Source organism: Pungitius pungitius, chromosome 1 (genome assembly GCF_949316345.1).
Source record: "Pungitius pungitius chromosome 1, fPunPun2.1, whole genome shotgun sequence".
NCBI lineage: Eukaryota > Metazoa > Chordata > Actinopteri > Perciformes > Gasterosteidae > Pungitius > Pungitius pungitius.
In genome coordinates, this window is record NC_084900.1 from 33773200 (window position 1) to 33909858 (window position 136659).

Here is a 136659-nt window from a genome sequence, read left to right on the forward strand (position 1 = left end):
CCGTCCTTCCGTCCCTCTGTCCCTCCGTCGCTCCGTCCCTCCGTCCCTCCGTCCCTCTCTCTGTGGCAGCGAAGGGTGACGCCGCTTCTTGCATTCTGCATACGGACGAGATGTAATCTGTCCGCTGCGCTAACTGTCGGACTCTGCTCTGTTCAGCCGGGTGTTTCGGGCCTTGATAACGCACGCGTGACGTAACCACTGAGTTATCCGAGGCGACAGGTTCTGCGGCCCCCGGGCCGACCCATTTGGTGGCCGTCTCTGGTGCCAGTTTTTTCGACAGAGATCGTTTTCTAGGTTGGCGATTCTTTCGAGAGCAAGCTCGGCATCCTCTCCCAGTCGCATGATGGAAGCAGCTCAGTCTCTTACGGTGACACCATGTTACTGAGGGTATTTCTTCCCAGTGGGCCTAAAGAAGCTTGTTTAAGTAGATTTTTTTCCTTGGGGGGAGGGGGGGATTCATTGAAGTTTCGCAATGTTTGCCGAGTGCATTTAAGATCCTGTCTGAGTGGTTTAACTTCAGATAGAAATACGGGGCCAATCCGCAGCACACCCGCCGCCAATGACCCGCCAGAACCACCCTTGCTCCTCTTTTGCGAGACGGCATCGGAGCTCCCTGCTCGGACGGATTTGGATGGAGGCGTGATGGCACTCGCTTGTGAGTGGCAGCATCATTTTCACGCCGCGCAGCTTCAGAGCACAAGAAGATGAAATTGCTCCACTTTGTCCTCTTGCGACCTTTGCGTTACGCAATTTCAACTTAGGTAGCTGCCTGAACGCTAAATTGCAGCGTCAGACTCAGTGGGGATGGGGTCTCCGTGCAGTGTTGCATGTACACTGGAGGCAGGCAGTACACGCCAGCAGCACAATGTACAACAATGATGTCGCCTCTGGAGTTTGTTACACTAGTGGATGTGTATTAGAGGTAAGGATAGCGAGTGAGATATTTGCACCAACACGCCTCATGGCGAGTTTGAAACATTCTGTCAGCTGGGATGATATCACACATTGAGTTTATTTCCCTCACATCGTCCTCGCTGTCACTAACTCGCATGTCTTCCTCGCACAATGCAAGCAAGACATGAGTGTTACTTCTGCCTCATCAAAATTTGAGTTAGCACAGCTTGCTTACTTGTAATCGCCTTTTACCGTCTGGATCAACAATCATATTACTACCTTCACAATATACAAGAAGGAGGTAGTCAGACGCTTGGCTAAGGGCAAGTGTGTTTTGTGGTATTGTTCATGTTATTTGTTGTTACTGGATTGACATGTAGGTTTAACCAATAGGATGGGGGAGTGACGGTGGGTTACGGGGGAAGTTGGAGGGAGCGGGCTTCATGGCAATAAAGATGTCAACCTTAGTACACAGTCTGTCTCACGCGCATTATTAAGCAAACGCGACATGGTGTCAGAAGTGGGATAAAAAAGCAACAAAACACACTGAGGAGTGATGCCAGTAGTGTCGTGAAGATGGATGCCGACACCGTGGACAGAGTGTTTGAGGGCAGGAAGCATCGAGAGAAGCCCAAGTTCAACAATCACAAAAGTGATGGAGCAAAGACACACTTCAACAGCCAGTGTAGACAGCCACATAGCTCCCAGTGCTACAAATGCGGTGGCCCACCTCATCCTAGACATGAGTGCCCTGCCAACGATGCAAAGTGTCATTCATGTGGAAGAAAAGGTCACTTTCAGCGTGTCTGTCGTGCAGGTGACAACGTGGATGGTATTGAGACTGAGGAGGATGAATGTTTCTTCCTGGGTTCTGTGACGTCCGACAAAGCTGCATGGACCGCTAACATAGGAATAATGGACACCACAATCAGGTTCAAACTCGACACCGGAGCAGATGTCACTGTTGTGTCACAGACCGATATGAACAGCATATTTTCCGGTACACGGCAGCCTGTTCTCCAGAAAGCAGAGAGGCCATTGCTTGGGCCGGGACGGATTCCGCTGGACGTGTCGGGGTTTGCCAGACTGCAGCTGAGGAGTGGAGTCAAACAGACCATACAGAAGGTTTATGTGGTCAAAAATCTGAGCACGCCCTTACTTGGATTTCCAGCTATTACAGCCCTTGGCCTGCTCAAACGTGTTGACAGTATAGATTTAGACACTCTCAGGTCGACGTACCCTAGACTGTGCAGTGGGCTAGGTGAGGTGAAACGGACATATCACATAAAACTTAAACCAAACGCTGTGCCTTTCTCACTGAAAACCCCAAGGAGAATTCCCCTGCCGCTGATGGGGAAAGTTAAGGAAGAGCTCCAGCGAATGGAAGAGCTGGGCGTCATCAGCCGTGTGGAGGAGCCAACGGACTGGTGTGCCGGTATGGTGGTTGTACCAAAGAAAAACAGCTCACGCCTGAGACTGTGTGTGGACTATACTGGCTTGAATGAGTTTGTACGCCGTGAAAAGTACATTCTGCCGTCTGTGGATCAGTCCCTCGGAATGCTTGCTGGAGCTAAAGTGTTCAGTAAATTGGATGCTAACATGGGATTCTGGCAGATCCCCTTAGCCGAACAGTCGGTCATGTACACCACATTCATAACACCCTTCGGGCGGTTCCACTTTAACCGCCTCCCCTTCGGCATCAACTCAGCACCCGAGCATTTTCAGTGCATGATGGCGGAAGTCATTGAGGGGCTAGAGGGTGTGGTCTGCCACATTGATGACTTACTAGTGTGGGGGCGGGACCAGGACGAGCACGACACTAGACTCCATGCTGTGCTCCACAGAGTGGAGAAAGCAGGCATCACCCTGAATGTGGAAAAGTGTGAACTCTCTAGGAGCGAGATGGCTTTTCTGGGTCACATCATTTCAGCCACAGGTATCCGGCCAGATCCAAAGAAGACAGAGGCTATCACGGAGATGAAGGATCCCACAAACGTAAGTGAGATGAGGAGTTTTCTTGGCATGGTCAACCAGCTGGGGAAATTCATTCCTCAGCTGGCGGAAAAAGACAAAGCACTCCGTGACCTTCTCTCAAAAAAAAACTGCTGGGTGTGGGACACGGACCAGGTTTAAGGAGCTGAAGGAGGCACTTGCTTCTCCCCCGGTGCTGGCCATGTATGACCCGAACAGAGACACTAAAGTATCAGCCGATGCATCGTCGTATGGCTTGGGGGGAGTTATTCTCCAGAAGGTGGACGGTGAATGGCGTCCTGTGGCTTATGCATCGCGGTCACTCTCTCCAACTGAACAACGCTATGCACAAGTTGAAAAGGAGGCTCTGGGCCTCACGTGGGCCTGTGAACGGTTTCGGGATTTCCTCCTGGGGAAGCACTTCATCCTAGAGACCGACCACAAACCTCTTCTCAGCCTACTTGGATCCCAAGCACTCGATCTTCTGCCGCCGAGAATTCAGCGCTTCAGAATGAGGCTCATGCGCTACTCATATACAATCATACATGTGCCAGGGAAGTCACTCTGGACAGCAGACACACTGTCACGCTCGCCCGTAAAGACGAGCATGTCCCCAGACGAAAATGAATTGATGGAGAGCACAAATATATATGTGGACTGTATCATTGAAAATCTGCCTGCCAGCCCCTCATACATAGAAAATCTGAAAGAGCAGCTCAAGGCTGACAGTGTCTGCTCACGGGTGATGGTGCTATGCAGAGAAGGATGGCCAGCACATGTCAAACAGGAATCAGTGCTGAAAAACTACTGGCTAGAGCGAGCCACACTCACAGTGGAAGACGGTTTGCTCCTAAAAGACTCACGGCTGGTAATACCTGCAACGCTGCGGAATGATGTGCTAGCCAAGCTGCATGAAGGACACCAAGGTGTCGTGAAATGTAAAGCACGCCAGTCTGTATGGTGGCCAGGACTTGGTCAGCAGATAAACGACATGGTACTCAAATGCAGAACATGCATACAAGAGAGACACAATCACAATGAGCCTCTCATGCCCTCAGAGCACCCTAAACGACCTTGGCAGAGGTTGGGGGCGGACCTCTTTGAACTGTGTGGTAAGACGTACTTACTTGTCGTGGACTACTTCTCGAGATATATTGAGATTGCACTCTTATCTCACACCAGGTCCACCGACATCATCACTCACCTAAAATCGATCTTTGCTCGCCACGGCATCCCAGAAGTAATGATGTCAGATAACGGACCTCAGTTTTCAGGACAGGCCTACGCCTCGTTTGCAGCTGCATATGGATTCAGACGTGTCACCAGCAGCCCGAGGTTCCCGCAAAGTAATGGCGAAGCAGAACGCGCAGTTCAGACGGTGAAGAACCTTCTGAAGAAGGCGGATGACCCCTACCTGGCTCTACTCGCTTATAGGGCCACTCCTCTTCAGAATGGATACAGCCCGGCTCAGCTTCTCATGGGCCGACGGTTGCGCACAACGGTGCCAACTGTTCCCTCTCATCTGGACCCAACACTGCCTGACGGCCGTGCACTGGCTCAGGCAGAAAGGGAGAAGAGGATGTCAGACGCTGCACACTACAACAGGCGCCACCGTGCAAAGATGCACAGTGTCCTGTCACCAGGAGAGCCTGTATGGGTCACCGACGCTAAGGCCTCCGGAACTGTGATCCAGAACCACTCTACTCCGAGATCTTACTTGGTGGATTTACCTCAGGGAGTGGTGAGACGCAACCGCCTGCATCTGATGCCTCTACAGGTGTCTACACAAGAGAGGATGCCACCACAGCAGCACATGACAGAGCAGGCTCCCATGTCACCTGCTGTGACACCCCCAGTCTTCCAAGCACAGACTCCCAATCCCAGAACTAGGTCTGGGAGAGCCATCATTAAGCCTGCTAGGCTTAACTTGTGAACTGAAATGAAAGATCTTTGAATTATATGTTGAGTTATTGACGTGCTATGGTGTCAAGGTTATTAAAAGCACTTTATGTTACGACGCGAGAATTCAGAAAACAGCAGTTGTTTAAATAATCCATTTGTTTCATACAAGTTTCAATGCCTAACATTGTTTTCTTTACTTGGTTCAATAGTCTGATGGAAACAGCAGTTTGCTCTTCGTTATCTTAAAAGGGAAGATGTGGTATTGTTCATGTTATTTGTTGTTACTGGATTGACATGTAGGTTTAACCAATAGGATGGGGGAGTGACGGTGGGTTACGGGGGAAGTTGGAGGGAGCGGGCTTCATGGCAATAAAGATGTCAACCTTAGTACACAGTCTGTCTCACGCGCATTATTAAGCAAACGCGACATGTTTTGCTTTCAGAATTTTACTTTAACAAATTTTAACAATTTTAACAATGAGGAGAATGAGAGGTTAATCAGCTTCTGAGGTCGGTCACAGGCGGCCTGCAAGGCCTCAAACCGCTCACTAGCGATAGCGTAGCAAGGCTAATTGAGCAGCGACTATTTCCAACCAGAATGTTAGCTCAGTCTCCCAAACACAGGTTTTTTTTATTTGAACGATTCATTTTCTGTATTTGTAACAATTGACTGTATTTGTATTCAAGTCAAGAACACAATACGGCACTCAATTACAATCCATCATTTACAATCGAAATAACCATGACAACACACACTTTGAGATGTTTTCACAAGCGAGTCTTGTTATTGGCTGATGAAGAGGTGGGGGAATAATGTCAGTGGGCTCTAATCTCAGGCTTCGAGGGGGTCATAAGCAATATCTGTGCGACAGAACAAAGCACTTCCTCCCTTTGATGGCCGCCCTGAGTTAGGAAACACGGTTAAAGTGCTCCACTTTCGGCTCATCCTCGCAGGGGAAACGTGATAAATCTACGGAGCATCAAAAAGGAAGCAAGCGACGGAGAGAAGAGGGTATGGGCTGGGCTCTGAAGCGGCATTTAAAGAAAATGTGCATCTTTTTGACTGCTCCTCGACTCCTTTACCTCTGACATTTTAAATAGCACCAAAGCCTCAACTGCTTGAAGTGATTGTTTACCGCTTCTTCTAAATGAATTGTTTATGTTTACAGCTAATGTCGCCCATCTCAGGATTTGCCTGTTGTGTTACGAAGATAATCTCTCACATCTGGATGATGGGCAACGTAATTGGGATGCAGCTGCAATGCTGCTCCCCAAACTCAAGGACACCGTATGCTTGTAATTCAAGACAAAGCTCACACACCAAGTTTCATCATCAGAAATAAACAAGTTTCAGCTCACATATGGAACATGTGAATATATGAATATAAAACACGATTTTATTCCCTATTCTCCTGTGGATAAACAATTCCCATTTAATGCTGTATCAGTCAACATGTAGGCTTGATTTACTCACCCCCCTCCCCCTCTTTTGTGTATTTTTTAGATAACCCCTTTAAATGGTCCTATTCACATCAAGGATACATTCATTCATTTTTAATGAATGAAATAAAACCTGTAAACGTTCAAAACCTTTGAGTGCGTGAAACTAATTTCCTTACTAAAGACTTAATAAAAAAGGTTTAAGGGTAACGGATGCATATATTACAGTAATGAGAAGGAAGTCTAATCCCATTTTATTACTGCTCTGCAGACTGTTAAAAGGAACCGGGTTTTAGACAGCAAGGCGACGTACAGGACCCTACACTAGTCACCACGCGCCTCTCTTTCTCCGTCTGTTCACTCCAGAGAGAAGACGACGAACCAGTTTGCTTGAATATTGATGGGGACATTCCAAAACATGGGTAAAGGGACTTATCCCTAAAAATCCCTAAGACCTTTGAGAGGAGGGATTTCCGTATTTCTGACTCCATAAACGTCACCGGTTTGTAACATGCGGCCATGCCCTCCCAGGGGTGCTTGTCTGGGCCTATTTCAGACATGAATGTATTTTTAGCTCTGACTGGTTGTCTGTCCAAATGATGAAAATGAGATAACTTCTAAATAGAGGGATGCCGTCTTCTACAGGCGGGATCAATGACTTATGTTCTGTACTGTCTAATCGTTGAGGCTCACCATGACAACTGACTCTTTGTGTGTTTCTGAACTCGAGTGGCTGATTCACTGACCTCACTCATTATCCCACAGATCAGTCGTCCCTTTCGATCCATTTTAGGAGTGTCTAATACAGACACAAACAATGCATTTACCATGAAAAGCAGAAATAAAGCTTGACTGCACAGTAACAATTTCGCATTGGTCTTTCTTGCCATCCCATCTGTCCAGTTATTCATTCTAATTCTTAAAAAAAAAGAAAAACAAAAAAGATTTCAGCCTTTGCCTTTGAACCAAGTATTCTGCATATTTAACACATGCCTGTTGTCCCAGATTCATAAAAACGCCTTCTGGCTGTAACCATGTCAGAGAATTAATGGGAGAAAATCTATAAAAAAAAAAAAATAGGAATTAAGATTAAGTGCATCTGCGGGGCCGGAAAAGTAAGAATGGAAGGAAGTAAGATAAAAGCTAAAAGTGTCTGTGAAATTGAAGTGCTCTTTGGTTTTGAAGGCACAACAATCCGCTCACGTTTTCATCCCAGCGTCCGTCATGCCTCGGAGCTCCCTGGCATCCCACTCAGCTCAAACAGTCGTCTGGTACCCGAAATCTGCACCAGAGGACCAGCCTCATTCAGGCTGCTCTCCCTGCAGATTAAAAGCACTCTCACGACTGGGTTATATTTCTGAAAATTCATAATACTTGTCATTTCTATAAGCTTAATGTAACAATTCCATGTGCAGACACAACACATAAGTGGGAAAGGGCTTTTTATAATTAAGGAGGAGGAAGGACCAGCAGTGCTGCACCTCATCTACTGTTGTTCTCATCCTCATGCTGTAATGATCAAACGCCCCCTGGTGGTTCAAAGAAGCTTGTTACGTTAGTCCCTGATTTTCTTTGTGCCATTTTTAAAACTGTAAGGTTTCATCTGTAGAGTAAGCTGTCATTTGAAAAAAAGTTGAATGTTTGAAAAATCTTTATTGTACTGGTCACTTTTACTTTACTTCACATGCTAATTCCCTTCTACTCCACTGCATTTTCAAAAAGGGACATTTTAAAATACACGGTTTTCTATTTTTCTCACAGCTGAAGACACTTTAGATTGTAAATAACACCAGACATCATGGCCGATCAAACATTATCCATTGTTAAATATTTAATCAGTGATGTCTGGCAAGACATGCCTCACGGTTACAGGTTCTCCTGACACGGGTGTGCGGATTTCGGGGAGTGGCCTGTGCCTGAAATCGATAAAGTTTCCTTGATTTTTAGATGTTTGAAGCCGGCGGATGCTATCAAGGAGCCCGCTCACCGCCTTGGTCAGCCTTTCTCCTGGTTGGGACTGTGATTGTGTCCAAAAGGAAAACTGAACTGTGCCTGAATGTGAAGTGGTTTGTGTAAATGGAAAAGAGAGAAGGTGAGACGATCAGTTCAGGCAATAAATAGATGTGGAGGGGGGGGGGGGGGGGGGGGGGGCGAAGCAATAGTATTAATTAAATACTTTAAAAAAACATTTTGATGGCATATCACAGTTATGCATATCTGTTTAGGCGACGTGGCGTCGTAATGACAAGCGGACCGTTGATTCATCATGGCTGCAGGGGGAAGATAAAAAGCTATTCGTCTCCACCCTCTGCACAGGAAGCTCACGATCCAGTGGCATGAGAGGGACAATGCGGACGTCCATCGGTTTGTGGATGAGATCACGGGGGTGTGGCGGCTCTCGGCATTGTAGTGTGTGGTGGAGGGATTTTGGCTCGGCAGGGGAACGGACAAAGAGACGATGGTGCACTCAAAAGCCTCCATGAACACAGTGTGTTCCATGAGTTCAGTGAATATCAGATGCACAGCGGTGAGGTCCAGCTGGACTGATCCCGTCAACCTGTTTTCCTGAACGTGGCCTTCACCTCACCTGAATGTGTAAGTGTTGTATTTGTACTTTTAATTAAGTACTCCAAAGATCTCAGTACTTCTTTCACCACCGTCTACACGTCTACATCATTTCTATACCATGCCAACCCCAAATACTCCACATCAAACTCTTTTCTTAGAACCAGTAACAGATACTATTGAAAAATAATGGAGTGGCTTAGTTTGGAGAAAATGATTGTTATCTGTTATCATTGTAAACCATGTTTCGTCACCCCCAGTTGCTGTAAAGCAGCGTCCGAAGACTGTCAAAGTGCCAAATCAATACGTTCCCAGATGAAACACATGAACCTCGGGAGGGTCCTTTGTGAGCCTCATCACTATGTCAGGCGATATACCCCCGACACTCCCCAAAGAGGCCTTCTCATGCCGGAAACAAAAGAAAACCTGTATGTAGCCAAGCCTGTAAAATCAGAGGCATAGAGGCCTGTTAGGCACATCAATCACACGAGGCACCGACCCGCCACGTCAGTGAAACCGGAGACGCCTCTAAAGTAGGCCATCAACAATTCATTCTGATGCGATAGGCCTCCACCTATCAGGTGTGATGCCAAGTCTTCTGCAATCTTCTACTTCTACCTTTACAGAAACTCACCCCGGGGCCAAGATCCCACGGATCGCTCGGAGGAAGCGCGTGGCTGCGTGCACGCTTCAAGGCGCCGTCATTAAGTGTCCCCCCTGTGTGTGAGTGGCACGGCATGAAGAGGAGCCAACAGCTACTACCGCAAGCTACTGAGCCGCAAAATATCAGCATTTTCATTCAAAAATAAAGAAGTCTGCCAGAGAGTGGAATGATCAGTAATTTATTGTTAGGGTATAAAACAAGAAAAGGCTACAGTTCCTGCCATCGTTTTATAACACAATCACTTTTTCAATTGGTCCGTTTTCTACTTCCGTGCATTGACTTTCACACTTAAATGTGCTTCATGCATAGTGCACAGGGTGTATTTCACAACTACTAAGTGAATAAACCAAATGCAATTGGCAGTATTCATTGACACCACCCCCCCTCCCACACACACACACACACACACACACACAAAATACGCACATATTTGCATTATCAAATTTTCTTATAATTATGGATTAATTGGTTTATAAGACAGATAAACATGGGCACCACATCCTCCTAGATCCCCAAATGTGACCTGACATCCCTCAATCCCCTTATTTGAGCAGCTGTAGTCATTACATTTTTTTGCTTGAAAATGCACTTTTCCAATCGTTTGAGTTCCAGTCTCAAATATCCAAGGCATTTCTTTTCGTAACGTGTTCTTTTGTATGGCTTCTGTATTGGAATGCCTGATATTTTACAGATGTGATTGTGTAAATCACCGGTGAACGAGCACGAGGTGCTCTTATGATCTTTGATGTTGCAGCTGAAGCACCGGTTGAGTTGAAATGTGCAAATGCTTCGAGAACTTGGTTGAACATTAGCGCTGATATTGATCATGATTGGCACCTTATTCTTGTTTTTATTAAAGGGGTTACTGTGGTTTATCACGCAAAATCAAGATTAAACAAAATGGTTAGATATCTTAAGAAATGCACTTTTCTCTCCTTTTTCTTTCCAACAATTAAGAACAATACTGCTCATATACTGTGATTAATATAAAACTAGAGTGTGGGAAGCTTTATTCAGCACCAACAAATAACCGACATATACCAAAACATCCCACAAAACAACTACTTTTTACTCATTTTTTACCCTTCTTTTTCTACAGATTGAATAAAGCGGTGCACAAAGCAAAAAGAACACCTAGAAAGTGTCATTTCTCAAATGTGGACATAACTGACTGCATTTTGAAAAGTCTCCACTTAACGTTCCTTTCACCTCAGTGACGTTGCAACGTCTTAATTCTTGTTGCACCCGCCGTAGTAGCTAAATATTGTGTTGTCTATCCACCTGCGGAACTTGGACACGGCAGTGTAGACTCCGGGAAACTGGGCGTCAGCACATCCTCTGCCCCAGGACACCAGGCCGTAGACCCGGCCCTCGCACACAAGCGGACCCCCAGAGTCCCCCTGAAACGACAGCAAAAGAAGAAGCGTCCCTCAGGGACGACCCGTTCTGTTCTGAAGAGCGAACTTACAGAGGATACGTCTGGTGATGTTGTAATATTTCACCAAATGTGTGTTAATCCACAGTCGAAGTCCAATAGTTTGCCAAACGTTAAAGTGCCCTATGATCTGGTGTCTTTGACATGTGGTTGCCATATAAAAAAAAAAAAACGCCACCGTCTATTTTGATTTGAATTATTTGAATGACTTTGTGTTTTAAAATTCTGTAAAACACACAATATATTTCTGATCAAAATGGCAATGATTGAAGGGCTAAACAAACACAGGTCAATGTGAAAATAAAACTCAATGTGGAATTATTTAAATGATTATTATTTACATCAAAGTTTGTTTGTCAAAGCTTAGTACGGGACTGACTAAATTATGTTTTTTTGTTTTGTTTAAATTCACAATGTAATGCAGGAGAAAATATGTTTCCTTTAAAAAGAAGTTTAGTTCTATGAGAACTTACTTTCTTATTCTACAGGGTTTGTCGAATCTGTGATATATTACTGGCATACTATTAGCCATGCATCCATGTCCAAAGAGCGTCTTACGTTGCAGCCGATGACCTCTTAACGAACTATATACACCGGAGGGACAGGTGTAGTGCATTGAACCCCCCACCTGACAGGCGTCCTTCCCACCGACCGTGAAGCCGGCGCACAGCATGCTCTCCGTGATGAGGCCGTCGAAGGACTCGCTGCGGTTGCACTGCTCCGCCGAGACGACGGGCAGCAGGACGGTGCGCAGCGTGTCGGGGATCTGCCCTCCGCCGGCGCTGGTGTAACCCCACCCCGACACCCGGCACACCCGACCCGCTGCCACGGAGGCGCCCTGCCGGGGCAGCAGGGCCACGGAGACGTAGCCGTTCAAATCGACCGGGGCCCTCAGCTGGACAGACGGTGGAGAGTTTGATCATTATTAAAGGCCTCCCCCGAGGGGGGGGGGGTGTGACGGGTGGAGCGACAGGCCTCAAAGAACGGTGGGTTTGCACCTTTATGAGCATGATGTCGTTGTTGGTGGTGGTGCTGTTGTACTCAGGGTGGGGAAACAAAAGCTGCGGAAGCATTTCCTGCTCCGTGCCCTCGTAGATGGTCAGAGAGTAGTCTCCTGCCACTATCATCATTTTGTCTAGGCTGCAGAAATAAAAAGTAGATAAGTCACCAAGTTGCAAACGGTTCAATGGTTCATCTTGATACGTGATTGACTTCAAATGAATTCTTTCGCACAGGCCAAACTCTTTGTAAAGGAAAGAGGAGGCCTTCAAAATAAAGTCATCTAGTTAAGGTAATGACATTTTCTCTCAATATCAACAATTTACCAAACTGCCTAATATATTAAACTGCCATTTGATATGGCTCAAAATTACCGGATCGTGTCATGAAACACTGTAAACAAGCCTGTTATTGTCGTCTGCAACTTTCCTTCAAAAGGCTAAATCAGGACACAAGGTTTTACCAACACGTTCTCCTGTGAAGTTACAGCGCTTTTATTTTCAGCGTGCATCAATCAAGAGAAGAAAACATTTTCTCACCCTATGTTACAGTGTGCTGCAGTGATTACCCAGTACTTATTTATCAGGGAGCCCCCACACAAGTGCTGACGCTGCGTTGTCTGTATTGACACGATGTACTTGATTGAATGTGGCACTGGCGCGTATCCTCCCACTATACGTTGCCCTGGCAACTCTTGACCTGCGACACACACGGAACAATTATGACCTCAGAGTGACTCGAGAGGGAGAGAAACACACATGACGGTCCAAAGGAGTTGAAATATTATTACCGCAACTGCATGCTGCAACATCAGCAGGAAGGACAGAGGAAACAACAGCTGACATCAGTGCACAGACCGAGTGAGAAACAATCTCATCTCTGAGGGGCATTGATTCAACGTAAATCATTACTCTCCGCTGTAGATGATTCACCCTATTCTTCTTTTTTTTTTTTTTTTACACTTTATACTTACATTCAGAGGATAATTGCTATACTTTTAACCCCACTACATTTATTTGACAGTTTGACACTGACTTGAAAAGACTGTACATTCATACTACGTGATGATCATGTGAACTATTACAGAACAAATCATTTATTCTAAAATTCTAAAGTAAGATTTTATTGAATTATGTGTATTATTATGTTACAGAAATCTTAAAAATTGATTTATTTACGCATCATTTCGTTGTCAGTGTCTCATAAGTTAATGCACCCATCACTGAGGCAGCTCAAGCTACACTGAGGTCACATTTCCAGTGTTTTTAAAAACTAATTTCACTGATTACATTTGGCTCATTTATGTCACGGATTCAGTATTATTACACCATCAGAATTCAAAGCTTGAGGTCCTTGGACTCACGACCAGGTTATGGCTAGATTCCTGGACCTGGGAGTATCTACACTGCAAACTCAGCGTGCTACGTCACAGCAAACGAGAGCCATCGTAATGCCATCGGAAATGAATCGATTCCCTCTCGTTGACACCGAGCTATAATTAGCAAAACCGTAACCCTATCTATTCAGTGCACACGGGCCGGGTGAGATGCACGCGAGCATCAGAACTGCAACGACCTAGAAACTGAGCTTCGCACATTGTGTCCCCTTATGTGGGTTACGTGAGCTCAACCGAATAGAATAAATGTAATAACGTGCGCCTTTTGTTTGTGGCACAAACTGCTAAAACGGCATCGCAGCGAGTCAATTGTAAGTCATTTATTGCTTTGTGTTTAATTTAATTAGCTGCCATTAAACCAGAGAAATGATCTTTTTTTTTTTTTTTTACATCCTCTATCTGCAGTATTGTGAAATTGCACAGTCCCAGATCCCAAAGATCCATTCCAGATGCCTATCAGTGTCTCCTTTCACGTGTTCTTATTCCTCTTTGTGGCATAACTGTCACAAAAGGAGGTGGTGGCCACAACGACTTATTGTTGTTGTGTTACTCACCTTTTGATTTCAAAAGCTCTTTATCTAGAGGTAAATCTTTGATGTGGAATCAAATCGTTGTTACGGGAATTGATTTATTTTCTAAAGGAGTTATGGGGGGGGGGGCATATCTGCTCTTTATTAGATATTGGGAAGCTTTGGTGATAGAGAAAATAAAATAGACGTGATTAATGGCCAGATGCTCCACCAGATGAGCAGCCACACAGATCACAATGTCCATGTTACAGGAGCTGGAACTATTACTGCTGATACTTTAAACCTAGTCATTTGCATATTTAAAAGAAGAATATCACATTTTGCCATTATAAAATCACTTACAGGAGGGCTTGATCTTAAAAAATGATGCAGTGTTCAAATATGAAACTCAAATATTGTATTTGATTTTTTTGATTCATGCCAAATCTGCACTCCTCCTGTTAACTCTGTGAGAGTGGTTTATGATTTAAAGGCGTGATTTCATAAGACATGTCCAGAGGAATTTGGTTGGGTTGAAACCTGGCTGTGGGGCATCAGGACTGCCAGTGCCACTGCTGAAAGGCAACACTGAAAACATGCATACGAGGGACGCCGATACCATACTAGATACACATCTTGCCCATTTAAATGCAGATTCAATTTATGGACCCTTAAATAGAATTCATGAGTATGCATCCCGACTTTGATTTGGTTGTAAGCCGGGCTGCTTCAGGCATGAATAAACTGTAAAATAGAGCTAAAGAAGCATACTCACAGTTTATCGCCAGGACTTCAAACAGCATGCAGAGGACTAAAGGAGGCCGGCCCATGGTGAGACAATGGGGAGAGCAGTCAACCCTCACAGCCAGGAATCACCCGTGTACTGTTTATCCAATCTGAACCAGAGGCCACACACCTCCGACTCTCGGGTTTCTTATGCTTCCTTAGTTCCTATTTCCGTTTCCATGGCCACGTCCCTTTATCCTGGACAAATATATAATTGAAGAATACACAGTACGGCTACACGTCTCAAATCTTAAATGACTTACTCAAGCGGTCCTGGTCTTCTTCGTCATTGTTTATTGAATTTGCCCAGTTAACTGAAGGTCACGCGTAAGGTTAAGCGTGCACTGGGTTTCTTGCGTTGCCGGTTTGATCCTCCACCGCTGTGACGATGCAGCGCTGTCGGACGTCCAACGGTTGACACTTTGCAGCTGGAGATTGAGGCTCAACTTATGGATCACATGACCTGCTGAAGGAAAGGGAGGGAGAGCCGGGGAGAGTCTCTGCGTCTTTATCGCCGTAACATTTCCTCAAGAAGGACCAGTGAGGGTCGGGTCTCATTTTAAAATGGGAGCACAGCTCATGCCCGGTGCCGTGACCTCTGTGGAGTTCCCACACCTGGCTGGCTCCTACACACCTCTGTCGCCCTCAGTGTCACTGATAGCTCTGCTCTCACAGCCACAGGGGTAATTCCAGTACCTTTTTTTTTTTTTTTCCCAGAAAACCAACTCTTCAGTCCACGTGCTGTCGTCGTAGCACGCGGCCGCCAGCGTTCTCACGTTCTGCCTCGGCCTTTAACCTGTATTGTGTTACGTCGGAGTTGTCAGAGGTTACAAACAAAGAGCGTCGAGGACGGCAGTTAATCGGTGTTGTTTTTAATTACAGACAAACAAACCAACAGCTCATAAAATCAGTTAAAAGATCATTAATTTACTCTGCGAAAACATGTTCGCTGGCAAGGAGACGCAGAGGTACTCCGGGTCTCCAGTGGTAAACGGGGGGTGGGGAGGGGGTGGTGCTGATGTGTTATGAGGGTTTTACTCTTGTCACTTCTCACATGATCAATAATCTAATGCCTCTTTGAAAGAAAAGTCCCAAAACAATGGCATAATTTGCGAATAGTTTTGACCAGAAAGACCAGTGGGAGGCACAAGATAACTTAATTGGTTACTCTAAACTTGCCATATATGTGACTGGGGGTGTTAACGATTGTCTATCTCTATTATTAATATCATTTGTTGGTATTACGTATTTTTGTAAATATAAAAAAAAGTTATATTTTTCAATTGAATCAATGTTCATACACATCTCTGGTTAACATCTTTAACAAAACCTGGGTGCTGCACACTCGTCGCACATTGATCCCAATGGAGGGAACTGAATGTACAACCAAAAGTGATGCACGTGATGCTTAACAACAAGGTAACAACAAGGTTATAACAATCATTCCGTCCATGTATGGCGAAGTGGATGACCGCCGAGAGGCGTTGCCGTCCAAAACAGTTTCAAATCCCACAACAAGCGCTCATAAAAAGCAATGATACTTTAGCTTTGTCATTTTGTAGGTCACTTTCATTGAAGCCGCCTGATATGGTAATAATACAAAGAAGACGAAAAGATCATTTCAACAAAAGATCTGGAAAAGGATACTTTGCTCTATAAAAGGCAATTGGACAGCACTGGTCCCATTAGTAGGACATACTCTGATGGTGGCTGTGTTTGGGTATACAGGTATGTAGAAGGCGATTTTAATCTTTAATAATTAACATTCCGAGCCGTACCCTCTATCACCAGTTTACTTGTAGAATAAAGGTAAAAAATGGAAGCATTACCCTTCATTTAGTTTACATTTACAAAATGATGGGTATTCAAGAGTAGATTAGATCGGTAGTAATTATTTGGCCGTTGATTTCAGAAGAAACGTTAGGATATTCGGTAACTTTACAGGACAACATTCCATCTACAAAATGCCTTTTTGTGTCATTCATTGTCTACGAGGGATCAACTGAGAGGAATAAGTTCTCCTAACCTTGACTTGCAACAAATTTGTTTTTTAACTTCACACAAAAACGAAAGTAATTCAATTAATTGGCATTAATTCATTATTATAATGGCTTGTAAAAACGTTTCTACATTACAGATAAGTGAAAACATGACCCTGCTACAATGCTCAACTGTGGCGCTGTTTGTGGCCGTCTCCGTGTCAGGTAAGCTTAAAAAAAAACCTGCTCAAGATGTAGAATCCCCTTTAAATTGACATTTGAAGGGAAAAAATGTATTTATCTTATATCAATATATGGCTTGCATCCAACCTCTCATTTAGAATATAAAGACCACAGAGTAATAAGAACAATGAAATAAACTTGAAATAAGTAAGAAGGCACCTTTTCTCACTGTGTTCAGCGGCATTGGCAGAAAGGATCATTGGGGGACAGGAGGTCACCCCCTACTCCATCAAATATCAGGTGTCCCTGCAGACCAGTAGTGGACAACACTACTGCGGAGGAACACTGGTGCACCCTCAGTGGGTGGTCTCTGCTGCCCACTGCTGGAGACCGTAAGTACTGACACAAGGCGCTTAATTCACTGTCAACTTCAAAGGAGGAACGCACCCTAACCCTAACAGTGAAGATGTGACATTTTGTGTTTTACTGATTTCTAAAGTTTGAGGGTTAACACTAAATAAGCCCGTATCTGTTTGCGGCCATCAGGAGAAATCTGATGAAGGTGGTGCTAAGCGAACACAACCTGAATGTGCAGGAAGGATTTGAACAAGAGTTTGACATCGCATGGTCCTTTTTCAACAACTTTAACTACAGGACATTCAACAACGACATCCTGCTCATCAAGGCAAGCGTACAGCAAAGGCACCCACCAAATATTGTGGCTTGTGACACGTGAATACCCTTCCCTCTTGTTTGTTTTCAATGAACCTCGTCATTGCTTAGTCAGCATACCCCCTAAAACAGTGTTTCTCAACTGGTGGGTCGCGGACCTGTTTGTAGTGACCTTTGCATGGGAAAAAAATAAATAATAATAAAAAATAAAAAAAATCATCCTGTGATTTTATTTTAAGGGACTTTCTCTAATGCAGCGGAGTGTCGTTTTTTTTCTCCATGTTTTCAGTCAATTAGAAATCACTACCCCCCGTTGACCGATTGATTTGGGTCGCGGATTGTCATAGAGGGGTGATGGTGGGTCCCGGAGCCAGACCAGTTGAGAACCACTCCCCTAAAAGCATGCACCACTCCTCCCCCCCCCCCCCCCCCCCCCCCCGTGTTACAGCTGGATAGACCAGCGACGCTCAACGCCAACGTCCAGCCAGCCGAGCTGCCGGATGCGGACACCCCTCTCGTTGCGAATGGCGTGTGCACGGTCAGCGGCTGGGGTGTGACGCAGATTTACTCCAGCTACCTCTCTCCCGTGCTTCGTTCCGTGGACGTGACGTCGATCCCTTTGTGCCAGTATTATTACTGGCAGATGATCACTCCCAACATGCTGTGCGCGGGATCTCGATTTGGTGGCAAAGATTCCTGCCAGGTACAGAATTCGTCGCTGCATGCGGTGCATTTAATGATTCTGCATTGCTTGATGATGCGTTTTGTAGCCGTGGTGCGTTTACTGGAAGGGACTTGAGCCCAGTTGTGGTAAGTAGTCAAAAGACAATAATGCTATTTAAAAAAAGGGATTTGCACCAAGGTGCTATAGCAGGGCAAAGACAAGCAGCAAATAACAATATTGTTTGTATCCCATTTCAGTAACTAGTATATTTATAATCTCTAATTTGCCTTTGTAATCCACAGGGTGACTCTGGTGGCCCCCTCATTTGCAACGGGAAATTTGAAGGCATTGTCTCCTGGGGTATCAGTTGCGCAAATCCATACTACCCTGGAGTCTACACCAAAGTGAGGAACTACCTCAGTTGGATCAGCGATACCATCCAATCATATAGTGATTGACAAGGTTATAAAATATTGTCAAATCAAATGACTGTTGATTATAAACACAATCTTAGGATACGCTGCTTAGAGCCAAGGTTATCAGTCATTTCTTGATTCCTGGTTTCCTAGAGATGTGTTTGGAATTCCCTGATTTTCATTCGTACATTATTCTGATAAAGAAATAAGATAAATAAATTCTTTATTATTATTGGTATCATTATTGTTATTATTGTGTAGCTGGGCAATGTGGTTCAAATGAATGACAACATAACACTGTAACTGTTAGATGATTCTGGGTCATTTACAAAAGTTGATTGAATCATTGAATCAATGAGTAAAGCAACCATACTGACATTAAAGATGAGTTGTCAAATCATAGTGTTTGAGGGTTCTGTTGCATTTTGAACACTTCCTTCGTAGTTTGCATAATTTACCCACGACTCATGGCGTTGACGGCATTACCGGTGGAAGCCTTTAAATAGACACAGATGTTTCAAGATGGAAAATGAAAATACACAAAAGCAGAGAAAAGCAGGCAGAGACTTTATTACACAACTGCTTCATCGACAACCATTTATTTTTAAGGTTAGTCCCTGGAGTAAGATGATTTTGAACATGGTCATGACGCCCCCTGTTGGTTTTAAAGAGTATCATCAGACTGAGAACAGCTTGTTTTAAGAACAGTTCTCTCCCTCTCAGCGACACTTCCACTCAATCTCTTTTGGATCGAAGAGCTTTAATTGTGTCTTGACATTAAGGCCCCTGAATTAGAATGATCTCCTACTACTAATTTGGATTTTGAGCACTGATTGAGTTGAAGTCCCTGTAACTCCCTCAAAGTTGGATTTGTCTTAATCCACAGATATTTTTGCATTGATGGTTACTGTAAAACATACAAAATACACTTGTGAGAACAATAGCGGAAAACAAATGTCTTTCTCTTGCTGAGAACTGGATTAATCTACTTATTTATTTCCCAGGATACCGGACTGTAAAACAATACCCCCTTCCGTGGTCACGTGACCAAACACCGAGGGAAATAGAACTTGGGCTAACCTCACTCGAACACATGCGAGTTAGCTAACATACATATGATCTATATTTATCAACTGTTGCATCATAGGCTGTCCATTCACAGCATGGTACGTGAGCACCAATGGTTTTGAACTGCATACGAGCAGCCACCGGGAACCAGGCCCGGCTAACCTGCACGTTGATGTGTCCTTGGGCAACCCTTAACCCAACGTTGCTCATGTAGCTGCAACTACAGTGTGTGGATGTTAAGTTACTGATGGGCAGGTGGCACCGTGTATGGTACCTCCTGTCATCAGTGTATGAACAGGTGTGAATGATGTCATGTAGTGTTAAAGCGCTTTGAGTGGTTGGAAGACTAGAAAAGTGCTGTACAGTCCAATTCACCATTACTATAGATCTCAATCGAGAACTAATCAACACTATTTTTGTAATTAATTAGCTTATATCAAATCTTCTTTGGACAAATCCTGAGTGCAGAATTTGATTTATCGTACTCCTCTGATACGGAGATCATCAAAATTGGACAACCAGGTACATAAGGGCATTTGCTGGTGGCCATCTTAGAAAATGCTGTGTTCGCAAGTCAGTGGTCATTAACCGTGTGGAGCAACGCCAGGAACGCCGCTTTGCAAACTTTATCTTTGAAATGATCATGGTCTTATGCCTTTTATGTCAACATATAACCAGGCGCTTTTGATGTACCATTAACAATTAAAGCCTCTCAGAATACCATACATGAGCCAATTTCCTTCAATATCTCAATGACCAGACTACATTTTGCCATTTTCAGGAAACAATCAATACTTTCATTTTCATTCCACTTCACCAGGGTGTGACTTGGTGATAACCAGGACAATCGGATTACCAGTCCAAAATAAAAGCCTCTCAAAATACCATATATGCGCCAATTTTCAATCATTAATTGCAGCACCCCCTATTCTTCCAAAGAAGGAATTAGGAAAACATTAGGGTGTGTTCAGGGCTTCAATGTTTAAACATGCTATAATTTTGGTGAGGGCAGGCAAAGTCATTTGGAAGTTAAAAATCTGACAGATTAAGCCACACCCCTTGCGAAGTTAATTAGCCCATATCTCATCAAAACAAAAAGTTATCAGAAAAATCTAGTTTGCATACCATGATTGACATTTTTGTAGAGCATGTACAAGAGCACATATGTGCCAAGATTCAAGTTGACCGGACATCTGGGGCGGAAACTGCCCTAGTGTGGTCTTTTTTACATTTCTAGAGGGCGCTATAGAGACATTTCTTTATACCCAAATGTGAGACCCAAAAATTATCACATTTTTTAACAGTCCAGATATCCATGCCAAACTTGAATATGATAAAGGCCCCAAAAAGGCCCTCAGTTTGTGAGAATAATAATAATAATTCCTTGAAAAAGGTTCCTCTACGACTAGTCGTAGCGAGGGCCCTAATAATTCCTTGAAATACAATAGGTTATTAGCTACAAAACTAATTAGCATGTTTTCGGCTTCGTTTTATCCGCCTTCAATCATACGTCATCGCGTTTTACGTGATTCTAGCGCATGCGCGGTATCAGCTGTTTTTGTTTACCATAACACACGCCGACTGTCCTTCGCCTGAGTTACCCGAGGACTGCCTGACATAAGCGGGCCACAGCCACATTCCTTATACCGTTCCGGTCGATCATGTCTGTGAAACACGCCATCAGACGGGGGCTGGAGTTGGGCCGGTCCGTCTTTCAGCTGGGTCTCCTCAAATCAGGAGGCCGAATCGCAGCGAAGCTCCGAGCTGACCGCCTCCGTGTCGGGCCGTCGGGCCGCACCGTTCAGCCTCAGGCTTTCCTGCCGTCTCGGTACCGCTACTACCGCACCTCGCTGAAGGGCCTGGCAGCCCAGCTCCAGTCCGCCGGGCTCAGGAGAAGGCTCGGCGGCGGGTCCCCCCGGAACAGGGCCGTGTTCTGGGCTTTCGGTGTCGGCGTGGGGCTCATCGAGCAGCAGCTGAATGACGACAGAAGGAGCGCGGCGACGTGTGACGAGATCCAGGTATGAAGTCCATTAACCAATCAAATTGCAACATTTTATAACGTTACATTGGCTTTTAATTATATTTCCGGTAACGGTAACACGAAAAGGCTGCTAACGTCAACATATCGGTAACAATCATCAATATTATTTCTATATTCTTAAGAATATTCTCAGAAATTAACATATAGTTCAATGCCTTTACTCTAACTAACTAAGGTTAGTTTTGTTAGTGAAGGATTAGGGTTATTATTACCACCCCTAATAGTTTTGTATTGTGATATTTCATTAATATCTAACAGTGGATAAAAGCTGTCCACCAGCTTTGCACTAATTGCCAACTATACTAATAATAATATTACTAGTGCTACCATTACTATACATAGTGTGAGGCTTATAAATTATTTTCTAGTCAATGTGTTTAAGTCTGAAAGCCTTTGATAATATTTATAACTGACTTATCAGACAAATCTTTCTGCGTTAAAGTTAGAAAAAGTATATTGGACTGAAAATAAAGTCTTTCCACCTTACTTGGTCTTTGGTTAATGTTTTGTTTTATCTTATTTATTTTTTAGCTCTCTGGAGGTCTAATCCATGCACCATATGTGCGTACATCTATCCACCTCCCTCTTTTTGTTTCTGCAAAATATTTCTCACCCATTTGCAGGCGGTGTTCAGGAAGAAAAAAACCCAGAGCCCATTCAAGCCATGCACCTCTGGATATAAACTGCAGGATTACATCATTGGGAACCAGATTGGGAAAGGCTCCAACGCTGCTGTGTACGAGGCTGCAGCTCAGTTTGCACCTCAGCAGAGCGACGTCGAGTGCACCCCGGCTCAGCTGGCACCAGAGGAAGGGGAGACTGCTCGAGCGCTCAGAACCTTCCCTATGGCTATCAAGATGATGTGGAACCTTGGGGTCAGTATTCCGCGACATCCTGCACCTTTCTCCCACAATGTTAGGCATTACTCCAATGTGGGCAAACAGATGACGGAAACAAATCGCCACTGTTTTTGATGCCATTTGTTTGCAGGCAGGGTCGTCAAGTGAGGCCATTTTTAAAGCCATGTCACAGGAGCTGGTGCCTGCAAGCCCCCTGGCCCTAAAGCAGGGGGAAGAAGAAATCTCTCTGGATGGGTATGTGTTGCACCTTCAGGGATTTTTTTCTTTTAATTCCTGGTCCTGCAGTGCTCAACAGGGTGTGTTTAGGAAGGATGCTCAATGGCTGTGATCTCTGTCTATTCAGATATTTTGGAGTCCTGCCCCGAAGAGTGTCAGCGCACCCCAATGTGATCAGAGTGTCCCGGGCCTTCACAGCAGACGTCCCATTGCTTCCAGGTGCACAAGAGGAGTATCCAGATGTGCTGCCAGCCAGGCTCAACCCTGCTGGTTTGGGCAACAATCGCACTCTTTTCCTCGTCATGAAGAAGTAAGACCTGCCATCTTTCGCTCTTGTTACAATGATTTTAAAAAAACGATGACACCAGCTTCATCTTAAAGTTCTAAGCTTTACTGGTTGTTGATTTGCTGAGTGCTGCGTAACACCCACAGAAAGCGTAATTTAGTACTCCGGGAAACAGACAAACTCACACCGGTTAAATGAATCAGTCAGTGAATCATGCCATGAGCAGTCGTAATGTAATGCCACGCTGCACATGACGCAAATAATAAAGGACAGTAGTCTCTGTTTAAAGTTGCAATTCCCTTCCCATAAATATCCACCTGGTGTCTTACTGCTTTCAAAGCTTTATACAGAAAAACGTAAGCCATCCGGTCTCTGTGAATAGAAGAATCCAGATCTCCGGTGTGTTCTATGTGTGTGTGTGTGTGTGTTATACTGAGAGTCCCCAGTCTGTGAGGATGTGTGGGTCCTCACCAGTTAGAGAATAATTGGAAAATAGTTTAAAACTATGAATAAATGAATCCACAACAATGACGACTAATATGCCGAGGTCTTCTTTGCTGTAGTTACCCCTGCACACTGCGTCAGTACCTGGAAGTGTCCACACCAGGCCACAGGCAGCGCTCTCTGATGGTGCTGCAGCTCCTTGAGGGGGTGGACCACCTGTGCAGACACGCGGTTGCTCACAGGGATCTCAAATCAGACAACGTGCTGTTGGAGTTTGACTCGGGTTAGATTGATACTGAGCAATAAATTGAACCGTCCCGACATCAAATTGGTATGTGACGCCATTAGTTCAATGTAAATATTTCAATGGATTTTTCATTTTTGCAGATGGATGCCCTCGTTTAGTAATTGCTGACTTTGGCTGCTGCCTGGCTCTGAGTGAGTCTGATCTACGGCTGCCATTCAACAGCACATATGTTGACAAAGGAGGGAACGCCTCCCTAATGGCCCCTGAGGTAGGTATTTATTAGTTATTTCAACACTACTTTATCGTTGGCCATGTACAAAATGTTGAATGACCGGAATGAGGTTATTGAAACAACCACTTTGCAATTGTACTTATTTTGAACAACCACACATTCAATAACGATCACAATGCGTCTGCCATAAGGTGGCCACTGCAGTTCCAGGGCGCGGCGTGGTGATTGACTACAGCAAGGCGGATGCCTGGGCGGTGGGCGCCATCTCCTATGAGATATTCGGGCAGCCTAACCCGTTCTACCGAGCAGTGGGACTGCAGAGCGAGAGCTTCCAGGAGAAGCAGCTTCCTCCTCTGCCCCCTGGTGTTCCAGCTGATGTGCAGTTAGTGATCCGATTCCTCCTCAGGAGGAACCCAAGCAAGGTAATACATAACACACTGTTTATTTATTTATTTATTTATAGGAGCTGTGCGCATTGAGTGATTGCTCAATTATTATAATCATAATCATAATCATCTCTGTTTCTCCTGCCAATGAATGGTTCCACGTGGGTGGGGGGGGCGGGGGGAAGAAATACAAATCTTCATATTTAACAACCAAATCCTCTCCATGTGTATCATCACCCTACAGCGCCCCAGTGCCCGCGTGGCCGCTAACATGCTACACCTTAGCCTGTGGGGACGGAAGGCCCTGGTCAACCAGCACAGCGTTGGCATGAGGAAGCTTGTCGATTGGCTGCTGTGCCAGTCTGCTGTGGTTCTCCTGAAGGGCTGTAGTGGACCGAGTGGCAACAAGGTGGAGGCGGAGCTTCAGAGGAGCTTCCTGTCCAACCTTGACCTGGAGGACCTTCGCACTGCTGTGGGCTTTCTCCTCTATGGGCGAGAGCAGCGTCACACCTGCATTCTGTCTGCATAGATCCACTCAATCAGACGCTACGTTGATTTGTCATTGATATAAACAGACGGGGAGCCCCAAGTTGCTTTGAATTTTGGTTAGACGTCTTCATTAAGGATTTTTCTAGTCTTGGCCTGTAAATCTAATGTGTGTTAAGGCGAACTGCACTGAGACTTGCACGTCATCTAGAACTATCAGTGTATTCCAGAGATCATTGCAATTTATCAAGTGGTTTGATTCATTTATGTTCCTGTGGTTTGCACTTGCTAAGAGAGAGTTTATTTATTGGTTATTACTGTGTGTTCTAGGAATTTTCTATGTTGACACATTTTTCCACATGACAGGCATAATAAAATCATTATCCTATGGACACTGAGGGATACAATATACAGGGTGTGTAAGGTTTCATACTGAAGATGGTAAAAGATATTTTAGATCCGTGTGTATAGTTATATGCTTTTCTGCTGTTATAAATGTATAGAATAAAAGTACCTTAGAAAAGACGTATAAGTGTGTTGTTCAGATTATTATTATTATTGTTTTTTAATCTAATTTCCCTATTAAGTATTTCCAAATAAAACAGGACAGACCGCCGTAGGTTATAACATTGTGGATTAGGTTTGATCAAATTTAATAACGTATTATTTCAGCTCTGTCAAGTCTCTAGCTTTGTGCCAGTAAAAGTTGCCGAACATATGCACACATTATATTGTTATATAGGTGGAAAAGATAATTGGCTTTTTCTCAGACTTGAATAAAATTCTCTTCACCCAGAGATGTAGAAATAAATAAATTGCCCGCACCTTGTTGTTTCTTGACAGCATCAAGTAATTGGGAAGGTTTAATAAATAACACAAAACAACTTCACTTTACTGAAAACTTTATTTAGGAGTCAAACTGACATTGTAATGGCTCTGAACATAGCCAAGCTGGTAATGGGTAGACACTGTTTGGAATGTGCTTATGAACTAGTGAAATCATTTGTTTCCTGTTTAACTTGTGCCTTTCTGTCCCTTTTAATATTCCTCTCCCTCTTCCTCTCCCTCGCCCTCAATGGAGTCGACTCCAACCTCCTCGTAATCCTTCTCCAGGGCTGCCATGTCCTCTCTGGCCTCAGAGAACTCTCCCTCCTCCATTCCCTCTCCCACGTACCAGTGAACAAAGGCCCGCTTGGCGTACATCAGGTCAAACTTGTGGTCAAGCCGAGCCCAGGCCTCTGCAATAGCAGTGGTGTTGCTCAGCATGCACACGGCCCTCTGGACCTTGGCCAGATCTCCACCAGGAACCACAGTGGGAGGCTGGTAGTTGATGCCCACCTTGAAACCAGTGGGGCACCAGTCCACAAACTGGATGGAGCGCTTGGTTTTGATGGTGGCAATGGCAGCGTTCACATCTTTGGGAACCACGTCGCCACGGAACAGAAGGCAGCAAGCCATGTATTTGCCGTGGCGAGGGTCGCATTTGACCAATTGATTGGCTGGCTCAAAGCAGGAGTTGGTGATTTCTGACACCGAGAGCTGCTCATGGTAAGCCTTCTCAGCAGAGATGACGGGGGCATAGGTGGCCAGAGGGAAGTGGATACGGGGATATGGTACCAAGTTGGTCTGGAACTCTGTCAGATCTACATTGAGGGCGCCATCAAAGCGAAGGGAGGCGGTGATGGAGGACACGATCTGACTGATCAACCTGTTCAGGTTGGTGTAAGAGGGGCGCTCGATATCGAGGTTCCTACGACAGATGTCGTAGATGGCCTCGTTATCGACCATGAAGGCACAGTCAGAGTGCTCCAGGGTGGTGTGGGTGGTCAGGATGGCGTTGTAGGGCTCGACCACAGCGGTGGACACCTGGGGAGCTGGGTAGATGGAGAACTCCAGCTTTGACTTCTTTCCGTAGTCGACAGAGAGACGCTCCATCAGCAGAGAGGTGAAGCCGGAGCCGGTGCCGCCTCCGAAGCTGTGGAACACCAGGAAGCCCTGAAGGCCGGTGCACTGGTCAGACTGTGGGAGGAGAGGGAGATCATCACATATGAGACATAGTAATGTCATTTAAATTTAAATTCTGACATCGTGCTATACCCACCAGCTTGCGGATCCTGTCCAGCACCAGGTCGATGATCTCTTTACCGATGGTGTAGTGTCCACGGGCGTAGTTGTTAGCTGCGTCCTCCTTACCAGTGATCAGCTGCTCAGGGTGGAACAGCTGGCGGTAGGTCCCACTGCGCACCTCATCTGAAGAGACAACATTATTAAATTAGGTGTTATTTCCCTTTTAAGTTAATGTTCAGCTGGAAGAGATGAAACTCACCGATGACGGTGGGCTCCAGGTCCACAAAAACAGCTCTCGGGACGTGCTTTCCGGCTCCCGTCTCACTGAAGAAGGTGTTGAAGGAGTCGTCTCCTCCTCCGATGGCTTTGTCACTGGGCATCTGTCCGTCCGGCTGGATCCCATGTTCCAGGCAGTAAAGCTCCCAGCAGGCGTTGCCTATCTGGACACCGGCCTGACCAACGTGGATGGAGATACACTCGCGCTGTGGAGCAGAGAAAGAAGATTTGAATTCATGAATGAATGCTAAATATTTTTGGTTCTTGCAGTGCTGAGAAAGATAACCGTGACCATGCTGCTGATTAAAATGGAGGATTGTCTTTAAGAGAAGTTTTAAATGGAGGCTTTACAGATCAGCACCACCCTTCAACTAATACAAATTATTCATGATATCATTTCTGACTGGGGTTCAGTTTATAATTTGTTTTACACAACAAGACCTTCTATTTTTCTGCTGCGACATGAGACTGCCCCGGATTACTGCGGCCAGAGGATTATCTAGTTTCAGACACGATGAAAAGCTGCCTGTCCAAAAAAAGAAAAAAAACATTCCGACCAACATTTACCCGTCATTTTTTTTTATTTCTATTTCATTTCATTCTAGAATTTACTTCAAACGGAGATCGGAGATTGAGGCCGGCTTCATTTTACGTAACACACAAAGACAGACAAAGGGATTGGTCATTTCACATCATTTCCGTTAGAACAAGGACAGGTGAATTGATGTAACACGTATTTGTATAAAAGCTCCAATATACAAACTGCACAACCTGGTACGTTCGTGGTAAAACCAACAGTGCGCGAGCAGATTTGGACAAGTTATGTGGAGAGAGGATTAGGCGTTTGTCGTGCAGGAATGCATAAGCGTTACGTGAAATCCTCGAGGGGGGTGTTGTGTGGGGGGAGGAGGGGTGGGGGGGGGGGGGGGGTCGTTGTATAACAAGAATATCGACAATGAAGCTATTAATAGTTATCACGGGCTGCAGATGTCGAGACAACAAAAGGGGTTTTGAGAAATCCCGCCCCGACGACCGATTTTTTTCTCTCTCCATCTATTGTGATGTGGGTTAAATTACAATCGATAAAACATATATTCCTGGGAATAAAATGTTGTAAATCGTATCGGAAATCATATTAAAAAATAAGTCACTTACCATTATGGCTTGTCGCTATTATGCTATGTAACGAGACAAGTCTGAGGAGCGTTTGCGTCCGAGCTGCGCGGTGTGCGGAGCGGATCTGCTGATGCTGAGGCGCACTCCGCCCCGCGAGGAGGAGGAGGTGAAGTGCGCAAGTGAACCCTGAACTCCTCTCTGCCGCAGTAACCGTTTCACAACCAGAGCACCCGGAGATGCTGGGGTTCAGATGCGATGTTTTTGCTTTGACCCCCAACATATTATTTGGAGGACATGTCGATGATTTGGTCCAACAGATCTACACTATTTTATGTAATTTAAAGGGATATATTTTACTACCGTGCTTATTTTGGCTGACTTTGAATTTGGGTTGAAATGAGCTCTGAACGTTTAAAGGCTCATTTCCGTGCCAAAAATACCAATTTGTTGCTAATGTGTTTTGTTGTAACGTGAGGTTGAAGGAGAGACGCTATTTTCATTACGATTTGTATAATAACTAATGAACTGGTCGGCGAAATGTGGTCTACGCGATGACGTGATTTTGACGTATTTCCTATTTCACTTAAAACGTCATAAATATGGAACTATAGACTTTGTCGTGTTAAAAAGATGCTTTAAGGACATAATGCTGGCTGTTACTACTATTACTTTTAAATACGTAACTCTGCTCACATTCTATAATTAGGGTATTAAACAAGTAACCAGAATCAATGCTATTTAATCAATAGTTCCACACAGAAGGGTGTTCAGGACCTCTCTGACTACTCTTGTACTAAAAATGAAATATTTGTAGGCCTACTGTACAAATACATTTTTTCCAAACTAAATGTCCTTTATGTGTAAGTTTCGAAAAGCTAACATCTCAGGATTTGATGACCTATTATAGCTGTTTTCTCAAATCTTGAGAAATTATCCGTTTCAACATATAAATATGGGACTTTTATTTGGGATATTTCCCCCTGTGCAGTAAACATGTTTCATTTTCTGTACAACAGTATTCAGAGAGGTCCTGAACACACATAGTTCAGTCATTGTCTGGAATGATTGATTAAATAGCTTTCATCCCGGTTACATGTTTAATACCGTAATTGTCTGTCGCAGTGTGCAGATGCATCTCAACCTGAAGCCTCGTGTGAGCCGGGACCTTTTCGCCGAAATCAGGACTCGGGCTCGGGCACAAAAAAAAAAGAAAAAGAGAAGCGATCCCACCAATTGGACGTCGACATCGCGCTGACGTCTCCTCCCCGACACCGCCTCTCAGACCCCGGTGTTATGATCGTGATTCGGCGTTCCGGGGCACAGACGCCGACCGCCCGGGAGCAGCCAGCACGGGTCTCCACACGCCAATTGGGCGATCCGCTGCGTGTACTTTTTAAATTCCATTCGTCGATATGTGAGCGGGAGATGTTCCCCCCGGAGTCACCGCGCGTCATGACCTCACCGCCCCCCCGTTGAATGGGATTCCTCGCCGCCGCCGCCGCCGCAGCCGCCGCGCACCCTCCGTTTGGCACAGTCGGTCTCTCCGCCGCCTGCTCCGAGCCGCTGATTTTTACAATCTCTTGACACTTTTTTTTTTTTTGGGTTTCTCCTCTCGGGTTCACCGGTGGCCTGATACGAGATCCGCTCTTTTTCCGTACCGTCAGAACAGCGGCTGCCGCACGGCGAAAGATCCCCGGTGGCCCGCGCGTCAGGGTGAGTGCCTGAACTTGTTATTTCAGAGAGGGGGGGGGGGGGTGACCTCAGTGACGCTTTATAACCGAATGAGAGGTTTAAAAACGAGCCTGCGGGATGAGGTCTCCTCATCTTTGGACTCACACGTCACATCCCGATGAACCAAGTGATGTGTATTTATTAGTGATCAGTAGGTCACTGTCATTTGTCACTTTGTGATTTATCGAGGTCACGCTTGAGGAGGCCACTGTACCAGAGTTCCAGTAACTCATCAGGGTTGGTTTGTATTCTCAACCACACAATCCCTTCTTCTGCAGCGTTTTTTTTTTTTTTTTTGGTGAATAGCATGACCACACACCGCTTTGCTGTGCATTTTCTCAATTTTAAGAGAAACGGCTCCCTGGGTGGAAGCTCTTACAACACAAGCTGAAACCTGGCAGCTCTCTGCGGCGAGTTTTGGTTTTTATTGGGCTACCTGCTGTACTTGTGCTGCTTTGTGTGAGAGTGAGACGATCAGAGGGGATCGGAAGAGACCGTGTGTGTGTACTTTCACCAGCGCCAGCTCTAAATAATGTGCTTTTTTTCACTCAGGATGCCACTGATTTTCCTTCTGTCGGATCCCACACACATTTAAAAAAAACAGGATTAGTCTCTCCCACTCAACATGAGTCAAGGCCTCAAATATTGACTCTAATGTGGTGGCGACTAATAATAGAGGAAGACTGCGTAATTGTATAGTCTCAGTGATGTTTTTTCCCTGAGCTTATAGATGCAGTCCAGATCCTTTTCGTGATGGTTTGCATCTTAACAATGTGACGTTGACCTTTAGTCCCGACTGCCGGCCCAGGCTCACCTTCCAGATCCGCTGCCTAGAAAATGACACCCGGTTTATTATCTAGACTACATTTACTCTCAGATGCACATGTCATTCAGCTTGTGCAGTCACGGCACACGCATCCACACACAGTACACACACACACACACACACACACACACTTGAACCTGCTGTGGCACGGATGCAGGGTGATTTCAGAGCTTTTTGATCTGTCTAAAACCTGAATATTGTGTATAAACCCACAATTGAGGCCAGATTTTTTTGTACACTCTTTTGAAATCTGAAACATTTCTCATCAGTATTTGTCATGCATGTATTTTTTTCATGAAAATAAAATAGTTATTATATTTGATTATCAACAGTGCATTAGACAAATCCTCCACAGACTTAGTTTGATTTTTTTGTTGTTGTTTTATTTTTCAGAAGGAATTAGGATGTTTGGCAACATTCAGGCAAAAACATTTTATATCCCGTGGATCCAACATCCTTAAACTGTGCGTCAGGCCAATGATGTAAACTAATGCTGATCGGGATGAAGTGTTGTTGCATGTAAGCCCCCGCCCCCACCCTCCTATTGGCCTGCCTGATGCCCTTTTGGGCTGCTGTCAGTTCGTATCCCACCCTAAATCAACACTTCTGACGTTGTCTCAAAGGGGGGAAAAAAGGGTTCACGAAAGATTCTTCCATCTACAGTAAAGCCAAGTTTTACCAGGTCTTTCTCACCGAGATGGTCCCATTGTACTTTTCCAACTGCCTGGTTCCGGGCTCCGCTCAGGGGACCTAATGCCCCTTGGAATCCCATGAATGCTCCCCAGTGAAAGCTGTAGATGTCTATGTCGGCTCCAATGCGATTGGTGGAAAGTGGCTCTCGTGGCCCGAAATTCCTGCTAATTGGCAGCGTGGTTGTGGACTGGCCCCTTTGTTGTCGTCCCCCCCCCCCCCCCCCTTTTTTTTTTTTACTAGAGAGGTCTGTCTGTCTGAGGGTGATTCACTGGGCCTGGCATCAATGAAGGGCTTGTTTTCCGCAGCTACCCGGCCCTGCAGGAGTCGGCGGCACTGCGACGAGGCGCTTCGACTTTTCTCAAATTGCCTTTGTGCACCCATTGAGCGAGATGGAGGGAGAACCATTTAGGGACGGTGTGTATAGAGAGACCCTTTTCCCAGGCGTCCCGGGCCGAGCACATTATTAATGATGTGGGTTGTCGCCTTCGCCCCTGCATTCAAACAGACTCCTCTCCAGCAGGCGGTTTGCTGGGTCCAGCATCTGATCCGGTCCGCGGCCCACTTTCCCTTTTGCTCAGACGATCGACGTGTTGTGATCGTTTTGTGAGACAGAATGAGGATCCGGCTTAATGGCTGAGAGGTATGCAACACATTGAAACCAAGAGATGACAACAAACCGCGGGTCAAAGGGTGACTGTAGATCAGTCCGGGCTCTGATAGCAGTGTGTTGAAACGACACGTTATTTCCCCTTTTTGGCTTCGGAGTACTTCACAAACAAAACGCACAAAGCCAACGACCTCTCTCTCTCTCTCGTTTGCCAGTAAAACGTGGGACAAACTCGGAAGGGAGAGAGCGAGAGACGCACAAAAGAGGGAGGGGGGTGAGATTCGTGACGGATTCCTGCTGACAAAAAAAACGTTGAATTTTTAATGCGGCAGATACTAAACTTCTGTTGCTCTGGCCCAGATTTGGTGCTAATTAGCGCCCAGCCACTTTCAGGGGCATATAGTATCGCAACGCCACCTGTTCTCTCCCTCTTTGTCTCGCATCTCTCCCGTCCAGTCCCGTCTCTACGTGTCCGTGGCCCACTCCGTTGTCGCCTTCGTCCCATTGTGTGCGCCTTGTTTGCCCGCGGACGCTAAAGAGTTTCACTTCCGCGCCGATTCCGCTCGGGGGCTTTATTACTTCCTGTAATAAGTGAACCGCGGAGGGGGGGGGGGGGGGGGGGGGAAGTTGCGCTCAGTGGAGGCCCCCCCGTTGAATGATAAGGATGCAGAACTGAAGCGCTCCTGACATACCCCTCTGAGGCCTCTGTCGGGGGGGGGGGGGGGGGGGGGGCTGCGCTGGCTGGCCGGTTTTGAATGAAGTATCTCATAGTAGTTTGACACGGACGAACAGAGGATGGCTTGTGTCCTCCCCCCCCCGAGGATCCCGCGCTGCCACTTCCTGTCCCGCTGCTCTGGGAACGGTCCAGGGGCGACACAGGCCACGCACGTCCACTCAATCCAGCCAGTGTGTGGCCTCTCAGTGGAAAAGCGATCCCTTTCGCGCGCTCATTTCCCCCCCCCCCCCCCCCCCCCCCCCCCCCGTTGGCGCGTGCGCGTTTTTGTTGTGACAGGAAAAGAGGTCTTTGGCGTTTCGGTTAAGAAGCCTCAGTGTGTGTGTGTGTGTGTGTGTGTGTGTGTGGCTTTGTGCGGGCGCAGCTGTGCGAGCCTGGTCGGGATGATGAGATGCTGCTCCCCACCCCCCCCCGCCCCCCTGTTCTCGGGGCGTAAGGCGCTCTCCATCCTGTGAGAACCACTGTGGGGTTTTGGCGAGATGGGGAGTTTTGATGGGAACGCATTATTTGTGCGACGAATTCACATGGAGAGGAGCGGGTGCTTATGAATTCACCGAGTGACGCGTCGAGGAGTCGTTACCCCGGCGCTTTTCTTCATGTGCACATATAAACGGACCAATTGTGCGCCTACCCGAGCGGAGGCCCGTTTTGAATGCACAACGGTCCCACCGGCTGACCCGGTGGCCAACCCTCCGGTTCAACGCCGCGAGCTCCGTCAGCAGGGTCTTCTGCACTCACAGGCCTCAGCTGTTGCCAACTTGAAAGCAGTTGAGAGGAAATGGATGTGCTTTGAATTTTGCTTCAAGCTTCTTAACATTTTTCAGCTGTTTGTTAGCAGAACACAAGAACGCACCACCATTGGCATTCTCGAAACCAAAATACGAACAAAAATCTGTATAGTTGTTCCAGCGCCTTTCATCACGACCTCAGTGTCGTTTCCTCTTATTTGTGGTCTCGATCAGACACGGAACAGGAGCGTCGTCCTTCTTCCCTCTCGGCAGAGGCTGGTTTATGGAACCCACCCTTCTGTTTTCGTAAAGAAAACCACCCGGCGCTCTGCTTGGAGTGCCTGGCAGTCAGCGTATGGTTCCCATTTGAATTATTGAAATCAGTGCCTCCTGAACAAAGAGGGTGGGCCAAAAGAGAGGAAATCACTCCGGTGTTCGGGGGTCTCGCCCTTCAAATCTGGAACGGAAACGTCGTGGCTCGGGAGCAGTTTGTGTTTCGATACGTACGAAAACGTAACACGGGCCCGTTTTCAAATTTGAACGCCAAACTCTGGTGGGTGTTTCAGATTTGTTCTGCTTCTCTTTTTTTTGTGTCTCTTATCTCTAAGGAAGCAGTTTGAGTTCATCCACAGCAGCTATAGAAATGTTGATGCAGCGTGCTATATTTATAATTCTCCGCAGTCTGCTGTTCCCTCTCTCCTAGAATGTTTTTGTAGGGTTCATCCCCCCCCCCCCCCCACACACACACACACACACACCCTATGTTATCAGTGAATAATATGAAAAAAATATGCTTTAAAACACCCTCTGCATGCCTTCAGCTTTGGGTTTGAAACACGGACAGGCGTGAGTCGCGACCTTGATCCTTGGCCTTTTCTTGTTTTTTGGGGGGGTTTTTGCGACTACGTGGCTGCTCGGCACCCGCTCTCCCTTTTTTAATGGGCCCGGTTGAAGGGAATGTGCTCTCGTGGGCCCGCAGGCCGCCCCCGGGATGCTCCCGGTGTTTCTACCTGCTCGCCGCCGCATTCCTGCTGCGTGCCCGGCGAGCGGGAGAGGAGTTGCGACCCGCCTTTTTCTTCCACTCCTCCGCATTCCCTCAACCATGACTCGGCCCCAGTCGGCTGCAGCCAACCTGGATTTCACAATGCACACCTGGCATACTTTCACATCTTTTAAAATGTTGACATGCCATGATGTTGCTTTAAATATTGATTCAGCATTTTGGATTGAATTTGACCTGATCTGCTCTTTATCTCTCTCTCTCTTTCTCTCTCTCTCTCTCTCTCTGTGAATATATCTATATATCGAGCTACGGTCCGACTCCCCTTGGGTTCAGTGGGACTCGGCTGTTCGATTGGGCAGCGCAAAGAACGGATTTCTGAAGAATTGGGGGGGGTGTCAGCCGGGGTGTTTCCCTTCTTCTCAATGTCTCTTCAGGCCCTCACTCTGAGTTCTTGAATATTTGACAAGCAAAGAGTTGATTTCGACCATGTTCCTTTCCCGAATGATGGGCAGCTAGATGGGAGGAGGTGGCGTTGGACCGAGAGTGAGCGAGTAAGACTGGGAGAGGGGGGGGGGGGGGGTTGCCAAAGCCCTTGAGGATTATATTTATCTTCTCCTTCTCTCTCTCTCTTTCTCTCTCTCTTTCCTTTTCTTGTTTAAACATGTGACCAGCGCTCACCCGTCTCGGTTAACCTCGATATATATCTGTCAGGAGAGCGTATCGCCGATTTCAAGTATTCTGTCTATTCTCGGTGTACATGTGCCACTACCAGCTTCTTCTTCTTTTTTTTTCACCCTGTCAACGCAATTCACTGAAACACGCCCAGGTCCCTGTACGGCAGTCGCAGCCCTGTGCACGCACAGATGCCTCAGATCTCATAGGTTCTTCCAGAGGAATGAGAGCAGCCGCCGCTGCCGGATGTGTGCCTGTGTTCATCACAAGCGATACGGGGACAGCTGAGAGACCGTGGGTTATAAAACGGGGCGTGTGTTTTGTCACATCGGCTTGTTCCGTGTTCCATTCCAAATGTGCGACGGTGACTATTGGTAAATGCGCTGCCATTGATTAGCGGTTAACAAACAGATGAGCTAAGCAAGAGGAAATTACAGTGATGTCCTCTGTGTCTGTCTCGCCTAAGCCGGGCCTGTCACACCCTGTCTGGGAAAGTTAGTGCAGGTTTTTTTTTTTTCAGGTCCACTGCGGGGGGTGGGGTGGGGGGAGTTTGAGGGTCAAAGAGAGGGTTTCCAGAACGTCTGGGGTGAGACAATTGACAGGGAAAGGTGCGAAATGACTGCTATGAATACACTCTATGATCCACAGTGAGTGTAAAGTCAATGTGAGACTGGACGGTACTTTATGAACTGGCCCTGATAGCTGTCCAGTGACTGGATTGAACTGGTCTTTGCTGCCGGGTGCCGTCCCCTCCTCCAAATGGAATCGCTGGGGAACCGGGAGGTGCCGTTGTTCTCAATAAGTGGCCGTGTGGGGTTTTTAATACGAGGTCGGCTGAAGGAGGAGGAGACGGAGAATGGAAAGGAAGAGGAGATTAATGGAGATGAGTTATAATCAGGGGAACGATGGTAAACTCGGCATACTGACTGGAAAAGAGATTCACACATTCATGTTTTTAGGCTCAACAAAGGAGACGTAACATGCTTTACTTGGCTAATTGCCCCATTTTTTTTCTTCTTAAGCTAAGGCAACAGTTGTCATATTAAGCACAGAAATAAAAGTAGTATTGATCCTCCTATCTAGTCTCGCAGGGAGGAACCCCATTAACACATGTCCCGAAATGCTAAACAAACCCTTTCAGTATGTCCCTCCCAATACATCACCTCTACTAAAATGGCCCAGATATTTTCTCACTGAGCCTCAATCCCAAAATAATTTGTTGTATCTCATACTCCGATTAGAAAAAGGGGATAACAGAAAATCCATGAACTTACAGTCGGTGCCAGCAGTGTTTGTTGTTTGAAAGTGGACGAAAAAAAAATTCCTCTGTGAGCACAGGGTTTAAGGCGGAGCGGCCAGCTGCTCAGCCGTATGAGCCCAGCGATGTCATGTGACTCTAAAGGTCGGGCTAGCTGTCTGTGGGACGTTTGGCAAGCAGAAAGGTGATCTGAACGCACTATATAGCTTGCAGTTTTGGTGTGCAGACACACACAAACACACACATGGGCATCTCACAGGAAGGGGAAAAGGGGCTCGAGGCCTCTCATCCTATCATAGAAGCCCGAACCCTGCTGAGAGACCGGGACAATGAGTAAACGCTAATGTTTCATAACGGAAGGAATTTCTTAAGGGACGTTTTCCTCTCTTCCTCCGTGTCACTCTCCCTCCCTCTTTGTCCAAACGCTGCTCTGTTTTATCTCCCAAGCGCTCCGCGGGGAGTGACCGATATTCCACATAATCTAGAGAAACGGAGCCGCTGGTCACCGGAGAGGCATGCAGTGTTCTGGCCCAAAAGGTTCTGCCTCCGTGTAGTTTGTTGGTTTGTGGAATGCTTGGAAGCGCCTCCATGGCAACGAGCTGTGTGTGTGTGTGTGTGTGTGTGGGGGGGGGATGGTAAATATTGACTTCACCACCTCCCCATCCCGGTATCTGTCTGAGAGGAGCGCGGAGGGGGGGATCGGTACACACTCTGTGTCCAGGACTCAGCGAAGTCCTGCCATGGGGGGGGGGGGGGGGGGGGGTGTGTCTGTTTACCCTCAGATCTACAGACGCAGAGTAGCAGCTCACAGTTCAGGGTGTACTTACGATACAATGCCCCATGCTTTAAAAGTGTGTTACTTCGTCTTCAGCTCGGCGCGTTCACCTGATGGGGGATGAAATGGGAAGTATGTGGAAGGATGTCCGTTGCTTAAACCTGTGCAGGGAATGCAGTTCTCAGCAGCCATTTCCTCTATTTTTCTGTTTGACGAAGTAGAGAAAACAAGAGGACGTTCAACTGAAACCTGAGTTTTGTCCAGAATCAGGAACCAGCCCCACCTGCTGTGATTCAGAATGAGTGTGTTACATTATCGAGCTGTATACAGGGGGGTTGTAAATTATTGTAGGCGGAGATGTCTTTTTTTTTTCCTGCTTTTTTTGTTGAGACATGATAAGCAGACGGGCTTTGGGTGCTAGCAGCCGCAGCTGTAGTGGTTCGACCGGTCTGTCCCGTCCCGCCGTTGCGCCCGCTCTTGCCGACTACAGAATAGTTGTTAATAATCTGGACAGAAGGAGCGGGGCTGGATTATGCTATACGGCCGGTGGCTGGTGACGCAGTAGTCAAAGCCTCAATAGCCCCTCCCACCCCCCCACCCCGGGATAATTACATAGAGAGCATTGAGATGAAGGAATACATCCGCCAGGACCAGTAAACCACGCTTGCACACACTGTGATATGTTCCATGTAGACACACAACAACACACACACACACACACACTCACACGTCCAAATCACCAAACATGTCCACTTATGCAAAGAGGCCGAGGCCTGGAATGCGAGCCCCAGTTAGTCCTACAACGTGACGAGGTGTCCAGACAAACGTTTCATTGTCTTGTTTTTTGTTCTGGGTTTCAGCTAAAGCTTGATTGTGACCTTTGACCCACCGCCTGAGGCATTAACGGCCGGTCTTTACTTGCGAACTGTAGATCGTCGGAACATGTGCAACCACATGCCAATACCAGCAGGCAAAGTGCGAGGTCTCCTACTGTAGCTGCCGCAGCGACACGCAAGCCCCGACACGCCGCATCACATAGCGGAGTCTCACCCCCCCCCTCCCTCCGTGTTCCTCCCAGTTCACTCCAGCCCTGTGTTGGGGAGTCCGTACCAAACATCTGAGGCAGGATTCCTTGATTTTGATGTTCATGACTATTTGATCCTTCTTTTTTTTTGAGGAGCCACAGGGGAGTTAACCACAAAGGAAATGGACCAGTGTGGTGACAACGACTCCATCAGTGAAGCCTATTAACGACCACTCCTCTTTTCTATTTTCTTCAATGGCGGAGATCGTCATTGTTTTCTTTTCTTTTCTTTTCAAATGAAGAAGCAAGCTAACCAGGGATATTCAACATCCCGTTGGTGGAAAACAACCCTGGCAGCGATATTAAAAGACTATTTCCATTTACCAAAGGCCCCGGAGACTTGAAGGATTTGGAATTCATTGTAAGATCTTATGCATAATTAAACAAATCCCCCCCCCCCCCCCCACTCACTCAGCCACACACCCCCACCTTGCCAGAGGGATTTTGCATGCATCCCCCTCACACACTCCCCCACCCCCAAACGGTGGGTGCTTGTTACAGTATCTCATCCCTATTAGGCCAGACTCGGTCTCTTGTTATCATCAGCTACCGATGATATATTCACACACCGCATTCCTGCAAAACATGACATTGTTTGCCCTCACGACTTCCTTCATTTCCATATTTTCCTGCCGGCTGTTGGAGCTGAAGCACGCTAAGGGCTGGCAGCCTGCGAGCTAAAGGCCACTTCTGTGTCTTGTTTACTCCGCCTGCTGTGAGCTGACAAAAGATGGTTTTGTTGCAAACTGGGTAGTGAAGAAAGGGAGACTCTCTCAATTCCTGTGTTCGGTGCTCACTCGGTTTCCGTCCTGTTTTTCAGGGACTTTTCGGCGCATTTGTCTGGTTTTGCAGTATTGGGACACTGCTAATTCTTTTCGACCTTGGCATTTGTGGGAGGCTGAATCATATCAGACGCCGTGGCACGTGCACAGCTAACCCGTCCCCGCGATCATGTTCAGCGTGTCGCCATTATTTAGCAATGGCGTGTCCGCATAATGTTTTATCCAAGCTCTCTCTCTTTTAGTGATTCCTCATTCAGGCGACAAGGCGCATAAAGTGTGCCCAACGGGGGGAGCTTCCCGTCGGGCCGACAACGGTGGATGAGACCGGGAGCGACTCCGCCGCGACGGCTTATTAACTATGCAACCCATCCGCCTGCCTGGTTCGCCCGACATCTTTGTGTCTGCACTCTCGTGTCGGGCCAACCTGCACGCCTTGTTACACTTGCGACCTCCATTATATGCAGACATGCCCTGGGGTGGGAGAAGAGGGTGGGGTGGGGGGGGGGGGGCTAACGACTGTCCAGTTCCATGGAACCTCGCCCTCCCCTCCTCAATATGAACCCCGCGGTTCCTTCCATTACTCCCGTTTTTACAATTTCTTTCCGTTTCTGAGCTGCATTTGTCTTTTGGATGAGCTCCTATGTGCACACATCCATAGGAATCTCAGCGGGGGGGGCAGACAAAATGACTGACACGAACCAGTGACATGTCTGCTAATATCCGTTAGATAACCGCGCTCTTCTTTGTGCCGCGCTTTTTCCACCATATGTCACTCCATGGCCCTGACTGCGAGCGTGCCCGCCAGCGTGTGTGTGTGTGTGTCGGCGTGTGTGTCGGCGCTTGTCTCTGGTTGAGGATTAGACTGGTCGCCTGCGAATGGGGGGGGGGGGGGGGCGCTTGTGCATTGGCTGACTCCAATGTCAGATCCAACAGATGTGTGGCCTCTTAAACAGCAACAGTCGGGCACGGTGATGTCAGCTAAAGGGCTGAGCAGGCCTGACACCTATGCTCGGCCCTGCTATGCACTGCGACCCGCCCACCCCCCCCCTGCTTATCTGAAGCGCCCCCCCCAACCAGCCCCACCTTAATGTTTTCTATAAAGTAGCATAGACCCCCGTGGATATAGCTACCCAATGATAACACAGGCTTGACTCTAAATTATCCTCGGCTTAGTGCAACGATTTCCTGGCACTAAGCTGTTATTGGAGCCATTTCATCAGCCCAAGTAGGGGAGTGGAGGGGAGGGGAGGGGGAGGGGGAGGGGGGGGTTTAGTAATGAAGAGATGTAGAATTCAAATCCAATCCAAAACTGCCTCTTGGCCTTTGGTCTGTTCTCATCTGGCTTTTTGGAGAGACTCTCCATTTTTTGTTCGTAGATAAACGACCCTTTTATGCTTTTTAACACTGTCATCTAATAACTCGCATGCTCACACTGGTTAAATCGATCTGGAACTTGCAACAAATGACTTGAACTATGTTCAAGCAGTGTGATGTCAAATGTCACGGCCCTCGTAGAGCACATGAATGGATCAGTGGCTGCACACAGAGGATTCGTTATCGATGCATGTGTTGATTATTTTGACCAGGAAACTGCACTAATCAATTCTTTCAAATTAACAAGGGATGCAATGAGCCTCAATGTGAACGGGGTCACTCCCTTGATCCCTAGAGTTATTGCATCACATCTCACCCAAGCTGGAGAGCATTTTTAGCCTTTTTAGGCAATTTCTTTCTTGGCACCACTTGATGAGATTCTTTGGATGTTTTTGCTTTGTGACTTTGGTGTTTCCAAAAGAGTTAGTTTGGATTTAGCAACGTCCGGCATTTACACAGATCAGCAACCCCTGTGTTCTGTGAGGGAAAATCCATTTTATTTTTTCAATGGAGCCGTGGGAGAGCACAGATGAAAACAACCGCCTCGTTCCCATTTCAGAAATGTCTCTAAACCGCTCGTAAAAACAATTGGAATATACTGTACACTGTACTGTACAACAGATTTTTTTCTTTCTTTTAGTGTTGCCCATGTGGCTAAAAATGTGTCTATCTGAATAAAGCTACGGACCATGGCGCCACACGACGCGGATGCCTCTCTCTGTGCATCTGTGTCCGACACATGTTCAGGCAGGAATGTGTGTGTGTGTGTGTGTGTGTGTGTGTATGCTCAGCTGGTGGCGGTGCTAAAATGTGTGTGTTTGGAAACCCGCGCCGCGGCAGCTGCTCCCCCCCCCCCCCCGGGAGCCGTGGTTCATGTGTCCTACGTGACACTGTGTCTCTCGGGTGGGTTTAGAGACGTGGTCTCCTTCCCGTCTCTGGTTGCTGCATCGTGCCATCGTGGTTGTCAGTCAAAGGAAATTTTCCAGACCGTGTATTTTGAGAATTTGACATGAGAAAGAAAGGTGCATCCGGTGCTAAATTATTACATCATTTTTGTTTCTCATAGTGCCTTGAAATACAATTTCACTCACTATCTGATGCCTCTCTTCCTTAAATGCACTACAGGCCTCGGCCATGGGAGGATCCAAGAGTAAGCCGAAGGATGTCGGCCAGCGCACACGCAGCCTCGAGGGCAACCTCGGCTCCGGCGGCGGGGTTGGCGGCCACCACCTCGGCGCCAATCAACAGTCCTTAACACCCAACCGTAGTCCCGCCATGGAGGGCGGTCTGGGTGGCAATCAGCCTATGACCAATAATGCAGAGATGACCCTGTTTGGAGGTGTGGACAACAACACTGTCACCTCTCCCAACAGAATCACGCTAGCAGGTGAGAACCTCGGGATGTATTTAGCTCTATTGTGTCTTTGATTTTAATCGTGTCAAACAACAATTTGTGTCGGGTAATGGCCGAACTCTCTGTCCTGACAGGAGGCGTGACAACATTCGTGGCATTGTATGACTATGAGTCTAGAACGGCCTCAGACCTTTCTTTCAGGAAGGGTGAACGCCTCCAGATAGTGAACAACACGTAAGGAAAATCAATCTTTAATAACGTTCTCACATCTCTCTTTGAATGATGAGGGATTACTGCACATAGACACGGTCTGAGTTATTGCTCGGTGGTTTGACTCACTCCTTTGCACCCCGAAGCCCGTCGCCTCTCTCCCGAAACCCACTGTAACCATGGAAACAGGCTTCTTCAGTAGAGTTTGCTGACGCGTTTCTAGAAAATCCTTAGCTTCATTCACAAAAGACCAGAGCTTGCTCTATGAACCAACGGAAGGTGCAGTGAGCCACATACTGTAGCGCGGCACCCCCAGTGCTGCTTTGCTATCAAACCACTGACCTAGAAGGCAGGAGCTGAGGACAATAGTGGATTCTCCCCGTGAAAGCAAAGACCTGGATCATTAGTGGGTCAAGTACAACCAGAATACATGAACAATCTCTAAGATTAGTTTTATGGGTATATTGCAGTCAGGTGGCAGGCAAGCTTCTCATAGCTTTCTGATTGGTCCAGTTCAAATTTTGTAGCCTTAAACAGTGACCTGATTGTAATAATTGTGTCCGTTCTGCATGTTTTTCGACCTTTTTCCACCATTGTTGTGCCTTCCATTTCTGCAAGTTATGCAATGATTAAAAACATTTCATGCAGCATATTGGTTTAATTATGAATCTGCACAATTTTTTTAACAGCTTTCTTTCTATAACGCCTGTCTTTTCCACCATTTCCTTTTCATCTCTCTTTTCTATTTCATCACAAACCTCACATTTTTTCATAGGAGGAAAGTGAACTGCAGGTTTGTGAAGCTTCCCTGGCGTTGTAACTCAAATGTGCCGTTTGTCTGTCTCTGTGTTCGTATATCAAGAACATCAAGTCCTGTTTGCACTGTAACACCACTTTGCTAGAGAGCTACAAACCACATAACTCTGCCGATGCAGCCCTAGAACCTGTAGTGAAGCAGTCTGGGGAAGTTTGTGTGACGCCTTGCAGCACTACGCTCAATCCAGGTCAACCAGTAGCGACGTAAATCAAGCCGCAATGTTACTTTGGAAGTGAATGTAGTGCTGTAAAGCTATACTTACTCCTTAATTAAGTGTAGATCAGAAGCACCGTCCCTTCGTGTTGTCACACCCACACAGATGCATGTTTGGTTATAATTAAAATGACATAACACCCATTTATTAGCGATACCTGGGCTCGCCTTTATCAAGCTTCTCCAGGAGCCGAGGGCTCGGCTACTGTGGCGACCAAAGAACATTCGAGTGGCTACAGGGGAAGCAAATTTCTATCAGTAGTAGTAGCATTTTTTTTGGGGGGGGGGGGGGGGGGTATTCTGAGACACTTGATAAACACCAGCCCTTAAAGTCACACTGACTCGTCGGGTGTTTTTTGCGATGGTGTGAAGGTGTGTGTGTGTTCATCTGTGCAGAGAGGGCGACTGGTGGCTGGCGCGCTCCCTCACCACCGGAGAGAGCGGTTACATCCCCAGCAATTATGTGGCTCCATCTGACTCCATCCAGGCAGAAGAGTAAACCCCCTTTCTCTTTTTTTGTTTTTTTTGCTGTCTCTTGTAACTGTTCTTAATCAAGCACACTCACATGTCCCATGCGTGTTTTCTCTGTTGGATTGAGCTTCAGTCAGCAGCTGCTTAGCTTAGCTTAGCATAGAGGCTGTAATAATGTGTTATGTAACGCTGAGCTAAACCAACTCTGCTTCAGACTGCTATTAATGTTTCTAGGTTTCGTCAAGAAAGCAATGAAGCGTATTTCAACAGAATGTGGAAGCTTTCTTTAATATGTCTGAGGCACGTTGACTGTTTTCTTCTCATGGGGGGGGGGGCACGCTGCTTAACTTTGCATGCCAACCTGCATGCTTACACAAACGAGCCGCACAAACCACACTCTATTATACTTTTATAACAACTCCGTTTCTCACTTTTCCTCCTGCCTTCCCAGTCATCTCAGACTGACTCTAGAGTCCAGGTAAGCGGCTGCAGGCGTCAGTATGCGCTGCGTCTGGAGCGCAGAGAACAAAAGTTTCACTTCCTTTACCGAAACCATGAGCGGCAACTCACCCCTGCCTCATCATTCCTTCTCCTTCTTCTCCCACACACATTGATCTCCCCCCCCCCCTCACCGACCTGCTCCCTGTGTGTCCCATGTTTGTTTGTTTTTTCGTTTCATCTCAACCTCACCAGGTGGTACTTTGGTAAAATCACTCGCCGCGACTCCGAGAGGATGCTGCTAAGTTTAGAGAACAGGAGAGGGACTTTCCTGGTGCGAGAGAGTGAGACCACCAAAGGTAAGGGGGCCCTCACACGAAGGAGAGGGTCGGCTGGGTGTCAAACCTCAAGTCTCAAAACCAAAATATGCTTGGTATGAAAACCTTTGTTTGCTCCAAAATTCTTTAAAATAAAAAAGGGCTTTTGTTAAAGGAAATTCCTCCACGTGGGCAAATTTGCCTTTTGCACGAGCAATATGTCATTCATGCATGATTTTAAAGTATTTTAATGAAACCAACCGTGTGGGACGGGGAAAGGGTTGTTGTAGCTGTATGACTTTTAACAGCCCGACAATTAAAAAAACAAACATTAGATCTTAGACACGAAGCCTCGTGACATGTCTTACCAGAATGCACGGAGAAAGAAAAGCTCATTCCGTCACGTGTTTACGACGAAATGTCGCCGCGCCAGGCTTGAGAAGAGAGAGAGAAAGCAGATGGGAGGCGGTGGGATGTGGCCCCCGTGGGACACTTTCTGTCTGCAGGCAGCGCTGTCCCCTCAGGTTTAGCTTGCTGTGTGTGTGTGTGTGTGTGTGTGTGTAATTTATGTACACAAGTAAATTTCATTATTCCTCGTACTGGATATGTTTGTGGAGCCCTGTGTGGAAAAGGGAGACGGGGCGGGAAGGGATGAGGCAGGGCGAGGAGATGAGTGAGTGGAGAGGTGCTTGGTGGGTTGAGCCCGACAGAAGTAGGTCAGCGTGGAGCCTTCGCAACCACAGGCCACATCACCCAGTTTTAACATTCACAGAGCTCTGGGATTCATGCAGTTTTTTTTTTTAATCATCTGACGGATGCTGCCCCCTTGTGGCGCAATGAGCACACCAGAACTTGAAAGCTTAATTTCTTATTTTAACATCCACAAAAACAATGTTATCGCGCTATTTTAAATTCCTCTTCTTTTAAGGTGCCTACTGTCTGTCCGTACTGGACTACGACAACACCAAAGGGCTGAATGTGAAGCACTACAAGATCAGGAAGCTGGACAGCGGAGGCTTCTACATCACGTCTCGCACGCAGTTCAGCAACCTGCAGCAGCTGGTCAACCACTATCGCAGTGAGTTCATACTGTCACGTGGAGGTTGTTTTTTTGCGATTTGGAAGGAAGCGCGCTTCCCTTTCTTCACCACATGCCTTCTCTTGTTGTCCCGCAGAGCACTCCGACGGGCTGTGTCACAGTCTGACAGACATTTGTCCTGTGCTGAAGCCTCAGACTCAGGGCCTGTCCAAGGATGCCTGGGAAATCCCGAGAGAGTCCCTGCATCTCGACCTGAAGCTGGGACAGGGCTGCTTTGGGGAGGTGTGGATGGGTAAGCCGTGCGTCGATCCGTTCCCTGATTTAAAAAACCTGCGTCTTCCGTTCTTTTTCGTCATTCCATTGAAACGTATGCTAACGCACACTTCCAGCAAACTATAGACAGACTGAAATAGAATGTATATCCTACCATAGTCATTTCAGATCTTTACTGAAATCGTGTATTTCATCTCCTCCTTTTCTCTTTAAAGCTATTATTGTTTCTATAGCTCGTAGCTCTCATGGTCGCCATGCCAGAGATTAATCAACGTGGTGTTCCGGCGTAGTAGCTACTCACAATCTTTCCCCGTACCCCCCCAACCCAACGAGGTACAGGCACCACCAGTTGGAAATCACTACTCAACGTTTTGTTCCATCTGTATAAGCGTTGGTCATTTGCTTTCACATATCTATATGCGGGAGGATAGTTGCCTTCTAACAATCAATACTGGGTTTGAAGTACTCCTTTTTGAACTCAGGAACCTGGAATGGGACAACACGGGTGGCAATAAAGACTCTGAAACCAGGCACCATGTCTCCGGAGGCCTTCCTGCAGGAAGCTCAGGTCATGAAGAAACTGAGACATGAAAAGCTGGTTCAGCTTTATGCCGTGGTGTCCGAAGAACCCATCTACATCGTCACAGAGTACATGGGACAAGGTCAGCACGGCCACTTCACACTTATACATATAATAGATATGTAATCATGGATACAGTAAAACGCAGAAAACCAATGACGTTTTTCATCACCGTGTATGTTCTTCAAGTAGTTGTAGCCATATAGTGCCATGCACTGTAGCTCCATTATAGAGAAGCAAGACATCTCCCAAGGTGATCTTTAAAACTAAGCAACTCACAAAACAAATGTATGTATGTAATGTATGTAAATGTATAAGCCATCGGTTAAGGGTAACAGCATGATAGCTGAAATGGCTCCAACAATTTTATACACACCTGCATTTGACTCTGCCAACAGGTAGTTTACTGGATTTCCTGAAAGGCGACATGGGCAAAATGCTCCGCCTCCCCCAACTGGTGGACATGGCTTCACAGGTCAGCACCAATCATTGGCTACAGCAACTCTTAAATTATTATTATTTTTATTTTTTTTAACTATCACAGGTGCTTTCTTTCAGTCCAGACAATCCCAAAAGTGTGTCTATTTCTCAGATTGCTTCCGGCATGGCTTACGTGGAGAGGATGAACTATGTGCACAGAGACCTGAGAGCCGCTAACATCCTGGTGGGAGATAATCTGGTTTGCAAAGTGGCTGATTTTGGTTTGGCTCGCCTCATTGAGGACAATGAATATACCGCAAGGCAAGGTGAGATGGCAGGAAGGAGTTTCTCTTCCAGTTTCTCAATTTAGCAAGTTGGTTCTCCACCTTCTCTGCTTCTGACCAAAAGGTTTCCATTTGTGAAGTGTTTTTTTCCCACCGTAATTCAACTATTTAGGTTTGAAAAGTATCCAGTGTTTGAAACAACATGTTAGCAAAGGTTCATGCATTAGAGATTCATCTTGTTTTCTTTCTCTTCTTTTTGAGTATCTCGTAACCCCTCAGCTTAAATTGTAAAGTGATTTTGGACTGACATGAATGCAAACTGCAACGCGACAAGGTGGTGATTGTAGTTTCCATGTCTGCTAAAATGATTAACCTGTCCTCTTGCAGGAGCCAAGTTCCCCATCAAGTGGACGGCTCCCGAGGCTGCTCTGTACGGCCGCTTCACCATTAAATCTGACGTCTGGTCCTTCGGCGTCTTGCTGACCGAACTGGCCACCAAGGGCAGAGTGCCCTATCCAGGCAAGGATTGTTTCCTCCCTTTCTCCTTAAAGGCATTTTTTTTAATCACAGAGAGTCAATTGCCGACATCACGCCCCACCAGTTCAGCAGCATGACGGTCGATGTCCTGAGAAATGATTCGCTTCGAATTGTGACCATTGTGCGTTTCTTCCTTCGCGCCTCTGCCCTGCCAGGAATGGTGAACCGGGAGGTGTTGGACCAGGTGGAGCGCGGCTACAGGATGCCGTGTCCCGCCGAGTGCCCCGATTCCATGCATGAGCTGATGCTGACCTGCTGGAGAAAAGAGGCCGAGGAGAGGCCCACCTTCGAGTACCTGCAAGGGTTCCTGGAGGACTACTTCAACGCCACAGAGCCGCAGTACCAGCCAGGAGAGAACCTGTAACTGGGCCGAGCGTGTGCGGAGTGTGCATGCGTCCTGCATGCGCAACACCCAGCATGTGCGTCCACTCCTAGAGGGTACGGGTACGTGTCAGGGTTTGCCCCCTTACTGTGAGACGGGGGCAGGGGGGGGGGGGGGGGGCAGAGGGCAGACTGCATTCTGGGTACTGTCAACATCAACACATCAACTGTTACCCCGTGGGACAAGAAACCAATCAGCGACTCTCAGTTCCTGCTTCTTTCCAAAGTCGCCGTCTTGCTCTTCTATCGCAGGTTGAAAGGCTACACTGTGGTATTTAGAGTTTATTAACCAGTGCTGTGTCATTCCGTATGTCAAATCAACCCCCCCGTCACATCCGAGCAGGTTTTCCTACCTTCTTTGTGTTTGTGAGGCGCCCTAAATGTATACATTCCGCATGCGTTCCCCCCCCCCCCCCTGTGTTAGCTCACCCAGCTGGTCTCGTCGTTTACGACCACCAACACCGCAAGTGACGCCAGACCGTGGCGTGGGGGGGGGAAATCATCCAGACAATGAATGTCCCTGCTGGAAGCCCCCGGGGCGTTACTGAATTTTCATTTTGGGGGGGGGGGGGGGGTACCATTTTAAAAAGAGTCTGTCTTCCACTATTTGGAACGTACAGTCATTTTTCCCGGGACGATCTAGGTTGTGTTTTGTTCTTAGACCTGGATCCGCTGGAATATATTCAGGTGACAGATTTGACTTTAAAACAATGCTTCCGCTGTGCAACATTTCAGCTATAGTGTCCCGACCGCTGTGAGATTAGGTACCAGACTGACACCTTTCGATTCTCTTTGAGAGGGCGTAGTCTCACTCGCCAATTGGACCAATTGGCGCATCGCTGTGATCAACATACAGCTAAACTCAAAGAAGAGAATCTATTTTCTAATTGTGACTTTTCTTACAAACCAATGGCTACTGATCACTAACGCTCGTCTCAGGATGGAGAAGACTAGAATTCTGCTGCAAGGATTTTTGTGCCATTAAAAATCTCTTTTGTACTCTTCTTCTAACTGTGTAAAAGTGTATTTTAATACTCTGCTTTTCTTACAATGAAGTTTGAGTTGTGTAAGCAGTTGTTCTTTTTAAAGGACAATCCACTGAGACCCTGCACCTGAGTACAGAACCAGCTGGTTTTAAGGTGCGGATTGGTCTTCAAGCATTGAAATTGAGATCAGGTGACTCTACCTTTTACGTTTTTTGACCTTCATTTATATGAAGATTTCGATCCGTAATCAGCCTCAGTATTTTCTTAATTAGTGCACAACGGAACACTGGCATTAATATGTTTCTGTGATAAATGAGGTGTACGCTGAAGATGGTGATGCCTCCTTCCAGCTACCAGAGAGCCTTCCCATATAAACAGCATGTACAGCAAATAAATTGGCATATTCAAAGTTAGTTGTAAATATCTTTAATGCTTATATTTTTTTTGTGTACATCACCTTTATAATTTATTCCTTTGACTATAACCCCCATTGTCTATTTTACTTTTGGCGTCATCATTCAAACTTCAATGTTTATGGTACTTTCATTGGTTTAATAACAACAATAATAACGAAATCTATATATATATATATATATTATTAAAACACAAATGTTTTCTTTTCTTTGTGCTTGTATTTCTGTGAAACGTATCCCGGTTGTACATTTTCGATATGTCTGACAGAATTGGTGAGGAGAACTGCTCTGTATTCGCTGACTCAGTATTGGTCATCTGCCAGCGTTATTTCCTTCTCATAATACAATCAAAACCACAAATGTTTACATCAAAATAATCTTCAAATAAAGTTGCTGCTGCTTTCGAGGCTGATAAATGAGCAGTTAATCAAATGAGATTGTTGTTAACCATTTTTGGGAGATACCTGGGTACACCTGACTGTGTGTGTGTGTGTGTGTGTGTGTGTGTGTGTGTGGCCATCCATTGTGCGCCCACAATCGAAGGCGTTCGGTATCTGTGAAGCGCACTGTGTCCTGTGGACATGCGCCACAATGAACCCGTTGACTTGCTTGGGTGTAGTCGGGCGTTCTGGCATCGTTCCCTTGTTTTCCTGACCTGTCACTCAATGCAAAAGTACACAAAAAAATGATCTGGTTATTGGTATGTAGCGTTGCTTTGAAAGCCAGGGTTATTTCCAGTTGGGTTACGTGGGTCTTCTCTCTGGCTATGCAGATATTATTTTTTATCTGTTATATTCCTACATATACTCTTTTCTACTCTATCCATTGGAAATTTTCAGACAAATAGCTCTTTGTTAAATTCTACTGAATATTGTTCAAATTTAAAAGTATGCTTGAATAAAATTTGTATATTGCCAACTCTATTGTGTTCAGCAACTGAAATAATTCAGTGTCTCGCTCGCTGAGTGAAGAAGTCTGTGTGTCAAAGGTTGTGGCAAATAAAACACCTCATTTTTTTCCTGGGTGTGATAATTTATAAATGAGAATTTGTGGAAGGTCACCTTGCTATTAGCATTAGCAGTTTTAAAGAGAATCTATATCTTATAGAGTCTAACAAACACAGTACACAACCAAATTCATTTAAACAGAATTTTAGTGCTGTAAAAACTGTTTATAGCTATGTTTGGGGTCCTACCTTAAATCCTGTTTTTTTCCGGTTATGAACAGCTAAAAAAATGTACTTATATTTACATTTATTCAACAGATGAGTGCAAAGTGCACGTACAAACCATGTCTGACAAATCTTGTTTGTCAGATTTTCTCTTGCGTGTATTATTCTGACTAAACACATGGATACAGAAAAATCACGCCGGAAGTAAAGCCAACATTAACATCAGGGTGTTGTCTACTTCAATTTGTAAAATGTAAAACAATAAAAGATACAATAATATAATGTTCTATTAGTCCCGCAGCAGGTAAATTTACAATATTACAGCCTCAAAAGTGGGTAAAGTGCACGACGAAGAGTAAAAAAATGAACAAGATCAAAGGAGGAAAGAGCAGTAAACAAATAAGGTAAGTGGCTCCCTGCTGTGAAGAAGAAGCGCGACACCTTAAAAACCCCGCCCTCTGGTGGTCACGTGTCGTCAGCCGTTGCCAGAAGCTCCCGGAAGAGGCTCCACGCGCGCGGTGTGTGCGCGCGCGCGAGAGAGGCAGGTGAGCCGCCGCTCGCTTCGTTACACCTATGTAGTCGACATTAAGGCAAACAGCCATGCAAACGAAACCTCGACCACACTTTAATTGGTGCCAACCCGGCTGATGTTACCGTTACCTCGGGACGCGTTTTCTGATCCAACTTCGCTCACATTTGACTTGTAAGAAAACATCCTGTTTGTAGTTTTTGTTGTCATTTTTTCTTCTTCTTCTGTTTGTTCGTTTCGTAAGTTATTTCGTATTAAGTTGTAACATTTGTCGGTAGGTTTTTGTACACTGTGATGTGCTGAAACTTTCTAATGACATTCAAATTGCGTAACAGCTTACTTTCACTGAAAAGAGAACGGAATGTAACGATATTTGCTGCCTCATACGTCAGCTCGCATAGCAATATTTTCAACGTCTGCGCTGGCACGAGGTGACGTTGTGAAATCAACACAACTCATTCAAGTGTTGTCAATGCAGCCTTCCCGTGCACAGCCACACCTCACCAGCTTCCATTATTCTGTGTGAGGACATTTAAACGCTTTGATTTCTCTCGGTACATTGAATATTATTTATTTTCTATCCCCGCTCCATCCATTTTCCTTTTTAGTGTCCTCTATCTAGAAACCTGGCGGGCTGGAGATCAGAGTTCGATCCGACATCCTGGTTGACGTTGCCAGGGACACTGAGCGGAGATTACGCTCGAAACCAGGTGGGTCAATCGGATCCGACACGTGGAAAATTAGGTCAGTTCACCCTTTAAATCCTGGTTGCTTCCGCCCCATCTTGTCCACAGAATTCCAGCTCTAGCTCTAACTTGCTTACCACAAGTCAGATGATGATGATTATGTGTGTGAGAGAGAATGTGAGTCTGTGTGTGTGTGTGAGTGAGTGAGTGAGTGTGTGTCACTTCATTCTGCATCTATCTGCAAACTATTTTTAGTAGCCTCACAAAAGGTGATTCTAACCTCATGGGAAGTAGTTTATCCTTTTTGTGTTTTTGATGTATTTCCTGTTCAAGTTTACACAACAGTTAAAATACAGCAGCCTCCTTTTGAAATGAGATAAAAGATGATCGGCCGAGTTATTTTAGTCTTTTGACAGCTCGTCTTGCCGTTTTATTCTTGTTTTTTCTCTGGCAGAACGCTGACTCCATTTGCAGCCCGTTAAGAAATGGATTGAGAAACCGAAAAGGGGACGTTTACTGATTTATTTATTTTTAGATTATGATCATCCTGTAGAAATCAAACATTTTATTGGCCTTTTGTATGATTATTTTGAAAAATTGTGGTTCGTTAAAGTTGGATTACGTTCACCTCTGCTCTGCTTTCAAGTTGAAGCCTTTGTGTTGAGTCTCCATGGCATAGAGCCTCCGGCGTTGTTGTTGTTGTTTGACTTTTGTATCTAGTAACTGGTTTTTAGTAACTTGAACCATATGCAACAGAGTTAATGCGCGTTGACACGTTCTCCCCAAGTCAGTATCTATGGCATCAAGGCGTACGAGAGAAGAATGTTGGTCTTAAATACGTGTTCCAGCAATTTTCTACACCAGCACATTCATGCGCACACATGATGCAGCGGTCTGTGCCTGTAATCACGTACTCAGGTGGAAGTCAGGGCCTGCAGAATTATGAGCAGAAGAAAATTGCTGTGAACCATCGTCACCAGGAAGTGATGCCTGTGTTTTACTTACAGGAAATGTGTGCTGCAAACCTCTCCACTGTACACATACTGTCTTGGTGTTTGCACATGGCTTTTATTTCAAGTCGCAGCTAGAGAAGCGTTGAGATGTGGTGGGTATGTATGTTCTGTGGAAATGGTGCTATTTAAAGGCTTTTATTGTTTTAGTATATTGTTATGATCTATTTATCATGCTAGCTGTGGAGTCAGTAGTTTGCAAACATAACCTCCCTTAAGTAAATGTTGACAGATTGTGAGCTTCTAATTATACCAAATCATTCAGATTATAAGACAGGTGAATTATAATTAAGAAACAACTACTCACTACTTCTCCTGTTCTAAAGGAGCTGCAACGTTTAGTTCAGCGGTTATTCTAGTAATGACTCCGCTGTTGCAGGGATCTCGATGTGAGAATTCCCTCCCTCACCTTATCGTACATTGCAGAGAATTGAATGTATTTGGCCTTTGGACTGTAGTTTGATAAATGTTTTACAGACCAAGCCATCGATCAGTTAAATGAGAGAATAGTGAGCAGATGAAGCAGATTATCTTATAAACTAAAAGTTCTTCTTATGGAAGTTTTGTCTTTAAATAATTCTATGGTGTTTCATTATGCCGAACTCTATGCAAACACTTGCCATAGTATGATACTTAACAACAGCCAAACACTCAATAATATCTGATATCCATTTTTACTCGTGTCAAATCAATTTTTTTTTTATTGTTCGGTTGAGGTGATACTCATAAGTTACTTCGTCCCAGACATATGGAAAATGTTACATACTCATTGTGTGTTTCAGCCCCTTTGTTTCCATTGCACTCTTTCACACTGCACATCTCCTGAGGCAGTTAGACAGAATAACACCTCTGCTGTGGGTGTGTTGTTGCAACACTGCAGAGTATTCGTTAAAAAGAAAAGCCGCAGAAAACACATTGAGGAAGTCAGTCGTGACTCCAAGACAAGGAGGTTCTACACATTTTAACATCTGGACTATATTTAGACGAGCGTGAGAAGACTTCCCACAACAAGGTAGACGGCTCTATAAATGGTAACAAGAAAGGCATCAAGGGCTTTGTAGCCCTTTCGTCGGTTACAGTACTCGTATCCCCTCATCCTAGTCATCTGCAGGACGGAAGTTTTAAATAGCTCTGCTCACTTCCTCTTTCAGAGTTAACCATACGGACCCAGTGACCTTCATCGTTCACCATGGATCCGGTCAACCCGTCACACCAAACCTTTGACCTCTTTGTCCAAGCCCAGAGTGTTAAGGATGTGAAGCAGCACTTTGCTGCGCTCTGCCGACAACTGGACATCAATCCCAAGGATTTCAGGAGCTTCTACATCAAATTAAAGCAAAGACTGAACTACTGGAAGGCCAAAGCGCTGTGGACTAAGCTCGACAAAAGGGCATCTCACCCGGATTACAATCAAGGAAAAGCCTGCACCAAAAACAAGGTAGTGGCAACTACAGACCTGCTTTGTCTTCTTGTGTGTTTAAAAAGGATGTGGTCGGCTTTTCTTAGTTGAATAATATTTTATTTTCATTCTAAGAAGTCGCACACTACACCGGCTTTAAATCCGGTTCAGTTTTGTTTGTTGAGGGCTCGAGATAATCAAAAAAAAAACGACCGTAATGAACTCTGAACCATGCAGAGAATCTTGCCCACATTGCCCCGCGGGACTTTTACCCCGAAGCCTTTATTCTTTATTTGGCAAATCATCCATGCATATTCCTCTCTCTCTCTCAGTGTCTTGTGTTGGGTGCTGGGCCATGTGGGTTGAGAACGGCCATCGAACTGGCCCTGCTGGGGGCTCAGGTGGTGCTGTTGGAGAAGAGAGAGAGCTTCTCCAGAAACAATGTCCTCCACCTGTGGCCCTTCACCATTTACGACCTCCGCGGGCTCGGAGCCAAGAAGTTCTACGGCCGATTCTGCACCGGGGCGCTGGATCACATCAGTGAGCGACTAGCGCTTTTCTCTGCTCTCACAAAATCATGCAAATTTAAGGACATCTCATGTTGGTTATATATCAAAATAGTCAGTATCAGAATTCATTATTTAACTACAGCACAAGCTCAAAATATGCATAATTTGTCTGTTTGCATAATTGTGCACTTAGTATCCTGAAGAACCCCCAAAAAATATTCTGATGAAATTGACATTGTCTTTTCAGGCATCCGTCAGCTGCAGTTGGTTCTTTTGAAGGTGTCACTTCTCCTCGGGGTGGAGGTGCACACTGGAGTGGAGTTCCAGGGCTTGATTGAGCCCTCGGGAGAAAACGGTACTCTCATTTGCCAAAGAGCGGTCACTCTGTCTATTTATTTCTTAGCCATCATCAAACCATCATCAGTATGTAAAGCAGCAAAGTTGATATCATCAAAGTTTGATGTGTTCCTCACAGGTTGGATGGCCAAGCTACAGCCAGGGTCTCATCCTGCTGCATCCTTCCAGTTTGACGTATTCATCTCTGCTGGAGGAGGCCGGTTTGTCCCTGACGGTGAGACAAACTGATTTAATTTGTGAGGTCTGGTGATTCCACACAGTCACAAGCTTCCTCTGGCAGCTGTATTCAGTAAGTGAGCATTCATCAGCCCCATTTTCGTCTTCTCGTCCCTCCTAAAACCACCAGGTTTCAAGCACAAGGAGCTGAGGGGCAAGCTGGCCATTGGCATCACGACCAACTTCATCAACAGGCACACGGCCGCAGAGGCCCACGTAGCAGAGATCAGCGGCGTGGCCCGCATCTACAACCAGAAGTTCTTCCTAGAGCTGCTCACTGAGACGGGTAGGAACTCCTCTACACATCTACTGCTCCGCTCCGCTGGGTGGAAGATAAGCTGTGAGGCAACCATGTGCTCTATTTCCAAAAAATGGTTTTAACATGTAAGCAAGAAAAGAGGAAATTGGTTGCCTCAGAGTAATTCATCTCGTACCAATGGCTTGCACTTGCGTGCGGACAGGAATTACAAGAGTCACTGAGCCACGTCTATGCTAATAAATACAGCAGCACTCTTATTTTCATTCGACTTTTGCCGAAATAAACCCTCAAGGCATGAAATTAATGCACACACTGTCGGGTCGGATTCAATGTGCAGTGTGAAAAGGGCAGCGAGGCCTTTAATCTACGTTCCAATCCTCAGTTAATTTCCTGTGACAGCGCCAACCCAGATGAAATCCGCCCTTGTTTACCGACTGCCTCTGCACCCTGGTTTGCAACATGCCTTACGGGAATTATGCAACGTAACCCTGTTGAAACCCACTTGTATGACTTTTTTAATTCCCTCTGACCCACGAAAACTAGTACAAAAAAATGCAAGCAAATTAATCCTGTAGAAAAAAACAAATCACTCTGAAATTGCAGCTGTTGTTGAAGTCGGCCCCCCCTGATTCTCCCACACTTTTTATCACGCTCTCTCGCCATCGTCCGTTCCAGGTATTGATTTGGAGAATATTGTCTACTACAAAGACGACACCCACTACTTTGTCATGACTGCCAAGAAGAAGAGCCTGCTGAAGAAGGGGGTCATTAAACAGGTGAGAACAACACATCCATCAGCAAGAAAAGGTTTCTTTTTGGCACGCGCTGCATTCTTGGCCAGCGAGGGGAAAAAAAGAAATAATCCGGGTGGATGAGACGGCCCTGCAGGTTGTCCAGGGAGAAAAAAGAAAAAAAAACGTCCTTCTCTGCAGCCCGGCCCTTGTCGTTAAAGCTGCAAACCAAACCTGAGAAGTTTCACTCGTACATCATAACGAGACAGCGCGACTTATGCGATCGCGCCTCTCACTGTGTCTCTGCAGGACTACAGCAACGCAGAGGAGCTGCTCGCCCCTGCAAACGTGGACCGCGAGGCTTTGCACCGCTACGCACACGATGCTGCCCACTTCTCCACAGGTGGCAAGCTGCCCGACCTGCAGTTTGCTAAGAACCACGCCGGCCAGCCAGACGTGGCCATGTTCGACTTCACCTGCATGCACCGTGCGGAGAATGCCTCTCTGGTCAGGGAGAAGAGGGGGAAGAAATTGTTGATGGGTCTTGTCGGAGATTGCCTGGTGGAGGTAGGGGCGACATCTGTAGAGAGAGATTTAGATTCTTCACTTGAGCACCGTGGCTCAAGGGTTGGTGGTGTTGGTAGATCATTCGATCCTTATATTTTTTTGTTACATGTAAATATTTCAGTCTGCATAGATGGGCTGGCGGTAATGCATGCGTTCATGGTCCCCAGGAGATGAAACCCTCAGCATCAGTAGCAGGTTCACATTTGGGGTTCTGAGTGAAAACATTGCAATCAAATTTGGGACAGAGATTAAAGTTCTCATAACTTTGGCGATTCTCCTGTTTGAATAGCACTAATATATATATATATATATATAAAGCCGCGATTTATTTTCATCAATTCAGCCGTCGCATACAATAATTAAAGCCCCCCATATCAGCTTCATCTGTACTTACTGTGCTAATTAGCATATTTTCTAAGTACTAATAGGCTAAACTCGTATCTTAAATATGCAAAACATTATATTTGAAAAACATCAGTGTTTAAGCATTTTCATTGTGAACATTTTTTGATGTTTGAATATTAACTTAATAACCACTGTGTCTCCGTTCTGCACCGTGAAGTCTGAGTGTTTGCATGAAGACGACAGCTCTTTTGGAGCCGTTCCCTTTGGTTTCCACATCACTTTTTCTACATGGCACGCTGTCGACTGTCAGGTTGTGCTATGTGTGCTATAATAAGTCGTGCCCTGTTGTCCGCAGCCTTTCTGGCCCCTGGGCACCGGTATCGCCCGTGGGTTTCTAGCTTCTTTTGACACGGCGTGGATGGTGAGGAGCTGGGGAATGGGGGTCCCACATCTCAAGGTCCTGGCTGAGCGGTGAGCCGGTTTCCGAAAACCACCGAACCGCAAATGATATGATGCTGCTGCTACTTCCGGTTTCTTACTTCCCCTGTTGTGCTGTTAGTATGACGTTTTGAGTCTGAGGGGAACTGAACAGATATTTATACATTTCCAAATGAATGGACCGCACTGAAAGTATTGTAAAGAGTAGTGGCAACATTTGTTAGATTGCTTGTGGATATCCTGATCATCCTGAGATGATTAATGTGATAGTTGCTTTGATTGAATAATTATAAAAAACCCTAATGGGAATACACATCAAAGTATTGAAAAACTTACTGGTTATTTCCAACCATATAGACAATAGTCATCTAGATTAAAAAAAAGAGCCTACATGCAGAGTGATTTAATCTCTCAGTAAAGCTAAAAGTGTGTAAAGTACGCTGTTAAATGCAATCTCCCCTCTGTGTTTCCATTTATTGATTGATTCGGGGTGGGGGATGTGCTTGGCTCTAAATTACTTTTGTTTCTTCTCAATCCTACAGAGAAAGTATCTACCAGGTCCTGTCTCAGACCACGCCTGAAAACACCAGCAAAAACTATGCTGGTTACAGCATTAACCCCAAAACGCGGTACACAAGAGCCAACCTGTCATCCATTCAGGCCAACCAGGTCAGAACTGTTTTCCTTTCATATTTAAACAACACAGTCACTCTAATCGTCAAAATAGGCTTTATTTATGGAAATAAGTATTTGTTTAGGTAACTGCTCCATAGATATTTTATTCTGCATTCCTCATTTTCTATATATATTATTTAACTAGAACTGCTAATATTCATAATTTCTGTGGCTTGACAAAATATAATTGTTGTCTGAATGGTTTACAGTAAAGAACAAGTGATTGATTGAATTGAACAATATATTTGAAATTCTCTTTGATGAACTCGTTGAGGGTTAATTTAGTCCGAGTGTATTAATCTACCTGTCACTTTATTCAGGTACAGCACCTCTATGAGGTTACTCAATCCAATCCATCGATGAAGATACAGAAGAGCGAGTTGGTTTCAGTGCGTAAGGGTGAGCTGCTCTTCATAAGTCGCTCGAGGCCTGTGCCATGGCTACATTCAGCTGTGTTGAGTAAAGGAGGAAGTGCAATGTGGTCATAAGCGACACCTCGTAAAAGAATGAACACACTCTGAAACTGCACACGTGTGTTTGTAGAGCGTGGTCTGATGATTTAGTTTTTGCTTGTGTCCTCAGATTCAGTCAACAGTTTTACAGAGTTGTTGCGATGGTGTAGGAAACACACTGCGGGCTATGACAACGTCAATGTGAAGGATTTTACACAGTCTTGGAGGTCCGGGCTGGCTCTGTGTGCTCTCATCCACCACTTCAGGCCGGAGCTCATGTGAGTTGCTCTTCTTCTGGCATTGGCCTGCGAGATGTCTTTAACACAGCTCTTTTTAAGTTTGCGTTCAATATTTACATTTAACACGGCACACGCAATTGTCCTCTTTGCTACGAGAAGTCTGTCCATCTATACGTGATAATGTAGGCTAATAATCCCAGCTATCCTTTTTCCTACACAGTGACATGTCCACTTTGGATGATTCCAGTGCTGTTCACAACCACCAACTGGCCTTCAGCGTTTTAGAGAAGGAGCTGGGCGTCCCGCCTGTCATGTCTGCCACTGATTTCACTGAAAGTGGTCAGATAGACAAGTTGTCCATGGTCCTGTACCTCACCCAGGTCCAAAAGGCCTTCAATGGGCCAGCAAAAGGTAAAGGTTTAGGGGTACAAGACCTTGTCTGTTCACCACATTTTAATATATATTAACCGATGTCTTTTTAAATGCTATTTATATTATTGTATATTTCTGAGGTTGGCTTTTGGTGACTGCAGCGTCATTCTTGGTTGCTTAGACACTGCAAAGCATTAGCATTTACTTAAAAGGGTCAGGTGCCTTCCCACGGAAATGTGTTGAGAAGCGATCGAATCACCGCTGTCTCTTTAAGAGCCCGTTACCCAGAATTCATTCGGCTTACATGGCTAGTGCTGTGCTTGGAGCCAGCTCCACTGGTAGGGCTGTTATCCTGCACTGAGCCAGTGGAGCAGCAGCAGCAGACGGAGCCGACAGTCACCGTGTGGACGGTGATTATCAGGTCGGATGGGGCTGGCGTCTCTCGTGGAGGATCTACTATTCCTGCACGCAGGGAGGATTTGTTTGTAGCAGAGGTGTTTTTATAGTCTTTGCAGCGTAAATGTGTGCCCAGCGTTTAAAAGGCACCGAATGAGCTGAAGTGGGTGTGATGAATGCTGTGTGTGTGTGTGTGTGTGTGTGTGTGATGCTGCTCTGCTTGGGGTCCACCGCCTGATGTGCAAGCTGGAGGGAGCTGTCACTCTCCGGTTACCTTAACTGAATGATGGGAGGATGGGAGGGGTATTCAGGGCAAGAGCTGACGAGTTTTTATGTGGATTTACAAGTTGAATTCAGCTGCTGCGGCGCTACAGAAATGACAAGTTGGATGTTGGACGGGATATTTATATTCCTGGGAGTATCAACATAAAATGATGCACCTTGAAGATATTAAAGAAGACTTGGAATATTTCAAGTTGCTAAATGCAGAGCTGCAAGTAGGCCAACACTGAGGCTCAGGTGTCTTTGGTGTGCAGCATAGTGCTACAGTAAGGTAAACATGAATTTGCAATTTACTGTCTTTCTTAGCTACAGAGCTAGCTGCCTTCCTGCCGTCGACCAAGCCTCTGAGTTTCTCCCAGACCCAGTCAGCTGTTCTTTTCCTGAACAAGCTGAAGCTCAACTCTCTGCAAAGGCGCAAGGTACGCCCTCTGTGACTGTGTGTGCACTGTTTACACAGCAACCAGGAATGTTTTTTCAAGAACAGTGGCTGGAGTTTACGTCTGAGCCTTCAGCTCTTTTGCCATCTGCGACTTGCATCCTTCCTTTACCTGTGTGAACTATTTGGGAAAATTGTTATTTTTTCATAACAAGAAAAGTTGGTCATTAAGATGTTTTATTATTTATACATAACCGGTCAATGTTTTTTTATTTCCTCTGCAGGAACAGCTGGCAACTGTGAAGAGAAAAAGGATGGGCGATGAGGACATTGTGCGTTGTGCAGCTTTCTGTACTCGTCTCATTGTGCCTTTTCAAATTCCTTGCATGTCTAACCTACTTTGGCAATAAATGTTCCTGATTCCTTTTCTCTCAGTTGGAGGGGCTTCCCGGTTCCCCCGAGCCCAGTCCTACACCGGATCCGGCTCTAGATCTGGAACCTGCACCTGAACCTGGTGCGTTGATGACAAACAGCGATGAGTGTTACTTCTGTGGTCAGAGGGTCTACGTGCTGGAGCGCATCAGTGCTGAGGGCAAGTTCTTCCACCGGAGCTGCTTCACCTGCCATCGGTGCAGCGTCACTCTCAGACTGGGAGGGTACACCTTTGAGCAGACTACAGGTTTGTCTTATAAAATAATCACTTTTCCATGTTCACAGGAACTATTGGGATACAAACACCCCTTTTGAATTATTGTTTTGATTCTTTTCTTTTTTTTTTTTGGCATCTATAAATGTTGGATGTAATGTTTTGATTATTCCTCGGTTCAAGTGTAAAGCGCTCGCATTTCTGGGTTAAACAGCAATGTTAATTGCCAAGTGAAGAATCGCTTATTTATTAATTCATGAAATTAATAATTTGCACAGAGACCCACCGAGAGGGTCAAAATGACATTAATAATTAAAAAAAGAACAGTCTTTCTTCTTTAGCACCTCCAACATTCTCTTGTCTGACTCCTGCTCGTCTGTGCGATGTCCCCCTCAGGGAGATTCTACTGTGAGTTGCACTCTGAAGAACTGGAGCTGGTAGACAGCGCTGAAGCGTCGTCTAAGGTGGGTCACCGAGCAGATGCCCTTCTAGCCCCTTCCGCTGCTCGGACTCCGTGTTGAATCCCTCTGTTCACAATGCTCGAGTGACACAATCTTCGGTTGCGTGATAGATCGTCCTTCTGGTGCCCGCTCTGATGTCTTCAAACTCGTTCGCCGCAGTTGGGGCCCCAACTAATGAGAGTTCTAGTGTCAAAGCCACTGGAGTCTGAGGGGTGGGGGGGGGGAGAAACAAAACGTATTAAACAGGAGCTGTGCTCTTTCTTCTCTTTTTCTATAACATTTCTTTACTCAGAATTCCGATGGAACCAACGAGGAGAACATGCTTTCCAGTGATGATTACACGCCGTCTCCATCAGACAAAGAGTCTGAGCATACTCTGGACTTTTGTCCCTCTGCTCACTCGCAGTCACATACGCCTGAAGACAAGGACCCCCATCTTCTTGAATCCAAAGAGGAGCCCGAACAACCACGTAGGTCCAAATCTCCTACTCATCCCCCACCTGAAACTGAGGTTTGTCCCGTGCCAAAGCCCCGCCGCTCTCAGCAGGCGACACCCAGTCTTCAGCCCTCTCCTCCGATTGCGAAACCTCGCACAGTCCAACTTTTTAACCCCTCAGCGACCGACGCGCTCACATCTCCAACGCTCGATAAGGCGCCAGACTCCCGTCCAAAGCAATCTCTCCGAAAGCTTCAGCTGACGGATCAGGAGAAGAGCGTCCTTGTGAACCTTCAGAGCCTCAGCGTGGACTCTGACTCTGAGACCCCCGGCGGATCCTCCTCCTGCTCCTCTTCTTCAGCGACGGCGGGAGGTCGGAGCCCTCCTAAGCCAGAGGGCACCAATGGGCAGGAGGAGGACGGCTACTGGAGCGGGACCACCACAAACCACATGCGGGACCAGAGGAACCGGCGCTGCTTCAGGAGAAAAGAGACGCCGAGCGGGCAGGCCCGCGTGCGCTCCAAGTTCTCCCCCTGGAATCTGTCGTCCCCGAGAATCAGCAGAGACACCCGGCTCAGTGTCCTCGTTGATCCTCCAGCGGGTGAGGAAGGGCTCCTTCTCTTTGATCTTTGGTGGAGAAAAAGATTTGACTCAACATCTGTCTTGCATTTGTACCACAGAAACAACACTCAGACATGCTCACAGCGCCTCCGAAGAGGGCGGGGACGAGGAGGAGGAGGAGGAGGAGGATGATGATGATGATGAGATGTTTGAGCAAGATGTTGACTTGTTTGATGAGAAAGTAAGGAGAGGAATAAAGCAGATATTTACGCGATGGTGAGCCTGTTCTATTTAAGCTGCAGTAGACTTACAATGCTGACACTGTAGTTTCAGACGGTGCCGTCAGACCCGGTTGAGGCTGAGAAAATGGAGTTGATGAAGATGAGGACACTAGAGCGGCGAGCCAAGACGTGCGAATTACAGCGATTGCGCAACGCCCAGGTCAGTGTCTCTCACAGCGTTGCAACACCCACAGCTGGTTTATGTTGTATTGGTAAGTGGCTTCTCCAATTTCACCCACTGACTCATTTGCATCTCAAAAACACTGTAAAACATGAAATAAAAGCACCCCTACAGGGACTGATTGTTCTCTAGACAAACATTTCTCAATTAAAGTCCAACCTTTTAAATGTGATGCAGCGGCAGTGTGACATGTTTGGTTTTCATTATAAGTAACTTTCTGAATTCTAATAAATCAGTAAATACTATGGCGGGTGAGATTAAACACCACCAACGCTAAATCTATCTGAAGTCTCTCGTGATTGGATCTGCAATTTGAACCCGGCGTGAGAATGGCTGACTCCTACACTGGCAATTATCCAGTTATCATGGGATGTATTTATATTGCTCTTGCAGGAAATTGCCATCAACAACTACCGTTGTATTCAAATAGTGATTCATCAGATTTACCTCAAGCCCCTTTCTTTTTTTTGTTACCCGTGGTTTGCAGTCCATCCAGCGGAGACTGGAGGAGATCGAGGTGACCTTCAAGGACTTGGAGGATAAGGGAGTCGTGCTGGAGAGAACGCTGCGAGGAGAAGCTGGTGAGAGCATCCGCCCCGCTAACGGCAGACTTGTTGTTTTCCACAGATTCTATGTTTCCATGCGACTGAAACTAGTGGTTTTGTGCTGGAATTAAGATGCCGACTTGTAAATTAGGTCCTTACTCTTCTGGAGAAAAATAAAACCCCCAAATGAGCTGCTGTTGATTTTAGAAATTAATAATTAAATAAGTAAACAACTAGGGAGTGGCTGCTCGGCAAATGGTAAATACGCATTTAGTTAATTATGCATAAAAAAACAGAATACTAAATGCATCAATTTGACAACTCTGCTGGATTCCAATAGATGTGCTTTCTTACATGGGTTTTGTTACTGGGCAGTATGGAGATTCCATAGACTCTGTCTGACACCATTGTTTCCCCCCCCCCCCCCCCCCCCCCTTCCAGGCAGCGCCGGTTCTCCAGAAATGATCGAGAACTGGATCCAACTGGTCCACGAGAAGAACGCGTTGGTGTCTGAGGAGTCTGACCTCATGGTGGCGTGAGTGTGCAACTTTTCAAATAAGAAGGGGGGGGGGGGGGGGGGGGGGGAGGGAAAGAGTCACCCACGCTAAAAGCCGGAGTAGTCATGCTGGTAATACAACACAGCTCTTGTGCAAAGCAGAGGTGACACATTAAGGTCACAAGGGGGGGGGGGGGGGGGATTACTGTGTGTTCTCACCTCGTTGGCACTCGGTCATGTTTGCAGTCCCACTGTATGTGTCACATGACCTGCAGCCACAGCAGAGTGTTTGTGTTTCTCTCAGGTCTCGGCAGCTGGAGCTGGAGGACAAGCAGAGCATGTTGGAGTTGGAGCTCAGGAAATTCATGGAGCTGAATGGTGTGTACTTTGGTGCGCGTCTTGAATAGTCCTTTTTGATTTTGAAGCAGTTAGTAGAGATCAGTTTGTGCACAGCCAAGGCTGTTGAGATAATCACTGCTGATGTTTTCCTTTTTTAAATGATCAACATCAGTGCTCTGGCAATGCATATTATATTTATTAGCTTTGGCACTACCAGCAACCCGTGTCACGTTCTTGCCTGTGATAGGTGAATTATCAAGATTTCCTATAGCCACAATACAGAGTGCCTGTGTGTTTGTATGGCAGACAAGACACCAGAGCAACAGGTGGAAGAAGAGCGGGTCCTTCAACAGATGATCGACGTGGTGGACATGAGGGACTCCTTGGTGTTGTTCCTGGACGAGAAGAGGCTGACGGAGATGAGCGAGGAGCAAGAGGCCTTCTCCATCATGGAGGCCAAGCGGCACTCGAAAGCGGGAGCTCAGGTCCAATGGTCGTAAGGCTTCCACGCACACGTGCATACTCTGCTGTGTGTGTGCGCGCTTTCTGTGTGGAAAAGCCCCCCAATGTGAGACTTGACTCCTGCAAAGCCAAAGATGATACAGAATGGTCGGGGAGGGATGAGCGGTCCCTCTTTATACAATTTAGGAGAAGTAACTGAGGCTTGTGGAGACCTGAACCTGGGAATCTTTGTTGCCAATAACTGCTGGGCTCAGCCCTGCAGCAGACCACGTATTGAATAGGATGTTGGTTTTTTTTAGAAATATTTTGGTGAGTTAATGCTACTGTACACAAAGTTCTATGTTTAATATTTGTAGAAAAAAAAAACAGGTAGATAAGATATAACAGTTAAATTTGTTCCAATTTCTTTTTTTTATTCATTTTTCTTTTTTGATTTTTTATATCTCACTCTACCGTTAGCCTTGTCCTTTTACAGAGAGAGACTTACTGGACTGGTTAATCTATTTATAAATGCTATCTTTTATCTTTTGCAGGTGTTCCTATTTATGTGCAGGCAGAATAGCCAAAAATCAAATGAATGAACAGTTTGTTTGTTTTCGTGAGAAGGCGCCTTATGCATTCATCGTTCTGCTGCAACTTGGTGCCGCCTGGACGGCACATCACGATATATCAAATAAAGATCTTGCACTTTGATGTTTTATGTTTCTTGTTTTGATAAACCCTGAGGTCTTATTCTCTCTGGTGTTTTCTCCCATTCTGTACGTCACCTTGGTAACCTTTCAAAAGTACTTTCATTGTGACATATGAGTATTGTCTCATTAATATTCAAGCAGCATTTTTTTTTGCCTATTTAAAAAAAAAAGTCAATTTTAAGTAAATAAGCTAGTAAATCTAGCTGTCAGGTTTGCAGTGGCTCAAATAGTATATGATAAAATGAAGATACCTCAAAACTACTGTAGCAAAGTACCAGAGAAAATGCTGTTAATTTTCCATTTTTGGGGCCCAACTTGTGTTACTCTAAACAGGAAGGTGTTCTTGTTTTAACCTCAGAAGTAGCCGATCAACAGGTACTCGTCCAAACCATATTTTTTGGACTGGTATTTTAATCCTATAAATGGAGAATTGTGTCTCTAGTTTTATGCAAGTACTTTATTCCCTTTAATCTCAGGTTATGTAAGCAGTGAACAACCTTTGCACAATTTCAATTAACTTTAGAACTTATTGAAAACCTTTCATTTTTGTTCAGTGCCTTTATGTACCGAGGAGCTTTTTGTTGAATGATTTCTGAAGGTCTGTGGATGTAATGAGTCTGACCCGTTATGTAAGGCATTGAACACTTACCTGATCCTGTTAGTCTAATCCCATTGACCGTGCTGTTAGTCGCAATAGATCTCTAAGAGCCTGCGGCAATATTAATTGTTTTGTTTTTTGGACGGCTTTGTCCCTTTAATGACACAATTAGTGATAATAATCTGACACGCTTAAACCTGAAATGAACACAATGTAAACTGGCACTTGTCCCCGTCGGAAAACTAGGAAAAAGCTTCAACTTGAACTTAACTTTATTCACATTCAGCCGATAATACTTAATGTATAATTTAATAACATTTTACATTTTCACTTAATGTAAAAGTCTTGATAATCTTTCCTGTTCCTTATATCTGTCATTGAGTCCCGCTCAAAGGCTCTCTATTTGCAGCCTGTATTAACCGTGACTCAGCAGCGACTGTGCAGTTTAACATCCACATCCAACCTGACGCTCTCTTCACAGGAGCTGCTGTTGCCTGCAGGCCTCACGCCCCCCCCCCCCCCCCCCCCCCCCACACCCCCCCTTCTTAATGGGAAGCACTTGAACTCATTCTAGTTCCAAAACCAACACCATAAACGGAGAACGATCACGGCAACCTCTTGGCTCGGTATCCATGACAACACGATGAGCAGGTCCAGTCACGTGCCTAGAAGTAAGATGGGCTGAATTTCGAGCTATAAAGCTGAACCCGACGGATGTAAAACAGGATCAACATTGCGTAGCTGTTCCTTTTGATTCAAAATATGCGTCCCTAATTATTGTGTAGGGCACACGCTTTGTGTCCTTGTTGATTAGGTTGCCTCTGAAGGCCATGTTGTATACTGGGACGGACTTCGAGCCTGATGCTGCAGTCATTCCAATCTGTCCCAGGTGTTTCTAAACACACCCTTTATGGTGTACCCATGTTCAAGAGCATGGGTACCATTATATTAACGTGCTTTCCATTATTAAAAACTTGACATAAATTGACAAGCGATTATTAATATGCATCACTAGTTATTCACTAGTCTTTATTTATTACATTATACAGGTATTACATTCAAATTGAATTGGAAAGTTTTTTAGAACAGCTTATTCTATTTCATTAAAACCAGGTTTCTGATAACTGCTTATATTAAGGAGCAACATGATTGAAACAGTCCCCTTTTTACTATTTTATGGGCAGCCTTGTGTAGCAGCTCTAAGATATAGTTAGAAGTATTGCTCTGAGGTGTGAAGTGACGGAAGTTGATGGAATAAATAGTAAACTAGTCCATCAAAGAATTATTTCCCTTTTGAAACTTTCATTCTTTCTTTTGATATAATGAATATCACAATGAATTGATAATAATCCACTGTATTGATTAAGCCACTAGACGCTCAACGCTGCCACACAAACTGCGCATGCGCGTCCTCCTGTCGCCGTTTTGAATGAATCCGCGTAAATCTTGTTGCCGTCGTCTCCCGCCGCAGCAGCAACTCAAGTCTCCACGTGCACCAGCCCCCCCCCCCCCCCCCCGCTCCTCCTCCTCTTCCTCTTCCTCCTCCCCCCCGCGGCCCTCCCCATGGGTGAAACCTGTGATCTGACAACAGGTCCTCGCACGGTCCCGGGAGAAGTGAGCTGTCCACAACTCGGCGAGCACTCGGCAGGAGAGTCAGAGCGGAGCTCCCCAGGTAAGTGCCGGCGCGTGAATTTGGGGTAATTTGGGGAGTCCACAACCGCGCGCTGCGAGCATGATCAGAATATCCGATCAGTCGCTGTTTTTGCCGCAGACCATTTGGTGGCATCATCCCGAATGAACCTTTACTATGACATCTCTGCGTGTTCCTATTCAGTGCTGCGGGCTTTCACATCGCAAACGACTCGTGCACCAGTGCTTGATGTTTGTGCTCCAGCGGTTTCTCTTCATGGAGGTGTGTGTGTGTGTGTGTGTGTGTGTGTGTGTGTGTGTGTGTGTGTGTGTGTGTGTGTGCGTGCAAGGTATAACTGCAGCCTGCTGCATGTTTCTGCTCAAACATCGTGGTCGGAGAAAAGATTAGGCTGCTGCAGAGGGAAGATAACAACTGGGGGGAGGGGGGGGGGGGGCTCATCTAACCCTCTTCTCGTCAGTTTGAAGCAAAACTATGGTACTTTTCTGGAGTGGTCAGAGGGAAATGCTGTAGTCTTTACTTCAATTCTTTACTTTGACATTGTTCCTTATGTTCATGGCAAGACTTTCAAAGAATATTCTTTACAGTATGGTATTAGTTCATTTATTTGAATTAAAAACGGACATACTACCTATGACAAGGTCAGGTCTCCAGATCAATTGTGACTTATCGCTTATATAAGAGAAAAAGAGGGCAGGAACCTGCTCCTAATCCTTCTCATCAGTACCTTCATTGGATATACCTCATTATTCCTAATCACAAGAAATAATCATTGAGTAAAGACTAAAGTATCGTTCACCAGGTAAGAGGTGAATATCACTCTATGGCGACATCAGAGGAGGAGTTCGGTTGGAAATGTTTTTTCATTTTTATTTACCAACATTATTTGATCAACACTCTTTCTCAACAATTTGCCTCCTTCTTCGACATCTCTCACAGACTATTTAGTCCCACGGTATCATTCGATGGTGGCACGGTGTGGTGCTTCCTCTCATAACCTCCCTGTGAGCTAGTTACAGCAGGGATTAGCCAGACCCAGACACACGTCCGTCTCCTCTGTCCACCCTCCTGCAGACAGCCGGAGCAGAGCAGCAGACAACCATCTCGCCTGCCCCATCACGACTTGTCAATAAGCCCAGAGGACTTTCCGCTTGTGATCTTAATGAAGAGTCGGGGCCAAAAAGCAGGATTATTGACGTTTTTCAAGGAAAGGAAACCGAAAGATTGTGGAATTGTCGTGTTGACCTTTGTGCTTTTCTTCCTCCTTAACTGAAAGAAAACACCATTGAGGTTTCTGCAGAAATGGGTCGTCAAGAGGGGGAACCCTTGTGGAAGAAGGTCACTGAAAACATTGAGGAGGTGTTTGACTGCATGCAGGAGTTGGGATCGTAAGTACATTTTCATTTCATGTGAGATAGCATATATTATGTGGCTTAGGGTTATTGAAGCACTACAGTAAAAAACGTGTCTTGCACATGGTGGCATAATACACTCTGTACATGCTGTTTGAGCTGGAGGACAGATTACTGGTTTGATTGGATTGAAATGGGGCAGGGGGGGGCAAGTTTACTGAGGTCTTAGGAAACATTGCGCAATAGCTGTTGGGAAGGTACAGTCCGTCCGGCTTTTACGATCACAAGGAAAGCACCAAAATAAATACTATTTGTTTAACTTTTAACATTGTTTTCTCCAGAATCACATTCAATTCTGACCCCCCCCCCCCCCCCAAAAAAAGGAAGAAAAACAACTGGGGCACCTACATTTAGGGGATTATTCGCTAAGTGGATTAAAGGAAAATCTTCAACACCTATTTTGATAGCAGGATAATCCTGCAGGTCATTTTTAAGGCTCAGATCTAAAACATTTTGCTGCTCGTTGTTGTGTGACGTGATAATAAACTGAATGGGGTTTTGACTGTTGGTCCAACAAAAAAAACATATTTGGCTTTGGATAAGTATGATGGACAATTTTCACTCTTTTCTGTAAATATTTACCTGATCAATGGATAATGAAATCAGTTATTAGCTAAAGCAAAAGAAGCAGTTTTCACCCAGGACCAAAGTCTTTGCCGCGTGTTTCCATCCATGCATTCGCTCAGCCAACAGTCTCCGGTGCTGACCCAATTCCTGTTAAATCAAGTCTAGCAAGCGTCTGGAGAACAGCAGATCACAGGAGATGAGGTATAATACATGGCCCCATTAGTTTGGAGCAATTACCTTTATTTCCCCTGCACACTGTGTAAAAAACAATTATTTTTAATGGAACAGCGTTTCGAAGAGGTTCAGACCTACAGCAGCAATCAAAAGTTTGGACACACTTTCTAATTGAATTGAATGAGAAAATGTGTCCAAACCTTTGACTTGCACCTGCATTTATTTTACATTTACTTCACTTGATCCGAAGTATTCAAACAAAGTCATCTACAAGGCGAAATCATGCGAGGACTCAAAACGAGAGACGTCACGTTGATGGATTACTGCTCCACTGCTTTCATTCCCGTTGAAGGTGTCAACAGACCGAACCCTCTGCGCTGTTTTTCCCATCGTGAGGTGCGTGTTTGTTTTTTCCATCACAAAGGAAAGGAGAAAAAAAAGAAAAGAAAGGAAGATAATCCAGAAGGGACCGGATATCAGCAAATAGAACCTTTTCCACTGGGCTTCGGTCGTCATGCATAGTGTGAACAACATCCTAATGGTCTCCAGGCAATCAGCGCAAAGTCTCTTTTGGGGGTGAATGCCGCTCTCAAAAATGCACACGGCGTCCTCCTAACCCTCTTCTACAATTTTGACTTTTAAGCTCCCAAATTTACACAATCATGTTGGGTTGGCTGGTGATTTTTAAAAAAAAGGGGTTTTGTGGGGCTTGATTGATGATTTCTCTCTCTTCAAGGAGATGTGAGGAGCAGAATGAGCCGTGGCAACTGAGGAGAAAGTGCTGGGATGATGCTTTGGGGGAAACTTGTTCTCTCCCCCCACTTCCCCCCCCCCCCCTTCCTCCCCCATCATTCTGCAGTTCGTACAAGCAACACTAGTCTTCTGAATATGAAAGGATTTACTTCATGGAATAATGTGAAATCCCTCTGAAAACCCTTACGATCTCACGCTGTGCTGTTCGATCTGATCACGTTCCCTCGACCCTCAGGGACATCATCCTTATAGGCAAAGTCATGGCTGTAACGGCACCTGTCAGTCAACGGCCCTCCGCGTCTCGTCTGAGAGCTGGCCTGCGCTGTTCTGTGGCAGCTTATCGTAACCATGGATACCTGCCTCTCGCGCTAAGTTTTCGGACAGCCATTGAACTGCTTCTGTTACGTCAGGGACACAAAGCACCTAATCCACCTGGTGGAACGCCGATTCCCAGAAAGCGCCGCACAGAACACCACAATAAGCCTCTGACATGCAGAGTAGTTAAGCCGCACAGATCTTCAGCGGACCTTAACTGAAGCCCTTGATATCGCTATAAGTACGTTTTGATTTCCCTCTTGAGTGCGATGCAAAATGTCCCTGATTGGACGGGAAGAAAACGGGGCCAATAGCCTGTTCTGTGCTGTTCGGGTCCCCGTTCCAATAAGAAGGGAAGACTCATTTACCGCAACCAGGGGAAGACTATTGCACCGTGATGTTTCCAAGCAATCAGCGGCTGCACCGTTAATAACAGCAGTCCAATGTGTTTGTGTGTGAATGGTCAGGGGGGCCTTCTCAGAGGTCTACATGGTGAAGGAGAAGAAGACAGGAAAGCTTTTTGCCATGAAATGCGTGAAAAAGAAACAGAAAAGAGACCTCAATCTGGAGAATGAGATCAACGTGCTAAGAAGGTAATTCCTCTGTGAGTTCTTATGAGCCGTTGACACATGTTTCCTATTCTCTAAGTAGTCAGTAGATGGCTGTTTGCATTATAAATATGGAAATGACGTTGTGCCTCTATGACAGTACTGGCCATAATGTTGTGTTCCCGAACAGAATCAAACACGACAACGTTGTCGGGATGGAAGACTTGTATGAAAGTCAGACCCATTACTATCTCATCATGCAGCTGTGAGTATTCACACGTTTAGTTCAAATGAGCCCTGAACGAGAGCGAACGAAGTGAACGCTGATGTTCATTTCGTCCTGGTGACAGGGTTGCAGGCGGGGAGCTCTTTGACCGCATACTGGACCGGGGGGTGTACTCGGAGAAGGACGCCAGCAGCGTGATCCAGCAGGTGCTGCAGGCCGTCAGCTATCTGCACGAAAACGGCATAGTGCACCGAGACCTCAAGGTACCATTTAGGATAAATAAAAAGGGCCTTTTGCATTGGCTGAAGCATGTACACAAGTACACTTTTGGGGATAAAGCCAACAGGACCTTGCAGAGACTCGAATACTTAGTATGTATGCAGTGACAGCTTTGGCAGAATAATATACTAACTGAATATACAAAGTGAATTACCTAATGATTGACCATTAATCATCTAACTCTTACTATCTTTCACACTGCTACTATTAAAACACTAACACATATCTTAACACTAAATATGGCGGTTCTTCTGAAACGATAACTTATATCTTAATTCTCTCAAGTCTATAAAGTGTGAACAGCTCTCCTGTCTTTGTGTGTCTGTGTGCAGCCAGAGAACATCCTGTATTACAGCCAGGCAGAGAACTCCAAAATCATGATCAGTGATTTTGGACTTTCCAAGATGGTAGACAATGACATCATGTCGACGGCCTGTGGCACGCCGGGATACGTAGGTAGGGACATGTGTGTGGTTAGTTAAAGATGTACGGACACCGACTGTGTGTACGGGTGGGAGGGGCTTAGATATAATGGAAAAATGTAGAAAGCACAAGGGTGTCACACTAAGACAGAAGCACAGCATTATAATATACATGCACCTGTGTGTCTGAGCATACAGGCCTAACTAATGCAGGCCTCACGTTGACATGGTTTCACTATTGCAGCTCCTGAGGTGTTGGCACAGAAGCCCTACAGCAAGGCGGTGGACTGTTGGTCTATCGGAGTCATCACCTACATCCTGTGAGCATCAACGCCATGTTGAACGTGTAGATTGAGACAGGGAGAGGAAGACGTAAAGAAATAAAAATGGACCACGGAGATGTTAAATCAGCTCGTGGTCTTAAGTGGATTTTCAGATGAAAAGGCGCTGCCAGTCATGTGTCTATCAAACATGACACAGATACCTAATTACAGAATAAGGACGCAGGGGTGGAGCCATAGCACCACCTAGTGAGCATTTACGATGCACACATTTCTTCAGTGCTCCCTTTTCTCCAACAGTAATGAATGCTTTTGTTTCAGACTCTGTGGATATCCGCCTTTCTACGAAGAAAGTGAGACAAGACTGTTCTCCAAGATCATGAAGGCGCAGTACGAGTTTGACTCGCCCTTCTGGGATGAAATATCGGAATCTGGTAAGTTCACGGATGTGCAATGCACATGGCCTGCAGCCACGGAGAACCCGCCCTAACGTGTGTGTGTGTGTGTGTGTCTGTGTGTCCCCTTTTGATCCGAAGCGAAAGATTTCATCCGTAACATGATGCAGAAGAACCCCAGCATGCGCCTCTCCACTGACGCTGCGCTCCGACACCCCTGGTGAGCGTCCGTCCATCCAACCATTTTGATACAAACATTAAATAAAAAGCATACGGTGTTAAATTGTCTTTAACACTAAACTAATGTTGTGTCTTGAAATTGATCTAATGGAGTTTTACTGTCCAGCACTACTACCAAATGGGAGTGATATATCTCTTTGGATGAGGGACAGTGAAATAAAATGTGTTATATTCCTTAGATTTATCAAATGTTTGTGAATTGAAAGAGATAAGTATGACATAGGCGTGACACGCCTTTCCCCTCTGGAGGGGTTTAGGATCAATGCCAACCTTAAAATATATTAAAGCGCTCCTTTGCGTCATCCGTTTTCCAGGATTATCGGAAAGACGGCCCGTAGTCAGGACATCTACTATTCAGTCAGCGTCCAGATCCAAAAGAACTTTGCCAAGTCCAAGTGGAAGGTTAGTCCTCGCCGATTTCTTAAGCTCATTATGGCCAGGTAGTTAATAGTAGATTAACCTCCCTAAATGCTTCCTGATCAAGGACCGTTTGATGCAATGCTTCGGGTTTTTTTTTTTTTTTTTGGTAATCGAGGCCAATTATTTGGTGCTTTCGTTGTCAGAAGAACCAAAGTGGAAAACGACACTTAAACGTAAATCCATTGTATTGTCAATCTATTGTTTGCTCGGGTTTGTTGTACCAGAAGCAAAGTGCCCGTCATCATCTTCCTCGTGTCGTCGTTGATAAGCGGCCGAAGTGAAGCCATCCATATGTTCCTTTTAAATGTATTTCTATTTGTCGTTGTACTCGCTCTGCTTGCAGCAAGCCTACAACGCCGCCGTAGCCATCAACCACATGAAGAAGCTGCAGCTGGCCACCTCGGAGCTGGTCGCGAGGAACGCCTGCGTCCCGGACATCAGGGTCATCGACGTGTCCTCCCCGGACAAGAGCCGCAAGCGCCTCGAGCCGGACAAACCGGAGCCCAAGCCGGCGGAGGGCCGCGGGGCCGCGAAGGGGACGGTTCGCATCTCGCTGCCCGCGAGCCCCGTGGAAATGAAGAGCCACTACCACGCGCTGAAGGCCACTCAGAGCCAGGCCGGCTCGCATCACGCGCCCACCATGGCCGAGCAGGGCAAGAACGCCTACCGCTCGGAGCCCGCCAACCTCAACGGGTGGGTAGCGCTTCTGACCCGACACCAGCGTCGGGCCGATGTAGGGCTGCTGCCGCGTGATGAAGATGTACTTTTGGTCTTTTTTTTTTGTCGTTGCAGGTACGGTAAAAATCGTAACGGCATGACTCTACAGACGGGAGTTTGCTCAGTCATGTGAAGACTGCAGGAGGTTTACATGCAAATATTTGACTTGGTACGTTCAAGTAAAACATTTACAAATCATCTCCACGTACATTGTAGTTATATTGTTATATTTGTATTTGAATTAAACCATTGTTAATTAGTAGGTGTCCTCTCCAAAAAGCCTCTTTGAGCAGTACCTAAACATCTGATTTCTGGTTGATAACATTCAACACTGTAGCTTTAAGCAGATATAGAAGATTATTTAAAAAAATAAACAGATGACCAAGTAAACAACCAAACACCCTATTTTGCAAATACATTGTACATATGAATCTTTATGTCAGGCAGACATTGTGACTTTGTCACAGTGGGAGAAGGGGACAGTGAAGTAGCCTGGACGATACCCGGACCCTGGACCTGAAGCAGCTAAATGGAATTCAGTCCATATTGATTGTATAGTTTTAGGCCTGTGCTTTTTTTCGTACTGTGACACGTCAATATGTCTTCCATGAAAAAAAGGCCTTTTCCTTATTTAACTACGTCGAGCTTGGTCACTTCCCAACTTCAGCCAGAATAACTCCCTGTATGGGTGAGCGGGGCCCTTAATAAATGCCGTCTCACACCATACCGTTCAATATGCTTTGCATGTGTGTGTGTGTGTGTGTGTGTGTCTTTGTGTCTCACCATGGTGTGTTTCTGCCCTCTGCAGGTCAGTGTTGCTGACCCGACTCAGCATGCAGCGGTTTTGTGTCTCCCCCCCCCCCCCCCCCCCCGGTGCTGTGACTGTGGGGCGGATCGACCGGTCCAAGAGGTCCCCACAGTCAGAAGGGGCATCTTTATTCTTGCAAAGGGTGCCTATGTAGCCTCCTGAATAACCACACAGAAGCACACACACACACACACACACAATCTCCTGGAAAGGCGTATAGGTAACAAGACATATCCTGTAATTTGTATGCATCTGGGGATTTTTAGGTGTGATTTATATGCTGCTGTTGCTGTGAAGTCCAGACTATAAGCAGTCACCGTGGCAACGGAATGTTACTCATTGACAGCCTCTCTTAGCTACGCAGATCGCTTTCACTTCAGTCAGTACTGACTACATATTGTAGAAATGACATGCACACAGCAAGAAGTGTGTTCGCAAATGTGTGTGCTTAAGCCTGTACACACACACACATACAAATGTATGAGACTTGCTTTAACTTGCAACTTGCATGATGCAGACCGTAGTTAATCTTCCTCTTAGCTTTCCGTTACCATCTCTCTTGTTGATGGATCAGTTTGGACCCAAATCTTAAATCAGCTATAAAATACACTAAAACCAAAAAGTCTATTATCCAATTCCCCCCCCCCCCCCCTCTTTTGGCTACCTCGGTAGAATTCCCTATCCATGAAAATATTGATTTTATTATTGTCGGTGTGGGCCTCCGGGCCTTTTCTTTGTCAGTCGGTGACTCTGCACGTCACGGCTCCGTACTGAATTGACCTCACGTGGTCGTCTTTGTTTGTTTTGTTTTTTTGTGCAGGTATACACTCGATAACAGGGCGACAACACAAAGGTCATCATTTCAAACAGAGCGTTTCAAAATTCAGTGGAAAGAAAGAAAAAAAAGTGGATTTATTTTGTTGAATAGAGATTCCTGACAAAGTCAAAAGGCCTTTGTGTTTGTACGTGGTTCTTTTATGCACTTCAGACCTGAAATGGGTCGGTGCCGAGCCAAACGCTAGAGGAAGGGTCAATAATTAAAGTCGTTACGGTAAGGCTTCATTCACCAGGCTTTATATCACATGTACTGTTTTTTTTTTATCAGGGAAAGAGTTTAAATCATTAACGCACAGCATCCAGTCTTATTAGGACTTTGCTTACATGTTGTTGAAGTAAAATGCACACAATGCAATTTGCATTATGAAACTTCATGTGAATAATATTATTGGCTAGCAAACCTGCATTTGTTATTGCAATAGAATATATGACAAAATAAATGCATGCTTACTGCTTGAAATAAACCCTACTGGTATAATGTATCCTGGTAAAATGATTTCTTTATTACCTTCTTTTTGTTATTTCTTTGTTGTTGAAATAAATTTGTTATTATTTCCAAATTGTTTTCTTCCATTTTTATAAATACAATAATGATGAAAATAGAGCTGTAAAGACGGAAAAAAAGCAACATTCACGTTAAAACAGGCAAGTCATCAACAGTGTAAATGCAACAAGTGTATCCAGAACTAGCTGAACTCATGTCATGTCACTGCCATCAAATTCACTGTCACTTACTGCAAGTGCTTCACTCTCCAGTCTGTTTGTCTCTCCAGCTGTAAGCGGCTTTGACATCGACCTGGTCCTTGTGTTTTAACGTGAATAAAACCTGTACGGAATCTGCATTAGTCTCGCTGCTGTTTTGTTTGCCTTAATTATCTCTTTCTTCTCCGAAAATAGCTCCACACCAACCGTTGAACAGCAAACAGTTGGACGGATTAGTAGTAAATGATCAGCAAACTTATTCAAAGACGTTTTACTAGTTTGATTTCAAACGGGAAGGAATGTATTTAGAATAAAACGTGGAGTGGAATGTATGCCAATATCAACACACGTCTTTGGAAAGTTAAAGGACCATCTTTGAATACAACTTTTTACATTTCTCTTGCTCAAAGCTGATGAACGTTTAAACAGTTTTTTATTTTGTAAATACTTGTGAGATATTCTCTGAGCAAAGGAATCTGAATTTTGTGGATATTAATAGTTGTTGCGTTTTTAAAAGAATGATGTATGATATGGAAAAAAGAACTAGAGTGACTGAAATCATGTAGAATTAAATGTCCTCTTAGGGTTATGGAAACCTAGTGAAATTGAAATGTTCACTATTATTGAACTTATTTTATTTTGAGTATTTTTCTGTTTTAATTTAAGAAAAAAATAAAACAAAAGTAAAAATCACTCCATTTAGCGGATCCTGTGACATAACCTCGTACTAATGGTTGACTTGACTTCTAAACCAATGACCTGGCTTTACCTCTTCAGTAGATGAGACGAGACATCAGATCCTCAAACTCAACCACGATTACCAAGAGTGGTGTCTTCAGAGAAGACATGTTTCAGCCAGGGTAAATTACATTAAACCATCAAATATATATTTTTGAATTTGCTTTTATCAATACACATGGATCAGAAGTGGAAAATCATCACTTTGTTTTTCTGATGCTTTTTGTCCTAAAAGCCATATCATTTGGCTCATAATCAGTTTTCCCTGTTTGCATTTTGATCATCAGCCATATTAAAAAAATCCTTGTGTCATTCTAATTTTGTCTCTCCGGCATGTAAACGTACCCTTTTCTCCCAGAGCTCCTGTTTTTTTACATGTACACAAATCGTAAACCCTCCTAAACGACCCACAACCATTGTTGACTCGGTGAGTCTAGTGTCCAAACAGACTGTCCCATTCCAGCAAGAAGAACCAAGAAAAGTGGGGCAAAGGGCCTCCAAACAACCTGAAACCTTTTCCTACATAACACAAAATGCCCGGGATCCAAACTGAGTCACTGCAGAGCCGACCAACGAGGGAAAGGTGCCTCTCGGATCGCTGCCGAGCAGGAGTTCAAGCGTTCGGCCTCTCTGTCCTCAAATCTGAATCTGCCTCGTAAAAGTCTCGTCCAGTACCTCCGTGTCACGGCTTTGCTTTTTACTCTCTTCATCTTGGACGCCACAGCATCCATCCAGTACATTTTCCTGCAGCGAGCCCCTTTAACTTTACATATTTCTGCCGTCCATTTTGTTTGTTTTGAATTATCTTTTGGGAAATGACGTCCCTTTTTATTTGTTCATTTTCACCTTTGTGTCTCCGGTGCAGAGGCTGTGCGGGAGGGTGTTTCATTGTTGTTTTCTTTCCATTTCTTGACGAAAAAAAGTAATTCTGAAGGGACAATAAATTTCTTGATGGCCCTTGTGGAAAATTACCAAAATCAGTGGGAGATCATTGTCATTTGGCGATCCATTCAATAACCTTTAAAGGTATGTCAGTCAAAGCGATGAGCCAAGACGGCTGAAATCCAACTGGGTTATTTGTTCGCAGATGTTGAACCGACACGCAGCCATCTCATGCTTTCAATTTGCCAATTCGACTGAGATTTGATCACACATCATCTCTCTGTGACAAAGATCAGACACATTTCACAACTCACTTGCCTAACTTCCCTCCCTCCACTCCTGCAGTGAGTGGACGAGGTCTAAGGTCAGAGAGATTCAGGCGTAGCCACACACACACGCACACACACACACACACACACACACACACCCGCGCGCATGCGCGCACATGTGTTTAACCCCCTGGCAACTGTTGCTGCTTCGTGTCTGCTGCAACACGAAGTGACCTCGTGTGGTGTCACATGCACAGTTTCACCTACAAGGGAATATGTGCTTCACCTCTGGCCCTACAGACCCGTGCCCTTTTACCCAAAAAGCCCCCGACATCCAAAAAGCAATCGCTCACGGCCTCATGAATATGCATGCCACCACCGCGGTGGGAGTTGACCTGCCTCCACGGTGTGTTTAAATCGCGGGATCTGCCCTCGTCTGTTTGCTTGCGGATCGTTGCCTGGGCCGAGCACTTCAGAGTTTTGGGTGTGCTTCAAAGTGAGTATCCGTCTATCAGTAACGGCATTTTACATGAACTTGTTTCAAGTTTTTTTTTTAAACATCTCCCTTCTTCCCCCCCCCACCCCCCCTTCCCCCTCAATAGACTCATCAAACACACCGATGGAGACCATCGGCGAGATCATCCCGTTCGCTAAGGAGATGCTAAACCAGAGGCCAAGCCGAGGCATGCTGAAGGTCTACATGCTCGGCTCGACCATGGCGGTGCTGGGAGTTGTCGGTGGACTGGTGGAGACTTATCTCCTGCCATTCGCGGAGCAGGAGGCTGCTGAGGAGGCACCGGCGGAGCTGAATGTGTCGCATGCCACCTCGGTTGGCCCGGAAGTGGTGGACGTGCTAACCACGGTGGGGATCGAGGCCAAGGCCAAACATCTGGTGACTGATGGGCAGAGGATGTCTAGGCGCTTACATGCTTCCTAAAGGAAAGCCTTCTACCCTGGTTTAAATGGACACGACACATGCAATGTTGATGGTGATGGTGGTGAATTAAAACACCACGTTGAACTGGTCCCTTTGTACTCGTTCTTTTATCTCAGATTTGGTGAAACGGTCCCAGGTGACAGGCAAAATAAACTAGTCGATTTTCTGAAAACTGGAGGGTACAGCAATGTCTCGCTGCTGGGCAGCAGGTATCTTTGGATGTGCATTGATGAATGTGTGGGGGGAAATGGAATGTGTGTGATTTAATTTTGCACTTTAATAAAACTATTTTTCAGCTAGCAACTGATTGAGGTCTTGTTTCAGAGTAATATAGCCTTTTGCACGTGTTGCAAGATCAAATAGATAAATTCATGACATGACATTTGTGCATGAAGAGAAGATGAACTAAACTACATTTTACCATGATAATCTTCTAGTTCTTCTGGCCGACAAATGCATGCTGAGTCTTACTGAGAGGTAAAGCATCCCAACATTGAGATATATGCAAAATCCATCGATTCCTTCTCTTTTTATTTACTTCGGTGAAAGAGGCAAAACAGCAAAGTGAAAATATTCTGTTTCAAGTAAAAATAATGTTCATTCTCAGTCATACTAAAATAAAGTATGTATTTTATCAGCTAAATGTAGGTTTATATACTTCATCGAAAGGGTAAAAGATTCCTTATTACTGTCTTACAATTACATATGATGGTTTTGGTATAGCATTACTCACGTTGCATTTAACTGCAGTACTTGTTTACGCTTGTACTGCTCACATTAGGCTTTTATTTATAACTACTTTAAATTGATTTGTTTTATCTTCCGAAATACAAATGGTATTTGAAATGTAACTCGCAACAAACAATTGTAGCGGAGCCAAAAGTACAATAAATGCTTCTGAGGGGTAGTGGAGTAAGAATCTGCATACAATTTAAATAATTAGAATTTAAGTTTTTAAATACGTTTCGGTACTCAGGTAAGAAGTAGATAAGAAGTAGTTCAATTCCACCACTGTCTGAAACTAAATTCAGTGGGGAAAATAAATACAACGTGGTTTGAAATAACGGTTGTAATTGCACATACAGCCACTAGGTGGCGGCAGTAAGTCTGCTACGAGTTTGTTTAAACTTCCGTCTGCGTAACCGGAATCGACGACACACTTTCACGCCGTGTTTACTAACGGCGGCCGCCAGAGAAATAAAGCTTCTCCTGCTCTACAGTTAGAGTTAGTTATATCAAAGACAAGTACAGATACTTTCATATGGCGGATCCTGCAGTGGTATCGGGGGGTGCACTGAATGCAGGAGGGGTGAGAGACCAGTCTAATACCCGCTGTCATTAGCAGGAAGTGGCTAAATTAGCTACCTTAACGCGCCCTGTAACGTTCGGTTGTAACGTGAAGCTACCGTTAGCAGACCGTTGGAAGAGACTCAATCGTGTCCCCAAACAAGGGACGTTGTGACTAAAGTGACTCCCGTGGAGGCGCGCTGTGCTTCGTGACACACGACACGGCTAGCTGAGTGAACGAACATGTCCCAGTCTGGACAAATGTTAGCTAACATATGTTTAGTAACGTTAGTAGCACGTTGTGGGCATGTTTGTGTACAGTTTACGGCTACCACGTAACCCGCTAACGAGGTGATTAGCATAGTAACAGTTATCTATGGTAACGTTTAGTCTCGGTTGATTTGCGCTTCAACGTTACCCGTGTTAACGTGTAGCTAGCTACGCGTTAGCTTCTGTAAGCTCAGTTTAGCACGGCCAAAGTTGTTGGACAATGTTTCCCTGATGTTCAATATTACATTTTAAAATGTCAGCCATGTTATCTGAGCAGATGTATTGTATTGAGTTACATCCCTCTTGTTGTAAATCCAAAAAAGCACTACAGGTTTTTATATATATTTTATTGCGGTTCATATCCTTTTGTTGCGTGACGATGACGATAAATGATCCTTTATGGATGGGAGCTACCAGCTGCTACATGTGCTGTTGTTTCCATTGAAATGTCAATTTATAACCATATAAATAACTGTTTACTTCATTACATTTTTCTGACAACAAAATGGAGGATAAGTATTACAATTAAACCTGCGCACCATATAAGCCCTATTTCAACTTGAGGTAAATACTTTTGGGTGTTATTTTACGCCTGTTATTGTTAGTCAGATATGTCATTATTGAATCATCAAATGACATACGTGGAAAGTTTCTGCTGATTCAAAAAGACGTTTGGTAATTGTGTCACCTTCAGAGGATTGATTTATTATTTAGTTTCATTTATCATAGTGCATACTTAAACAGTTGTGCATACCTACCTTTTTTTTGAAAATGTTTATCTGGCGGACATAAAATAGAGGTTTTGAACTGGGTTGTATGAGGTACTCATCCCTATACTGTCAGTAGACCGTAGTTTGTTAAAAGGATCTTTAAGTGTCATATGTCTTTACTTTTTTATGTGTGTAATTTGTGACATTTCATGCATGTTTTTCAGCGTGGGAGTGGTGGTAAAGCAGCTACCAGCCCTGCAGAGAACTACCACCTGGCCCGACGTCGCACCCTGCAGGTCGTGGTCAGTGCCCTCCTGACGGAGTGCGGCTTTGAGAGCGCCGAGAAGGCAGCAGTGGAAACCCTCACGGAGATGATGCAAAGCTGTACGTATGAATCTTGAAGTAGATGGGCCCGTGTTCATTTTCCTGAGCATGTTTTATATTTTAAAACGGGATACGCAGTTCTTTCCCAGTGCACCATGCTTTATTCACAAACTGTGCTTTCAGCCGTTTAGTTTTTAGTAGTCTCAAAGTTTGTTTTACAGCATATAGTTCAGTTAGGCAAACAAAAGGACACCTAGAAAATTACATAAAACCAATTGGAAAACCACCACAATAATTTCAACAACCCGCTAGTTTGACCATGTTTGTCCACTCAAGCGTAAACAACATCTTCCGGGTATATTCCCCTGTGTAAACATAATTGTTGGGCAATGAATGAATAGCTCAGGATTCAATATTTTGCCTTTTCATAATTTTTTGTGTGTGTATCTTCATTTTGGATTTGAGTCAGTGTGTTTGCTCAAAAGATTCATTCCTCACGTGGCCGCTTTTAATAATCACTACGGTCTCTGAGCACGAGGCTGGTTGGTTTGGAACTGTCCGTTGGAGGAATGAATTTACACAATTTTGCCCATTTTTTGTTAAAAGCTCTGGTCTTTGACATTTTGTCATTACATTTGAAAGAAAGCTATGGTTCAGAAAATCATAGGTGACATATCTGAAGAGAAAGATAAGGAGCACAAGGTCACTGGATTGGTTCTCTATCTGCAGATACAAAATTAATATAATAATCATAATTATAAGATGTACACTGATTCTGAAAGGAAATTACATTCATGATTACGTTAATAATTCCTACTTACAGAAGTTAAACATTTTTGTGAATTGACTAAAATGCTTAAGTTGTCAAAGGAGACTTTTCTTAACCCCGATGGGTCTTGTCCCTTTTTCAGATATAACTGAAATAGGTCGCTGTGCGAAAGCTTATTGTGAACACACGGCCAGAAGCATCCCAACCCTGTCTGACGCCGTGGTCACCCTCATTGAAATGGGTAAGTACAGCAGGACATTTGCATCGATATCACAAGGAAACACAGAGAAGTCCATTTCATGCGTTTGCCTTGCTGCAGGTTTTAAAGCCGACACCCTGCCTTTGTATGCCAAGAGGTCGCAGAGGATGGTCATAACTGCCCGTGAGTAAGCACCTTACTTTGCACTGTAGGTATGGATTATGTCATTGATCGCTAACGGTATGCTCACTATTTCCATTGGTTATAATATTCTAACAAACAAAAATAATTTACTAAAATGTGAACTTTATGCATTTTTCTTTGTGTTTGGACATTTCAGCGCCAGTGACGAACCCACCTGTGACCCCCAAAGCGCTGTCAGCGGGACAGAAGCGCACTCATCCAGCTCACATCCCCAGCCACTTCCCGGAGTTTCCTGACCCGCACACCTACATCAAAACTCCCGTGAGTCAAGCCTCGTGGCATTACGCCGTGGTAACGGACTGGGACCGCTTTGGGAGTGTGGGAGGAGGCTACGGCTTTTATTTTGCCCGTTTTTAAAACTAAAATACTGCATCAAAAAACGGTAGCAATTTGTGTACAAATATCTGTTTGTATAACAGGTTTATTATGTTTAATATGGACTCTATTGCATGGCATCAGTCGGCAAGCCATTCATTATGTCTCTTCCCTTCTGCCCTCAGACCTTCAGAGAGCCCGTGTCAGACTACCAGGTTGTTAGAGAAAAGGCGGCGAGTCAGAGGAGAGACGTGGAGCGAGCACTGACGCGCTTCATGGCCAAGACCGGAGAAACCGAGAGCCTCTTCAAAGACGACGTCACTGCCTTCCCACGTGAGTGCTGCGCCTCTATGTTGTTTACGTTTGCGCCTTGCACTCTTGTCGAGTAAGACCTGGCCACGTGTTTCTCAGTGATCGCGGCCCAACCGAGCACTATCCCGTATCTCAGCGCCCTGCTGCCCTCGGAGCTGGAATTACAGACTCTGGAGGAGACGGACTCCTCTGAGCAGGACGACCAGACCGACGGCGAGAACGCAGGAGGGAACATGATCAGTGTAAGTCTCCGCCACCACTGCGTCTCCCCAAGAGCCTGTTACGCTCTGCAGTTTCCTACTGTTAGTGTCTCTCTCAGAGTAGCCAGACTTCCTGAGATTTTTAAACAGTCACTTCCTTGGAATATTTTTTGTTTCTTCATATGTTTTTGAAAAGCTAAAAAAAAAATCTTGCTTACTCTGGAAATGAGAGTTTTAGAGTTGCCAAACGTTCCATTACACCGTCCCATGAGCCTTTGCACTCCTTCAGCAGAACAAACGTAAGAGTAAACGCATTCTGCCAACTGCTGCATTATAAATAAAACTGATGAGCGGAAACAATAGGACTTTTATTACATTCTCTAGGTGGGATTTTCCCTTCTAAAGCATTATTTTCAGGAAGTCCACACAATAATTTGATTGTGTTTATTAAATAGGTACTGTACTTAAGTAAAGTACTATTTAGTTTTTCCAAAATTGGGAAACACTGCTTGACCTCTGAAGAAAGCTTGTTAACTAATTTACTGAGTTTAAATGCTTTAACTACTCTGTGTTTTGAGGTGCTGGTACTAATGAGCATAAAACATGGTGTTTTAATTACGGAGCTTTAGGGCTTAGATGTTTCGCCCTGTTTGCACCGCTCTATTCTACAAACACAAACAGCGGGGATGTCAATCTTCTCCCTGTAAGAAAGCGGAATCAACACATTTTGTCATTACTCCTATCTATGTGATGTTAAGGGCGTACGGTGTCCCATTTATTTCTTTTTCGCTTCACTCAGGACGACCCAGGAGCCGACAAAGAGAACTCCATGCTTCCTCCAAGCGCAGTCGTTCCTTCAGCAAAGGCCAGCGAGGACAACGTGATCGACAACCCGTACCTTCGGCCAGTCAAGAAACCCAAAGTGAGGAGGAAGAAATGAGTCCAACGTGGACCAACAGACTCCTGTTTGCCACAGTGGTTGCTGCCGTGAGCCGGGACCAGCGCTGCTGTGGCCTTTTTGTAAACCGACTTCTATTGAAGAGAGAAATTTCCTTTTGTCGTCTTAACTATAATATTTTCTTCAGCAAGCACTCACTTTGTTAAAATGTTGTGTAATGCCACTTTGTAAACAACATAAATGTGTAATATACAAACCATACAGTCATTTTGAGAATAAAGAAAAATAAATGTATTTTTCTGTTCACTTTTCAATCAAACATGTCTAGACAACAGCGGCAGTCTGGTTCATTTACATGTACGGTTTAGGTAAAAATGACTATGGCACCATCACTTTCACAATGTATTCACACCCATTAGCTTCGAGTTAATAGTACAAACTCATGTAGGCCACTTTGCTTCTGTGCTTCACAAACTCCTGTTCGCCGTCAAGCTGAAGGAAAACAAAGGCGTGTTAGATGTTGCTCAATATCATTGCACGTCAAATTCCATGAGAAATCCATGCTTTTTATTAGCTAGCAGGAACTGACATTTTTTGAACAAGATGGTTTTGGTGTAGTTGTGGGTTTTTGCACATTAAACTCCTTGACATTTTCAGAAGAGCACTTGGGTAATGTGAAATGAATCGCTAATGTCTGGGGGAAGGCTCAGGGTCTTCTATACAGAATCAGAGGTTTTTTGGAATGTTAAGATATGGAGTAATGGCTTCAGCAGCAGAGACAAAGTTATTCACGTAGTTCTACATTTTGGATTTTAACACCTTACCTTCGCCCTGAGGAACCTCTTCTCCATCTGAGGCAACCTGGACCAGTCTGGCCTCCCGAAGCACATCGGCCAGCTGACTTTCCTGTTAGTCACTACATCGTGAGCGTAGGTCCCGGGCCTGTTTCACAAAAAGGGGGTGTCACCTTGGTTCAGCACTGGTGAGTGTGTGTGTGTCTCCGTCTACCTCACCCTGGACTGTCCTCGACTGTACGTGACGTCAAGTTGAGCCTCTGCGCAGTTGAGTTGAACGGTGTTTTCCCCGGAGGAGGCACTAGGGACTGGCTTTGATCCCGCTGGTACTGCTGTGGGGAAGGGGTCGCTGTCTGGTGCTAACAAAATGAATTTAAACACGTTAAGCAGATATTCTCGCCATTTAACACGGCACCTCCAGAAGGTTTGGGGAATTACAAGAGACGGGTGTCATGATGAAAGGGTTAATTGAAAGCAGTCTAGGCTGATGACTTTTTTAAAAGTGTAACCAAGTTAATTTAATACTAGTTGCTGGTGACTTTCAAAGTAAGATGTTCATAAGAGTTTAACTGTTGATTGGAGTCACTTTGGCCTCTGGGTAGTTGTGGAGGCATTTCTTACTAATCTGAGTACAGTTGATAAATGGGAGAAATAACCACCAGATTAATCTGTAATGAAAATAATGATTGGTTAATTGATCAAAAGGATCTCCACCTAAAAAAACTGCCTTTACAGCAGCAAGCATATTTTCAGTATAATATAAATAGTACATAATACCGATTCCAGGGGAGGTTTGCATGGAGTACTTTGTCTTTTAATACGTAGAATGTACAGGTATAACTGTTACGTGTCTATTGGAGATCATGTAGCCTACCATCGCACTGCAGGGGGGGAAGCGTGCTGCGGTCCTGGCAGCGAGGCTGTAGCCCTTCTTACTACCCGGTGTCTTCTGTAGCTCGTACACGATGGTGCCAAACTGCGGAGAGACAGTCAGTCAGACCTCTCGAAACCATGTGATGGCCACACTCGTCTTCGTCGTGCTCTGAAAACGCGTTTTGTTTCGGCATCCGAGCCCGTGACCCAACAGAACGGACCTTGTGGTTGTCATAGCAGCCGGGGCCGATGTGCGGCGCGATCTCTCGTGACATTTGGCTTCCCAGGCGGTCCGGCGCAAAATGGAGGGGAAAGAGTTTCCTCTCCTGGCAGCTGCCAAAATGTGCTCTCTGAACAGGAGCTCGGGACATAGTGGAAACTATCTGTGAACACCTCCGTCACGCTGCCCACCGTTAGCTAGCTAGCTCTGTCCCTATAGCTGGCACGTCGTGGTGTTTGGGCTTTATGTAACCATGGCAACCGGGTGAGTGAATTGAGCAGACTACAAGCTTCCTTAGTTGACGTTAAATATGACACTTGACTAGAGTCCCGACTAAGATCACCATTTATATATTTTTATTTTCGATGTACATGTACATTTAATGGCACATTACGTTTGACAAAGTCAGAAGGGAGGCACGGTTATTACAGGTTTCGATAACTTTAAACAAAGGGTAAATTCTTTACATAAATAAATTATTTTTTTAAAGAAAATATTGGATATGAGTGGAGGCACTTGATTTGTCAATAATAGCAGAACTTTTATAAGGCCATTCTTAAACGCACAAACAGCAATGTTCTCTTTAATTACAGATTCTTCTTTCCAGTAGTCTTTAAATTACAGTTGAGTTGGAATATTAAAAAAGTACTGAGGTCTGAGACGGTCCGACAGCATCCAGCAATCACATGCATGTTGGCATGGAAGACATTCTCTGTCACCAGAAATTATTGCTATTTTAGGAGAAATATAGCCAGTGCCTGACCAACAGTGTCCCAAAAACAACTTTCAATAAAGACGCTCAAAATCAATTAATACAAAAGGTGTATCCACTTTGGCACTTGCAAATACGGAGCGATGGGACGGAATGTGCCTGGAAAGAGAACAATATGCAAGAGACGGCTGTGGAACGACTCAGGAAAGGAAACTACAGGGGAGAATAACGGGAATAAGGATCTTCTGTCAGGCAAATATCTTCAGAGAAGCTCTCTCTCACACATTCAGAAGCTACATGAAAAAGAATCACTTTCCAAGGAGGCACTGACTGACTGACTGAGGAGTGTTTGTGTTTGGGAGCGCTTCATTCCGACTGAGGCACTGAAATCGATGGCCCTTTTGGGTCGTCAAATCGATCCATGGTGTTTAGCTGCAGGATCATGTGCAGGCCGTATACGAAAATCCAGAGAAAGAGCAGTCCGGTCACCAGCCCCATCCAAATCCCTGGCGTAAAGAAGCCTGCACAGTCACTGGCATAGGAGAAATCTGTTCCATTGGCCAAACCGAAACCCTGAATCTGCAACACAAAATGCATTTGAAAATTCAGAGTGCACACGAAAAGAGGCTCATAAAAGAAACAATTCAATTCACATTAAACCGAATGTGAAAGAGCAGGAGGTAAAATGCAGCACTTGTAGAGTCGTACCTGAAAGTCGATGAAATTGAGCCTCCACGCAGGGGTCGGGTTGGTTTTGTTTGCCACCAAGAGGATATCCCGGAAGCTGGTGACGGACTGGCAGTGGAAGGAATACTCCGCGGGGGCGTAGATGTTGCGGCTCCCACTGAAAGACGCAGTTTGACCGTTGGCCTGCAGCTGCACAGAATCCAAGGTGAACCAGTTCCGTGCAGACACAGGATAGAACCGTTGACTCATGGCAAAACTGGAGATCAACAGAAGAGTGTTGCTCAACAACAGCATTTCAGTGTGGAAAGTAGAAAACTAGTATTATTATTGCTGCAATTGGGACAAATGGTGTCATTAATACATCTATTGGTCAATAAATATAGCCAGGAATAGGACATTCTTGACTACAGGTAGCATCAAATTAAACTGAGGGAGACAGCACTACTACTGAGGTAAAGTAAAACCTGATATAATACAAAATGTAGTTTAAACGGTGAATTATGCTGAAGGGTTTGAGACAGGGATTCACCGATTAAAGGCCTTGAACAGAGTATGAAACAGATTAGCTTTATACATAATAAAAAGAGGAATTTAAGAGAGGAATTCATCTTCTTGAAAAAGTGTCCCAAAATGTATAAAAATTCTTTTGTTTAAGTAGCTTATTACCTTACCTTAGAATGTAGCCTGATGGGTAAGTGAGGACAAGCCTGATGTGAGAAGAGAAGATAGAACATATTTAAAATGACAAAAAAAAACCCCACACGAAACCAAAGTTCTCTTGAACAAACTAAAGAAACATGCTGGCCATCTCACAGTGAGTTGCTGCTGTTGCACGTGGATCCTGTCATGGAGGGTACTTCTGTAGCGAGGTCGATCCACACAGACTCGCTTGTAACGCTGACGTTGAGATTCTGGGCCCAAAGCATTATGCAAGGGTTTCCGGATACGTTAAACATGATGGGCGGTTTAACCTCGGGCACAACTGCTTGGAGCAAGGATCGCCCCGCAGGCTGGATGGACATAGATGCCTCTGAAATCACCTACAGAGGCAAATGTATATGGTGATGCATGTCTTCATGTGACATTTTCATTGTTTAAGATGATGGATTAGCATAGAAATGACGACAAATGATTACGAATTATGTCTTACTCGTGATGGTTTAAGTCCTGTGTATATCGCAGTGTAGTGGACTTTTTTGTCCTTCATCACACTGAGAACTTTTCCAATAATTCCATCTGTGGGATGAAAAATACACTTGAGTTACACGCGTCAGAAAAATACTGCACTGTGACTAAAATACAGGTATTACTACAGAATGAACAGTTAAAACTCACCATTGTCATGTAGCACTTTTTTACAAGACTTGCCAGAGCTACAAAACACAGTAAAAAATAAAGTTTATATTCACAAAGCTAAAAAAGAAAAAAACTTTATAGTTACATTGACTGATGTGTTGAAGAACACAATTCTTACCTAGTACAATAAGGTAAATTGATGATCAGTAGATTGCTGGCAGAGGTGTTGATGCTCAGATGAGACAGAGTGTCTGCGTCTACAAGCAGAGGCGAGGCACCCAGCTTCTCCTGCAGCAGAGCTGGGATGGCAGAGGAATCCAACCACTCCAAAGCAGGGAACATCACTGATGAGGAAGAATGCAGTGCAGCCTGAGGAGGTGTGATCGGAAAGAATGACCATTATTATTAGTCAGACAAAATCATCTTTATTTAAGACATGCCTAAGATTATAATAACCTACCTCAAGATTTTCAAAGGCACTATCCTGCTTGTTTCCAAACACTCCACCAAAGACTGTGAAGTCATCTTTGCTTAACTGAACACAAATAAGGACAATAAAAGTGTTTACCGAGAGGAAAAATACTTGTAGCTTAATACAAACATTTGCAATGCAACTAAAATACCGATCGATCCACTTTATCACGACACTGATGACCTCCAGAGAACAAAACCGAGACAATGTGTTAGAGAGGAACCGTGAAAGGGGAAGTAATGCCAAACTCATAGTCACTTCAGAATGAGAAGACTGTTACACAGCGTCACATGGGAAGGCAGTGCAACTACAGTACAAAGGACAAACTTTATAATAGACCAACAGTGAAATGTATAAAACACATTTCAAAGCAGTCCTTCTAAACGCTACATTTCACTCTTGGCTCCAATGCGTTGAGTTACATAGTGTAACCGCCATGATTGCTACAGGTATATGGTTTGCATCAGTCTGAGGGACTGACCTTATCTTGGAGGAACAACAGCACAGTGTGGGGTCCAGATCCAAAGGCAGAGGACAGGTAGGCGGCCAGCTGGTCTTTGGATGTGATGTGACCAGCAGCAGCGGAGGCCAGTGCTGGTAAACTAGACAGGCAGCAATTATATAAATGTAATTATGATGTATCTTTTGTTTTTCAATGTTATTTATTAAAACAGTTGATCATGCCTAATGCCAGACGGTTACTGTGGTAGCTACGAAATGTGTAGTGTTGCTAGTTTAGTTTTCCTAGCAACAAGTGTTAGCATATTAGCATGACAAAGAGTTGGCTGACTACTAACTGTTAATGTCTGTCTTAGGTAAAACATAAACGATACAAAATTAAATATTACCCATCGCTGGACCACATAAGGAGTGGCACTTGAGCAACGGAGCTCCCTGTGGAGAAAAGGGTGAAGAGAAGGGCAAGAAAGGCCATTAATCTCACTCGGCTGGAGCACCTCGATCCTGCCATTTCTCGTTCTTCCGCAAAGCTCTGCTCCCGTGACCTGAAGCAGCTGAGCGTCACGTGAGCGTCTTCCGGCTTCTGTTAGCCCCGCCCACACCCGTCCTTCTATCCTCTATCCACAGTGCTCCGGTAGTCTCAGAAATCCAAGAGCAGTTTAATTCTTAAGTCTCGCTACAAACATACCCGAATTTTATAGAATGTGATGCATCGTTGTCGATAAACATTTAAAGTTGTGTAAAACACAACATACATATAGCAACCAATGTAATCCCAAAAGCATCCTAATGCTAAAACACTTAAAGACTTGAAGCCACTTTGACTATTGAAACCTGAAGTATGTTTTTATTCATGTATCATTAACAGTTGAACAAGGCAATGACTTGACAACTGTCCAAGGTGCTGATACACCCTCCAGTTTGGGCAGTCCACTCCTGGTGGCATCGTGTACATTATCCTTCTATTGTGCATTAACTCTAGCACAATTTAAAAAATAAACAATAAACGAGGAAGGAAAAGTTTTTTAAAGTACGTTATTTCTATTGATAACCGCCGTGCGTGAGGTCGAAAGCAACTCCCATCCACACAGCTGTGTTGGCGGAGGGATATCACTGCGCCTACAACTGGAAAGGAAGGATAGACAGAAAATAGAGCACCGACCAAGACTAAATATATTAAAAATAGCGAAACACATGTGAAACTCGAAGCCAGGGTATGCAACAAAGCTGAGCACCCGCTCAATAGCTCCAGTTTCAAGCGAGATTTCCCATTACAGTTATCTCTTCAGTCTGAGTCCATTGTCTATCGCGGTGGGAAGAGAGGAGGCGAATACGCACTATTTTCTGTCGCGCACTAACATTGTTCTAGAGTGCTCCACAACCAGGGCCATCTTTGGTCGTCCTCGCCGGTGACAGTCTGGACAGTTTATTCCATTGGTCATTAGTGCCTAACGATTATTTAACAATAGTACAATTACAACAGCGCAACGGGCAGAAAAAAGGGAGCTTTGTGCAAACCCACCGGTAATTCTTTCCTTCAATACCCTTCATTTCTCGAGGCAAAAAGAGGGCGAGACGGGAGAGGCGGTGATACAACATGGATGAGGAATATGATGTGATCGTTTTGGGCACCGGACTCACGGTAAGCAGTCAGGCGTCATTTCCTTCCCCTTCGCACGCAAACGAAACAGATTTAGCGAGTTCCACAAAATGTTTTACTCCGTGTACATCTTCACATCGATCCACCCCAGAAGTGAAAGCCTCCCGCATCCCCCGGTTTGTGTGTGTGTGTGTGTGTGTGTGTGTTAGTGCGCTTGTGACACTATACAAGATTGTCATAAGAAAATAAAAATACAAACGTTCTTAAATGTACTTTGACATGCATGCGCATGACAGGAAGCAAACGGAGCGCCCTGGAGTTTTTATGTTATTTTTTGTATTGTTCTCACAGCCGGCTCCGTGTTGCGTTACACCCAGGAGCATCTTTTAGGCGTAACCCCACAATGTGTCACGGTCCTCTTTGCATAGACAGGCCTCCATCCTGAGGCTGGCGCAGGCCTGAGCACGGGTTTATTACATGACTGAGTCCGCCTGTGCTGCTGCTTTCGCCGCAATTCCCCTTTTCCCATCGCAGCCGATGCGGCACAAATAATGGCCGATACATTTGATTAGATATTTATCCAGATTGTCACGTGCATAAAAGTCAACATTTCTAAAAAAAAAAATATATATATATATATATATATACTTTTGTGTGATTGTATTTCATTATGACGCGCGTATTGTGCAAAGTATAGACATTATTACAGATCCCTGTTATTATTAAAGTAGATTCAAGGATGAACCGATCTCGTCGCGCATGCGCAGAACGTTTCTCCTTTCCTCCCTGCACTCTCCTGTCATAACGGTGGTTCAGGGCTTCTATTAAACACTTGGAAGACAGCTTTGATAAGTCACGATCGTGTCATTTTCAAATGGATGTTATTGACTTTTGAATATTGTTTTGTGCAGGAATGCATTCTGTCCGGCATCATGTCTGTGAACGGGAAAAAGGTTCTACACATGGACAGGAACCCCTACTATGGTGGCGAGAGCTCCTCCATCACCCCTCTGGAGGAGGTAAAGCCCCCCTGAGAGAGCAATCAATCAATCAATCAATATATATATATAGTTATTTCCTTTAGAACATCTCAGTTTACCTCCTGCGCCATTGTGTGTCAGCTGTTGTTTTTATTGTCCTCATTTGCTCACCGCCTCATCGTCTGAAATGATTATGCTTCTGTCAGCTTCATAGATTTCATCCTCGCAGGATGTTGTTTATGCTTCCCTTTGCTGTCGTTTTCCACAGCTGTACAAGCGCTTCAGTCTTCCAGATAGTCCGCCCGAGTCCATGGGCAGAGGAAGGGACTGGAACGTTGACCTCATCCCCAAGTTTCTCATGGCCAACGGTCAGTGCATGAAGAAAAATATATATCTCCATAAAACTCACTCACCATATACTGAGAAGAAAGATGGACCAGTAATGCATAGTTGGTGTTACTGATAACGCCCAATTAACCAATCGGACCAATTTAGTGGAAGTGGCATGAAATTTACAAATAATGAGATGTAACATGTGTTTGTCTGCGTGATTGCAGGTCAGCTGGTGAAGATGTTGCTATACACAGAAGTTACACGGTACCTGGACTTTAAGGTAGTGGAGGGAAGCTTCGTCTACAAAGGCGGAAAGATCTACAAGGTTCCTTCAACCGAGACCGAAGCACTAGCTTCAAGTAAGCCAATCAAACATCTCTATGCCTAAGATATCGAGAGTATATCAATCACTTATAGGTGATCACGTTCGCATTATATCAACATGCCCTTTTATTGAATTTCCAGATCTGATGGGAATGTTTGAGAAGCGAAGGTTTCGGAAGTTCTTAGTCTTTGTGGCCAACTTTGACGAGAACGACCCCAAGACCTTTGAAGGCGTGGACCCCAAAACCACAACAATGAGGGACGTTTACAAGAAGTTTGACCTTGGCCAGGATGTCATTGACTTTACCGGCCACGCCCTGGCCCTCTACAGGACAGATGAGTAAGGACATCGGCATGATGTCCAACATAACCTGCGTGCATTATGTTAACATTAATGTAATAAAATAAACTAAAGAATATATCCTGCAATTGTAGGTTATTAAAGCTTATTCTTAACAAGACTGGCTGTACAATATGCATGTAATTGCAATTGCAACATTTCTGTTTATTGCTATTAACCGTCGTCCTTTGTTTGCTCCCTTCTCCTTCAGCTATCTTGATGTTCCCTGTTTGGAGACGATCAATCGTATCAAACTGTACAGTGAGTCGCTGGCACGGTATGGAAAGAGCCCCTACCTCTACCCCCTGTATGGTCTGGGAGAGCTTCCCCAAGGGTTTGCCAGGTTAATAATATATTTTCTATCAATGGCGCTTTATTATAGATAAGTAAATTCTAAAGCGCTGACCCACTCTCGGATTTAATTTGCTCTCATTCGCCTGTCATTTTAGGTTGAGTGCAATCTATGGAGGGACCTACATGTTGAACAAGCCAGTGGATGAGATAGTGATGGAAGGGGGCCATGTGATTGGAGTGAAGTCTGAGGGCGAGGTACGCAGATTTATTGACAATGATTATGTTTTTTTTTTTTAAATGAGTCGTTAAGTTTATCCAAGCAGAGGGGATCAAAAAGTAAGTCCTCCGAAACGCTCCGTGTGCATTCCTGCTTCAGGTGGCCCGCTGTAAGCAGCTCATCTGCGACCCCAGCTACATCACGGACCGCGTCCGGAAGGCGGGTCAGGTGATCCGTGTGATCTGCGTCCTCAGCCACCCCATCAAAAACACCAATGACTCCAACTCCTGCCAGATCATCATCCCTCAGAATCAGGTTAACCGCAACTCAGGTAAGGACCACCGTCAGTGTTTATGAAATCAGCTGAACAATGGAGTTCTTAGAAAATGTAGCAGTAAGACCAATTACAAGATGATGGTGACAAATCAAGCGTGCATATTTCCAGAAGAAAAGCTACTGATGCTTTCAGACTCTCTCCACCTCTAAACCCTTGTATCAATTCTCCAGACATCTACGTGTGCATGATCTCCTACGCTCACAATGTGGCAGCCCAGGGGAAGTACATTGCCATTGTCAGCACCACAGTGGAAACCAGCGAGCCGGAGGCCGAGATAGAGCCTGCCCTGGAGCTGCTGGAGCCCATCGACCAAAAGTCAGCATTTCGATTTAACAAGCAGAATATAACACTAAGCGTGATGACAATGGGATAATCATTGTTAATGCAGTTTGGTTTTGCTTCTTTTTTTTTACAGGTTTGTGGCTATTAGTGACCTTTATGAGCCCACAGACGATGGTACTGACAGCCAGGTAAGAGGAAGAACGTTTACTGACAAAAAGAAAATACATCACCAAAACCTCCTATTAAATCTGATTCTTTTATATGACAGCACACTGCGTCGTAAACGTTATGTTATTGTCTTTATATCACCCGTATCTCAACTAAACCGCACATCGATAGCTCGCCACACAGCTCAGCAAACCCTTGATCCATAATCACATTGTCACGTCCGGCCCTGAAAAGCCTTCAGGTCCCAGGGGAATATTTGCAATGAATCGGCATTCATGACAGAGCGCTAGCACGCTGACAAGCTAAAGGAAGATGCTGACCTCAGCATCGTGTTGCAGTGTGTAGATCCTCCAATCCTGTCGTCCGTTCTTCCCCAGGTCTTCGCCTCGAGGTCCTATGACGCCACCACTCACTTCGAGACCACTTGCAACGACATCAAGGACATCTACAAACGTATGACCGGCAGCGACTTTGACTTTGAGAACATGAAGCGCAAGCAGAACGACGTGTTTGGGGAGGATGAGCAGTGAGCGCTCAAAGGCAGAGGGGCCCCCTTGGGGGGAGGAGGCTGGGGCGATAAAGGGGCCCGAAGGAGGCGCCAGAGAGCCGGGGAGGCGCAGCCCTCTAAAAACAGATGGGGCGGGGGAGGGGGGGGGGGGGGGGGGGGTTTGCTCCCGAGCTCCGCCTCGCCCTCAGCCGCTTGCCTCCTTTTCCTTATGTCCCCCCTCTCTCTTGAAACACGTTCAAACACATTAATGCTCACAAACCCACACACGTGCAAACACACTCACACTCCTTATCTCCGTCACTGAAAAGCAGGGTTGATACGGTCTTTCATTCCATTGTAGAATTTACAGTATAATCATGTCTTAACTATTCTCATTAGAGGTGAATTTATTTCTTGTTGTCGGACGATTTTCAACGCATTCCATTCTTCCTGTAACGCCTTTCTCGTCTTATCAGAGGTTTGGGTGGACGGGAGATAGATGGGACGGAGAGGTGTGAGCGGCGTGACAGATCTGTAATGGCGGCGTAGTGTAGAACCCACTGGGCCCTCTCCAGTTGACGTGCATGCATCTTTCACACACAGTAGTATTGTACATAGACTCAAATGAACACAACGCGGTATGAAGGCTGGACCATTCCACACCTCGCTCCTGTCAACCCTGCTTTCACTTTCCTCTTACTTGGTCTTTCTACCTGTTTTTTCCGTCAAAAGACGCCGCTCGTTTTTTGCAAAATTCTGTCCGGGCGATAAAAATAAATGTGGTGAAAATGACATTTACATGGGCTGTTCTGTCGACTGATAGCGCTCCCTTTGCAATGCTGTTGTGTTCCCTGTGCTAGCAGGCAAGCTAACCAGTGGCTATTAACCGTCACCCGCCTCCCCGTTACCTTGTTTATCTCTGTTGTGTGATTTAATTTTGAATTTGAATAGTTTACTTTCTAACATTTTAAATTATTGAAGAGTTTTATTTCTATATACATTTTGGTGCCCGTTTCACTGGCTGAATTTATGAAGTTTACAGATCTGAGGTTGAAGCTGTGGTCTCCAAGTGGAACATTGGGGGGGGGGGGGGGGGGCGGAGGGAATGTCTGAAGCAAAAGAGGCAGTATTCGGTTTGGAGGTTTGGAATGAGCGACGAGAGGCAAATGGATTACAGCAAATTGTACTGCGAGGAAGTATTGTCACAGGGGACAAGGATGTGGAAAATGTGTTTGGATTTTGGAAAGAGGATGGAGACTGAAATTTCGGCTCATAGTGAAAGCACCAGGTCGTGTCTTGGGTGTTTCAACCCTTGTGTTGTGTCATTTAGGTCATTCCCTGGAGGACTAAATCCTATTGAAATCTGTAGTTGTCAAATAGAAGGAAAAGCTGGATATTCCCATAACTTTCAAAGTCTTTGTAGCAAAGGTGTGGAGCCACAGTTGCAGGTGCTGCCCCTCAAAAACAAACCAAGATGCTTTTATTTGGTTTTAGCCTTAATTTGGGGTCTTATTCCGATTTCTGGGCGCTTTGTTTAAACGAATCGTTTAGCGGCAGGTCGGTCTGGTGCCAAAAATGGTGTCGCTGGTGTTGGCAAAAGTTGCTGAGGTTTTTGCCTGTTGTTCTGGAGATCTGACTGAATGCTATAGAAGCTAAGAATGCTTAGAATGCTAAGAAGATATTGTTTTCCAGTAGCTGGCTGTTATCGTCCTCACTTTTGCTCCATTGATCCGCGGCTCGTTGCACATCAACAACAAACAGATGAGACGCCCTGATTGGTTTCTTGAAAACACTATAAAGCAGTTTCATCTCACTTCATCCACCCCGACAAAATGAGCAACTCTAAAGTTCATCCCGGGGGTGTGTACGTGTCTTATTGTCATGCTCTATTTATTTCAAGGTTTATGTTCTGATGATAAAAAAAAAAAGTTTCTTTATTTTTGTTTGTTCTTTGTGCTGTGTCATATGTTACGTTCACCTCATCCAGTGATCATTCCGGTGTTCCATATTGACTTAAAATGATGATATTAGCATTCCGAAGATTTTAAGAAAACAGGTTTTGATGGGCGAATAAAACCAACAGTCAGTCATGGAACTGAAATCCAAATCTAAAGAGCTGTGTGTTCACCAACGTGTGTCGTCTTCGTCCTGGATTCGTGTAATCTGATTAAAAACTGGATGTTTACTTTTTAAACATTGACATATCTGAAGCCCTGCCTCCCGTGCCCTTCCTCAGCATCAGATACCATCCTCTCTTTCTATTTATTTATTGAAAACAAAAGCCTCATGTGTGGTTGTACTGTTTTAATTTTCATCCAGTTTGGCATATTTGGAAACCACTATTGACAATATCCCTTGAAATTGACAAAAGAAATAGTTCAGGCTAAGTAGTAGAAAACTTACTGTCCTTGTTTGATCACTAGTTTGTGAGCAATGCCTAATGTCTTGTGTAACAAATAAAATGAATTAAACTATGAATGAAATGATAGAAAAATAAAAAGCACATGGCAAAACTGGAAAAGCCCTGATTTTGTTTGTATCCTCTTGACGATTTGATTTGTGGGATGAGTACATGTACATACAATAATATTTCATATACACAATACAACTTACCCCAAAAATACAGTTTTAATAATTACAAGTCTTTGCTTGATAATCATTTCAAGATGAAATATGAGAATAATCTAATAAAAATCTTGCTGAAGTCTTAAACCGAGTCCGTGAGTAAGACATTTTGGAGGTGGAACAAACTGCTGCGGCACAAATGGACATTTTGTGGTTGCCAAGCAACCACTGTCATAGATACAGAACGCAGCATCTGAATCCAAACTAAATCCCCTAATGCGCAATCATTGAGTCCTTCATTATATTTGTGCAACCACACTTCCTCACTAGTACTACTAAAATGTTATTCCCTGTGTTGCTCCTTTGTAACCACACCTGTTGCATTGCTCCTAACACAATATTAGAGAATGTGTGAGGCGCCGTTGTCATTGTTTGCCTCACGGAGCCCCAATTCCTGCTCATCCCCTGTCCACTAAGCATGCCGTGACAACTGCTGTGACCTGAGCCGTGCAGCCGAGAGGCGACAAGGGCGGAGCGGGCCCAGGTAGAATTACACATGATCCACCACGTAGCTCTTGTATGGATGTCCCAGTAGTCTCTCCACCTCCGCCTTGGGCACCACCCAACACTTGCCCATGTGGTGTTTCCGCAGCGTGTCTTTCAGCGTCTTGTCCTGCAAGGTGACCGGCATTTGCTGTGATCCCCACCGCAGGAGTCCCCTAGCGGAAATGGCCTCATTGTGCGCGCCCCCACCAAGATAATCTTTCACCGCCGCTACGCTAATGTCAGCGTGCTGAAACTGGCCTGAAGGAGGACAAAAGGTGGAGAGTAACTTAAGTGCTTTTACTCTTGTACTGGACTAAAACAAAGGTACTTCAATTTCATGCTACTTTATGATTCTGCACCCCTACATTTTAGAAGAAAAGATGTTATTTTGTACATTTATCTGATCAAATTTTATTGTAAAAACCTCAAATACGATTACAAAATCCCCAAAGCACTGTGACCAAGAGTGTAGTTTCTAACCTTTTAACCTTTCAGACACAGTACATCAGATACTCATGAGTCACTAACATTCTACTTTGGCTCTTTACTTGTGTTGTGTTGGTACTTTACCTTAAAGAATGAACAAGAAACAAGTTCTTCTTCCTCCACCTCTGACGGACACTGAGCAGCATACACAGATACAGAGAGCGCGTGGTGTTACATACCCAGCAGGCCTTGGGTTGAAGCAGACAACCCCCGTCCGTCTGTGATGTAGAAACCCAGGTGAGCCATCTGCAGGTAGCTGGGGTGATCGTACTGGTGGAACATAACCAGGAACCTCACACCCTTGCTCAGCTCGATCCAGCAGCTCCGGTGGTTGTCCACGGCGACCGTCACTCCCTGCCTGGCCACGGACCCTCGCTGATTGACGGGAAGAATGTCCCGCCCTTCCCCTTCCACCACCACAGCGTCCAGTGAGAGGCTGATGGTGATGTCACCGGAGCCCCCCGTGGCTGAAGAAACGGTTAGCCGGTCGAAGTAAGTTCGGGGGCGTGATTCCGCACCGTGCTTTGGGGGGGCTCCCATCAGGTGGCCGTCAACGATGATGCCTTAAGGAGGAAGGAGCAAACATTCAATGACGCACAAAAAAAAAAGGTACACGTATCAGTTGATCTTAAATGTGTTCATGTTGGTATTTGTAAGCAAACCTCTCTCTGGTTCCTCGATCAGTCTAAGAACGTCGTTCGCTCTGCCGTCTACTGTGAAGCACAAGTTCTGATGCAGCTTAGGTAGCTGGACCACAAAATGAGGATCTCCATCAACTACAACAGACAACATTTCAGCATTATTACAACATAGGTACATGAAAAGTATTCGAATGAATAAAACATGAAATGTTCTTGACCTGATGAGGAGAAGACCCGGATGGTGCTCAATCCGGAGGGAGAACTATCTAAAAGCACAAGACATTCAACTAAAGGACAGTCCTCTTCCCTCCCAAACACTGAAATCAATGACAGGACTACACAGACATCACTACAAAAAAGACATGTTGTTTGGGACATGCAGCTGTCAACAACAGCCACTGAATACTTACCAAATGATGAGTCTGCAGTATCATCCCCTGGAAAGAAGTCAGATAATGTATTTTAATACTTACAATAATGTAAGCACAGAATAACGTCTAATAAGGTTTTGAAACTTACAGCCATCATAGTTGAGATCGTAGTCGTAGTCATAGGTTGCATCATAGTCTGTGAAATCAAGGCAAGAAATCAGAACCAAAGTTCACAACACGTGAGGGAATTTAGATTTACAGCAGTATTACAAGAATTAAAGGTTGTACTCACCCTTCACAAGGTCGAAATCTAAAAGAGACGAGAGCATAGAATGTAGCCTAATACAAATTTCAGAATAAAAAGTGGTCTGCCATTAAAATATAAAAAGAAAATTCCCTTTCACCTTTTCTCTGAATGAAAGTAGAGACATCTAGTGGACGGATAAATAAAATTTCAATTAGGAATAAATATATACAAAAAGGCAGCATCCTTTGACATGCAGCTGGAAAGTGGCCGGACAACATCACATTAGACTCGGGCGGACCCAACGAGGCGGAACCTACCCAGAAGCCCGGCTGCTTCCCACAGCCGCGGCCCGTCCGTCACGCCGGGCATAGGGGCGAAGGTGGCCGACACCAAGGTTGCGATGCTCACGTCGCTGCTGTTGCCATCCGCAGCTGGAGCTGGAGCCGGCGCGGGGGAGGTGAGCGGAGACGACAGCTCGTGCACAGCGGTGGTGACCCCCCCCACATCTGGAGCAGCTGTGGGAGTGTTTGCTGCCTCCGCGGCGGAGGGCGCGCTCGCTCCGAGGGGAGGCGGGTCAGTCCTCGCTGCCGCACCGTGCCGAGGGGGGAGAAGTTTCCCGGGCAGCGGTGCTGGGTCGGTTCCGAACCAGCTGAGGGCAGGCGCGGTGCTGGTGGTGAACGCTATCGCTGCGCTGGGCGTGGTTGTTTTGAGGGCCTTGGGCTGCTGGGTGGAGACCTTTCCAGGCGCAGGGGGTGGCGCCGTTTTGAGAGCTTTCAGCAGAGAGGTCGGTGTCTTACCGACGGGAGGGTGGGGAGGAGGAGGAGGAGGAGCAGGAGGGACGGTTCTGGATTCATTGTGGGAAGGAGTGGGCTTTTTACCCGAGAATGGAGCTGGTGCTGTTTTGACAGAGCCGGGACTTGAAGTTGTGGTTTTCCTGGACGGTGCCGTCTTTGCTGTGGACGTTGGGCCTGAGATGTTTTTAGTCCGCTTTGTAGGTGGCTGAGGAGCTTTGTTTTTCCCAGAGTTGGGGTTATTAGCTAAAACGGACGCCTTCGACTGCCCAGCAGCTAATATTCTGTTGGTGGCAGTAGTCGCCCCCGTCGTGGTTGGAGCTGCTGCGGCGGTGGGCTTTGTGGTGGTTGGAGTTTCTGCGTCTGGCTTAACTACAACTAAAGACGTGAATGGTGTGACGAAGTTATACTTGAGGGACAGGTTGGTGGCCTTGTCTGCCAGTAACTTTTGAGTCGCGGGGTCGGTAGCATTGAGTTTGGCCAATAGCAGCTCTTTGATGGTGAAATATGCCCAGAGACGCCGCACAAAACTGGATGTTCCTTCCAAGCCTCCCGGACAATCGAGTGATTCTGCGCTCCCGTTCCTCCTGGCGTGAGAAATCAACACATCGTTCTCCAAGTTGACACGCTGCTTCACATCAGTGGCAGACATCGACACCCTCAAGTCCTTGACCCCTGGTTTGACCCTCCCGGCCACCACCAGCTCTGAGCCTTGGAAGTAATTTGGGAACAGGGCGTGGGTGATGTCGAACGCCTGATCGTCCAGATACGACAGCTGGATGTCCGACAGCAAAGGGCTGGCTACTTCGTCAAAGAAACCCTTCAGCTGCAGGGCTGCGTCGGCGTCCTCGTACACCATTCTCGCCACGCCGCGGTTATCCAGCGCCAGGCGTTTCAGGAGGAGGAAGTCCGCATCGTCTCCAAAGGCCAGGCCGAACAGAGAGGACGAGCCCAAAGCTTTCTTGGCATTGCTAAGGATGGTGTCGCCAGCTGTTACCCCAATGGTTGCCTCCCCATCGGTGAGGAAAATCACCAGAGGCACACGAGGGGATGAAAGGTGTTGGGGAGAGGCGGAGGATGGCGGGTTGACGAGCAGGGCGGCCGACAGCAGAGCTGCGTTGATGTTGGTCCCTGATACAGGCGAGCGGATCGATCCGTTTTGAGGGAAGAGAACAAACAATCAAACAAATAGAAACGTTCAATAGAGTAATCACTTTGGATCCAATGGCGTGAGCCAACCGGTATTCTATTTCAACTCACATCCCTCTGCGATAATCCTCTTCACAAAGTCTTTGGCGTCGCGAACATTCTGCCGAGTCGCCCGGACTGTTCGTCCTTTCTTCCAGGTGTGAACCTTGTCTGAGAAGGTGATGATATTAAAGTGGTCTCCCTCTCTAAGGTCCCCGAGAATGATGCTCATTGCCTGCTTGGTCTACTGACAAAAAATATTAGAATTACAGGCAGAATTTCCACATTATCTTTGCAGGATGTCGCAACTTTTCTAATTGTAGGACCACATGTAGTCGATGAGGTTTGTCCACTTTACCTGTTTTATTTTCGTTCCTATCATTGAGCCACTGACATCAATGACAAATATAACGTCCTTTGGAACCACAGGAAGCCCTCTGGGTGCAAAGTAATGCACAAAGTAGCCATCATACACCTGGGAGATTATACAAAAATCAATGGTGGAGAAAACAACCTTAACTGGTACCAATAACACATTTCAGTGTTGCGACCAACACCTCAGGTCTATTTCACAAGCCAGGCATGAACGGACTCTCCTCACCTGGACTTCGCCCAGGACGTCTCTGAGGTCCACGTCATACTGGATGATGAAGTCTGCGTTAAGACCTTTGGGGGAGATGCTGTTCTGCTGCTGTAGAGTGGGACTGTAGCGAACCCGAGCACAGCCAGCGCTGTGCTCAACATGAGTGGAGGCCGGCGGGTCCGCGTCACCTGAGGAAAGCAGGAATTATTGGTAATTAATCAATTAACATTAACATTTTGGACATTTTTGGGAAATGTTTTTATTTGCTTTCCTGACTCGAGGGAGATACCACCCTCAAGTGTATAATTTGGCTTAGCAACAATTAGCTTAGCTTAGCATAAAGACTGGAAACCAGCACAAGTAAAGATCCTATAACTTGGTTGTTAACAAAATTGCATTTTTGCTTTCCGTAGAAATTGTGCTGTACGAGGGATCCTATGGCTATTTCTCGGGTGGATTTTCTCCCCAATCCCGAATCAGATAAACGACTCATATTTTACCGTGAGCCGTGTTGGAGATCAGCCGGCTGGTCTTGAGAGGAAAGGCCTTGATGAAACTGATGCCCGTCCGCTCCGTTATGCTGACCTCTAACGTGAGGTTCTGCACGGGCTGCCCGGGCCTCAAACCCAAACTGAGCTCATAGCGGCCGAGTCGCCGAGGCAGCAGCTCTTCGTAGGACAGGGAGAAGGACATCAGGGCTCCTGGCGGCACGCTTACGGCCACGCGAAACCTTTCAATCTCCCTTTCTCTGGAAGGCAGCAGAGTGGGAGGGGAAGCACAGCTCACACTGTTGAATCGGATGTCAGTCTCCTCCTAAAACCTTGCACGATTTTATTTTTGGTTAAATAATAATAAAACAATGATCTGGGACTGACTTGGTAGCAACAAGTCCAGCTGCTTTTCCTTGCTTCTTTGCGGCATCGTACATTTTCCTGGCAGCGGCTCTTTCCTTCACCTGGGCCATGTACACTTTGCCGTTGGAGGTGCTGATGGGATCGAGGAAAAGGGAAGAAGAAACGGCTTTCTGTGTCAGACACAGTAAGCTGATTATTTTTCAGTCATAAACACGCTTGGGCTGCACTGAGTTGACTTCATTTTGCAGCTCGTATTTCCCGAGGAATCACTAAGCTGCTTGGCAAACACGCATCGAGCGTGTTTACAAATGGAATTCATAACAAGTTATGCGGAGGTGGGGGTCGTAAACAGGGAGGGGGGGTGGAAAAGAGCAATTTCCTCCCCCCCCCCCCCCCCCCGGAAAACAGCATTAATGAAGAGAGACTTTGCAGATGAGGGGCCGATGACGCTCCCGGGGAATGCCGCCGTCGGCTACACCCACCGAGACTTCCAACTAGAACCACCGCTCCAGAGTGCCATGTGGCACAGTGGCCCCTGATGTCACGTGACAAGGTGCTGAGTTAAGGTCAAGTCCTTTGAACAAATAGGTCCAAAGAGAAAAAAAGAAGAAAAAAAAAACATCAAGGGCTAAACTAAAATAAACCCCGACGGCTTGAAGAGGGTCTTGTTTGAGGAACAGAGCACAATGGCAAGAGTGGAAAACGGTGTGTGTGTGTGGGGGGGGGGGGGGGGGGGGGGGGGGGCGCGTGAGACGGAGTGAAGGGACGTGTGTACATCGGGGGGGACCTACACGCGGGACACAGGGTTCTTAGTGAGACACGATAAATGCCAAAGAACTTACGCAACACATTTGCCGCAGCGTTTCCCCCCCCCCCCTGATGTGAAGGCGACTGTACGGCTCATGAGAGCGTGAAGATGTGTGCGTGTGCGGTTTTTTTGTGTCAACGAAAGACACAAGTGAAGGTTAAAAAAAAAAAAAAGTACTAGCTCCAAACTCACACATACTTAAAAAAATCCACATCAACCTCGGCACGCATACACACAGTCGACGGCGTGTGTGCGTGTGTGTGTGTGTGTGTGTGTGCGTGTGTGTGTGGGGTGTAATTTAGCTGGCAGGCTGCCTTAGTAAACTGGGCAAGGGAGAAAAGAGGGACTGGGCAAACTCCTGTCATTTTCTCTATTAACGTTCTGCCTCGCATTTACAAAGCCTGGCATTCATTTGCCCTCAGGTTCCCCCTCCTCGTGACCTGCTTCCGTTCCCAAATCCAGCTCAAGGTTTGGTGCTTGGCCTGGAATGTTGACTTATTTGTTTTGTTTATATTTAGCATTTTTGAAAGAGAGCGCTCAGCAAACTCTCAGTAATCAAATGATGCATCTTTCCTCTGAACCGGGATTCTAGTTTCAGACAAAATTCTTCTAAAGTTTCATTTCTGGATGCTGCCAATTAATGAGCACCGTATAAGCATTCATTGGAAGTTCTCACAACCTTGCAGGTTCTATTTATATAGTCAATAGATTATATTTCGTGTCAGTACTCACGATGATTGTTATTTCCTGACATTCCTAGTGATGATGGAGGTTAGAGGTAATAGGAAATTGAAAAGACGGACCGTCAAATGCACCGATTAACGTTGGCGTTGTGATGCAGACGCGCTGCAGACTGTAGACGGGAAAAGCAACGACTCACATGGTGAAGTTGGAGATGAAAGCAGAGGAGGGAAGGTCCACCTCAAAGGCAGCCTCCTTGGTGATGGGCAGCTGGTTCCACACCGAACTCTGGACGGTGGTAATGGCGTAGCGGGACACCACGGAACACCTCACGTGGTAGTCCGTCACCCTCAGCTAGCGACACAAATCACAGGTACGTGCATACGTCTCTCAAAAGTCGGATGTCAGCACTGATGTTGAGAATTCATCAGAAAAGACGCATTATTGTGACCCACCGAACACAAACGGAGCTGACAGAATATTACGTATATTCTTTACTTTGCCTGATTTTTTTATTGGCTGAGTGTATGATTAAATGTAATCTGAAAAGTAACTAAAGCCCTCAGACAAATGCAGTGCAGAAAACAGAGATATATTCATATAGTGGAGTAGAAATAACAGGTTGGATAAAGTACTCCAGTACCTTGAAATAATACGCACATCCAGTACTTTAACAAGTGTAAGCTGACTCAGAGATAGGGACCACCAAATCAGGTTGGACTATCACAGACGTGTTTACTCAAACCCAGCACAGAGGTTTGTCCCCCTCTCTCCTCCTCCTTGTTTACTGGCGTAACCCCCGGCGCCTGCTGACGACCACATGTGGTTCGGAGGCGGCCACATCACGGGCCCGGAGGAAGAGAGGCCGCATCGGCCCTGCGGGCTCACTGGCATTTAGGAAGCCTGTGGTTTGTGCTTTGCAAACCGGAGGAGCGGGTGCTTGAGGGGCATTGATTCGGAGCTGGAGGGGGAAAAGGCATCGGGGCGACCGGCGAGAGGCGCCGATGGCCGTCAGTGGTAGAAAAAACAAAGTGCTCGTCATCAAGTGCCGTATTTATGCGATTGTGACGTACAAACACATTTCGTGATACTATGTTCACTATTCTACGTTTCGGGAAGGTAAATATTGAATGTTTTGCTGCACTGCATGTGTTTGACAACTAATGAATACACCTTTTAACATTAAAAAACAAACAAAATATAAGCAGTTTATGAATAAAATGTCTTCAAGATTAAACCAGTGGCTTATAAAGCTTTGCTAGAACCATGTCTCTATTCTTTATTGACTTTTTCCCTACAAAATAATCAGGTGGTTTGATTTAAGTAAAAGTTTGGATCCTGTATTTTAAGATTTTCCTAAAAATCCCCTAAAAACATTTATCATTTGATGAAAAAAAATGTGTAGTAAACCTGTAATCTATATTTGTGTCTTGTTTATTCGTATGACACAGTTTAAAAAGAGTGAAGAAAGTGAGAATATCAGATGTTAAAGCACAAGGGGATCACTCATCAATATCTGGTATTTTATGCAACAGAATTTATGACAGTAACATCAAACACGTACCACTGCCTTTGCTGGTTTGCTTTGACGTCTGACTCTCTGGGAAAGAAACAGACAAGTTAATCGAGTGCATTTTGTAAAATGTGCATTTAATTAAACCCAGTGGCAGATTTTTAAATTGCACAAAATAATTTGATACTATCATGTTCAAAATGCCTCCTTTTTGGAGTAATCGGCCACAATCTGCCTATGTGAGGGTTGGTTCAAGATTTTGTGTGAAAATAGTCTGAATCAAAGCCATTCATGAATAGAGGGAAGTGGAACTGGAAATAAATGTGTTCAGTGTATACAAGGCCTGTGAGCGCTGCACGGTTTGCACACAAGTCATCGCTGTGTCAATACATTACCACATACGCTGGTCATTAATGGGAATTCTGCATAAACACGTCAAAGAGTGGAAACCATTTATAGGAACGCACGTAAATCATATCATTCATCTAAAAGAAGAATTTGTATATTTAATATGTTTAGGCTGATACACTCTTCTGCTTGTATTAGAGCTGATAAAGCTAATTGAAGGAACTACTAAATCCCTTTTGCAGACAAATCAACCACCCACTTGTTACTGAGAGTGGCTGAAGTTCAGTTGTTGGTTTTAAAGGTTATGTTTTATTATTGTTACACAATTATCCTGCCTCCATTCAGCCTGGTTAACTACAACAATGACTTTAGACACAAAAAGGAAAAGGGTTAATAAAACATACATATACCTGTAAAAGAGAATCTGCTCCAAGGTTTGCTTCATAATCCTTTGATAATCCCTCTTGCATGCAGAAAGTGAAGAACACTAAGATGCACTGGATCTTGAAGTTCATCGTGTCCATAGTAATTCAGATTTTGGACTCCAAGGTGAAGTGGTCTCACGTTGTAAGGGAACTGAGGCAGCTCGCGCAGCAGGACGATGTGCACATACCTCACATTTTACACAAGTGATCTTGTGCAAGGGGCAGTCTCTCTCCCCTCCCTCGCCTCGGCCTAAATCAAACTGGTTAACTGCTTGGAGAATAAAATGTGTTCTGACAGCTGTTGAACATCCGTCAGATACTGTGAACGAAAAAAACAACAAATGGTGAAAAAACTTGAAGCTCAGTGAGAAGGTCCCACTCGGCTCAAAGAGAGCAGGCCCCAGGTTGTGATCGAGCATACTGGAAATTTCGCGGACTGCTGCCACCTAAGGTGCACGAGAGGCGAGGGATTATTAACCCTTGCTCTCCTATTTGGGGAAACCACCCCGCTACAAAAACACCTCTCCTCCTCCTTCTTGTGGGAGTGTTCCTACTAAATGCTCCAGCCTGACTTTTATTTCTTAAATCACTCCCAAATGTGAGTTTTCATTTCCCTCGAGCGCTCGTTCTCAAAGACTCATTATTTGCAGAATGGAACAGTGCAGTGGTCTGTTGTGAAATCAGTTTGCTTCAGCTCAGTTCTTCTGAGGAGGGTGGGGGGGGGGGGGGTTAACAACCCTACAGAGAAGCCAAGAACACACAAACAGGACTATAAATTGGATTTATTTTCAGAGCGACGTCTTGCATGTTTATTTATTTACATTCTTTCATTAAACCCCGTCTGAAGTCTGGTATCACATCTGCAACGGTTCAATGTACGCGTCTTGTTTGTTTGGGTGCTGTCCGTGGTGCTGATCACCACCTTATTATTATCTGTGCAACGACAAGCTCACTGCCAACTTGCGAGTGTTTTCCTCTCGGCATCGAAAACACGGTGCATTGTTATTGTCCCTAAATTGTAAACAAAGAATTCACAAAAAAGACAACTGTAGTCAGAAAGAAACAGGAAGCTGTCATGTTTTAAACGTTATCTCCATCGTCTAGACTCAAAGTCCATTTTACCACAACCAGCCTTTCACTGGAGGGCATCTCTAATATTTAGTCAAGATAGTACGTGGCAAAACATTTAGTTTCACTTGACTGTAGTAAATTCTTTACAAAACAGCATTTACACGTGTTCAGGAACAGTCAGCAGAGCCTCCTCTGGGTTTCTGTTGATGTCGACATTCTGCAACAACAGCAGCACAAATAGCGTTTAGAGATTTCTAAGCATGTTATTAGTAAATATAAAATGGAAAAGGGGACTACAGGCAAAATACTGTATATTCTTCAGTGTGCTGTTGATGGAAACTATTCTCCCACAATGCAATGCAGAAAAGAAAGGGAGAAACCGCTCACAAAAGTATTAAATCAATGTCGAGTTGTTGCAAAACCTTTCAAACTGTTTGCTTTCTATCTTAATTCCACTTTTAGTCAACATGTTTTCATATTTGCTCTTGGTGGGGAATTTCAGACCACACTATCCTAAATGTATGTAATATGATCTATGCTTTATCCATATCATTTCCCCAGAAGTATATCTGGCTTAAAGTGGAACTCTGAAGAGTTTGTCTCTCCGACTAATGCCCTGCTTGTCTCGTCTCTGATTACGGGTCATCACGTAAAATGGCACAAAGGTACATTTATTTAACTAATGAATGTGACTTCAGGCGGGATGTTATTTAGGGGCCCCAGAGCAAAGGCGGCATACACATGTTCAAGCAGCATTTTTTTTTTCTTTGTTGTTGTCTTTGTTCCTTTTTAATTTCCATTTCAATTTTCCAATTCCATCAGATCCAAATAAAAGGTCAATTTGAATTCCAGGTTCTGACTCAACAAAATAAGACAACACCTGGGGTGAAAACTTTTGCGAGGCACTGTACATACTCATTTTCACTGATATATACATATTACTGTCTGCAACCAGTTGTATGTTATTTGCCACAGAGATGTTGGCAAAGCTAATTATCTATAATGTATAAGTGTGTGCTAATGGAAACTCACCAGTGGCCTTTCTCTGTGTGTGTTTACCGCTTCGATATTGAGGAAAAAAGACTCAACTTTGCATCCTGAAACGGAGGAGAAGGTCAGACCGTCAGGGAGAGATTTCCAGAGATATGGAGCTGTCACACAATGCAACCGTTTTACCGCCTACCGTAAGCTACGGGTGTGAGTTTGAGCGCTGTGTGAAGAGGGCATCTGAGATAAGGCAGCTCATCTTCAGAGGGGGGGGGGTAAAAAGATTTTTAGGTGGGTTTATGGTGTTAAAAAAACAACGGCATAAACCGCCGTGCCTCTGATCCGGGTGTTGTGTACCTGCTGGTTTGTCCAGAAAGTAGGCCAGCAGGCAGCGAAAGATGGCTTGGTGGCAGACAACCAGAACGTTTTCCTGCCTCTCCAGCTCCATGATCACAGGCTCTAGACGATGGACAAGGTCTTCATAGGACTGGAGAAGAGCCAAAATGATTGAGGAGTTCACTAAGCCAACCCGTCTATCCTCAAATAATCTTATAATGACTGTGTTGAGCAAAGTCTGTGAAATATAATGGTTAGCTTAGCACAATGACTGCGGACAGGGGGGGGGGGACAGCTGGCCTGACTCTGACCAACAAAGCAACAATTAAACCAGCTTCCTGGAGGCTTCTCATCACTTGGATATTAAAAGCCATGTCTTAGTCCTTAATGTCTTAGACCGTTTATTAATGCTAAGGCCGCAGTGTATTCAGCGTAGTACTTACCTCGCCCTTTGGGTAACGATAACGATACTTGTCCTGGTCTCTTAGTGCAAACTCTTCGGGAAAGTTCTCCTGGATCTCTTCGTAGGTCAGTTCCTCACACACACCCTTGGTTTAAAAAAAGGTAAAGACCACATTACTGATCTTCTGGCTTTGAAAATTCCAAGACAGACTAAATTAGTTAGCGATTGAATGCTCTGTGTTACACCATCTGAAAGCATCATCTATAAATTTAAACTGTTTTAAATTGATCTCTTTTGTGTCTTTTGTTGGAAGGATGATATTTTAAAAAGCAAGACATGTGACTCACAGCGTCTATCTCATTGAGGGCCTTCCACTGTTCGTACTGGACTCCCAGAGCTTCTGCAGTCTGGATGGTCCTCTTCATGTGGCTCGTCCACACCTTCAGCTCGCGGATATTCTGACCTCTGATGAAGGTCGCCAAGGCATTGGCATACTGGAAAGAATTAGTGCGATTTGGACATAATGATAATAATAATAATTCAATCAGTATACGGCCTCGCTGGGATGTAAATAAGTTACTCAAGTACATCGTCATATATAAAACTACCAGACAGAATGTACAAGTAAAGCTGATCAATGATCTATTTTCATTATTGTTATTTTTCATGCCAGAACACTTCATGTTTGCATTTAAAGTGTAAAGATTTATGACATTTCCTTTGAGTTGCTTTAAATGTCTATTCAATAATTTTGATGTTTGAAAGGTTACATTTTAAAAAAGGACTTGAAAAAAACGTTTAAAAGGTTTAGTTTTGGGTCTCTGGGTAATACTTCTTTCTTCTTCTTCTACAATGACTCGGTGAATGAATGATTAGCAAAAATGATCGTTTTAGTTAATACTTTAAAACAAGCTCAACCAACTAAAAACATTCAGATCCGGCTTTTACATCAATGCATGAACGATAATAATCGTATGTAGTGGTGGACAACTTTCTGCAATAAGTACTTTTCCTAAATTACTAACTTTTACTAGTAACATCCTGAATGCAGTACTTGAAGTGCAGTAGTTTTTACAGTGTATCACTTCTCTCACTTATGCGAAGGATACGAATGCTTCCTCTACTGGTGCAGTGTCATCCACCCACCTTCTGTCCCCTCGGGGAGAGGCCTGAATCTCCACCGATGCGCCCCAACAGGTTGAGTTCGCTCTCTCCGTGGCGGCTCAGGTAGATGGACCTCGGTGTGACGTGGATGTTCATGAGGTAGTAGACTATCCTGCTTTGAATGTGGTCCTGGACCCGGTTCACCAGATATCTGCTGCCTACGTCGAAGATCTTGATGTAGGAGAGCTTCCTGGTCAAAGTCAGAATTGGCCAAAATGCAACTTTGAAAACAATCAACAAGTTGGAGGCTATTCTGTGCACCGTTTAGATTCCCATTTACCTCGCAGGAAGAAAAGCGTTATGGGACATTACCTGTCCTCCTCGTCGTCTATCGGCATGTAGCTGGCCCTGTAACACTCGATGCGCCGGCTGAAATCTTCCAACGCCTCGTCTACGTCACGATCCACGTAATCTGGACTCCCGAACTTTACTTGCTGGAAAGGAAAGACAGTTTGGGAAATTTGTTGAGAACGCGTCGTCACTTACACACTATTATATTGAACCTGACTGACCTTAATATTCTCTGCAATGATTTCTGGGTCATCGCAGATCGACTCCACAAAGAACACCTGCACAAGAAGTGATTACAAAGTTCAGGAACAACTGAACACAATTGAAAAATATATATTTATAAGCCTGAAATGAATTCCTTGCACCCCCCCCCCCTCCTCTTATCCTTAAAACAAACAAAACAAACTCGACAGGCAGGCTAGCGGTTTCCCCCTTCTTCCAGTCTTTATGCTAAGCTAATATGAATAATGTGAATAATATAGATATTACGTCCACGTGCACACTCACTTTGTAGCCCCTCTCGTTTGCATAACTAAGGATGATTGCCCTCCTCTCCCTCGTGGTGTTGGTAGCATCAAATACCTGGGTGGCACAGATTGTAGGAGTTATCGACCCATCCTTATAATATTGGCAAACATGTATTTGTGTATTTATCATATTCATGATGGTTAATGATCAAGCACATGAACGAGGGACAGTTTGAGATGTCCTCTTACTCACGGCTACTTGTCCCTGTTCTTTTGAGAAGTAGGCAGCGACGTCCTTCAGGGCAGCTGTTGCACAGGCCCTGGAGGAGAAGTTACACCCGTGCAGGCAAAGGGATGAGGACTGAAAGGATATGAGTGCATGGGGAATTTACAACTTACTTGCGGATCTTCATGGCCTCCTCGTTGTCAGGTTTAAAGAACTCAAAGTTCTTATAGATCTTAACAGCTTCTCTGCGATACTGGCCCACGTTAAACACTGGTTGGATAAAGAAAGAAGTTAAAATATGGTTAAAGTTAAAATACAGCTTTTGCCTTAATGGCACAGAAAAAAATACAAACTATTGGTGTTCAATATTTGATGATTTCATATTTGAGTAAATATAGAAACTGTGAAATTCCTTGTCACTGTCAAACATTTTTATAATGAGATAATGCTTATTAAACTGACTTTTGGTAGGCACTCCGATCCAGTTTAGGTAGCGTGTGAGCTTCTTGGAGATGTACGTCTTTCCTCTGGCTGGCAACCCCACCATCACAATCATCGTGGGAGAATTACAGAACTGAGGCACCGAGGCTGAGATGAAGACAAACGCACAAGAGCATGAGGCAATGGTTACTGAGTATGGCACTGTGGTTGCGAATCATTCAGCAGAAGTGCATTATGTTCCAGTGTCCTAAGGGATAAGCAAGAGTCAATTAAACTCTGTACGGATCCGTGCTGACCGGGTCGCTGCCGGTGGTAATCTTCATTAAGAGAGAGAATAAGAGCCCCGAGGTGCAGCTCAAATGTCCATCTGGCTTTGGCTGCGCCGGACACATGAATCCGTCCAACCAACCACCAACAAGTGGAAATCACCTCTTGAAAAAGGTGTGAAAACAAAGACATTTGCAAATAGTACATGTACAGAACAATGTCTACTGAGCGGATGCTGGCCTTCTTTCGTTAGGTAATCACATTTTAGAAACAACCTTGAGCAGCGTAGTGCACTGCGCCATATGGCCGACAATCACATGAGGACAACCCTCCTAATCTCCACGTGTGTTAAAACGCACACAAGTCTCCACTGCCGGTCTTTCAACCCGGCTCAGTTCTTCTCAACCAATGTTCCCAAAACCATAATCCTTCAAGTCGACAGCTTTGGCTCAGCTTGTCACTGCATGCCATTTATTTGATGAAGTTAAAGTTGAGGGGAAAAAAAACTGAACGTTTTCAGCATTCTCTGCACAAATCTGCTGTACTTTGAAAGAGTTTGTGTATCTCTAAATAAGGCATGACCATTTGCTCGTCTGAAAAAATGGCAGTTATTTATAAGCTTGACCGTTAGCATGGCCCCCCCAAAACAACCCGGGTGGCCCATGAGAGTCTAAACAGGAGCAGGGAGCGCATCCAGGCGGTTCGATTATGAATGCAAAATGCTGCTTCAGCACAATTCTCAAAGGCCCACGTCAGACACTGACAACAGAGCCAACTCAGACCTGGCTCGGTCCAGCTCGGCTCTCGTCCCATGACAGAACCTCCTCTTTGTCCCTCAAACTTCTGCCTGCAAGCCCCTCCTGAACCCAACAGAGTCCTGAAGGGTTCAGAGGTGCGAGACACGCTTGCAGCTGTGAGCAAACACCAACGCTTCATCTGAAACAAGAATGAGTTAAAGTGGTCACAGAACAAACAGCAGCAAGACAGACTGGGTCACGGGTCACGTTTTCTCTGCACTTACATCCTCTCCTGCGGTTCAAGCTGCAGCCCATCCATGGCACCCAGATCTTGAGCAGAGGAGTCTGGGTGAGTTTTTTCTGCTCTGTGTTAACGGTGAGAGCCATGAGGCCGCAGTGGCAAGTTCGGGACACAGCGCGAGCGACTGAGGCGCTGTGATCTGTGTGTGCTTCGCTGAGCACTACCTACTGCAGGTCAGCTGACTGTTATTAAGGAGAAGCACTTGGTAGGCAGGAAGGGGGAGGACCCGAGGCTGCTCGTCCGCCTCTGACTCTGTTTTTAAGATTTAAAAAAAGGCTTGTAGGGAGTTTGCCAACACCTCTGTCAGGCCAAGCAGCAGAGAAGCATGCACTTACATCACCCTGGTCATCTGTTGAGGTGACAAAGCTGGTTTCTCGGGCAGCGTAAGAACATCTGAGAGGAGTTGAACAGAGATGGTGAACCTCCCTTGAATTCAGATGAGCGCAGTTGGCCCTGATCCAGCTGTTTGTTTGACAAACTGGGAAAGTTTATTGTGGTGATTTTCCTTTCTTGCCACTAGAGGGCAGTGTAAACCTTAGAGTTAAATCTGGGATACTGTAAGTAGGCTCAGTTATTGTTCAGGCCATTTTGAAGATGCTGTGTGGTTGACGGAACAACGCTTTTCTAAATTCAGCTAATTGGCTAACTTACAACAAAAAGATGTCCAACCATGATCACTTGATGAAGACACGAAAGACACCCACAGTCTGATTGTCCCCCCTGCAAAATTCTCACACTGTACATTTGTTCCTTTTAGAAAATGTATCATGCACTGGTCTACTGCTGATTCCTTTCTGTGAAGAGCCAATTGAAATCCCGCCCTGACCGCGTAACGCTGTTGTCGTAGTTTGCGCTGTTCTTACTGTTAACGCCGCTAGCAGCATCCAGCACGGCCGTCACGCCGCGTTGAGAGCCACGTGGAGGCCAAGACCCTCTGCTCTTTAAAGGAAGGGGGGCCAGATGAGAGGGTCAATAGGCCCCTGTCTGTATGTTAAATACGAAGCTACATTCAGCAGACAGCCACTTAGCTTTGGATGAAGACCGGAAACAACTAGTAACATGTGCCGTTTGTTTCCTCTGCTCAGATAACTAGCAGCTGATTCTAACTTTGCATTTCAGTATAGACTAGTTTGAGAACGGCATCGAGCTCCTCATCTAATCTTCTTGCCACGAAGGTCGAAACACACGAAAGTTTGACATGAAGTACAGCAACAATGCAATTCAGCTCTCTAAGCAAACCACACAACTACAGAGAATCAGCTGTGTATGTTTGTCTGTGTATAACAAAAGAAACGCGTCCGGTCGGATCCCCAAAGAAAGAAGGGTCACATGTGGCATAATGTCAAACCTTAATGTCTTACATTCCATCCAACAGGGATAATCATCAATCTGATTTTGGCCAAAGTTCAATGTCTAACAGGCAGTTAATCTTGGGCAGTGTTTCCTATTTTGCCATTAGCTTGACCATTTACAGGAGGTCCTGTGTAGGTTATTCCATGGGGGTCAATGGGTGATGTCCTCCAAAATAATATCCACAGGGGGATCGGAGATGTGTCTCTTACCACTCTCCAGCTGTGTCTCATCTCTACAGATAAATCAAACGTACTTCCCAGCGAGAATAATTAATTATTATAATTATCTGTACTTGGCTCTTTCACAACCTCAGGTATCAGGTGTCACTCATGCATGCAAGTGTGCAAATTTCCTGGAAACAAAGCATGCGAGATAAATGTAAAACAAAAACAAAGAGAGAAGTCCAGTTGGCAACTTTCTAGACCTACTGTCTATTTCTCACTATGTATCTGTATTCCATCAAAACTGATGCAGGGGTTACTTGAGTGAAAACCAGACAAAGGTTCAGATAAGGCTTGGAAGTGATGCAGCATATCATCTTGAAAGTCAAGTACAGATCCATTATGATGACATATATACATATATGTGTGTATGCACTTACCCACTCAGTACATTTGTTTGTTTTTTGTCACTATATCTTGCACCAATCTACTACTACTACTACTAATATGAACAGCGTTCAAATAGAACTCATTTAGACTACTCCACTGTCTATTTTTACCCGCGTATCATATCTCTGATGCACTCGCTCCGTTTGGACTCGCTCACGGCCTGAATGTACCAGCCGGTCGCAGGAGCCCCGCCGCAGCGTGTCTTGTGTTGTTTTTGCCGTTTGCTCTGCAGAGGCTATCCATCTGTCAGCTCACCTGCGCTGTCACACCTGCGGCGCCTCAAATATTCCTGCTGGGGAAACTCCATTTCTCCGCTCTGCACTCCAATGAACCAAAACAGCAGAGCGGCTGAGCACCGTCGACGCACTGAATTACAGGGGTCAGCGGCACCGGGACTTGTAAAAGAAACTAAACCCCTCTGCCCAAGTATTCTCAAACCCAACCCCACACCCCCCCCGGAGCCCTCTCTGTCCACGCCACATGTGACATACGATAGCGGTAGACTGGGCTTGTCCTTTACTGTTTACCAGGGCAGGAGTTCACGAGGAACACACATGGCGAGGGAGAAGCTGAGCTCCGAAGGGCGAGTCCCAAAATGAGCAAAGGTCGCCCAAGAAGCCAAATGTTGTTGCAAAGAGTCGCGCTTACAGGCCGCAATCTCTTGTCGTGCGCCTGGGGTTGTTGTCTGCTGTGAGGTGTCAATAAAGCAGGGGTTACTTGAGTGAAAACCCAACAAAGGTTCAGATAAGGCTTGGAAGTGATGCAGCATATCATCTTGATAGTGAAGTACAGATCCATTATGATGACATATATATAAATATATATATATGTGTGTATGCACTGACCTTGTTAAACACGCATGTCCCAAATCCATACTACCTACTAATTATTTACAGTTTGTATTTTTTCAGTATGGTGTTCAAGTAGTTGGTGTACATATATACACGTTCGTCATCTGATACAAACAACACAGGACATTCACAAGATTTTTATCATCTTTCTGAAGTTGACTCACCACACGCACATTTTCTAAAGAAAAGGTCCTATTTCTTTGATGCACTTCCTTCCGTTTGAGGCATCAAAGCGTCTGGTTTGAGTAAACCTGAACATGCTCTGCACTTTCATCTCATATGCAGTAGCATAACCTATAGATGTACTTTGATGTGGATAATGATTGAGCGTTTCCTTTTTACAATCTTTTACAAGCTTACTTTCAATTTGACTCGTTGGTATTGAAAACGACTTTAAAAAATAACCGCCCAGAATTTTGTATTTATATATAGACTTTTGGTTTAAAGAAGAGACAACTAAAGCCACCTGGTGAGGCAATATGGGAGACTTGTTAAAGAAACTTGGTAACTAAACAACTCCATATTGGTTATATGGGGGGGGGGGGGTGGAGGGATATATTTACATCTCTTTGTGAAAAATGTAATACATATCTATATGATTAAATGAAGTATTGATGTGCAGGGGTGGAGGAGAGAGATTGTTGTTGGGTGGAATGCATCAGAGTTGTTTGCACCATTTTAATATATTTCTGGGAAATCCTGCTTTCTGGAAGTTTGTGAAATCATATCCAGATGGTTTTTGTGCAGAGAGGCAAAACAGCCTGAAAAGAATGGGGGCAGGGTTAGGAGAGGACTTCTGCCAGGTTGCATTTGCTTGGATACACAGGCAGGAGAGGGATACGTAGAGTTATACATTGACTTGTATTTTGACCAGCAGCTCAGCAGGACAGTTCACTGATTGGAACCTGGATTATTTTTGGTACGAGTGAGAAGTCACAGAGGAATGAGGTGAGATTTTACTTTTTTCTTTTCTTTTTATGGACAATGTGTTAACAATAGCACTGCCTATTATTTTTTCAAGACATTGTCTCACTCAAGGAGTGCATCTGGGCCAAGGATTTCCTGTTTTGCAATGGTGTGTGGTTGTGACCTGATTTACAGTTAGAGATGTAGATGAGATGTAGAATTTGCTTTAACTTTAGTCTCCTTTTTGTATTTTGTACATTTACTCGCGTATTTAGCAAACTGATGCATCAATGCTTCATGCTTTGATAATAGATATAAAATAGAATGCATGACGCTTTCATTGTTCAGTGTTCAAGAACCCTGAACAATGTGCAAACTGGAGAAGATACAGCGAGGTAGAATAATCTAAAAATCTATGTTATGTACCATTTGCAAACATTTGAGACACATTTACAGAGCGAAAACATATTTGAAGATCAGCTGCACACTTGTTCAGGATTTGTAAGATGTAAAGTTAATAATTTATCTGTACTGTGACGGTAAACATCAATGCTGGAGCTAATATCTAATACGTTTAACAAAGAATGTCCTGCTTGAATATGGCTGACACGCCATCTAATTTTAAAATCTTGCAGGCTAGTTAGCTGGCTAGCATTAGCGTGCTAATACCGAGACTTTTTTATGCTAATAAAAAAGGTACATATTATTTTAACAAATGTTATTTGCACATTGTGTAAAATTAAGATACACATCAGGAAATATCTGTCTGCACCATCCATTACATATTCCCTCTCTTTTTGATCCCCGGTCTAAAATATATTCATGATATTATGGGAGATTGAATAGAGTGTGAACTGCAAATACTTGTTGAGTAAAGCTCTTTGTCTCTTCTACAGTGATGGGGTCATATCCAGCCCTGGCATTCCTCCTGCTTTTTTCAGCCACCCTGTCCTCGCGTTGCGATGGTGGAAAAGTGCTGGTTTACCCTATAGACGGGAGCCACTGGCTCAACATGAAAATCCTGGTGGAGGCGCTTCACTCACAGGGCCATCAAATCACGGTGGTGCGTTCCTCCACCAGCTGGTACGTTTCGGAATTCTCACCCCATTACACCTCCATCACCGTCACCCAGGAGCAGACCCAAAACCTAGAGAGCCAAGACTTCATGACGTCTTTTTTGAAGAGGTCAATAGAAATCCGTCGGAATAAAGGCACACTGTGGGCATTCGTGGAATTTTATAAGAATCTCTTCAACATGATGGGGGAGAATCAGAAAGTTGTGGCAAAAATGATCGTCAGCATCTTTGAGAATAAGACACTCATCAAGGAGCTGAAAGAAGCTGGATATGACCTTTTTCTGACTGACCCGGCATTCCCGGGTGGAGTGCTGTTGGCACACTATCTCCGGCTTCCCTTGGTTTTCAACGTGCGCTGGCTTTTCAATGGCGAGGCCCACTTCGCCATCGCTCCTTCTCCTCTTTCCTACGTCCCCCATTTGTTCACCGACAACTCTGACAAGATGGATTTTTTCCAAAGAATCAACAATATGATTCGTCACAGCATTTTGGTTTACATGTACTACTTTGTCTCAAATCCACCGTACCAGGCCGTGTGTGACCAGTACTTCGGACCCGATGTCAGCGTCATGTCTCTCATGCAGGGTGCTGATCTCTGGCTAATGAGGGTGGACTTCATATTCGAGTATCCCCGCCCCAGCATGCCCAATGTCGTTTACATCGGAGGCTTCCAAGGTAAGCCCTCCGAGCCTCTTTCCTCAGATTTGGAGGACTTTGTGCAGAGTTCCGGTGACCACGGCGTGGTCGTCATGACCCTGGGGACCCTGCTGAGCGACCTTGGCCCTGAGATATCGGAGATCCTCGCCTCGGCATTTGCCAACCTCCCTCAGAAGGTCGTGTGGCGACACATCGGGAGAAGGCCGATCAATCTGGGAAACAACACCATGTTGGTTGAGTGGCTGCCTCAAAACGATCTACTGGGTCACCCTAAGACCAAGGTGTTTGTCACGCACGGGGGCACCAACGGGATTTACGAGGCCCTTTACCACGGCGTGCCAGTTCTGGGCATCCCGCTCATCTTTGACCAGTACGACAACATGGTGCGCCTGAAGTCCCGGGGAGTGGCTGAGATCGTTGAAGTCACAACGTTGGCCGTTGACTCTCTGACGAGTTCACTGAAGAACATTCTGGATCCGCAGAAGCCCTACAAGCAGAATATGCTCAAACTGTCACGGCTTCACCACGACAAACCGATGAAACCCATAGACAGCGCCCTTTTCTGGATTGAGTTTGTCATGAGGCACAAGGGTGCAGCGCATCTGCGCACTGAGTCGTACAAATTGCCGTGGTACGCCTACCACTGTCTAGATGTGATAGCCGTCTTTGCATTGATTGCTGTGCTGATCGTGGCTTTGGTTTGGGTTTCCTTTAGATATGTCATCAAGTGTTTGTTAAGAGCCAAGAACACCACAGCCAAGTACAAGGATGACTAGATAAGTTCACGAGGATGCCGGATGGAGACTGTTTGAAGCACTGCAGTCTGAACTGCAGAGATTATAATAAAATCAATGTGCATAATCTCCACTATGCACGAGTGCTTGGTCCACACGGCTCATTATTCCCCTGAGAAGCTTTAGATAAGAATCTTTACAGCATATGAATATGCTCTCTTGCAGAGATTACCTTCTATTAAAGATATTGTTTAAAAAACAATATGGCCATGAACAGACCGTGAACATAATTTGTTAAATGTCATTTGTTTTCCTTCCATTGTGACCCTTTTTGACATGAAGGCACAATTTAAAAACATTTTAGCACGCAGGAAAGGGTCAGGATGTGTTCACATGACTGCTCCTGCGTGTGATTGTGTGGCTAAAGCCAATGGCTTTGAGCTGCGGTTTTTAACCTCGGCAGTAATTAATAAAAATAAATAAATGAGAATACAGAGCATAATTTATTTTTTTACTTTTTATAGGGTGTAAACTGTGTGTTAACCACATTGCTTGTAATTGCAAACAGACTTTGTTTAAACAATAAAATATTTATCTAACATTTGAGATTAATAACAGGATGTGCGAAGGTTAAGCGATTGAAACCACATTTTAGATACAATGCAAAGTAAATATAAAGGCAACCAAAAGCAACAATATTTATTACTCAGCAATTATTTGAGTGAATAAGAATTATTAATGGGCTCATTTAAATGTATTGATATGTTACTTGTTGGATATATAATAATATATACTTTTTTCAGTTGATGAAAAGAAAGTAACTTATTGAATTTTCAAGATTAATGTTTATATTTGTTAATTTATTATTCATTCATTTACAAAAAACACACGTTTTATTAAATTCTCACCCCAAACATTTGCTTTGTGTGGCTAAATGCTTGACCTGAAAACTAGATGGGATGAAATACACCTTGGTGATATATACATGAATCCCTTGATTTGATTTAAATTGACTCGCAGACACCCCACAGACCAATAATTAACTTAGTTACCAAGTAAGTTACCTTTGTCTTATGAAAAAAAAAGTACTAAAAACCAAAATAAGAAAGCCTTCCTTAAAAATAGCATGACACAAATATTAACGTAATGTACCGCAAATGTTTCAGAATGCCACCGTATATCATTCTATTTTTTGTAACACATTAAACACCAAATTCTCGTGCTCTAAACTTGGCATGTGTTTTGGCCAACGGGCAGTCCAAAGAGTCCAAACCTGCGGCGGATCATCCGACGACCTCCCTGCAGTCTTGATCCGAGCCGAGCGGGAAGGTCTTCGTCCGCGTGGAAGTAAACCAACGGGTTGAGGGCACTGTTCAGGCACACGAGGCCACGGCTTATCTGATGAGCGATGTAGACTCCATTGAACCAACCCAAGCACATCTTCCGTTTGTTTAGAACCCTCGACCAGAGGTTCAGGTTCTTGAATACGTGATGTGGGACGTAGCAAACGACGAACAGGAGAATCAAGATGCACAACAGCCTCAAGCATCTCCGTTTCAGCGCCTCGTCGGTGGTTTTTCTGCGGCAGAGATGAAGAATCGCATGTCCGTAGCAGCCCAGCGTGATCAGGAATGGGATAAAGAACCCAGTGAGAGTCCTTCCGAGGTTGTATCTCAGGTAATCCTCCACCTGATAGTCATTGGTGGTGTCGTGGCATTTTCCCGTCCTGTTTGCATCTGTTTTGCTGTAGAACATGTCTGGAAGACTTTGAACGCCCACAAACAGCCAAACCATGAGCGAGATCCCTACAGAGTGGGCGACAGTTATTCTTCCCATGGCTCTCAATGAATGGACGATGGCCAAGTACCTGTACACACTGATAGAAGTAAGGAACCCAATGCTGCCATATAAATTCAGGTTGAAGCAGAATCAGGTTATCTTGCAGAAGACGTTTCCAAAGATCCATCTGCTCTTCATGAGGTGATATGACACCAAAAATGGTAATGTCAGCAGATACAGAAAATCTGCAAGTCCGAGGTTTAGAACAAAAATATTGACGTTACCCATTTTCTTCCAGTTCTGCAGCAAAAACTTCAATCCCCATCCATTAGCTGCCATACCAACGATAAAGACTAAGATGTAAACAGGAGGCAGAAAACCTAATGAGTTAAAGCTGAGCCGCGGACAAGATGTGTTATTCATTGTGCTTTGCAGAGCGGTTTGTACAGTTCAGCCCTCGTGGAGTGTGGAACAGAAGAGATCTGCTCTGGTTCAGAGGAGACTTCCTCTTTCACTTGAGGGCTTGTGGGTTTTCCGGAAATAACACGTGAGGGGAGAGTTTGTTTATTTTTTTCTGACAATATTCCTTACGTCTCAACTGAATCCATGCAGAACCTAAGGCAGAACTCAGAACTCATAATTGAGTTTTAATGTGCTGGTTTGTCCTCCACATTTTGATATCTAATCCATTGTTGTCAGATGCAATAAATGAAACATTTGAGAAAAGAAAACTAATTGTCCTGCTATAGTCTAATAAGCTATGCTGCAGGCACAATTGCTAATTGAGAGTTTTCAACATTCCTGGTAAGCCTGTTATAGGCTACTGCTGTGACATGTGACCCAAGGAAGTAGCCTGCCTCTCATTACGATCTTCTTTACAGATCCAAAATGGACTGCATGGATGAACTTAAATTTGGTGTGTTAGAGACAAGCAACGTATAACAAATATAACCGATTGTTACATTTGATCAGAAAAGATTGGATCCTTTAAAAGGTTTTCTAAATCAAGCTGTCACGCTGTCCTCAGCAGTAGATTTCTTTGTCCACTAGAGCAGTGGTTCTCAACTGGTTCTGGCTCCGGGACCCACCATCACCCCTTAATGACAAGCCGCGACCCAAATCGAGGAACATTCTCAACATCTCAAATTTATTCAAAATCAAGTTCATACGCTGAATTTTATATTCAGGATGTTTAATTGTCCTAAAAACCCAATGTCTCCCCCATATCAGAATGGTTTGACCCAACCTGGCACACGCTGCTGAAAACATGGACGGACGAGCCGGCAAAAAAAACGACACTCCGCTGCATTAAAAAAGTCCCTTCGAAATAAAATCACAGGATGATTTTTTTTTTTTCTTCTAATTTTTATTTTCCCAAGCAAAACTGGTGGGTCGCGACTCACCAGTTGAGAATCACTGCACTAGATGTCTAATGTTCATGCTAAGGTGATGAACTTTAAAGAAGACATCAACAATTAAGAAACATATTTTGGATTCATTTTCTATATGAATATAAAAAATATATATATGATGAACCCAAAATGACTTCTGGGGTGCTGTGAAATACTGTGTTCAACGTTTAACAGCTCATCAGCAAACACTGTGCAATAGTTTTTGATGGAATGAAACGTTGGGGAAAAAATGAGTATAACACAACTGAAGAATATAATATAATACAAATTACAAATTAAATTATATACAAAACATTGAGAGTAGAAATGCAGGACGTATGTATTATACTGAGACAAATTTCAATATACATAGGACACATCTGTCCAGAAATATTTACAGTAAAACAAAAATGAAAAGAAATTAGTGCAATGTCATGAAGCTACAAACAAAGACGGGAGAAGTTAAAAGTTCATTGCTCACACATTTCCATCAAACAAACATGTTGCATTGTTACTCGAATTGTCGTCTTTGGTCAGAGTTTACGTCGTGAGCTCAATGACACTAGTTCAGTCGGTTTCTTTTTCTCAACAACACATAACGTTTTGGGGAATTCCACACTTCTCGTTTAAGGCAACACCTGTTCTCTATATTGTCTAAAAATAATCTAGAACAAAATGACAACAACGAACCAACAACATTTGAATACAATTCACAAATTACACCAGTTTTTGTTTCTCTATATCGACTCCCTGGCACAGGACTGACGTTGGACTTTTGTTTGGCATTACATGATTAGATACTGCTGTAATGGAGTTAAGGAGTTATTGTGCCCCCAGGTGGAAAAGTCCTATCAAGTAAAATCAGTGCATTTCTTTCTTAAACCCTTTTTGTTTTCCTAATCCTCTGTTTAGTTGGTGAGGAACTTGTTTCAGGTTGTTTTATATAGTGTCTCTCTTACCTTCTCCCTTTGAATCTTTTGTAACTTAGTTGTTAAATAAAGTGCTATACACTTTAAATCAAGTGTTATTTGTTGCCTTGCGTCTAACTAATAAAGAAACCAGCACAATGCGTTGTATTTAAGTTCATCCCAACCCAATCACAGTTTTTACCTACGGTCGCCTTTTTCCTCTTCCACGTCCCATTGATTAAATGTCCTCATGTATCTACCAGGTGATTTAATCAATCAGTGGAGTCTGAATGAATCAGGCCGATCGGGGCCTGTACCCCCACAGGGCCGGGTTACTGTGAGGGGAGTAGGGGCACTTGTTGTGACAAACGCAGGAGTGGATCATCATCACGGCCCTCTGCAGCCGCCTGCCCGCCGGGCAGCGGAAGGCCACCTCGGCCGTGGTGGTGTGATGGGGCGTGCAGCAGCGGGCGTCGGGGCACTGCCCGCAGTACCGCAGCTGGTAGGCGCGGGTGCTGCGGCAGCCCTGGTGAACGAGCCGGATGGGACCCGGCGACGCCACGCTGGCCTCGCACCGCCGCTGTGGTCCCCACTAGGAGAAATGGCACATTACACATATTGAAGACTTAAGAGAAGTGTTGCTTCACTCTGAATGTATTTTCACTTGAATTTGGGTGAGTTCAGTTAGGATTGGATTTACATTTACATTTATATTTAACATTTATATTTAACATTTATATTTAACATTTATATATACCACTTAACATTTACATTTACTTTTAACATTTACATTTAGATTAAATATTTATATTATTTAACAACTTTGTGTTACTGCCAAACATTGTACTTGAAAAAGTTGTTGCATGTATTTACATGATTTTGTCTCTAAATGTGAATGTGAATATTGTCCTGCTTTTTTTATTCATATGATAACGCTAAATGTACGAAAACTGCGCAGGATTTTACAAACGGCGCCACCTAGCGAAGCGGTCCCCTCCTCGTCAATCAATTAGTCGACCAATCTGAAGATGTCTGAAGTTAAGTAGCGCTGCTTTGTGCTTTGAAGGGGAGCGGGATCCTTTGTGGTTGAACGATCATAATCACGTCTAGTTTTGGTCCTTAGAGAAAACTCACCGCGGGTTCCCCTGAGAGCGGCCGAACTGGATGGCAAGGACGCACTTCACAAAGTCGGGTCTCCATTTGCAGCGTGCAGGCTGGGTTCCGGTTGGAGACACGCGTGGAGACCCCGGACCCGCAGCTCCGGGAACAGGCGCTCCACTTGGTGCTCCGCTCTGTGCAGGTGGAGGCGGGTGGCACCAGTTTATTGAGGCGGCGATCCATCGGGAGAGCCGGCCACGATCCGCCGTGCCTGGAGGCTAAAAAAAACCAACAAGTAAAAACTATTACTAGAGTGAAAAGAAAGTTCAGTTAACATTACAGGACCAGAACCTCCGTACATGAACTAAGGGCTGGTGAATTAAATTCATTCGAGTGAGTCACTCACTTCCAGTAACCGCTACGTCTCAAATAATTATCCAACTCCAAACTAAGCCAGTGCTTTTGATTTGACTGAACATAGAAATCCAAAGCAGATTTTTGTTCCTCCCATATCAAACAGTTATTTGTCATAATAATCGGCTGATCTGCAAGGAATGACATCGCAGGTTTTGCATCCAAGAACAAAATGTTCTTTTTCTGCTCTCATGGTTGTTTGACTGAGACAATGTCGGAAAATCCAGATGTTTTCGGAGGGGCTTCATTTCTCTAACACACTCTCTTATGTATACATTCGCACACTCCCCTTTCAATGAAAGTAATAGTACGTTGCCTCGAATGTTTAATTCTTTGACGGCTGTGGTTTTGTTATGAAACTAGTTCTGGAAAACATTTCGGACTTTTCCTACAAAATGTGGATTATATTTGGACTTTGGGAGTTTTCCTTTGGCCAGACACACACCAGTTTAATACAAAAATGCTCCAGTAAAAACTTCCAGACATGACCACCAGTGACAAACCTCGGGTACGTTGCCATCTGGACTCAGCATCAATGAGTACAGCGCTGGTCCACGCAGGGACACATTTGAAACCGTTATAAATATTAGCTCTGAAGTAAGCACACCGTTTACAGGAAAAGTTTAGCGTTTGGGTAAATACACTTTGAGCTTTCCTTGCAGAGACTTTAATGAGAAGATTGACACCGCTTTTCTGTCTGCTAATTGAACGTGACGCTAGAACAAGGAGAACATTAGTTTTGCTCATCACAACACCAGTAAAAAAACAGCTGCCTGTACAATTTAAGATGTCTCATGTTGTAAATATTCATCTTTTGAGCTTTAGTGACGGCACATTTAGTTTGTTTTTTACTTAAACTGAGCCCCAGCAAGCTGTAGTCTCTATGCTATGCTAAGCTAAGCTTCTGGGTGCACTCTTAAGAAGAGAGCAAATATAATTTGATACAATCATTTTACAATCATTTCATGGAAATCTACTTTAAAACTAAATCAGAAAGGACTGCATTGGAAGATGTTTCATGTGTTTCTCCTTTGAGGGTTGACTCAACCATCTGAACTCATCCGTCGTCCATCCGTGGAGGTTACCTGTGATGGCATCGTGAAGGACGGTGTTGTCCAGGTTCTCACACACCCATTCTTTGCAGCATTTCCCCGGTAACCGGACACGCTGTGGGTTTGGACAATCCGCAGTGGGAAGACGGACGTTCAGAGGACAAGCGGGCAAACAGCTGACCCCTCCACCTCTGCAGTGGCAGTGGGTGTCGCAGGAGGGCTGGAACGACTGGCCCTCGCTGTACGTGACGCCGTTGACTTCGCAGCGCAGGTCCTCCTGACCTGAAACAAAGCGCACAGGCGGCTCCTTGATTTTTCTTCTCAAACGCGCCTGCGACCTCTTAATCTATTAGATCACCATTCTAAGTGAACTGGAAATTATAATCAGGGAGGGAAAGGATTGGATCAGGTGAAGAGGGGACACGTCAGAGGGAGATGAGAGAGAGTGATTACACATTAGGAGGACACAGGAGATGCTGTGCAGAGGGTTGTGTAGTTGTATGGGAGACCAAGCCTCTGCTGAGAAACTGAGGAGTGTGTTTTTCAATTATTGCGGGGCGGTCAGTAGACCAAATGTGTCAACAACAGACCTGGGGGAAAAAAAAGAGCAACCGGCAGGTCGTTACGCTCTACTGAGGAGGCTTTAAACATTAACTCACTAATGCAAACTGACTGAGGTTCCTTCCCCCCCCCCTGTGTGTGTCCCCCCCCCCCCCCCCCCCCCCGCTGCGTTCTGCGCACACAGACAGGAGCCGGGCCGTTCGCCAGGTGGGAAGGGGCACTCACCGACACACTCCCCCGCGTCCCCGGGGAAGCTGGCGCCGTAGTCGCACCGCAGTCCTCTCCGGGCATCGCAGGGCAACCTGTCGGTGCAGGTGTGGCGAGTGGAACTCTGTGGGTGTGGAGCGCCTTTTTGGCCCGCTCGACACCGATGACACCGGCAACGCCACCCGGGGAATTTCACCCCGAGAATGGGATCGTACGACAATTAATTTAAATACAGAAAGCACACAAGTTCGATTTATGCGTGAAGCCAGAGACGTAGTTCCGTTATAACAATAATTTTATTTACTACAATTACTAAAACATCAAATATAAAATACCATTTAAAATACCCAACCTACTAAATATGGAAAGTAGGTACTGAGGCCTTACCGGTGGAGGGACAGGGCCAACGGGGTGTGGGGTCTCAGGGAAGGATCACCCCAATCACACGTGCACACGCAAACACACACTACAGCAAGCAAAACTCAAATTAAACCAAACGGGGGAAAACACAGCACACGAGAGGGAGACACCACCACCTGGGACACCGACACCACCACCTTCGGCACTCAGCAACTATGGAAGGAGAGCATACAGTTATTGGGAGGGAAAGTAAATCAATAAACCAAAAAATAAACGAAAACTACTTCAAGGCAAATCTAGGCAGCAAAGGTGTCTTAATGGCTGCCTAGAGCCTACCAACCCAAAATGACAAAAATAGACAATATAATCAACAAAATTAGTCTTTTCATTAGAACGTAGACAAAAGAAATATAAACCAAAATCACTTAAATCATAGTTTAACAAATAAACCCATAAACATAACAAACTCCATATACATAGTAGCAAAACACAGGCGACCCAAAAAGAAGGCAAACTATCATTCGGGTCGCAATCAGACAGCCCTGCCCGACACTTTGAGCGACAAATCCGGGCGCTTCAACTACAAGTTGTAGTTGGAATCAAATAAAACGGAGACAAAACAGCAGCGTGGCAGGGAAGGGAGGGGTTGGTGCAGATACCAGCGCAAGGCGAAGCAATTTTACGACCCAGTCAGGGAGTGTCGCACACGTACACCTGCCGCCCTCATACAGCTACACACAGCCAGCGGCACCGCTCAACCCGATTCCATTAAAGGAAAGCCTGGGTTGGTGACAGGGAGACACTGTTGCACAACCGTGAGCGCGCCGCGAACGCGAGAGGACCCAGAGCGGAATGTACCTCCAGCAACAAAGAGTAACGGGTCAAGATGTCAAACCCCCCGCCTATATAGCATGCAGTGACTTCATGATTGGTCCAAAGAGAATGAAGTGATTGAAACCACCTGCGACCAGTCAATCTGCTACAATCTACCCCAACTTTTGGATCGTCGCCCCGACGATCGAGCAAACCCAACAATTCTCTAATCCCATGGTCTAAAGAGGGCAGAGACAGAATTAACCAGCGGGTCCGGCCGGTGTACTGCACCGCCTGCCGGTAACCCCACGGCCCTCGGGAGGCGATTGATGTTAGAATGGTGGCCTGCTGTTGACCGGGCTGTCCGACGGACTGCAACTTCACTGGTATCTGAATGGATGGTTGGGGAGGCTGCGTTCGCAGTGCTGGGAACCCTGACAAGGTCCAAAACCGGGTATACTGGGTTGGTTTGAGTCTGTTCTACCAAGGGAGGCTCTTCCCGGAGGACCAGCAGATCCCCGTCACCAAAGTATTCCTCCTCTGATTTGGAATGATCTAAGGAGGGTGACAGGACGGCAGCAGGGCCACCAGAAGGGTCTAGCCCGACAGCAGCCTTCAGCAGGGCACGATTAACATGCCGGGACTTAGTCGGATTGTCTACAGGCGCTATGGTGTACACTGCCCCACCCTCGGCTGGTGCCCTCAGAACTCTGTATGACACAGGCTCATACAGATCCTGGATCTTATGACGACCTCGTGTACTGAGGTTCCGCAACCACACCAGCTGGCCTACATCCAGAGGGTGGTCTCGAACGTGCTGGTCATAGTTCCTTTTACGACGCTCTGCCGCACACCTTAACCTTTCCCCAGCTCCCTCAAAAGCAATCCGTAAGCGTGTCTGGTGTTCCTGGATCCACTCATGGGTACTGCCACACAGAGGATCTTTTACTCTACCTAGCAGGAAATCAACCGGGAGCCTGGGCTCCTGCCCAAACATCAACAGAAAAGGGGACTCCCCAGTGGCCTGATGAGGGGTGGTGTTATAGGAATACAGCACCTGTGGCAAACAGGAACTCCAGTCCCGTTTCCGGGACACCGGAAAAGTGCGCAACAAGTTGTGCAAGGTTCGATTAAAGCGTTCACACTGACCATTACCACTCGGATGGTATGGAGTGGTACGAGACTTCTCAATGCCGTAGAGCCTACAGAGCTGCTGGATCAGAGAACTCTCAAAGTTGCGGCCCTGGTCCGAGTGTATACGAGCAGGAACACCAAACTTTGAGAACCATTCTGTCACCAAAACCTGAGCCACAGTGGAAGCTCTTTGGTCACGGGTGGGGACAGCAAGCGTATACTTGCTAAATACATCAGTCATTACGAGGACATTTTCCAACCCGTTATGAGTCTGTTCTAACACTGTAAAATCCATAGCTACAATCTCATTTGGCCGTGAAGCCAGCAAATGCCCCATGAAGCTGCGGGCAGCTGGCTGGGTGTCCTTAGCCACTTGGCACCTCTCGCAGGCCCGACACCATTCTGCGGCTGCAGAGGACATACCTGGCCAGTAACACCGCCGTCGCAAAAGCTCTGATGTTCTTTCCACACCCTGATGACCATGGTCTTGGTGAACCTTGGTCAACACTTCTTCCCTTAAGGAAGCTGGCAGAATTAGCTGGGACACTGCCTCCAGGCCATCAGGGCGGAAGGCCTGGCGGTACAAGACCCCATCCCTTTCCATCAACCGGTCCCATTGGCGCAGCAATGCCAAGGCAGGCTGTGAGACCGTCTTTCGCTCCTCACCATTGGGGCGATTGCCTCTCCGCCAGAAGACCAGAGCCTCTTTAATGACGGGATCTGCCTGTTGCAAAACACTGAGATCTGCAGGTGTATATTCTGGCAAGGCAGCAATGGCCGATTGAACTGCTTCAACTTGGTTCACTTGGGCATGCTGTAAGGAATCTGGGAGTACTGTACCAGGGACCGCGGCCTCTAGTTCTCGTCTGCTAGGCTGGTGTTGGCGGGACAGAGCATCGGCATTTCCATTACTCCTCCCTGATCGATATTTGATGTCAAAATCGAAGGAGGCTAGCTGTGCTGCCCAACGTTGTTCGGTGGCACCGAGCTTTGCCGAAGACAAGTGGCTAAGCGGGTTGTTGTCTGTGAAGACAACACATTTATGGCCTAGTAGGTACTCCCTAAATTTCTCGGTCATAGCCCACTTGAGTGCCAAAAACTCTAGCTTCATGGAGCTGTAGTTTTGCATATTGCGCTCAGTGGGCCTCAGACCTCGGCTGGCATAAGCCACTGGTCTAACCTTGCCTGATTGCTCCTGGGAGAGCACTGCCCCAAGTCCCCCATAGCTTGCATCAATCTCAAGAATGAATGGCAAAGAGAAGTCTGCATAAGCAAGCACAGGTGCTGTGACAAGTTTGATCTTAAGTGCATCAAAATTACACTGGCACTGCTCCGTCCAATGTCCCCTCACAGAGAGCTCTGCTCTTTTCCTTGACTTTGTGCCTCCTAGTTCTGCAACCAGCTTATGCAGCGGGGCCGCCAACTTGGCAAACCCCTCCACAAAGCGGCGATAGTAACTGGCAAAACCAAGGAACGACCGCAACTCTGGGATGGTGGTAGGTGGGGGCCAGTTTGCCACCACCTGCACTTTACTGGGATCTGTGGAGACACCTTTGTCCGAAATGACATGACCCAAGTAGCGCACCTCCTGTTGGAAAAATGCACATTTGCTTAGCTTTGCCTTCAGGCCTTGCTGCTGAAGCCTCTTCAGCACTACACCCAACCTCTCCAGATGCTGTTCCACTGTGGAAGAGAAAACCACAATGTCGTCAAGGTACAAAAGCAATGACTGGCACTGCTGATCTCCAAATATACGCTGCATCAACCTCTGAAAGGTGCCTGGGGCGTTGCAAAGCCCAAACGGCATACGATTCCACTCGAAGAGGCCGAATGGGGTGCAAAATGCAGTTTTGGATCGATCCGCCTCAGAAACAGGGACCTGGTTATAGCCACTGGCCAGATCCAAAGTGGAAAACCAGCGGGCACCCGTCAAGGCATCCAGGGACTCGTCAATACGAGGAAGGGGAAAAGCATCTTTCCTCGTTTTGTTGTTCAGTTGCCTGTAATCGACACACATACGTAAGCTCCCATCCTTTTTCTTTACCAACACAATGGGACTGGCATAGGGGCTGCTGCTCTCCCTTATTACCTGTGCCTCCAAGAGTTGGTTGATGTGGTCCTTAACCAGCTCATACTCTGAAGGAGGGATGCGCCTATGGCGTTGCCGAACAGGGACATCGTCCAAAAGAGGGATGTCGTGAGCAATCAGGTTTGTACAACCCAGGTCACCATCATGGGTGGCGAAGACAGGGGTATAGTCCTGTAAGAAGGACCGAACCTGGCTCTGCTCTTCAGCGGGCAGTGAGGACAAGTCCATGGCCTCAATCTGGTCATGCACTCCAGGAGAAACAGCTTGAGACCTCACCGTGGCAACCACCGATGGCACTTCGGTGACCCCTGCAGGCAAACTGACAACATTGACCTTATCCAGGGTGCCCACAACAGTGCGAGGGTACAGGATCACATCGATGGCCCCAACATTCACAATGGGTATGGAAGCAGTGCCCCCGACCACCTGAACCAGGGCCGGGGAAGCTAGCAGTCCAGCAGGCAAACCAGAGTCCAAAGGCTCGAACAGTACAGTACAACCGGAATACTGCTCTGAACAGGTTGCAGCGATGGTCTTCATCGTGCCACCAGGAATGCGGCAGGACTTCCTACCCCGAACCTTCACCTTGCCTGAAACATCCTGGGGAGACTGCTCGCTAGCCTGGTGACACCGTTGAAATGCCTTCACGACAGGCTCCGGAGCCCTAGATACAGAGGGAAGGTTGAATAAGGCAAAACCATGTTGACTGAAGAGCTCTCTGTAGCACCTACGGATAATATTCATTCCCAACACACCTGGGACGTGAAGTGACATATCACCGGGAGGGTCTTTAACCACCAGTACACCACACCCTGCTATTGACTTACCACAGAGTTTAACATCCAATTCCAGGTAGCCAATATAAGGGATAGCTAGCCCATTTGCTGCTCGGAGCTGTAGCCAGTGGCAAGATTGGAGTTTCTCTCTACCCCACGGCTTAAACTGCTGGAGGAAAAAGCGCTCTGTAATTGTAGACACCATGGATCCAGTGTCCACCAAGCACGGAATATCAACCCCTCCCATAGTCACGTCCAGATGTGGACAAGAGGAAATCAATTTAGGAACTTCCTCCAAAACACTTGGGATAACCTCCGAGCCAGTGGCTGCCCCCTCCGCATTGTGACTCTGCAATACGGCGGGCGCTAGTTTTCCGAAAGGTGACGCAATTGCCTACTTGACTGTTGGTGAGCAGACAGAACAGGCTCAGTGTGAGGTGGGGCACGTATCCCCTCACACTCCCTAGCAAAGTGACCTGGTTGCTGACAACGCCGACATATAACAGGGCCCTTATAAGGTGGACGATTGCGTGGCTGTGAGCTTTGTAGGAGAGCAATGCTTTGAGTAAGCTGGTTTAACTGCTCTTGCTGCAGCTTCAACATTTCTCTCATCTCACTCAGATCAGACGCTTGCGAAGTATTCAAACCCTGAGGACCACACTGTACTCCAAACTGCATGCCCAAGGCGGAGGGGACGGAATGACTTCGGCCCCTAGCACCCCCAGGCAAACCCTCACGCTCCCACCGGATGGCCTCGCCCCTGACCTCAAGTAGAACCATAGTAGGCTTCCGGCGCACCAACTGTTTTAGCTCACGGCGGAGAGCACCTTCAAACACGTGCTCTACAAACTGGTCGCGCAACAATACTTCAGAATTTGGCATGCCATTAGGGGCACTCTGTTTCACGGCTGCCATAAGACTCATTAGGGCAAGGGAAAACTCTTGCAGTGTCTCTCCGTCCTGCTGCCGTCTAGAAAAGAAAGCTTCCTGGAGGGCTACGTATGACTCATAACAACCATACAACTCCTGTAATGCCTCTATAATTTTGGTTGGGTCACCTCGCTCTGTACTAGGCCGATGCTTTATTTCTTCGCGTGCTTCCCCCTCCAAATGGTCAAACAAGAAAAAGGCCTGATCGGCAACAGACAGATGGCGCGCCCTCATGCAGGCCTGCACCTCATCAAGCCACTCTGTGAGCCCTATACCTGATCTACCCCGAAACGTGGGACATTTTCTATCTCGAGGTACAACAATCAGTCGCTCAGTTACGGGGGCATTAACTGTGGGAATCGTAGGGGCCGCAGAACTGGGACCAGGAGTATTGACATTCTGCTCCTGGCGCATCCTCTCATTATCCGCTCGTAACTGTGCAACTAAATCTCTCAACTCCTGTAACTCCTCGCCCATAACGAAGCCCTACTGATACAATGGGGCCGAACAGGAAATTAACAGCAATTCGTCGAGAGCCACAGAAGTGGGAAGAAGCCAGCTGCTGTTTTGTCTCAAAAATAAATAAAACACAAGAAAACAAGGTTAAACACAGTAACCCACAATACAATAGTTACACTATCCAAATACAGTAAAACAGGTACAAACGTCTATGGCTTTCAAAAGTGCATATCCTGCCAGCAACGCCAGATTGTGGCGAGTGGAACTCTGTGGGTGTGGAGCGCCTTTTTGGCCCGCTCGACACCGATGACACCGGCAACGCCACCCGGGGAATTTCACCCCGAGAATGGGATCGTACGACAATTAATTTAAATACAGAAAGCACACAAGTTCGATTTATGCGTGAAGCCAGAGACGTAGTTCCGTTATAACAATAATTTTATTTACTACAATTACTAAAACATCAAATATAAAATACCATTTAAAATACCCAACCTACTAAATATGGAAAGTAGGTACTGAGGCCTTACCGGTGGAGGGACAGGGCCAACGGGGTGTGGGGTCTCAGGGAAGGATCACCCCAATCACACGTGCACACGCAAACACACACTACAGCAAGCAAAACTCAAATTAAACCAAACGGGGGAAAACACAGCACACGAGAGGGAGACACCACCACCTGGGACACCGACACCACCACCTTCGGCACTCAGCAACTATGGAAGGAGAGCATACAGTTATTGGGAGGGAAAGTAAATCAATAAACCAAAAAATAAACGAAAACTACTTCAAGGCAAATCTAGGCAGCAAAGGTGTCTTAATGGCTGCCTAGAGCCTACCAACCCAAAATGACAAAAATAGACAATATAATCAACAAAATTAGTCTTTTCATTAGAACGTAGACAAAAGAAATATAAACCAAAATCACTTAAATCATAGTTTAACAAATAAACCCATAAACATAACAAACTCCATATACATAGTAGCAAAACACAGGCGACCCAAAAAGAAGGCAAACTATCATTCGGGTCGCAATCAGACAGCCCTGCCCGACACTTTGAGCGACAAATCCGGGCGCTTCAACTACAAGTTGTAGTTGGAATCAAATAAAACGGAGACAAAACAGCAGCGTGGCAGGGAAGGGAGGGGTTGGTGCAGATACCAGCGCACGGCGAAGCAATTTTACGACCCAGTCAGGGAGTGTCGCACACGTACACCTGCCGCCCTCATACAGCTACACACAGCCAGCGGCACCGCTCAACCCGATTCCATTAAAGGAAAGCCTGGGTTGGTGACAGGGAGACACTGTTGCACAACCGTGAGCGCGCCGCGAACGCGAGAGGACCCAGAGCGGAATGTACCTCCAGCAACAAAGAGTAACGGGTCAAGATGTCAAACCCCCCCGCCTATATAGCATGCAGTGACTTCATGATTGGTCCAAAGAGAATGAAGTGATTGAAACCACCTGCGACCAGTCAATCTGCTACACAGGGCTCGCCTCGCTGCCGGGCGCAAACCCGGCAGCACCGGCAGCCGTCCGGGACCAGTGGGACCCCCGCCGGGCACCGGGGCGCGGACCTGGGGCAGAGGCAGGGAGTGTCGCACAGCCGGCACAACGCCTGCGTGGACGGCACGGAGTGGGGAGAGGTTATGAAAGTGTCTTCTGGCATTCTGGGAAATGCGCACCGGTATCCAACAACACCGTCAGGGCAAATCAGTGTTTCCTCTCACATTAAAACTAGGAGCCAAAACCCGGGGAAGACGTGGACGAGCCCATTGCTCAACAAGATAATGGTGCTGAATTGCAATGTGGCATTAACCTTTACCTCTTTACTGTTAATCAAGTTTGGAAAATTGTGTCCAGTCAAGATTAAAATACCTCATTGTGTTCAGTGCTTTCTCTCTGTCTCGTGTGATCATAAC

General features: G+C 45.4%; 17 protein-coding genes across 28 annotated transcripts in view; 9 read left to right on the forward strand and 8 right to left on the reverse strand.

The window, feature by feature from the left end:
* Positions 1–9960: 9960 nt before the first annotated feature.
* Positions 9961–14747, reverse strand: zmp:0000001088 (trypsin-3). Its single transcript, XM_037479521.2, has 5 exons — positions 14551–14747; positions 12410–12569; positions 11870–12011; positions 11500–11766; positions 9961–10836 (listed from the first exon to the last, which is right to left on the reverse strand). The coding sequence occupies exons 1-5, from the start codon at positions 14603–14605 to the stop codon at positions 10666–10668; spliced, it is 795 nt and encodes a 264-aa protein (XP_037335418.2). The 5' UTR covers positions 14606–14747; the 3' UTR covers positions 9961–10665.
* Positions 14748–16277: 1530 nt separating this feature from the next.
* On the forward strand, positions 16278–19274 carry LOC119222553 (trypsin). The gene is made up of 6 exons (XM_037479289.2): positions 16278–16289; positions 16699–16765; positions 16962–17115; positions 17270–17408; positions 17844–18098; positions 18362–19274. The coding sequence occupies exons 2-6, from the start codon at positions 16711–16713 to the stop codon at positions 18515–18517; spliced, it is 759 nt and encodes a 252-aa protein (XP_037335186.2). The 5' UTR covers positions 16278–16289; positions 16699–16710; the 3' UTR covers positions 18518–19274.
* A 1821-nt stretch (positions 19275–21095) lies between these two features.
* Positions 21096–25266, forward strand: pink1 (PTEN induced kinase 1). Its single transcript, XM_037481191.2, has 8 exons — positions 21096–21561; positions 22208–22459; positions 22575–22678; positions 22788–22970; positions 23510–23673; positions 23778–23905; positions 24061–24291; positions 24500–25266. The coding sequence occupies exons 1-8, from the start codon at positions 21205–21207 to the stop codon at positions 24782–24784; spliced, it is 1704 nt and encodes a 567-aa protein (XP_037337088.2). The 5' UTR covers positions 21096–21204; the 3' UTR covers positions 24785–25266.
* Positions 25267–25626: 360 nt separating this feature from the next.
* Positions 25627–28400, reverse strand: LOC119223778 (tubulin alpha chain-like). The gene is made up of 4 exons (XM_037481204.2): positions 28240–28400; positions 27068–27290; positions 26843–26991; positions 25627–26760 (listed from the first exon to the last, which is right to left on the reverse strand). The coding sequence occupies exons 1-4, from the start codon at positions 28240–28242 to the stop codon at positions 25780–25782; spliced, it is 1356 nt and encodes a 451-aa protein (XP_037337101.2). The 5' UTR covers positions 28243–28400; the 3' UTR covers positions 25627–25779.
* A 1120-nt stretch (positions 28401–29520) lies between these two features.
* Positions 29521–50120, forward strand: src (v-src avian sarcoma (Schmidt-Ruppin A-2) viral oncogene homolog). Of its 4 annotated transcripts, XM_037481192.2 has the most exons (14): positions 29521–29913; positions 41592–41853; positions 41955–42054; positions 42806–42823; positions 43457–43555; positions 43983–44009; positions 44225–44328; positions 45215–45364; positions 45462–45617; positions 46081–46260; positions 46577–46653; positions 46771–46924; positions 47270–47401; positions 47575–50120. In XM_037481192.2, exons 2-14 carry the CDS (start codon positions 41601–41603, stop codon positions 47781–47783), a joined length of 1659 nt encoding a protein of 552 aa, XP_037337089.2. In that variant the 5' UTR covers positions 29521–29913; positions 41592–41600; the 3' UTR covers positions 47784–50120. The 4 variants fall into 4 exon arrangements, with proteins under 4 accessions (XP_037337089.2, XP_037337093.2, XP_037337091.2 ...); XM_037481196.2 differs by lacking the exon at positions 43983–44009; XM_037481194.2 differs by lacking the exon at positions 42806–42823.
* Positions 50121–50851: 731 nt separating this feature from the next.
* mical1 (microtubule associated monooxygenase, calponin and LIM domain containing 1) lies at positions 50852–65309 on the forward strand. 5 transcript variants are annotated; one of them, XM_037481186.2, is made up of 25 exons: positions 50852–50915; positions 51508–51643; positions 53747–54033; positions 54327–54534; positions 54751–54858; positions 54979–55074; positions 55207–55362; positions 56011–56111; positions 56376–56633; positions 57334–57449; positions 57959–58085; positions 58412–58490; positions 58674–58821; positions 59003–59193; positions 60139–60251; positions 60493–60540; positions 60644–60887; positions 61251–61318; positions 61608–62352; positions 62432–62553; positions 62640–62753; positions 63262–63355; positions 63761–63854; positions 64120–64193; positions 64461–65309. In XM_037481186.2, exons 3-25 carry the CDS (start codon positions 53785–53787, stop codon positions 64652–64654), a joined length of 3747 nt encoding a protein of 1248 aa, XP_037337083.2. In that variant the 5' UTR covers positions 50852–50915; positions 51508–51643; positions 53747–53784; the 3' UTR covers positions 64655–65309. The 5 variants fall into 5 exon arrangements, with proteins under 5 accessions (XP_037337083.2, XP_037337080.2, XP_037337082.2 ...); XM_037481183.2 differs by having other exon boundaries at positions 51508–51609; XM_037481185.2 differs by lacking the exon at positions 50852–50915 and adding an exon at positions 50923–51073.
* Positions 65310–67429: 2120 nt separating this feature from the next.
* Positions 67430–76761, forward strand: camk1gb (calcium/calmodulin-dependent protein kinase IGb). 2 transcript variants are annotated; one of them, XM_037481200.2, is made up of 13 exons: positions 67430–67578; positions 68831–68942; positions 71243–71368; positions 71514–71588; positions 71674–71812; positions 72161–72284; positions 72495–72570; positions 72853–72965; positions 73068–73146; positions 73481–73568; positions 73930–74279; positions 74379–74472; positions 75112–76761. In XM_037481200.2, the coding sequence occupies exons 1-12, from the start codon at positions 67470–67472 to the stop codon at positions 74434–74436; spliced, it is 1449 nt and encodes a 482-aa protein (XP_037337097.2). In that variant the 5' UTR covers positions 67430–67469; the 3' UTR covers positions 74437–74472; positions 75112–76761. The 2 variants fall into 2 exon arrangements, with proteins under 2 accessions (XP_037337097.2, XP_037337104.2); XM_037481207.2 differs by having other exon boundaries at positions 67490–67578; positions 68629–68942.
* A 2168-nt stretch (positions 76762–78929) lies between these two features.
* LOC119205327 (G0/G1 switch protein 2-like) lies at positions 78930–79775 on the forward strand. The gene is made up of 2 exons (XM_037457392.2): positions 78930–79035; positions 79142–79775. The coding sequence occupies exon 2, from the start codon at positions 79159–79161 to the stop codon at positions 79474–79476; it is 318 nt and encodes a 105-aa protein (XP_037313289.2). The 5' UTR covers positions 78930–79035; positions 79142–79158; the 3' UTR covers positions 79477–79775.
* An 837-nt stretch (positions 79776–80612) lies between these two features.
* taf8 (TAF8 RNA polymerase II, TATA box binding protein (TBP)-associated factor) lies at positions 80613–85280 on the forward strand. The gene is made up of 8 exons (XM_037481210.2): positions 80613–80785; positions 81968–82127; positions 82979–83077; positions 83156–83218; positions 83376–83500; positions 83740–83887; positions 83966–84108; positions 84866–85280. Exons 1-8 carry the CDS (start codon positions 80738–80740, stop codon positions 85004–85006), a joined length of 927 nt encoding a protein of 308 aa, XP_037337107.1. The 5' UTR covers positions 80613–80737; the 3' UTR covers positions 85007–85280.
* On the reverse strand, positions 85272–87146 carry LOC119223787 (ciliary microtubule-associated protein 3-like). The gene is made up of 5 exons (XM_037481212.2): positions 86853–87146; positions 86633–86734; positions 85978–86117; positions 85789–85906; positions 85272–85456 (listed from the first exon to the last, which is right to left on the reverse strand). The coding sequence occupies exons 1-5, from the start codon at positions 87000–87002 to the stop codon at positions 85391–85393; spliced, it is 576 nt and encodes a 191-aa protein (XP_037337109.2). The 5' UTR covers positions 87003–87146; the 3' UTR covers positions 85272–85390.
* Positions 87147–87185: 39 nt separating this feature from the next.
* Positions 87186–91086, reverse strand: atp6ap1b (ATPase H+ transporting accessory protein 1b). The gene is made up of 10 exons (XM_037481206.2): positions 90867–91086; positions 90500–90620; positions 90007–90081; positions 89725–89915; positions 89586–89623; positions 89401–89486; positions 89064–89290; positions 88922–88957; positions 88272–88506; positions 87186–88142 (listed from the first exon to the last, which is right to left on the reverse strand). The coding sequence occupies exons 1-10, from the start codon at positions 90986–90988 to the stop codon at positions 87930–87932; spliced, it is 1344 nt and encodes a 447-aa protein (XP_037337103.2). The 5' UTR covers positions 90989–91086; the 3' UTR covers positions 87186–87929.
* Positions 91087–91783: 697 nt separating this feature from the next.
* gdi1 (GDP dissociation inhibitor 1) lies at positions 91784–95992 on the forward strand. Its single transcript, XM_037481205.2, has 11 exons — positions 91784–92119; positions 92989–93096; positions 93326–93425; positions 93615–93749; positions 93856–94054; positions 94266–94397; positions 94504–94603; positions 94725–94896; positions 95073–95217; positions 95318–95372; positions 95730–95992. The coding sequence occupies exons 1-11, from the start codon at positions 92075–92077 to the stop codon at positions 95880–95882; spliced, it is 1344 nt and encodes a 447-aa protein (XP_037337102.1). The 5' UTR covers positions 91784–92074; the 3' UTR covers positions 95883–95992.
* Positions 95993–98128: 2136 nt separating this feature from the next.
* Positions 98129–107990, reverse strand: itih6 (inter-alpha-trypsin inhibitor heavy chain family member 6). Its single transcript, XM_037481190.2, has 17 exons — positions 107872–107990; positions 107165–107200; positions 105800–105954; positions 104133–104243; positions 103758–104005; positions 103276–103445; positions 103033–103149; positions 102747–102918; positions 101013–102617; positions 100853–100879; positions 100741–100758; positions 100597–100644; positions 100488–100514; positions 100296–100343; positions 100099–100212; positions 99616–99999; positions 98129–99208 (listed from the first exon to the last, which is right to left on the reverse strand). Exons 1-17 carry the CDS (start codon positions 107983–107985, stop codon positions 98955–98957), a joined length of 3648 nt encoding a protein of 1215 aa, XP_037337087.2. The 5' UTR covers positions 107986–107990; the 3' UTR covers positions 98129–98954.
* Positions 107991–108073: 83 nt separating this feature from the next.
* pfkfb1 (6-phosphofructo-2-kinase/fructose-2,6-biphosphatase 1) lies at positions 108074–116960 on the reverse strand. Of its 4 annotated transcripts, XM_037481202.2 has the most exons (16): positions 114913–115041; positions 114561–114829; positions 113294–113419; positions 113005–113101; positions 112859–112925; positions 112646–112720; positions 112360–112416; positions 112160–112281; positions 111830–112037; positions 111031–111177; positions 110724–110828; positions 110302–110431; positions 110141–110203; positions 109990–110054; positions 109119–109174; positions 108074–108205 (listed from the first exon to the last, which is right to left on the reverse strand). In XM_037481202.2, the coding sequence occupies exons 2-16, from the start codon at positions 114661–114663 to the stop codon at positions 108199–108201; spliced, it is 1428 nt and encodes a 475-aa protein (XP_037337099.1). In that variant the 5' UTR covers positions 114664–114829; positions 114913–115041; the 3' UTR covers positions 108074–108198. The 4 variants fall into 4 exon arrangements, with proteins under 4 accessions (XP_037337099.1, XP_062421622.1, XP_062421619.1 ...); XM_062565638.1 differs by lacking the exons at positions 114561–114829; positions 114913–115041 and adding an exon at positions 116797–116960; XM_062565635.1 differs by having other exon boundaries at positions 114561–115043.
* A 1134-nt stretch (positions 116961–118094) lies between these two features.
* LOC119223774 (UDP-glucuronosyltransferase 2A2-like) lies at positions 118095–121243 on the forward strand. Its single transcript, XM_037481199.2, has 2 exons — positions 118095–118340; positions 119195–121243. The coding sequence occupies exon 2, from the start codon at positions 119197–119199 to the stop codon at positions 120805–120807; it is 1611 nt and encodes a 536-aa protein (XP_037337096.2). The 5' UTR covers positions 118095–118340; positions 119195–119196; the 3' UTR covers positions 120808–121243.
* Positions 121244–121460: 217 nt separating this feature from the next.
* si:dkey-78k11.9 (P2Y purinoceptor 1) lies at positions 121461–123387 on the reverse strand. The gene is given in 1 exon segment (XM_037481211.2): positions 121461–123387. A coding segment is annotated over 1 exon segment (978 nt). The 5' UTR covers positions 122968–123387; the 3' UTR covers positions 121461–121989.
* Positions 123388–124705: 1318 nt separating this feature from the next.
* The window catches only part of ccn5 (cellular communication network factor 5), a 13180-nt gene continuing 1226 nt past the window's right edge, over positions 124706–136659 (reverse strand). Inside the window, exons 2-6 of the mRNA XM_062565645.1 lie at positions 136224–136355; positions 128194–128299; positions 127441–127689; positions 125978–126219; positions 124706–125435 (exon numbers count right to left, since the gene is read on the reverse strand). Coding sequence (XP_062421629.1) covers positions 125139–125435; positions 125978–126219; positions 127441–127689; positions 128194–128299; positions 136224–136355 — 1026 coding nt within the window. The 3' untranslated portion in view covers positions 124706–125138. The remainder of the gene's footprint in view (positions 125436–125977; positions 126220–127440; positions 127690–128193; positions 128300–136223; positions 136356–136659) is intronic.

Coding starts and splice junctions, on each gene's coding strand:
- pink1 (XM_037481191.2), top strand. CDS start 21,205: ATGTCTGTGAAACACGCCATCAGACGGGGGCTGGAGTTGGGCCGGTCC. Junction 22,460..22,574: donor AGATGATGTGGAACCTTGGG/GTCAGTATTCCG, acceptor ATTTGTTTGCAG/GCAGGGTCGTCAAGTGAGGC. Junction 23,906..24,060: donor CCTCCCTAATGGCCCCTGAG/GTAGGTATTTAT, acceptor GTCTGCCATAAG/GTGGCCACTGCAGTTCCAGG.
- atp6ap1b (XM_037481206.2), bottom strand. CDS start 90,988: ATGGCAGGATCGAGGTGCTCCAGCCGAGTGAGATTAATGGCCTTTCTT. Junction 89,624..89,724: donor AATTTACCTTATTGTACTAG/GTAAGAATTGTG, acceptor TGTGTTTTGTAG/CTCTGGCAAGTCTTGTAAAA. Junction 88,143..88,271: donor TCAATTTCATCGACTTTCAG/GTACGACTCTAC, acceptor TTTGTGTTGCAG/ATTCAGGGTTTCGGTTTGGC.
- itih6 (XM_037481190.2), bottom strand. CDS start 107,985: ATGGACACGATGAACTTCAAGATCCAGTGCATCTTAGTGTTCTTCACT. Junction 104,006..104,132: donor GCTGGACTTGTTGCTACCAA/GTCAGTCCCAGA, acceptor GCTGCCTTCCAG/AGAAAGGGAGATTGAAAGGT. Junction 99,209..99,615: donor TTCAACCCAAGGCCTGCTGG/GTATGTAACACC, acceptor GTCCTCCTTCAG/GCCAGTTTCAGCACGCTGAC.
- zmp:0000001088 (XM_037479521.2), bottom strand. CDS start 14,605: ATGGGCCGGCCTCCTTTAGTCCTCTGCATGCTGTTTGAAGTCCTGGCG. Junction 11,767..11,869: donor ACGACATCATGCTCATAAAG/GTGCAAACCCAC, acceptor CCGTCTGTCCAG/CTGAGGGCCCCGGTCGATTT. Junction 10,837..11,499: donor GTGGGAAGGACGCCTGTCAG/GTGGGGGGTTCA, acceptor CTGTCGTTTCAG/GGGGACTCTGGGGGTCCGCT.
- camk1gb (XM_037481200.2), top strand. CDS start 67,470: ATGGGTGAAACCTGTGATCTGACAACAGGTCCTCGCACGGTCCCGGGA. Junction 71,589..71,673: donor TACTATCTCATCATGCAGCT/GTGAGTATTCAC, acceptor TCCTGGTGACAG/GGTTGCAGGCGGGGAGCTCT. Junction 73,147..73,480: donor GCTGCGCTCCGACACCCCTG/GTGAGCGTCCGT, acceptor TCCGTTTTCCAG/GATTATCGGAAAGACGGCCC.
- LOC119223774 (XM_037481199.2), top strand. CDS start 119,197: ATGGGGTCATATCCAGCCCTGGCATTCCTCCTGCTTTTTTCAGCCACC.
- LOC119223787 (XM_037481212.2), bottom strand. CDS start 87,002: ATGTCCCGAGCTCCTGTTCAGAGAGCACATTTTGGCAGCTGCCAGGAG. Junction 85,907..85,977: donor ACAGTCGAGGACAGTCCAGG/GTGAGGTAGACG, acceptor TTTGTGAAACAG/GCCCGGGACCTACGCTCACG. Junction 85,457..85,788: donor AGAGGTTCCTCAGGGCGAAG/GTAAGGTGTTAA, acceptor GTTTTCCTTCAG/CTTGACGGCGAACAGGAGTT.
- LOC119222553 (XM_037479289.2), top strand. CDS start 16,711: ATGACCCTGCTACAATGCTCAACTGTGGCGCTGTTTGTGGCCGTCTCC. Junction 17,116..17,269: donor GCTGCCCACTGCTGGAGACC/GTAAGTACTGAC, acceptor TGCGGCCATCAG/GAGAAATCTGATGAAGGTGG. Junction 17,409..17,843: donor ACGACATCCTGCTCATCAAG/GCAAGCGTACAG, acceptor CCCGTGTTACAG/CTGGATAGACCAGCGACGCT.
- pfkfb1 (XM_062565635.1), bottom strand. CDS start 114,663: ATGGCTCTCACCGTTAACACAGAGCAGAAAAAACTCACCCAGACTCCT. Junction 111,178..111,829: donor TCTCCCCGAGGGGACAGAAG/GTGGGTGGATGA, acceptor AATTCTTTCCAG/TATGCCAATGCCTTGGCGAC. Junction 110,055..110,140: donor ACTCACACCCGTAGCTTACG/GTAGGCGGTAAA, acceptor CCTCCGTTTCAG/GATGCAAAGTTGAGTCTTTT.
- mical1 (XM_037481186.2), top strand. CDS start 53,785: ATGGATCCGGTCAACCCGTCACACCAAACCTTTGACCTCTTTGTCCAA. Junction 55,363..56,010: donor AGAGCTGCTCACTGAGACGG/GTAGGAACTCCT, acceptor CGTCCGTTCCAG/GTATTGATTTGGAGAATATT. Junction 62,554..62,639: donor TTGACTTGTTTGATGAGAAA/GTAAGGAGAGGA, acceptor CTGACACTGTAG/TTTCAGACGGTGCCGTCAGA.
- src (XM_037481192.2), top strand. CDS start 41,601: ATGGGAGGATCCAAGAGTAAGCCGAAGGATGTCGGCCAGCGCACACGC. Junction 41,854..41,954: donor CAACAGAATCACGCTAGCAG/GTGAGAACCTCG, acceptor CTGTCCTGACAG/GAGGCGTGACAACATTCGTG. Junction 47,402..47,574: donor GGGCAGAGTGCCCTATCCAG/GCAAGGATTGTT, acceptor CTGCCCTGCCAG/GAATGGTGAACCGGGAGGTG.
- taf8 (XM_037481210.2), top strand. CDS start 80,738: ATGGCGGATCCTGCAGTGGTATCGGGGGGTGCACTGAATGCAGGAGGG. Junction 83,219..83,375: donor GAGGATGGTCATAACTGCCC/GTGAGTAAGCAC, acceptor TGGACATTTCAG/CGCCAGTGACGAACCCACCT. Junction 84,109..84,865: donor CAGGAGGGAACATGATCAGT/GTAAGTCTCCGC, acceptor CGCTTCACTCAG/GACGACCCAGGAGCCGACAA.
- LOC119223778 (XM_037481204.2), bottom strand. Junction 26,992..27,067: donor CCTGGAGCCCACCGTCATCG/GTGAGTTTCATC, acceptor TTGTCTCTTCAG/ATGAGGTGCGCAGTGGGACC. Junction 26,761..26,842: donor TGGACAGGATCCGCAAGCTG/GTGGGTATAGCA, acceptor CTCCTCCCACAG/TCTGACCAGTGCACCGGCCT.
- LOC119205327 (XM_037457392.2), top strand. CDS start 79,159: ATGGAGACCATCGGCGAGATCATCCCGTTCGCTAAGGAGATGCTAAAC.
- gdi1 (XM_037481205.2), top strand. CDS start 92,075: ATGGATGAGGAATATGATGTGATCGTTTTGGGCACCGGACTCACG. Junction 93,097..93,325: donor CCATCACCCCTCTGGAGGAG/GTAAAGCCCCCC, acceptor CGTTTTCCACAG/CTGTACAAGCGCTTCAGTCT. Junction 95,373..95,729: donor ACGATGGTACTGACAGCCAG/GTAAGAGGAAGA, acceptor GTTCTTCCCCAG/GTCTTCGCCTCGAGGTCCTA.